The sequence below is a fragment of the Vicugna pacos genome, chromosome 11 (genome assembly GCF_048564905.1).
Source record: "Vicugna pacos chromosome 11, VicPac4, whole genome shotgun sequence".
Classification (NCBI taxonomy): Eukaryota; Metazoa; Chordata; class Mammalia; order Artiodactyla; family Camelidae; genus Vicugna; species Vicugna pacos.
Window position 1 is genome coordinate 66232560 of NC_132997.1, and position 131644 is coordinate 66364203.

Below are 131644 nucleotides of genomic sequence, written 5' to 3' on the forward strand. Positions count from 1 at the left end.
CTTTACAGTCTGCTCCATTCTTCACCCTAACCCACGCATAAAACACTTTCTTCACTTCTTTATCTCTTTCTCTCCCTACTCAGGTTTCTAAAGGCAGAGAGGAGCCTGCTATCAAAGTCAGGGAATGAATTAAATCCCTTATGACAGCTGCTTGCAGTATGTCTGTGGGATCCAGCTGTATCTAAGTGGGATTCAGAGTCTGCTGTGAGGACCTGATGGTTTTTCTGACCTCTCTGGAGAGTTGTCCTTTGTGAAGAAGTAGGGGAAGGGGAACAGAGGCCAAAGAAGAAGATTTTTGTATGAATATAGGCTTATGGCAGAGGAGAGAAGAGCAGTGATGGACAGAACAGGATGACATAGGCTGCCAGCCCAGATGCCAGGATCAGGTCTGATTCTTGGAAAGAAGAAAAGATATAGTAGTCATGCAGTAAATCCATTGTGTGTATATTCTTGAATGACATAATGAGTCAAAGGACCCAAGCAGAGCTACTTTGTGACTATAGTAACCAAGTTTATACCTTGATTTAATACCCTAGCAGCTTTCTAAAAATATCACCAAAGAGACTTTCAGAATATGATTCTAGGGACCCCATCTTCATGAAAAAAAATGAGACTAGATGGTTGAGTAGCAATTAGCCAGATCAAGACCTAGGAGAACGGGGAGTACATTTCAGGTAAAGAGGTGAGTTAAGCGAAAGCAGAAGAGAAAGCCAATGTTTGGAAGAAACTCAAGCAGCTCATTATTGATAGAGCCTGTATTTATAAGACTGGGAGTAGCAAGGTATGGAAATAGGCAGGACTTGCAGTGTCTAAAAACTGGGATTCCACCTTGTAAACCATGGATCACCAACTCCAAACCAGTGGTTGTGACTTCCTGGAAAGCTGTGTAAAGAAGGAGTCAAGGGTTGCACTTGAACTCATCAGGAGTGTCATGATCAGAGGGAAGAGGGGAGTGTGACTACACACGTCAGGTTCTGATACTCCTGCTTTGGCAATGAGAAGCTATTGATGGTTCTTTGCCCCAGGCAGATGTGGTCTCAGACACGTGCATTTTACACCACCAGAATGTACTCCTTAAGTTTGGCCCATTTTTCTGTCCTGAGAGATCACTGACCAATATCAGGTGATTATGTTCACAGCATTTGTTGTGTCTTCCTGGTTCTGTTGAGGCATTCTAAGTAACCTGAAATACATGCTGATTTAGCCAATGACATTGACTCCTTTTGATTCCTGAACAATTGACTGGTACAAGGTTCAACTGAGGCACAAAACCATCTCTAGCCCTTAATTCTGTCATCACAATGTGACCTATAGCTTAATGAGGCTCTCAAAGGCTGCTTTGGGATTGACCTGCCAGTTAGCAAGCCACATTATTACCTTAGGAGCTAACCCCAGGTTCCTTGTAATTCAAGCCATATAGACTTGACATCTCATTTTTCATGATTTTCTTTAGATTTTTAAATAAAGATCTCCACTTGAATATACTCAATTATAAGCTAGTCAAAAAATTTAAAAAGAATATTTTATATTGTTAAAAAAATTACCTTTAAGGCTAGTATACCATGCAGATGTTGCGAGGAGGAGAAGTCATCACTAAATATGACTTTGAGGTTTACAATCTGGGTAGCGTGTTGAGCAATGGCACATTGGACCATAGCAGAATTTAAGAGGAGAATATAGGTAAGAGGAAAAAGATAAGTCATTTCGATTAGAAATTTCTGGCTATTAAATGCAAAGCCATAGTTTGTATTATATCATTATAAAAGTATATGTTAAAAGCTGATCAATAACCTATCCATAACAGACCTTTTTATAGTACATTAAAATTAACTTTTAAGACTTTATTATTTAATAAGTAGCTGCAAATCTTTTAATGTTTTAGTAAGCTTTCCTTTCCAGTCATTTAATTATTTTTGTAGCTCTCCACCAAAATTTTCCATTTCTCTTACATTTTGGTTCATGAAGTTGAATATAATACAACTCCCAAAGCTGGGAAATTTTGATATTTTGACTGATTTTTCTCAGTTCTTTGGAAACACTCAAACTGCAAGATGCCTTCTAGGGTCCTCCGTTTGGGCTCTGTACTTCAAGTCACAGGCATTACCCCATTCTTTTGTGCCACCATCCTTCCATATCGGCTTTCATGCTAAGGCTTTTCTCCAGAGTTAGAAGGATGGCTGCCAGAGTCCAAGCACCAGTATCTCATGATACTATCCCAAGAGGGAAAAAAGGGGACTAGGACAAAAATATACAGTTCTCTGCTTTTATCAAGGAAAAAAATTCTTCAAGATGACATTCAGATAACCTCTCATTGGCCAAAAGTGAATCACATGGCCACTTCTAAGTTCAGAAGATGATGTAGAAATAAATATCTGGTAAAAATGAAGAGGACTGCCAAGACTAGAATCACCAATCCATAACGCATGCCTTTAATCTAGACACATGGCTACTCCAAAACAAGCCAGGCTGCTCTCATCAAGAAAAAAGTCAGAAATAGGTTTTAGATAGACAACCAACAGTTTCTGACATATTCTACCTTGAAGAAGGGGAAAGAGAATATGGAGACAAATGGTTTTATTGATTTAGAAATTTGGTAGATAATAGAGAATAATGGACGATGAACACTTATATGTGAAATTTAAAAAAATAATATCATGAATCTATAAACAAAACAGGAAAAGTCTCACAGACATAGAAAACAAACTTATGGTTACCAAAGTGGAAAGGGAGGGTAGGGAGCAATAATTCAGGGGTATAGGATTAACAGATACAAACTTTCATACATGAAATAGATAGGCATCAGGATTTACTATATAGCTTAGGGAACAATATTCAATATCTTATAATAATCTATAATGGAAAATAATCTGAAAAAAATATATAACTGAATCATCTTGCTGTACATCTGAAACTAATACAATATTGTAAATCAACTGTATTTCAGTAAAAGAGGAAGCCAAAGTATACTGGGACAAAGAGTAAATGAGACCTAATGAAAACGAGAAAAGTGTTTAACAAGCTACAAAATATACAGAGACACAGACACATACTACACACAAAATGCAGTTATCACTAAGATATTTGATATCTTAACTTTTAAAACTAACAAAAATAATAGAAAATTTAGGCTCCATGATTTTTTCTGTGTGCCTTTCAGATACCTCTTAAATTATCTGTAGTGTCTAATCTGTCTATGGTAGACATATGTATGTATTTAATATGAATTCTTCAATCCCATAAATGCCGCAATTCAATGTGGGATTTAATCTTAATTCTAATCCTTACTAGTTTCATGACCTTGGGTCATGCGTTTTGTCCAAGGTCACCCATCTAGTTTGTAAGGTAATCGGGCTTCAAATTCAGATCTAACTCCAAAGCTTACACTCTTTACCACTGAGACTTCTGGTGAACCTGCTGAAGCCAACCCCCACTTTTAGCAATGCCAGCACTACTTTGGTTTTTCCACATGAATGTACCTACCCTCCCTTCCACAGCACACAGACAGAATGAGAGCTATATGAGCAGAGACTGGATAGAGGTCCTCAGGTCAAGAATCCTGCCAAGAGGCAAGAGTAAAAGTGCTAGTCTCCGTACCTCCCAAGGATGAACGGTCTATCCCTTCCTTCTACCTTACCATGTCTTTTTCCGAATCCCCAGCCAGTTGTAGCTGAGAAACAGATAACCTGTTATACAGAGGAGTTCTCTAGCAAAGGGCAGGGTGAAAGAAATGTAACTAAGTGGTGCCAATTACATAAGGCAGTCACATACAAACTTCACGGGCCACCACTCTGCATTCACCGCGGAGGCCTTCCAGCCGGCATCACCTGTGGTAGTAAGCAGCATGTCAATCATGTCATCACCAGAGTGAAAGTACGTGGGGACAAAAAGCTCTAAATATTCATTTGAAGTCAATCACTCACATTTTAAATGGTCTGGATGTGTAATATAGGGAACTGTTTTTAACTGAAATAGAGGAAATTATTACAAAGAGTTTCAAAAGAAAAAGGATTGGTATGTTAAATTTCAGCTACTTTTTATGGGTTTTCCACAACTGTAGGCTGGTCTTTTTTGCATTTTACTTTTTCTTTTCTATTAGTGAACAAACAAAAGGTGACAGCAGCTAACACCAGGCCCTTTGAGCCATTGCTCTATAACAAAGCAATTTAGGGAGGCAGACAGAAGATGGAGTCGACTTTTACAGGAAAGTTGCTCCGTTTGCTCTGATACAACTTTTCATTCAGATGTTTTATGATAACTGCAGTCTCTAAAGACTGACTCACTGCAAAGATAAGACTGATATTTTATAACAAGACCTCCCTTATTACTTAATCACTGCAATCTGACAATAAAACCATCTGCCTGTCATGGGCCAGCTCCACAGACTGCTCAAATCCAGAAAGCTGAATGTCTAAAAGGACTCACTGTTTTATCCTGGGATGCCAAATTTTACTTTTAGACAGGCTTTGAGTTTCAATTTTAAGTCATCAATAGGATAAGGTGTTTTGCTTTTTTATTTTTCCCCCCAATATGGGCATCTAAAAATTAAAAAATCAGGTTGGTTTTACATTAAACAATGAAAGAACCGTCAGCAGCAGTGCTTGGGGTGATATGGACTCTCACATTTGGTGACCTGTTGTTGGCTTACAACCACAACAACAAGAATTCCTGAGATTTATTGAGTTGTTATGTGAGGGAGTGTGCCTTACATGCAGTGTGTCATTGAATTCCCAGAAGAACCTTGCAGGAAAAGAACTATTATTTTCTCCATTTTATAGAGGGAAAAAACTATGACTTAAAGCCATTGAACAAGCGTCAAAAGTCGTAGAGTTGATGGCAGTGGTGGGGCTCAAACTCAAGAGGTTTGAGATCAGAGTCCAGTACTCCTAACCTTTATTACAAAGGAAACAGGAGGCATCAATTGCTATAATGAGTGAAAGCCCACATTTAGAGGACCATGTCAGTGGTTAATGAGTTAATCCAACAGCAAGAAAAGTAAGTACTGAACATTTATGTAAACAATATATGTAGCATTTAAGAGCCCTGTAAACATGAACCATATTTTCACCTTCATTTTTGGTATAAAAGAATATTTTGAGACATAGAAAGAAAAGGAAAAAAATATATACGTATAACTGAATCACTATGCTGCACACCAGAAATTAGCACACTGTAAACTGACTATACTTCAATCAAATATATATATGTGTAGTAAAAAACAAAACAAGTGGACAAACATGACAAAATAGAAACAGACTTATCAATAAGAGAACAAAATATTGATTGCCAGCAGGGAAGGGTCGGGAGAATGTGTGAAACAAGTGAAAGGGATGAAGATGTTCAAACTACCAGCTATGAAGTAAATGTCACAAGATGTAATGTACAGTACAGGGGACAGAGTCAATAATATTATAGTAACTCTGCATCATGCATAATCTATAAAAAACATCAAAACTACTATGTGAAACTACACCTGCAACTAATTGAATATTGTAAGTCAACTACACTTAAATAAAAATAAATAACAAATAAAAAAAAAGAAAACTAAATAGACGCCTTTAGGTCAGAATGATTTTCAGGGGGCTAAATCTTGGTAAGTAGACCCTGTTATGCTAAGCACTTGACAAGGTTTGTAATACTTTACAAAGGAGAGGTATTTATACCAAATTCACTAGCTCTTTGAAGACACAAAGGCAAAAAAGAAAGATACGCATTTTGTTACTCACGCTGTACTTTCTAATTATGACATCTATTTCTTGACTTGATGCTTCATAACCAGGTGAACAGACTTGTGTCATATATTGTCATGAACTGATCAAGTAAAAGCCTATTATTGACCCATTGACCCAGCTGTTCCAGAATTAGGCCCCATTAAAGAGATAAGATGAAAATTCCCATTCCATGTTTCTTTAAATGCAAACCTACTCCAGAGCTGGACTACTGGGTCACAGTTTATGAGTTTTACTGCAGTTTTGTACATAAATGAATCCACAGAATCCATGTGGACATGATCAGATTGAGGCTGGTAGAGACTGAAGGGATGAAATTCATGTGAAAGCAAGAATGAGATAATAGTAAGGTCCTACAGAAAGGGAGAGAATGAGCAGTTTAAGTTGCAAGGAACAGACTTAGGCTATAGTACCTTTTTTAAAACATAAGATATATTTGGAAATGAGAATGATAAGCCTGATCACCAAGTGACATGAGCTTACAAATATTTATTGTCACATAGATTGGCTTCACACAGAAGGGAATATAATTCAGAAATTGGAAGCTAATTTAGAATCCAGCATAACTCTAGACCCTGGTTTGTCTCCTCCCCAAGGGCAACAGGATCTCTTTGTTTTCTGCTCTGATATGATTGAAACTCAACTACGCTCTGTGCCTCTGCCCCTTTATATCAGTCATTGGCTTCTGCCCTTCCTTCCAAGTACTCTTTTCCTTTTGTGAGTCTGGCATCCAGCATCTTCAAGGCAGAGAACCCATTTTGTTCACTAGTCCACCATCCAGTAGAGAGGTCCTTCAAAAGTATTTGTGTCAGAAAATCTAATTTGTTTCTGGTTGGTCTGCAGACCTGCTGTCTTTAGGTCAAATTTCTACCCCTTGCCCAACAGCCATGACCATGCTAATGGGATGACAGCAAGTAGAACATGGTTACCCACGGTGCCCGGACAACACATTCTCCTAGATGCTCTACCACCTCTCTGGCTGCTCCTTGGGTTCTTCTTCAAGCTTATGCTCCTCTGTTTTGGCATTAAATGTTGGGTTAACTTGAGGCAAAACTTCAGGCTTTTTTCGTTTTTCCCCACTATCTTTCTCCTTATATAATCTCTACCAAGCCCATGGCTTCAGTTCACAAACATGTGCCAACGATTTCCAAATGATATCTCTTGCCTACATCTCCCCTTTGGGCTCCAGATCAGATATCTAATTGTTAAGTTGGTATTTCCATTTTTATAACTCAGAGACATCTCAGCTAGAACTTGTTTTGGACTTGGTCTCTTTTGCCTCAAACCTGTCTGTCTTCCAGTATACACTACTATCCATTCAACTGGAAAAGTCATAAGCTTATGAGTCATGTTTGACATATCCTTCTGCCTCAAATCCATTTTAATCTATCCCCTGCTCAGTCAATCTCATTTCCTCAACATCTCTTAAAGCCATTCCCTTTCATGCTCTTCAGAGCCACCACTGTAGTTCATGCTACCCTGGACCCATGCTCAATCTCCTGGACCACTGCAGGAACCCTCACATTGACTCTCTTCATCTACTCTAGCCCCTTTTCAATCCATCCATGACACGCAATCACAGAGAGCTTTAGAAAAACCAACTCATGATATCACCCTCCTATGTAAAACCCCCAGTGATTTCCTATTGCTCCTAGAATTGGGAACAGCAACTTTAATCTGACCTTGCATATCTGTGTGGGCCCTCTCTTCATTTTGCACACTGTTACTTTGTTATAGCCACGTGGACCTCATTTCATTTCTCCTTCTGGAACTCCTACAGTGCAAATGTTGGCACCTTTTATATTATCCCATAGATCTTATATGTTGATTTCTTTTTTTAATTATTTATTTTTCTGTATACTGTTCTAATTGGGTGATTTCCATTATTCTGTCTTCCAGGTCATTTATTCATTCTTCTGTGTCATTTTGTCTGCTCTCCCTTGTTTCTAGAATGCTTTTTATCTCAGAAATTAGATTATCTAGTTTTGATTGGGTCGTCTTTAAAATTATCTGTGTTTAGATTGAGTGTTCTTCTTAATTCACTTAGCATTTTTATTACCAGCTTTTTGAATTCATGGTCTGGTAGACTGATTATCTCTGTTTTATTATTTACTCTTTCTCTTACTCTTTCAGTTGGAGTAGTTACTCTGCCTTTTAATTTTACTTAATTTTCTCTGTCTCTATCAATTTAGATGTCTTAAAAAAATCTATTCAAAATGATGAATATCCCAAAGGGGTAGCCAGCTGATTATACAAGCATTCAAAAAAAAAGAAATATATTGTCAAAAAAGGGAAAAAATGCATAATCTCACTAGTAATTTTTTCAGTCCCCAAATTAAAATAATGAGGTATAATCTTTTCACCTCTTATACTGAAAAGCACTTAAAAGAATAAGAATATCCACTGTTGGCATAGTGTTCGGAAAATTAGCCTCTCAAGGGTTCTTGGCAGTAATGGAAATAAATTGGTCCAATAATTCTGGTAGGCAAACTGACAATATATGTCAAAATTTTAAAGATGTATACCATTTGGCCTAGAAATTTAATCTGAGAAAATAAATGGAAATTTTTTTTTCATTAGGAATAAGGATGATAATTTCAGCATTGTTTGTAGCAGTAAAAATTATAAAAACAACCTGAAGTTACAATAGATAGGTTAAATAAAAATAATTGTGGTAAATCTACTCTGTAGAAAACTCTGTGACCATACTTTTCCGTATGTTGATGTATATTTAGTGACACGAATGATGTCTGTGGTTTATTTAGTAAAATGTATATTACAAAATAGCATTTTTCATACATCTAGATCTCTCTCTATATACATGTTTATATATGCATTAAAAAGTCTCAAGATCTCAAGGTTTACCAAAAAGTTAGCAGTGGCTACATTTGGGTAATAAGATTGTAAGTGATTTCCACTTTTAATACTTTCTATACTACCTAAGGTTTTAAACAAGCATTATCACTTTTATAATAATGTTGAAAACACGGCATAATATACACTTAGTTAATAGCATTTAAGAGCATAGAGATAAATCACACTTGTTCCTACATCAAAACTATATTCTGCTTCTTCAGATTATCTACTTCTCTGAAAACCGAAAATTTCTATGATTTGGACTTCCCAAGAGTGGTATAACAACTCTACCATGCCATCTAGTGATAAAAACTTGTGAAGACTTAAGAAAAGTCTGCAACTCAAAAAGGTTTTTAAGTGTTCCAATTTACATTTCTATAGACAGCTTGAGGAAAACAGATACACCTTTTTAAAAAGACACTGAGATTTGTTGTGAGTGTAGGGTTAGGTCAAAGTTTAAGTTGCAAATTTGCAGGTCTGTCATTTTAGTTCAGTTGTAATTGAAGAAATCATAAAACAATATCTGAGAGCCAAGGTGATTATTTAAATTGGTAAAGGGGGGAGAGTGAATCGCGCCCTACCCACTCCCTAAACATACTTACCATCACCACCATCACCTACAGAAGCTGAGAATCAACCAGTTTCTTTAAAAGGTTACAAAAACAAAAATTCCACTTGAAGATATAGCCAGAGTCTACTCACTTTTGCTCTAAGTATAGAGGACAAACTTAAAACTGTGAATAGGAGACTACTTTCTTCTTTGCCGTTAATACAAATTAGTACTCAAAGAAGTTGATGTTCTGTTGATGGCCTGACTCTAGGTTTATTTGGGAATAACTTAATACAACTCTAAGTAGAGTCATACATCAGTCAGACAAAATACCTGTTGAGTAGCTGCATGCAAGACTGTTTTAAGTGTTAAGAAACTACCTGGGTGTTAGGAAACAGTGGTCTGAAAAGAGAACAAAGTCCCTGCTACCAGCGAACTTACAGTCTAGTTTGATGTTCTTAACTCAACAAGACTTTTCCAACTAGAGACCATGTACCAAATACTTTTAAAATTTCCTACTGTTAAAAAACAAAATTCAGTTGAGTAAATTCAAAGATTTAATTGGTTTCATTGTATAATTCATGAATTGGGCAGCATCTTATCTAGTAAAAAGAGAGGTGGTCCGAGGAGCTGTTCTGCATGGATGGCTTTTACAGAAGAAGCTGGGTGGGATGAGAAAGTTATTAGCAAAGAAAAGAAAGGATTGTTTCTGTCAAGATCACCTTTATGGGGGGAGGGGAAGGCTGGGTCTTATCAAGCAGATTACCTCACTAATGTTGATCAGGAAATTCCAGACTGTTTGGCTTAAGATTCCACCCTTGAGAGGCTGAAACTGCAACTAATACTTAGTTTGCTATACTGAGGGCAAGTGACTCTACCTTGGGTTGTTGTTTCTTTCCTATTTTTTTTTTAACACTACCCTATGTCTGATAGTTTGATTTCTGGGGGTCTATCTTAAAGAAAAAATATAAGAAACTCATCTCAGCAATATACAATAGTGACAAATTGAAGACAACCTAAATAGAGGATTGTTTAAGGACCACTTATGTGATGGAATACTATGCAGCCATTTTAAATGATGTATCAAAGGATTTTTAGTAGCTTTTGCAAATATCCATAATATCAAAAGAAAGAAGGAAGGAACAATCATATATAAAGTATGAGAAGCTCTTCTGCAAGTGGGGTAATCATGGGTTATTGAACCTGTCAGCTTCAGTGACTGTTAGGAACAATGGCCGTGGCAAAGTCCCAGGACAAGATTACAAGCTGGAGCTATCCACAAGTCACAGAATTCCCTAAAGATGCACAGACACAGATGCACAGACAACCAGGTTTCCTCACAGTTCTTGGAATGGAAGATGCTAAAGACTGGGTACATAGCTGCACCTTATCAAACCTAATGTCTCTGAAGACTGAGGCAGAACAAGATGCATTGAAGAATGTGGCAGTGCCCTCGTATGAGACCCAACAGTAGACCTTCCTTCTCACACTAGTTTCTGACTATTGCAATGCATTGAGTTGAAGGGGAACAGAATATACCACCCCAAAACGTGTCTTTTTGGCATAAGAATCATTTGAATGAGCAGACATAGAAAGAGCTCTGAAAATTGAACAAAAGTAAGAGGCACTTATATTTATAAGGAAAATATCCATTTGCCAGTATGTCTCCCTTTCTGAACCAGGAGGAAGATGACCAAATCTCCAGGAACTCTTATCAACGGAGAAGACAGAGACTTGTATCTGCATAACAACATGTCCTTGTTTACTGGCCTTTCCTGGGAACCTCCCATAACTGGCCAATATTCTTTCTCCCAAAATCTTTCATCTTTAGCTGAAGATGATGTTTAACGTGGTGGTTCAGGCCATTTCAGGGAGTTACTCAGTTTTCCTGGGTACTTCCTATATATAAAGGAGGTAGACATGTTATTAAACTTCTGTTTTTCTCCTGTTAGTCTGCCTTTTATTATAGGGAGGTGTCAGCCAAGAATCTAGAAGAGGAAAGGGAAAATTATTTTTCATTGCCCTCCCACCCCTCCCATCCAGAGTGACCAAGCAAGGCTTATTTCCTCTTCTATAAAATAGATTGTTTGACTGGGAGTGTTGACATGCCTTTTCCAACTTCAGTAGTCTATTGCATTGGCCCTTCTGTGCCTCCATTGGTTACCGTTATATGTGTCCTTGCAAAGCACTGGAAGATGATCCAATATATGATGAAATCAGATGTCACGAGATCCAAATGGGCAATCAGCAGGGATCTTGGGTTGAACTAAGAAATAGTTTGTTTTCTAAGCAAAAGTTGATCTCTTCTTTCTGCATCCTCTTAGTAACTACAGCTTTATCCATAAGCCCCAACTTCATCCAGCCTGCCTCAGTGAAAATAATATATTCACCCACTGCAGTCATCCATTCAACAATGCATGTTGAGTATGTTCTGAGTACCAGACACTATGCCAGGGGTAAAATGGAGACAAAAAATATTCACAGGCCATGTCCTTTCTGAGTCAACAGTCCTCAGGGTGGAGGTGGGGGGGGGTAGGCGGGGATGGGGGATGATGGATATTAATTGAAAAAACAAATAAAAATAAGTAGTAGGAGAGCCAGAGTGAAATGGAGGGAGCCTCTGATGAGAGGCAGTGAGGACTGGGCTCATGAGGCCAGGTTAAAGATTATGGTCTTTCTTCTGAGAGTCAGACAGCCCGGGGTACACATACGGCTCTATTTCTGCCTTCATCACCTTTCATGACAACCACATTATCTTAACACTCACAGTTCCAGTTTATCTTTTTCTCCTTGGTAAAATGAAAAGTTTGAATTAAATGAGGCTCTGTGGTTTATTCCAGCCATGAACTTGTTCCTTTTACAAGATGTGCTGTTTACTTACACTTAAATCACTAGACTATTACAAAGATTCCCAAGGATGTGTTGTGGTCATGAAGCCATTACCCTTGCAGATCCTTTCTTTTAAGGAGCCGGAAATGTTCTCCATACTAGGAGAACTGCTAAGTAACTGTTGTTGACCTGAAATAAATAGATTGCCAGCTAGTTCTCCAGCAAAGATGAGTTTACTTGGGATCAGGAGAGAATTGCAATTTTGGGTCTATAATCATGGCGAGCCACGTGCAAGTCCCTGCACAGCAAGGGAAGGAGAGCACATTTTTAGAGAGAAAAAGAAAGTTGGGAGAGCTAAAGTCAACACAGAGTCCATGGTTTCTCACTGACTGAGTACTCGCCAGGAAAGGAGTCTTTCTTCTTCCTGTTGGGTCCTGCTTTCACCTCAGGGAGTAGGAGACCCCTGTCCAACCCCCCCCCCCCCGCAGGTTCTGGTCTCCCAACTCTATTTAATTGATGTTTCTATTTACTTTACAGTATTCATGAGCATCTCCCAAAGCAAACTGATCAGGAATAATGTAACCCCATCATTTTAGCTATTACTGTTTGTTTCTTTAGTATGGAACACAATGTAGTCAATTGCAAGAAAAGCTTCAGCTGCACCGTCAATAAACTCTTAATGCTTCATACACTAAAGCCGACTTGGAATGATGCTAACACTATTCAAGTGTTTTCAGTTCCCTTTTCTCTAGCCATAGACTTCTACTTTAGCAAAATGGGTGGTAATGAACAAAGAACATTCTTTAGAATTTTATGTCACTTACTGTTAGGAATCCTACAACTTAGATACTTAATCTTGTTTTGGTTCTAACTCCAGCCTAATCCAGTCTTTTTTGGTACAGTTTTGAAGAGGGCTTAGTTTTGTTTCTCTCTCACAGTGCACTTCTAAATTCACATTCTTGTGCTTTATTATGTTTATGAATGTCAAGAATGGGAGAGCCTGAGTATTAAAAGACAGCTCAGAAAAAATAACTAAACACCTTTACAAAAGTCAATTGAGCATAAATAGCAGTAATTATCACCTGCCTAGTTTTAAGACATTCTTGCCACCAAATTCAACTGACTCCTTTCAGGATGTTGTGAGTAATAGAAATGTATTATATGTGGACAATGGATTGAGTTCAGTAAAATACACTAAATTTCTTTCTTCCTGCACAGTGGGCTTATTATATCTCAAACAAGAAGTTATGATTTGAGACTTGAATGTGAGTCAAAACAATTTTCTTAGATTTTTTTCCATTTTGTCCAAGAGGTTGGTACAACTTTTATACTGCTTTTGTTTGATGGGGAGAAGGGCCGTTGGCTCCATGTAAAGAATCTGGAATTTAAAGTTCAGAGGGCAATGGCTTTTCCAGAGGTCATGATAAGTAGTTACATATTGAATGGGGTGAAGATATCATAAAAAGAAGCCTGAATAATGTTACAAATATGAGAGGCTTTAAACACGAAGAGGAGACAACAGAGTATTTTGGCTGTTTAATGCTGAAGTTCATAGTTTTTTCTTTCCCCCTCTGATCAGTTGGAGTTTGTTTGGTTTTTAGTTGTTGTTGTTTCAATTTAAAAAAGGTAGACATCTGTGGCTTTTCAGGGGAGAGTGGGGGAAAGGCAACAGGTGGCATGACCATGGTGACAGACCAATGGACAATGAAACCCAGCTGGCTGCCTGTGACTTGCCTTGTCTGCTGGAAGGAACTATGGTGGGCTGTGAGTAGGGGTGTGGATCCTCAAGTTAGCCAGCCAGCTCCTCCACCATCTACTCTTAGTTAATAGGCTGTGAACACTGTAGAGAAATCTTTGTGCCTCAGATTCTTCACCTACGAACCGGGTCTTACAGTACCTACCTCCTAGGATTTTGTGAGGTAATACATAGAGTATTCAGAAGAGTGTCTACACATTATCTAATCAACTTTACAGTCATGTCACATATGACTTAAGCTACTGCCAACAATAGGTGATACATTTTAATAGTGATCATGACCATATGTGAGAGATTAAATGAGGCTATTTATCTCAAGTTTATCAAAAGTAAGTAAAATCAGTGGTGTCAAATGGAATACACAAGTCAATGGGAAACTCACTGGACAATTACAATGCTTCCAAAAAGATCATGTTTATTACATTTTAATGTAGAATCTTGACTGTGCAGTCAAATATTCATTATTTCATGGTGAAGGTCTCTAAAAACCAAAAGATATTTTGCTCCTCTTGATAATAACTTGTAACTTACTGGGAAATATGGCTTTACAAACTTTTGTTTTTCTTTCATGCCTGAAACATATATTGAGTTTGACCCATCTTATAAAGTTGGCCTTCTTTCTGCGTAAACTATTTCAGATCATTCCACCTTAGGGTAAGTTGCCACCATGTTAAGAAACTATTTTTAAAAATTGACAATTCAACAATGTGAGCCCCTCCTTTAAGAGAAAAGTCAGATATGCATTACTCCTTTAAATGATTTCTTAAATATGTCAGAAGAAAAATTATTATTGGGTGCTTAATGTGAATATTAACTATATCAGTTTAACAGATCTTGGCTCAACCTGTAGAGTCCAAAATATACAATTAACTTAGACTTGATATAGACATTTACAGATGGTGAAAACAGCCCAAATCAACAACTGTCCAAATCATGTCTGGTGTTGTAGCATGTCAGGAATTGATCGACTATTTAAAACCTAGAGATTTCCTTGGGCATTTAATAGCAGGATGAAAACAGAATCTAAATTGAAATGTTCAGAGATAAAACTGCTACTTTAAAAGGAATTAAATAATCTAAAAGTGATTATAGGCTGTAAGTGTATTTAAATGGTTTTAAAAAATGTGTAACAAAAATTGTTACAATACCTTTTAATATTAATTTTATACTCTCTATGACACTGGATTAAGAAGTATTAAATATATTACTTATGTTTAATATATAAGAATATATGTTAACATATAAAGTATATATTCATATATATTAAATACATACAATGGAATATTATTCAGCCTTTAAAAAGGAGGAAATCCTGTCATTTGGAACAACATGGATGAAACTGGGAAGTATTAGGCTAGGTATAATATGACAGAGAAAGACAGATACTACACATGGCTAAAAGGTATCAGTTGTATGCGGACTCTAAAAAAAAAAAGTCAAAATCATAGAAACAGTAGAATGGTGATTGACAGGGAGAGGGTGATAAAAGGGTACAAACTTTCAGTTATAAGATGAATAAGGAGGATCTAATATATAACATGGTAACTGTAATTGATAAAACCATATTGTACAGTTGAAATTTTCTAAGAAAGCAGAACTTAAGTGTTCTCACACATACACAAAAAGGTAAACATATGAGATGATGGCTGTGCTAATTAGCTCAATGGTGGTAAGCTTTTCACAAAGCATATATAACAAACCATCACACTGTACCTTTTAAACATATTATAAACTTTGTCAATTATATCTCAATGAGGCTGAAAAAGGATTAAATACTGCTAAGTATTAAATATTGATTAAATATTCAACTCTCCGTGGAGAGCCATTTTAAATCACAGTTTTAAAATCATGCTTAATTTTAAAATAAATTGCTAATTAATTCATAATAATTCATTTTGGAAGAACTAACAGTCTATTTTAAAAAGTTTCTAGCAGAAGTTGTGATAGTTTGTAATTTCTACCAGAAGTAAGCTGAGAAAATCACAGTGGTGCAGCCACTGTGGAAAATAGTATAGAGATTTCTCAAAAGACTAGGAATAGACTTACCATACGACCCAGGAATCCCATTCCTGGGCATATATCCAGAAGGAACCCTACTTCAAAACGACACCTGCACCCCAATGTTCATAGCAGCACTATTTACTATAGCCAAGACATGGAAACAGCCTAAATGTCCATCAACAGATGACTGGATAAAGAAGAAGTGGTATATGTATACAATGGAATACTATTCAGCCATAAAAACCAACAACATAACACCATTTGCAGCAACATGGATGTTCCTGGAGAATGTCATTCTAAGTGAAATAAGCCAGAAAGAGAAAGAAAAATACCATATGAGATCGCTCATATGTGGAATCTAAAACAAACAAAAAACACAAACAAACATAAATACAAAACAGAAACAGACTCATAGAGATATAATACAAACTTGTGGTTGCCAAGGGGGCATGGGGTGGGAAGAGACAGACTGGGATTTCAAATGTAGAATAGATAAACAAGATTATACTGTATAGGACAGGGAAATATATACAAGATCTTATGGTAACTCACAGCGAAAAAAATGTGACAATGAATATATGTATGTTCATGTATAACTGAAAAATTGTGCTCTACACTAGAATCTGACACAACATTGTAAAATGATTATAAGTCAATAAAAAATGTTAAAAAAAAAAGCAGGTGGCTTTCCTATTCAGTATGATGATAACGTTTCCATACTTTGAAATATAGTTCTTTCATAGTTTTTTGTAAAATTAAAACACTTGCACCTCAACAACTAATAATAGCTCTATCAACACACTAAAAAATACAGAGGTAGCTGTCGCTTAGGTACAATGCTACACATCCTACATTATTTCTCACTATTAAGAATGATCAAGTATTTAACTATGTTCATGACTCTGGCTAACAAGATATCTTTCGATTTTTTGACTTAAAAAAAAAATCACTGTAACAAACTAAAAAGAACTTAACATAGGTTTTAAGGAAGGTGACGGATCTAAATCACGGGATATTTTCTGTTGCTGCTGTTGTTGCTAATACTTGAAAATAGAGGATTTTTTAAAAGTATCTGAAACCCTATGTTTTTTAGAGGGATTAATAAAATTTGAAAATCATTATTTATACCCATTAAAAAGAAACTGTTAAATAGGAAAAGAGTGAAAGATATGAACAGGCAATTTGAGAAAAAGACAATCAACATATTCATCAATTTTAGCCTCATTTATAATTAGAAAAACATAATTCAAATCAGCTATTTTCATATAGATAGGCAAATATTTAAGTTGTATACTTTATAGCATATGGGGAACAACATATCCCCCCTATGCTGTTGGTAAAAGCATATAATTGCTGGAGCCATTTAGGAGGACAAATTCTTATATCTAGGAATACCATTATTAGAAATCTTCTTTCAGAGATACTCACAAAATTATGCCAAGAAAACGTATGTACATATGAATATTTATTAAAGCCCTGCCTGTGCTAGGAAAAACAAGATTTAACCTGAAAGTTCCATAAGAGGGAACTGTTATATGAATTAGGGTCCATTCATTCAATGTAGGAGTTGACAGCGACATAGCTGATGTCCCTGGGGAAAACTGGGTGGACCTAGGCCACCTCAAGCAAATGCTCACTTTACAACAAGCAAGTCTGCGTTTTCTCAACTGGCCACCCCCTAAATTATTGAGTCTTTAGGAAGAAAATGAAATTGAGTTGAAATTCAGTCATTTAAATATTAATGCATATCCTACTCAAGATGTCCTATGGAACTACGCATGAAAAGACAGGGAAAGGTTGGCCCCTGAGTTCCTAAGCAGCTCAGTAAGAGGCTGTGATAACCCCCAGGGGGCTCCTTAAAAGAACAGGTCCTCCTTACTCTCCAGGACATGGGAGGTAACAGGATACATTTGCAGCTGGAGACGCTGCTGTAACAGTTTCAAAATTGTGGTCTGCTCCCCCTCCCGCTCCTGGGACATCACCTCAGCCCCACAGACTACTGAGAAAATACTGCCCTCCCAAACCTCGTTTGTAACCACACCCTATCACTCTGGACGTCCTCCTGCTCTGCTGCCCTCGGCCTTCTTTTCCAGCAGCACTAGGCAGAGTGTGAAACTGTGTTAAAGCTGTGGTTTCACTCACACCTAGAGAGTCTGTAGACCAAGACGCACTTGGTTAGAAAAAAGAATTCACTCCCAATTCCACTTTTGAACAATTAGCCTTTAACCTCATTTTAAAAACCATTAAAAATGAGGTCCCTTTGTATGTGATTATAATAATTATAATTCATTTTTTAAAATTCATTTACTGAATTTAAAATCTACTGACCAAAATTTATTTAGCACCTACTAAGTGTCAGGCCACGTCCCTGTGTGCTGGGGATACAGCCATGAAACTCTCTGACCTCTTGGTGCTAACGTTCTAATGGGAAGGATAAATAAAGATACAACATGGATTTTATTTATATACATGTGTGTGTGTGTGTGTGTGTGTGTGTGTGTGTGTGTAACAATAAATACAGAGTATAATGTCAGAGAATCGCAGGACAAAGGAGAATAAATGAATAGACAGCAAGGTGGAGAGGACGCTGGTGTCACGTTGGGAGGGAGAAAGGGCAGTTCTCTTGGAGGAGGTGGTATTTGAGAGGAGGCCTGAAGGAGGTGGAGAGGGAACCATGCAGCTCTGCGAGGGGAAAGAGCCAAGCAATGTGTATATGTGCAAAGGATGATCCTTTTCGGTCAAATAAGAAGGATATTCCAATAATATACTGCTATGTAGATTTTTTTTCTGAATGGATAGTCAGGAAGCTGTTTATAATACTTCCCAGGGAAGGAGAAAGGGGGTGAAGGATAGGGGCACAGAAACTTACTTATCATCTTGTGCTTTTTATACTTTTTGAATTGTTTCTACCATGTGCATTTTTTGATACAAGGTTTACCTAGGTGTTTGGATAATGAATCATTTTAACTTTCTTCCTCTATGTATTTAAAAAAGGAAGACATCTAATAACAATTTTTTAAAAAAGAATAAGCAATAAAGCCTACCTACCTGTGAAACATTATTGCATATATACTACGTGGCAGACCCAGAACAGACGGCGCTGCTCCTCCACACGCCTGCAGCCCACCTGGGCTTTGTCTGCAGCTGTGCTAGATGGTTTGCTGCGTGCTGGGCTTCCTGCCCCCCAGTGCCTGGCTCTGCGAAGGATCTTCTCCGGCACCAGAGGAGGTACTTCAGGAAAGAAGGTAGCAGAGACTTAACTCCCCTGGGACAACCCTCAAACCAAGTTCTCCCTGGACAGATGTCCAAGCCTCCCTGTCCTACAGTGGGACAAGTCTGAAGCATGTTCAACAGGCATGCTATCAGGGGTTTCCAGTGGGACTGAGCCCCCGGTGCCAGCAGCAGCAATCCAGGTATTAATGTAGCCTTTATTAGCTTTTGTCCCTTCCCCAATTCATTTTCCCCACTTTTTCACTTGTGCTGTCTGAGATCATCTCTCAGATAAACCATCTGGACCCCGATCTTTGTCTCAGCATCTGCTTTAGGGAGACTTCAGAAAGATAAGACAATGGTACAGTGTCTGGCAAAGAGTAGTGTCCAATAAACATTACTGAGTTGACTTTTCAGGCCCCACTGCATACCCCATCACCAGCTAAGAGGGCAGCCTAACACTTCCACTCAGATAACTCTGATTACTCATCTTGTTGGGTATATAGTGTATTCCAGAAGCCAGGATGAGGAAACAATGCTGTCTTTGAGGGTCAAGGAACACTACTCAAGGGAAGTGACATTTGAGATGTGTATTGAAAGATGAGAAGGGGGAGGGTACAGCTCAAGCAGTAGAGTGCATGCTTCTCATGCACAAGGTCCTGGGTTCAATCCCCAGTACCTCATCTAAAAAGAAACCTAATTACCTCCCCCAGCTGAAAGAGAAGTTTTCCAAGGAAAATGGAGATGAAAGGCATTCCAGGCAGTGAGAATAATGTACATCAAGGAATGGAGTTAGGAGAATTGCATGATGTTATTCTGGGAATGACAATGAGTTGTCCAATGAAGACTAGACCCAAGACTTTAAAACTTTATAAATGATATAAATCAAATTAAATGTGATAATGGATATGAGACACTATGCTTATTAGCTTAGAGTACGTGCTCAACAAATGTTGGTTTATTTCACCTTATCCTACAGACCAGGAGCGGGCAAATTTTATCAATAAAGGGTCAGATAAAAATTTGGGGTTTGGCCATGAGACTTCTATCGAAACGACTCCACACTGCAGCTGTAGCACGAAAGTGGTGACAGACAAGACATACATGAAAGAATGTGGTTGTGATCTATTAGAACAGACCATGTAGGGGCTGGATTGGGTTTGTGCATCACTACTTGCCAACCAACGTTTCCCAATTTTTCCACCAAAAAAGAAAAATCTTAATATACAACATCCCAATGAAGTCCACAAAGGAATATTTTATAGTACTCACTGATGGAAAAATACATAATTCTGACATGGACTCTCACTGTTCAATAAACTTAAAGATATGTTTGAAAAACGGTAATACTTTACATAGATGTATGAGGTATATCATTTATTCAGCCTAGAGATAATGATTGGAGTGTGAATTTAAGAGTTTCTGCAATGACGTGCAGCTTGCCAGGGCTGTGATCAGACAGAGGAAGGCGTGGGATGATTGAGCTGTGCATTTAGAAGGGTAGTGCAGAGGAGAGGCTAAAAGAAGGGTATCATCAGTATAAAGTTTTGCTTTAGGAGCATTTCCTGACATACAAATGAGTGAAGGAAACAAGGGAGAAAACTGCTACCTCTGCAGTCCTTATAATTGCAGGGTCCCATAAACTTAAATGATTTCTTTGTCTGTGGGCTGTGAAAGCTCACAAAATGTTAATTTCTAATAAAAAGAAGGGGACCCCTAAGGCAGCAAGCATGGAAAGACCTCTTGTGGCTCCAGGAAATCATGTAGGGATTTCTAGGGAATCAGAGACCAAGAGCCATCTAGCCCCATCTTCCACCTCCAGGGAAAGTAGCCATCACCTTCCCCACTGACGACAATGGAACTAAGGCCGTTGGCTGGTAGGTTAACTGGTCTAAGGTCGTGAAGGTGGAAAAAGGATGAGGAGTCTCTAATCACAGTACAGGGTTTACTCTTTCTATTACAATGGGATAGAGGGAAACTGAGGCAAAATCAAGTAGTGCTGGGGATAGATTTGCCAATGCTACAATTAGAAAACAAAAGTAACAACAAACCCAAAACAAAGAAATTTTTTTAAAAAACTCAGCCATAACTGTTTAATTGTCTTGGTGCAGAATGAACCCTCTCTTGTTTGGTGGGTCACTTAATCTGTCGCAGTGGAGGTGACAGTAACGGTGAAGACACATCCTGAGCAGCTGCTTCTTAGAAGATGTAGTTTGTGTCTATATGTTTCTAACATAAGTAGTTAAATTGTCTTTGAAAATCTAAGAGGTGGTTGAATTCAAACTAGACAAGCCTAAGAGACCAGTTGGGAAGTTTTTACTTAGACTCAATTTGAGTCTTCCCTGGTCCCAGATCCTCTGAACTTGAATCTGTACTCCCAGTCTCTACATCCGCACTCTTTCCCCATGCCACACTGCCGCACACAGGCCAACCAACCTTCTCAGCTACCCAGGACCCGGAGCTCTCAGTATTAAAACTAGGACAATCCCAGGCAAACTGGGACAGTTGGTCACACTGACTGCTTATTGCTCACTGAGGAAAAGGCTGGCAGTGGTATGTCCACGGACAAAGGTCTGCTGCCCAAGAAGACCGAGCCGCTTAGCTAGGTCCCATTGCTGAGAACGGGGCAGACGTGCAGTAAAAAGCTGGCATGGGAAAAAGAAGAAAAAGGCCTGGGTTCTGGTTTCCAGATTTCTGATTTCAGTGGTCCACGAGGACCAGCCACAGCTCTACCCCTGGAGTAACCTAAAACAAACTTGTGTAACCAATTGCCTGGGTTTTATTTATTTATTGTTTTGGTTTAAATTAATGGAGTTAGGTTTCTGTTATTCAGAACTGAAACAACTTTGATTAATATACTATCCATCACCAGCACTGTCCAAACAATTAAAAAATGTTTTTAAATCTCACACGCTGCCGAGGGTGGGTCAGTAGTATCGTATTTGTGCACCGCAGGGAGAATTATTAATAGTTTCTGGAGCAGTAGCAAGATCTCTCCATTAATGCTTCAGAAAGCAAAGCACTAATGGAAAAGTGCTGCCTAGTTTCCAATTTTCTCTGTTAATGAGCACATTTCATTCTCAGGCCAACAATGACTAGTTCTGATTCCCTGGTGGCGGGAAAGTTCTAATCTAAGTGCTATCTTGGTCTGTTTTGAAATCACTGTGCAGATAAGGGTTTAGACATCCAGGATTGAAAACAGATTTGGAAATTAAAACTGTACAAAACCCAAAATGTTTAGCAAAGTGTTATCCCCTAACCTTCTGAGTCAAGGATACAGTGATATCTGATACAGGATACAAGACAACAATTTATGGGAATGTCAGGGTCTGCCTGAGCCCTGAGTTGCCTCATACTCACAAGGGATAAGGAGATCCTAATCCCTGCTCTCTGCCTTGGACGGGCTGGTTGGTCACCTGCTTTGGTCTCTCCAATGAGGTCTGAGGATAGAGGAACATGGGTCTCAGAAAGAAAAGAGAAACCCCAGAGTGACTGAGAGAGGCTCTCCTTCCCGGAATCGTAATCAATCATGAATCTTGCCACTTCTCACAACCTTCCCAGTTCCAACCCAATTTATCGCTCAGTTTTACAGCAATTATCTCCCCACTAGCTCCCCTGCTTCCTCTTTGGCTTCCTTAAGTCAGCTCCTCACAAAACAGCCAAAGAAGGATCTTTCAAAACCAGAAATCAGACTGTGTCACTCTCTGCTTACAACACTCTTGATTTCCCATCATACTCAGAGTAAAATCCAAACTCTTTATGGTAATTTATAAAGTCCTATGTAACTGGCCCCTGCTGCGCTTTCCCCACCCTCAGCTCTGACCACTTTTCCCCCTGGCTTACTCTGCTTTAACACTCCAGCTCTGTACTTGAACACACGAAGCACATTACTCTTTCAGGGCCTTGGTATGAACTGTTCATTCCACCTGGAATGCTCTTGCCCCAGATCTTTGCCTAGATCTTCAGTGAGGTCTCAACTCAACTGCTACTTCCTCAGAAAGAATGTTCCTGCCACCCTATTTAAAATAGTACCTCTGGTCACTCTCTTCCCCCTCACTCTGCTTATATTTTATATATAGCATGTATTTCCTGACTACTTACACATGCATATGTCTGTGTATCATCTGTGATACATACATACACGTAGTCTCTGGGTCTGACAAGATAAGCCACTCTTCTGGGTAGTGTGGAAAAAGGCGAGTGTCAGAAAGATTTCAGTTTGAATTTAAGTTGTTGCTGAAAGTCTCTGTCTCCCTTCATAGAACATAAAGTCCATGATGGCAAAACCTTGTCTTCTCAAATACTGTTGTTCCTCCAGTTCCTCACACACAGTAAGTCAGTGAGTGAGTGGTTGAATGAATGAATATGTAAATGAAGAAACAAAACAGACTGCAGTTCAGTTCCCAGCTCTTCCACTTCCAGGCTGGGTTACCTTTAGCAAGTTGCCTAATCTCTCTGGACCATAACTTTCTTCATCTCTAAAGTGAGTATTATTATCCCCTCCTCCATGAGTTGTCATGAGGAATATCTGAGATAATTTAGTAAATCCTCTAAATGGTGGGCTAGAACTTAGCAGGTATTCAACAAATTGTCTTTCCCTCTGAGTCTTCGTCCACCTTCCAGGGCTTCCAAATGCAGCGCCAAGTGAGGCTTCACTAGTCATCACAGGAGCTTCTGGGTTATGTGTCATGAATTGTCAACACACCCAGACGCTGAAATCCCATCATTTATTCAATTAGATTTCTCTCTCTGGGCATTCCTTAAAAATGCAAATACTCCTCAATAAAATATTCATAAAGTCATCTTTATCTTAATAAAAATCATTTTTCAAATTTTTCTCAAGACTAAAAGTCCTGTCGAAGAAATAGAAATCATAAACCATGGAGGCCAAAGAGCAGCTTCAAAGATGTCTAGAGAGTTTTGTTTAATCTAAAATCACAGCCTGAGATCCAAGTCACAGCCAAAATCATCACAGATGAAACAACAGATTCTTGAACAGAACAGCTAAAGACATTTTTCTTAAGCATGGACATCACTCAAGGTTGGCAGGTTTGTTGCTACCTGACCAGAGGGGTACTCATGGTGGAACATTCTCAAGTGGCTGAGCCAGACACAAACTGAACTGCTGTACTGGTTAGAGGAATGATCACATTAAATTAAGCTAGTGATCTGATCATTCCAAAAGACCTAAGATCTCTCTACAGTTGAGCTAAGATAGCCCCAGTCCTAATATGATTCAGCCTAATGCCTGTGCCTTCCATTCTGCTTTTACTCTTGAAGGTAGAAGGGAGAGGAACTGGCCACAGTCAGCTACTCTTTTTTCTCCACCATCCTTTCCTCGAAGGAAAGGACACACAGAAACAAGCTCATCAAAGCTGCTCACACCACATCTCTCTATTGGGCCTGAGATACCTTACGAACCCTGTCTCTTCTGGTCCCATAGTCTGTAGCCTAAAACCGCCTGGGATCCCTGGATCCCAGAGAAGTCAGAATCAGGGAAGAGTTCCTGGAAGCCTATTATTGTGGGTCTATAATATTTCCTTTCCTCTTATTCATTTAATCTTTGTCAATGACATGCTTCCGCTGCCCACCTCCATCTGCCACCCCCAACCTAGAAAAGCTTTTGAAGTTAAAAGCCCTTTAAAAATAAAATTTTATCACTTAATACAATATGTTTTCTTTTGGGTGCCAAGATATATTTTTAATGGTCTGTCACACCCCAGTGTGTGTGATTATGGGTAGTTTGTTACTGATCAACTTGGTCTGGCTGAGATACAGCTTTCTCCTGTTCCTTAAACATGCCCTGGTGTAGTTTTGAGCCAACATTCCTAAAATGGATGGCTCCTGATTGAATAAATAGACATAAATAAGCCTGATCTTTGGATAAACATAAACTTGATTTTTATAGAAAGTGGTACTCATGTTTGTTGTTTTTTAACATACCCATACCTGAAGTCCAGCCAAAACTGTCTTCTCTCTTACAGAAATCTGTGCTGCTAATATTTCTTAGAGAAAGATTTCTAAATCGGGGAGGGAGGAATGACCTAAAATCTCATTGGTGTCCTAAATTCTGTACTAGTAATTTTAGAACCACAATTTTAGAACACGAGATTGGACTGAGGAGCTAATAATACTACTAAAACTTGTTGCTATTTTTTCTAAGCCTAGATCAAAGGTTTAATAAGCAAAGAACATCCAACCTCTAAAAAGAAATATAATAATTATGATGCCATTTGCAGGACAATCCAGATTCATCTTTTGTTTCAAGGGGCCACCTTATCCTCTCTATTTACTAAAGGTGGAAAAGGTGACAATGAACAGCCAAATCTTGTTTAACATCAGCTTACTTAAATGACTAAAGGAAGGTTTTTCAAGTAGAAAGTTAATGACCTGTGGCTTAACATTTTACAAAGATTTCCTTTGTTATTGAAACATTTGCTGATTATGAAGAAGAGGAGAAGACATGAGACAGTTCCTGGGGTCATTTATTTAAAGGTCTTCTAGGGAACTCTATGATGCATCAGGGACAACCATGCCCTATCTATTGTTTTCTCTATTTTCAATGAATATTTTAAACTATTGAGTGTTTGGTAGAGGCCAAGCACTTTGCTAGGATCTGAGAGTAAAGCGTTCACCCCATCTCCACTTCCCAGACAAGAGCTGAGTCTTCAAGCTCACTTGTCCCTCCTTAGAATGACAAAATCAGCATTATTTGCTTCTGGAATGGCTCAACCCTCCTTTCAGGGCTTTGCCCTCTCCAAAGGCTCTTCTCTAAAACATTGCTTGAAAAATAATTCATATTTACGTGAATAAATCCATGACTGACTCCGCCTTTCTCTCTTCACCTTTGCCCACAATTCACCTTCCCCAATAGAATCAGAATCTATTATAAGAGAATCTATCATATAAAATGATATATGAGTATTGTCTTTCAAGGAATAATTTTTAAAGAGGACCCTTGGAGAGGATAAAGTTTACCTCAATATATGAAGCCTTTGGAAATGCATCTTAAGGTAATGGAGCATCTACCCACCTAGTGTCTTCCATTTCTTTAGGTTACAAGAAGAAGAAATGTACTAATATAGAAACCAAGTAGGACTGATGATAAGTTTCAGGCATTTCATGGACCAATGACAGAAAATGAAGAATAGATGGGCATTCAGTGGAATTTTAACTAGAAGCTAGGGATTACATAATTTCTAACTTCTGTTCCTCTGAGTTCAGCCCATCTTCCCTTCTCAACCATCTCCTTCTACTTCACCTTGCACTTGGCTCAGTGTGACTAGCAATCCCAACACTATGTCATAAAGTTTCAGCCCTTCTATGCACCACCAACTAGTACCCGTCTCAGTTCCTCTGTTCATAGACGGAGGAGGGATACCATGAGGGAATATGAATCAGAGTCTGATTGGTCCAGGTCATCTCTTCCAGCCAAGCTATAAAATTTGCTGACTACCCAGTGCATCAGCAGATACTGTTCACTCCTGGCCCAGTTATCTGGGCCCAGAAAGTATCAAGGTACCAGAGTATGCAGGGCTGTCTATATGGGATCAGGATAGCGCAGAATGTTTAAAAAGTCTGTGGATGGGGCAGGAAATAAAACATCTTTAGTGGATGTGGCCTCTTCATTTTTACTTAGAAATAGCTGTAGGTTGTTATAAAATATGATCAGCCCTTCCTCTCTTCTTCCTTTCCAATTATTATAGATTTTCTTGATTCAAATCCATTTCACATTTGTTTGTTTGCCTCCCACGTCTCTTTTATTATCCTTCACTTTAAGCCCTCAACCTTTAGAAACTACTTAGTATTAAAACAAAGCAAAATCCACACGGATCATCTTGTGACCATCGTTGCCCACTTCTACAGCAATCATAGTGAGAGGTACTCAAATGATCTCCAGCTGCCATGGCACACTGTGACCGGAACATCGAGCACCATAGAGACAAGTGGGCAAGGAGGTTGGGGCATTCACTAATGCCCTTTACACTGGATCCAGAGAGGAGCCAAAGAGCCTCTACGGTGCCCTCTTTTCAACTCACAAGAATGGACTGGCGCTGTCTCAGAACAACATAATCTGGTTTCGCTTTTACATCTGCCTGGTCTCTTTAAACTCCTACCTCCCTTTGCCTTTCTCTCTCTTTCCTTCCCAGTATGTTAACCATAATCTCAGCTATTGAGAGAAAACAAATTTCACTATAGATGGCAAACTGTCTACTTGCACACAATACACAGTGGTCCAAGAAACTATGCCATGGAAGACAGAAAATAAAGTCATCTCCACTGACACAAAACTCCCTTGTGAAATGCCCTGTTATTCCACAAATGTAACCATCCTTTGTAGGCCTGGCCAACTGAATGCTCCTACACTCTGAACCTCAGGGACTGGGGACGAGGGGTGCCAAAGCAGTGCTGAAGTCATTGATGGCAGAGTCCTCGGTCTTGGCAGGCCAGTGAAGGTATCACCAATGGTAATTCCCGAACCAGACTGTTTCTGTGGTGTAAACTTGGATGAGAATTCGTGCTGCCCAGACCCCCTCGCCCCTGCCTGTATTTTGAGCCTAGTTCTCCAAAAGCTACTGGAACTATCCCCCTGGAACTATCCCCAATGTATTTCAAATAAATGGTTTCCTAGTTTTGGTTCACCAGGGCTTGTTTTTGTTTATCACAACCAAGAAATCTAACTGATACAAACAAAACCTTGAATGTGAATAAACGTGTCTTCAAAAGTCTAGATTTCATACAAACCTGTGGAAATAAATTTGGAAGAACAGCTGGAGTGTCTGAATAACAGCTGGACCCTTATAATACCTTCTGGCCCTGCCCAAGAGAGGAATATCAGTCTTAGGAGGCATGAGGGACCTCCCTGAGCAGCCCTGAGCATCTCTGCTGCTCCCTTTCCTGCGAACGGGAAGTCCCCTTCCCCAAAGACTAGAACAAGTGGTCACTCATGGTATTAGCAATCTCATTTCTTACTACCATCTTTCAGGGAGAGCTGTGATTGTCCTTCAGAAGTGTTTCTGAACATACTTAGTAAGGTATGTGTATTTGAAAACCAACATTGAGCAGAACACAGCTTTTATTAAGAGCTGCCCCTGCAGAACTGGCCAAGGAGAAAGAGGCCTACAAATTTTCCATTTACAGTGGAATTGTTCCCCTACCCTTCAAGGATCAGACTTCCTGCCACAATTATAAAAACAAGTTAAAACATTCAAATAAATAAAATTGAAGGAAAACACAAATGAGAGCTATGTCAAAACAAAGATAATAAGTTAATCATAGGTTAATGTCATTGGTAAAAAAAATATAATATACAAAACAGAGGCAAAAATATTATTGTTAAAAAGAAAACAGGTGATCATATGATTTTTACCCTTTGATCAGTTAGTCAGTGGTGGAATTAAGCTTTGAGACCAAACCTGAAATCACTGGCCTATCCTGCCTCGTCTGCACTGAGCTGCTGAGGCCCAGTTTAACGTCTGGGACAGAGAAGACAATTCAATAAGTAAGCAGACAATTGAGCAGACAACTTAATAAGTAATAAATGAAATGATCTCTTCTTGGCCAAGAGACAAATTTGAGAAGTTGTCAAGGAGGGAGCTTGACAAGGGGTTAATTTTTATACACTCATTTCTTACAGGGAAGGCATCTATAACATGCAGTGCACTGTGCCCGAAGGGCATGGAGAGGGACTAAAAGAGGTTCTTGTCCAGAATGTCCCCCACCTCATCCTGTACCCCTTGATCTCTACTAGACACATGCACACAAAAAAAAGAACATGGGAATCAGGAGAGTTAAATTCTAATATAGAAAAATACACATAAGATTCAAATAGATAAAAGATAAAGAGACATCAAAAGATAAGATTAAAATAAATAATAAAAAGGAAAATGAAGTCATCATTAGAGTTCAAAAAGATAATATGAATCCAGAAGGAAACACTGTTTTGAAAAACCCTAATTCAAAATAAGAAGTGTACCAAACTGATACAAAGCCCTAAACGATGTGTGTGTGTGTGTGTGTGTGTGTGTGTGTGTGTTTAGATAGAGCCCAAGACTCTGTCATTTAGACAAGCACATGATCCCTGTTTAACAGGCAGGTTTGACAACTGCTGGCTTGAGATTATGCCAATATTATTCAAAATGTGGCCTGCTATCAGCAACATCACCTGAGGTCTTTCAAAAATGTGAATTTTCAAGCCTACCCCAAGTTTAACACTTCGAAGCCCTCCTGGGCAGGGGGCCCTGGAGTCTTATGTCTTAACAAATTCTCCTATATTTTGATAAGTACTAGATTGCTCACATTTAAACCATGGAGCACGCATAACTATTACCTCCAGTTACTTCAAGCCTGAGAGAAAACTGAGGATTGAGGTGCTCAGAATAAGATAGCTAGTAAATGCCAAAACTAAGATAAAATTCCAGGTTTGACTGAACTCTGCAACAAATTGTCATTTAATTCTGATATTTCACCCTTAAATTTGTAGCTTTAAAGTCTTTCCCCAAATGAAAATATATTACTCTGCATGGGTAAGTCATTAAGATGAGCAAATTATATTCATTCATTAAAGGTGAAGGAGGTTTGGGGAGAGGGATGGGAAGGGATAAACTGGCAGTTCGAGATTTGCAGATACTGACTGGTACATTTAAATAGATAAATAAGCTTATACTGTATAGCACAGGGAAATATATTCAATATCTTGTAGTAGCTTACAGTGAAAAAGAACATAAAAATGAATATATGTATGTTCATGTATGACTGAAGAATTCTGCTGTACACCAGAAATTGACACAACATTGTGAACTGACTATACCTCAATTAAAAAACGATGAATGAGGTAAACTGTTACTATGAGAGACTTGAAGAAATGAGACTCAGAATAGTCAATCTGACAGAAGAAAATCTGATACCATAGCCCTTGGATATATTGACCCAACCATGTATTTCAGAAATTTCAATCCAAACAGCCTTTCCATCAATTATTTCATTCTATTGTCTCTATAAGAATACTCACACTTCTCAGATATAACTTCCTAATAACAAGACCCAGAAAACATGATTATCTTACTTACGGGGGAAATAGCCAAGGAGGCAGGTTCATATGTTTGCTGGGAGGAAGAGCCCATTCCCACCCCAAACCCACTGCCTGCGTCCTGGGGCCAGCACATTTAAAGACTCAGAGAACCGAAAGGGACATTTGGTGATGCAACTCAAAGCAAAGAAAGAACATGCCACAAAAAAAGCACTCTACGGGTCTGACGTCATGCCAATGTTACACCTGCAGTTCTCAGCATCTCCTGCAGTGCCGCTCTCCACCCTGGTAGAAGGGATGGAATTGCACGACTGACAGCAAACACCAGAAATGACGCAGGGACCCAAGAGAGAGAACAGAGGAGACAGAAATTTCAAAGCATCTTGAGGAAGAACAACTTTTCCTCCAGGACCTTGAGAAGAGTAATGAAATGTGGAGCGGGAGTCGTGAGCAGCCCATACTCTGAGGGTTGGAGGATGAGTGGAGGACAGGAGCAGAACTACTCACACACTCCCCTCCACCTGTGGACCCCACGTGAGTTAAAAATACAAATCGAACCTGAGTTATGTTTTCCTGGACTTGAGTGTGCTCATTCAGTGGATTGAAGGATGTTCAATAATGAGCTGAACCTCCAACCCTCCACAGGCGAAGACAGAGCTCTGAATGAGACGTGGGGCAGGATGGGAGTAGGGCTGAAGCCCTCAAGGAGGTTTGGGAGGAGAAGGAAATAAGCTTCACCTAAGCCTACAGGGACTCAGAGGGTGAGCTCAAACCCACCATGTGGGCCTCAGTGCCAGGCCATCCTCTTTCTCCAGACTCCAGAACCACGCATGGGCTCTGAGCACTTCCAAACGCTAGGGACACTTCAAAGGCTTGCTTATTTCACATCGTCATTTTCCCATCCCATAAAACCTCTGGCTATGAAGAAAACCAACTGATTTTTGAAGGGCCAAAAGTGAGGGAGACAAATCTAAGGCATGATGCCAGGGCACTGTCTGACACTGGTACAATAGCTTGCATCACAACCACCAATGGCCTGATTGGAATTAATTCTAAAGTGCTTTGTAAACCACTCCAGTCCTTAGCAGCTCTTGCTGAGGCACTGGGGCTAAAAACCTACAAGCCGAATGTTAGGAAGGGAGAAAGATGCTCTCCACGATCTGAGCTGTCCTGACTCACTGGCTGCCTTCCAGACTACTTGATTAGATCAGGACCTAAATCTGTCACCGACCTGTTTTCACATCTCTGGTACAGGCAGGTAATGTAAGCCCAAGGCTCTGAAGTTATTTTTTCTATAAAACTTGGGTTTAGCCTGTTCTGTTTTCCAGAATTCTGCAAACAGTAGCCTGTGCCTGCAGTTATTGTTAGAGGTGGGTAACAGCCTAAGAGAGGGGTCAAAGGAAACCTGGGAGCCATCCAAGCAAAGAAGACAAGATGCATGTTCATCAATGAGCTCACACACATGCCACTACCAGATTCCAGTGAGGACACGCAAGTCTGCAGGGAAATCAGAAAATCATTGAACAGACCTGGTTCTATTCAACACTTTTGAGAGCCATAGCTGGGCACTGAGAACAAATCTCACCATCCCAGCCCCCACTGACTGAGAAGCTCTTTGGTGAGGTGCTCAATGCCGAGACTCCTAGAACAGGATATGTGAAAATAAAACACGCAGCTCCTTGCCCCAAAGAATGCACATTCTAATGTAAACAAACTTATTTAAAAGAGTATGGTAAGTGCTATGGCGGAGGTAAACTCTTGTACTGTAGGAGCAGACAAGATGCGCAGCCAACCCAGAATGACAAGGCTCATAGCAGAAAGGTCATGATGCTCAGGGATGAAAGGATACTTGGAGGGAGAGAAGACAGAAAAGGGGAGAAATCCCAAACTCCTAGGGCAACAATTCCCAAACTTTTGTGGACCAAAGAATCACCCGTGAGGTTTTTTGCCAAACGCAGATTTCCAGGCTACTCCTTCCAAATCCAGAGTGTACTATTCACTGGGTGGATCCCAGGACTCCGACTGTTCACAAGCCTTCTCAGGTGATTTGGGTTTGAGTGGTCCTAGACCCCATTTTGGGAAACGCTTTACCCAAGCCAAGGCAAGATCACCCCCACTCTCTCAAGTGTGCTATTCCGGACCTGAGGTAGGCAGCATTGCAAAGTCAGAAAAGTCATCATTACTGACTTTGTCTATACTCTCTGCACCCTTTCAGCTGCCATCCACTCAAATCATGCTCCTGTTTGTCCAGACACTCCTCAATGGAAATAAGTTCTTTGGGAAATGTGCCCTTTGCATCCCAGTGTAAAGTGCGGGTCTTGAGTCCCCATGACCAGGATGAATTTGCTTTTTATCCTGACCTCTGAAGAACAAAACTCTTTTGTCTTCAATTAAAGGAATGTGAATATCCTCAGGGAGGCAGAATCATTTGCAGACATGCCAGGGGAACTTTCCTCTTGACCAGAAAAATCAGATCTTGAAGGTGGTCATTTATTTAGCTTATGGGAAAAGGTACCCCAGAGTTCTGGGACAGGCTTACTCTTTGGACTCCTCACACTATCCACACTTCCTATCTCTTACACAAGATGCACCATTAATGCATCTTCATTTCCTTGTGGGCCAACAAGTTTTATGCTTCCCTCCATATTTTCAGAAGATAAGGTTTGAGAATAATCTCCAATAAGGCTCCTGGGTTTCTCACCCAAGCCAGGGTCCTGGAGAAGCCCTGTCCTTCCCTGAGGCATCAAGGAGAAAAGGAAGGCAGGCTGACAGCCACGGGAGCCTTCACGAAGATGAATAGGTTTGAAAGCTGGTTTACACATATCACCAAACACCAAAGGGAAAACACTTAGAACATACAACTGGATACTACTTTTCCTAACCATATTAAATCAGTTTCTTCAGGGTATCACTTCCTTCCATACCTAGTGTGTTCCCTGACTGTGCCCATCTTCCAATCTCTCTCCCACTCCCATCTTTTTGTCTCTGCTCTTGCTTGAAAAGCACCACCCAGATCCTCATTGTCTCTCTCCTGGTGGTCCACAGTAACAGGCTCAGAACCAGCCTACAGACTCCAATCCACCCCACCAGCGCTGCCAGATGAGTATTTGAAAAGCACAGCTACCGCCAGGTTAAGTCTGCTGCTCAGTGGCTCCCCGACACCTCCAAGGAAGAGCTTCTTCACCACAAGAACTCAACTTCACCCTGTACAACAGCCAGACAGACCTCCATGCTGTTTTCTTCCAAGGCCTGTCTTAAATTCTCTTATTTGCTTTGGTTGTTGTTGCTGCTTTTTAACATTTTTTAAATGTTATAAATGCACATGGTAAACATTCAAACAGTGCAAAGGATATTAGGCAAAAAAAGTATGTCTCTCTTCACCATTGAATCCAACCCTATACCCTTTCCCATAGGCTGCAGTGCTACCAGTGTCAGAGCAGTTCAGAGCACCTATAAGCACAGATGTGTGTCTATGCCCCCCCTTAAAGATAAACAGGAGCACACCATACACACTGTTCTGCACTTGGCTTCCATCATCTAATAATGTCTTACGGATTGTTCTATATCAGTATGTATGGAGAGAGCTCCCTCATCCTTTTAGCAGATATATAATATTCCACTGTAAAACAGATCATAATTTATTTAACCAGTACTCTACTGATGAACAATTTGATAGTTCAGCCTTTTGCAACTAAAAATGATTCTAAATTATACATCAAGATCTATCCATAGGCAGATTTACAATGAAGCTAATGCAGCTCAAGTTTCAGTGTCCCCCACTTTCATGGGTCCTTTGGTGTTTTGTTCCCCTTAAAGAGAGATCTATATATAAAATTATATATGGGCTTCAAGATCCACAAAACCTGGATCAGCACCTGGATGTAGTAGAAACTGTCTATGACAGTGAAGTCAAAGTGCATGAGTATTTTACATTTTGATTAATGTTGTTGAATTCTGAAATCAATTCTGTAATTACATTGATGGAACCTCTCACCACCTTGTTCAATTCCCATGGGAATTCTACTGTCACCTGCTTTAGTTATTCAGGTACTTCTCTTATCTTCTTCTTGGGGCTGCATGCACCTTGAAGTCAGCACTCAAGTCCCCTGTCTCTATTCTGCTCAGAACCTAGCATCGCTGCCTCCACACAGTAGACACTCAAATATTTGTTGACTCTGTCAGAAGTCCTTCTCAGACATGATGCATATATAATCAGACAATAAAGTACTCACTGAGTGAATAATAAACCACTCTGCAGCACCTTAAATACAATTTGATTTTAGCCTCAATTCATGAGATACCTGCTCGACCAACTTTCCAGACTTAATGACTATGCTCTCCTTTCCATCATTAAAGTCATGTAAAAATAGTACATAGAAGTAGCCTAAGGCCAAAGACTTATAAAATATCCCCTAATATGTTCTCTTCCCTTTTTTAATATTAGGCCACTGATACTGCAGTCTAAATATAACCTTGTGAACTAATTTAATTTGCAAATATGAAAAAAGAAGCAAAAGCTTACTGAAGCTGAAACACATGCTGGCTACTTCCTCCTCATTATTTTCAATAAGGGGTCTATTACTTTGCCAAAGAGGCAAATTTCATTTGTTAGACATAGCTGGTTCTTGACACAGTGGCACCAGGTATTAGAAACCTCTTCAGTTCATCTCCAGTGTTAGCCAGTAAGTTCAGAGGCATTCGAGTTAAGGTAACCGGAATCTGCAGGCATTAAATTGGATGGGATACATAATTTCTTATTTTAAGTAATCTGAAGTTTAGCAATGTTGAAATCAGTGCTGAAGGCATCATTTTTTAATATAATAAAAACTGGTATTAGACAATCCCAGAACTCCATTTAAGCAGTATTATACACTAATCTTAGCCTCTTTGACTATCATTAGACATTCACTTGATTCCAACTCAACTGTCTCTCCATGCTTCCTAAAATCTCTTTTCCTCTTCCATTAAGCCCAGGAGTTTTCCAACTTTGATATGCATCATAATCACCCGGGGAGTTATTAAAAACACAGTTCCCTGCTCCCATTCCTACTTTGTATGACTCAATACACTCTCCAGACTTCGCTACTCAAACTATGGTCCCAGCAATATCACCTTGACATCACCTGGTAGCTTGCCCGATATTCAGAAGCTTAGGCCAAAACCTAGCCCTACTGAATTAGAATCTGCACTTCTAACAAGATTCCTGAGAGATCAGTATGCACTTTATAGTTGAAGAAGCACTGAGCTCTTCCCCTCTTCCTTCCAGCCTTTTCAGTTTGTCTCCTTGACTCATCTCCTCTTGTCTATTCAAAGTCATTATTCCTTAAATCATCTCTCTCTCTTTTTTTTTCTTTTTTAACATTTTCACCGTGCAAGGTACCTGAAATTCAGCAGTGAATGAGTCAAAGTCCCTACCACCATGGAGTTTATCTTCAGGAGGAAAGATAAATAAAATCAAATTAAATGAAATAGGTAATGACCAGGATAGGCTAAGAAAGAAAGACACACAGTAGAATAAGGAGGAGGTAGGTATTATTGTTATTCTCATTTTACAGACAAGGAAATTGATGCTGGCGGCTACACAATTAGTTGAGGGTCACATAACTAGTAAACAGCAGAGATGAGTTTAACCTAAAGTAGAGCCTACTCTGGTAACTACTCTGCTAACATGACACAGAAAGTGCAGCACTTAGATTTAGGTTTGTTCATACTCGCCTTCTCTATGCCATTAAGGACACTGACAATGCTTTTTAAAAATTTTTTAATTTAATTTAATTTTTTTTCCACAGGAATGGTCCACTACTACCTTTAGGACTTCCTTCCAACACAGTCTCACACCCATTCTTCAAATATTGATATGCATGTGGAGGTGATGACAACATGATCCCCACTGCCTGGACAACAGTGGCTAAGACACATGGAGATTTAAAATATGGAAAATGTGCATCTTAGAATCGAGAACGTGCCCGCTGAGAGGCTGCCCGACCACCTGCCATCACTGACTGCCACCACAACAGGGTCTGTGTTGAAGGATCCTGTAAGGCAACAGTGATTTATTGCTTGAATGGTGAGTCATTGGTGAAACTTTAGAAAGCACTTCTTAAAGTGCGTGGAAACCAGCTAGCAGTAGGTATTACGTCCACATTATAATGAATTGCCCAGCACACCCAATCTGAGGGAATTAAACATGATTTGTCGTAATACAAAGGGGGATGTACTATCATTGGTTTAGAAGATGACCATGTTCTAAGTAAGTACAGTAAGTGATGGTCTGTGCTCAGGGTCATTAAAAAAAAGAGTGGGGCATGTTTATCAAAGAATAGGAGGGGTGGCAGCTGCACAGAGTCAGGGAGCTATCTTTATAGAATACAGTTTAAGAGTGAATACATTCAAGTTAATAACCTTTTTGCAAGAAACATGGAGTCCCAGCTTGAAACTAAACATCCTCCAAAATGGGCCTTGTGTAGTTAATGAGTTCTCAGCTCAAGTCTCCCTATGTTCCACATCAGTCCGCCGTTAAAACAAAACACTTAAAAAAGCACCCCAATCTGCTTTGATCTGCAGAGGAGGGAACAATAACAATAATACAAAGAAAAACAATAGCTATCATGGGTTGAGCTCTTTGTACGTGATGGGCACTGTATTACACACTTAATACACAACGCCCCACTTAATCTTCAGTTATGAAGTGGACACTTTGAATATCACTACTTTATGGAGTAGAAAACTGAAGGTTGGAAGTTTTAGGAAACTTGCTTGAGGACTCCTGCTGGGAAATGGCAGAGCCGTGAATCAAAACTGGTCTTTCCATCCCCTGAGCCTATTTGCTTTCCATTATACCTCACTGCCCACTGTCACTAATTAACAAGGTGGTACATAACTATATATAAAACAGATAAACAACAAAGGCCTACTGTATAGCACAGGGAACTATATTCAATTTCTTGTAATAACATACAATGGAAAAGAACCTGAAAAAATATCTATGTATGTATGTGTATAACTGAATCTCTTTGCTGTACACCTGAAACTAAGATTGTAAATCAACTACACTTCAATAAGAAATAGAATTTAAAAAAGAAACAGAATGCATAATAAAGAAAAAAATTTATAAGATAGTAAAATAAAACCCAGGGTTCCTTCGAATCCTTTCCACAAAGATCAAAAGGATGCCCTATTCAACTCTTACCAGTATATTAGAGTAACCTATGTTGATTTAAAAATACAGCCCACTCAAATTTTAGAATTCCTCCTGCAATCCAGGATACATGAGGAATATTTGGGAGATGCATAATTTATGCACTGAATGAAGGACTGGCAAAATTTAAATTTTTTTTGAAACTTATACATACTCTTTTGGTTCCATTTACAACAATAGATAATATCTGGTGGTATATAAGTATGGGTAAAGAGAAAGAGACAACGAGAGACATAGTAATAGTGGTGATCATAAACACATACAACCTTATAATTACACTTTTGAAGATCTTTAACACATTTCTCAAAAGCAATATTCAGGGCTGCCCATGTGCATAAAGTCAGGCAATCTTGGCTTCAAGTTCTTGCTTACTGGCTGTGTGATTTTGGTCAAGTTACTTAACTTCTCTGAGTTTAGTTCTTCCGTCTATAAAATGGGGAATGATAATGCCTTCTTTCCAGAATTATTTTTTAGGTTTACTAATGATATATATAATGTGCCTCATATGATGGCGGGCCTCACACATTCATCTACTCATTCATTCATGTATTGAGCCATTCAGTATTCACTGAGCACCTATTACATTTCAGTCACACTTCTAAATATTAAGGAAACAGTGGTATACAATTAAACTCAATAAGACACATACCCTGCCCTCAGAAAGTCTATAAATTTGTGAAGAAACTGCATTACATCAACAAATCATAAAACATCCATAAAATTACAACCATGAAAAGTGCACCTGGACACATCAGCTATCTAAAAGAGCTCCCAATGGTCAAAGGAAGAAGAAAAGAAAGTAGTATTAGATTATAACCCAAAGTATAAAATAAATATTCATGATTTCATACCGATTTAGGTAAACGAATGAATAAATGAATGGGGGAGAAGAGTCAATCTCCCACGCAGAAGAATTTCAAATAGATTACACAGGTACTACACTCTAAAGGAGGGGGGACGTAGCTCCCCGCTCATTCAGTGTGGGCTATGCATAGTGACTTCCTCCCACAGAGTGCAGTATGGAAAGGAGAAAATAAAGAGTAACTTTGCAGCAGAGAAACCTGGCAAACACTACTTCAGCCAGGGGATAAAGGTCGATATTGACACTCATACATCATGCTGATAGTATGTACCCTTGATATGATGTGATTAAAATAGCACTTTACTCCTGTGATCCTCCCCAAAATCTATAACCCTAGTCTAATCATGACAGAAACATCAGATAAATCTCAATTAGCAGACACTCTACAAAGTACTTGATCAGTACTCCTCAGGACTGTCAAGGTCATCAAAAACAAGAAAAGTCTGAGAAACTGTAACGGCTAAGAACTTAGACACGATGATTAATTGTAATATAATATCCTGGATGAGACCCTGTGACAGGAAGAGAATATTAGGTGAAATGTAAGGAAATCTGAATGAAGTATGTATTTTAGTTAGAAATAATGTTTCCATATTGATTCATTAATTGTAACACATGTACCATACCAATATATCATGTTACTAATAGGGAAAACTGGGTTCTGGGTATACGGAAACTATATACCATCTTCACAATTTTTCTGCAAATTTTAACATGTTCTAAAAATAAAGTTTACTTAAAGAAATATTTTAAAAGTCTAGAATGTACTACTGTTCTAAATAACCATGTTTTCAAAAACTGTAAACAGTGCTCCAAAGGAAAAGCATATGGAATTGGTAGAGAAGGCAATTGCTAGACTTGATTTCCAACTTCTGGATTTATATGCATGCATAAAATGATTTTCTTTGGACAGTATTGGAAGAGCCTAGTTTGGACTCATTAAAGAAGAGCTCGTTTTTTATTCTGATAAAATTTGCTTGATTTGCAGAAATCTGCTCTATTGGAGTCACTCATTTGAGTTAGGCTATATCCAAGGGCCACTGCATGGGTGCGGGAATAAGATCTCTAAGTGTGATTGTTTCATCCAAGAATTCAAGCTGCCGCCATTAATCCATCAGTCTAAGAAGGAAACTAACATGTATTATATGCTCATGTGCTCAGCAGGTAGCAAGCTCTTTAAACATAGAATCAATCTCACTATACATAGCGTTTCCTAAGTGTGAAAACTCCCATTTTACAGATGAGGAAACTAAGGCTCAGAAAGTATGTGGCCAGACCTGCCAGAGCTCAGACTCATTAAACTGAAATCTTTCTCACTCCCTGTTTTTTCTATACAACCCAAAATAATTGTTTATTTCATATGATGCAGAGAGCATAGCCCTGTGAGATGAAATCATCTTTAAAGGCCTGTCTAAGCTACAGTTATGCAAGAATGTATACAAAATTCACAGAATGGTGAAAATGGCCATCTATCTCCATACTAAAAATTAACAACAAAAAATGTCTTAAACTTCTCCGGCATAAAGTCAGCAGTCAGATGTTTGAACTCAAAGGACCTCAGCAAAGTAGGTCCTGCTGAATTAAATGTGCCTTTAATTGGTGTTTTGGTTGAATGTCCCTTTTGCAGCAAAGGGATCCACAATAACCCCCATTAACATGGAGATCGTTTTCCAACTGAGTGAACAGAATTGGGTAAGGGTGTAAAGTTTGGTTGTTCTATTTTCAGTGGTGCTCCGTTTGTGAAGTTAATGATGTAGAAGTAATTTGTGTGGACAGGTCAAAATATTTCCAGCAACATTAGTTTAGCTGGCCAATGCAAACACAACCTGGGACGCATTTTATACCTTCCTCTCCAATTCTCTCACCCCAGGATTCAGGCGTAACAGCGCTACCCTGAACACCAAGCATGTATTTTAATTCCTGTTTTGACACAAACTAAATGTACTGTGAGCCCTTCCACTCTCTCTTTTGTATTTCTGTCAAATAATATAAAGGAACTATTCCCTTCCTCGTTTATCAGTAAATCTTTCTCTATAGTGAACTCTTCTACTCCTCAATGTTATTGGAACTTATGTTTTATTTACTTCAGTAATCTACAGCTAACTTACGCTGAATCCTTAGAGCACCCCAGACAATGGGTTAAGCACTTTATATGATATTAATTCATCCTCAAAACACCTCATTTTAGAGGGAAGGGAATGAAGCACCAAGAATTTAAATAATTCACCAAGATTTCACAGGTAGTGAGGTGGGGGAGGGGGGCTACAATTTTAGCAAGCAGGAAATCAAGCTTGAGAGCCCGAATGCTTAGTCACTGAACCATTTCATCAGGCATTACTACTCAGCCATATCATCCAGTGAATTCCAGCAATGACCTCCCAACTCAAACCCAGAACCAAGCTCTAAAGGTGGACTTCCAGTGTGGGAGTTGTGTGTCCTAGGATTTGATGTTCTCCCCTCGACTCAAGCTTCTGCCCTCCTTGCACAGGTCACTTCTTTCTGGAACTCAGTTTCCTCGATTATAAAAAGAGAGAGTCAAACTAAAGACCTCTCTAAAAAGAATATTCTCTCTCTTTTGTTTTCTTCCTGTGGATCGGAGCTCCTGTTTCGGTTTGTCCACGTCGAAGTTCCCTCTGAACTTTCTGCTTAACCAGGACTGTAACCCAACCAGTGCGCCCATCCTTCAGGAGCTCATATTACAAAAGAATCACAAAGCTTTGTTGCTGGAAGGGAAGTCGGTGCTTAAAGGATGTGGATGATAAACCAGGAGGTGAAAGCAACACTCTTCTTCAACGTCTTCTTTATCATGTTAACTGCCGCTCCTGTGAGCACCCGTTTTTCAGAGGTATATTTGAGACCACACAGAATCGCAGTTTTCTGTTTGCTGGGATAATGGAAGAAGGAAGGTTAACCCTCAAGACAACTTTAAAACTAATATAAAATGAGAAGGTAAATATTTGCTATGAATCTGGCATTGGACTAAACACATTCTATGTCTTTTCTCCTTTGAGTCTCATTGGAACTCTGAGGCAGATGTTACCATCAACCTCATTTCCAGAGATGAAAACAAAGGCTATGAGAATTTAGAAGACTTGCCTGAGACTAGGGAGCTACTGAGTGGTTAGCTGAGATTACAACCAAACAACTGAACTGCAAAGCGCTTGCTGTTAAACATTGTACTCCACCAACTCCTGATCCAATATGGTTGTTGTGAAGACCCATCAGAAGTGCTTTGGAAATGACAAAGGGCATTTGAAAAGTAAGAATCCATTTGGCACAAACCACAATGAACACAAACTAGGATTAGGCCCATTAAGCAGCAGCTTCAGTTAGGTTTGAAAAGCAAATTTCTCTTGGTAACACTGTCGCCATTAGTTTCAGCTTTCTTTTACCACTTGAAAACGTATTAATGCCAATAATTAACATTTTATTTTTCCATTTCTATGATTCTTAACCTCAACGTTATTCTAGTATTTAAGAAAATAAGGGAAAAGTCCCCTTTTTAGTTCACTGATAAATGGTTTCCTACTTGGATGTGGAAAACCTAGATATGTCAAATTAGCCAGATCTAGCTTTATTGGGAAAAAATTTAAGATGCTGGCCAAATTGCCAAATAGGACTTCTCAGATGGTTTGTAAATCTGAGGAATTCAGCATATCAGTTGGTCATAAGGAGTGGTACCTTTGATGAAAGAGAGAAAAAGATTATGATTATTTCATAATCATCTTGTCTGGAATGTGTGTGTGTGTGTGTGTGTGTTTGTGTGCACGTGCTGTATGCACATCTGCACATGTAGATGTGGTTTAATTTTGCTTCCCCCAGAATGTCTATTTTTTGAAGAAAGATCTTTTTTTGTCAAAACTTAGTCAAATTAACTCAAGGGAATAGGTAATGTCACAATCATTAAAAAAGGAATTATGTAATAACTGCCTCTCAAGAAATTACCTAGATTTTTCTGTGGGAATTATTTTCTTTATAGTCAAGAAAATACAAGCACAGCACATGAAGCAGATTAAAGGCCCAACGGTCAGTATTTTCTAATATAAATAAAGGAAAACACCAGTTTTCCAAGTGGATTTCTTTTCCTAAAATTGTTCTTTTACAAAAAATCAGTATTTGCTTTTGCTTTGGGGTTGAACTAAATAATATTGTTTTTTAAAAAAGCCATATGACCCTTGAAAAGTGTAATTTCAATAATATTCATTTCAACACAGGAATGACTATGAAACAGAACAAGGTTTAAGGGAGAGATACTCTATTCATGTTTAAAGGACAGGGCCAGGGTAGCATTCCACTTGCTGTTAGGATTTTTAGATTTAGCCTGCACTTTAGATAAATTCTCAAGTATTCATTTAATCCTACAATTATGTGATATTGAAATTACCATTCAAATGTGTCAGGAGAACCAAATGCAATTTCCTAAAGCACAAAGCAAAGATGTGTGTGTGTGTGTGCTTGCATGCAGTGTGTAGATGTGTATGTGTTTTAATCAATTTAACACTAGGGGGCTCTAGTTACAAAACCAGTAACTTGTCAAAAGTTTAAAATCCTGGGATGTGACTTTGGAGAACAGATGGATTCTAACCCACTGAATCAAGCGCTGTTGTCTTCCAAAGTCTTGCAGGCATTAAGAATAGCACCAGGCTTTTAGGTTTGAAATGTTACAAATCGCTAAAAGAGCAGGCTTAAAATCCTAGAAGTCCTTATTTCACAGAGTAAAACAACAAGTTGCACTGACAGCCTCAAGGATGTAGAATTCATGTGCTCTGCAATCCTACATTGTACCCTTATGGTACTCTGTTATTTTCAAATCATTTTCACATATACTTTGACCCTCTCAATAATCGGTCAGGTAGATAAGGGAGGTAGATGTTGGCCTCATTAAAGGCAGGGACACAGACTCAGACAAGGGGCAGAAACTTGCTCAAGGTTAGGTAGCTCATGAGTGATAGCATTAGGCCTGGTTTCCTGACGTACCAGCTCCAGGCTCAAAGCTCTTTCGCCCTAATAGACAAGGAAAGAGCATTAGGCTTTGCCCTATGTAATATGTCCAACACAGCCCTTTCATTATGTACAATGCTCCCTTCCAGGGAATTAAATACCCCTACCACCCACCCATCAAACATCCAAAATGTAGTTTGAATCCCTAAGAAACTGAAAACACTGAAGAAATCTTTGGTTGAGGTAGGAGAGGGAGGGATACGGCTAGGAAGGAAGCTTCTTACACTTGGTAACTTTTGGCTTTCAATTATATTTTAATTTTTTTAAAGTTTTGTTTTACCTAAGCCAGCAATTATCCATGAATTTCGCCTAAATATGCCAGTTCTGCCAGGTGGCAGAGTCGGTGTGATATTAAAGCCCAGATTAGTCAAAATCCACAAGCCGAAGGGAAAATGATGGATGACGGCTGCCATTCAATGAGCAGTTACTGTGGACCTGATGGCTACAGTGCACTTTGCAAAACTCTCCATTCATCCATCCTTTCCTGCTCCAGTGCCACCATCTTAATCTTAACCACCCTCTGGTCTGTTAAGACAATGCCTCCCTTGAATCCAAACCACTAATTCTTATCTGAATACATACATGAATAGAATAATCCTAAAACAAGCATATTTTGATTTAAAAAAAAGGATAAACTAATATCATATACCAATTATACCTCAATTTGAAAAAAGAGAGGGGCCGAAAATGTCATCTCATGACAATGTATTCTCAACGCTACACCCCAAATATACACAAATAGATCATGTGACTCACCTTCTTAGAACCCTTCAGTGACTTTCCATCGCCCCAGGATGATGCTGGAAATCTGAAACACCACTGGCCATGGCCCTCTGTGAGCTGCTTCCCCCCACTTTCTCTCTCTTGCCCCTCACAACTGGCTTTCCACCAGTTATTTGAATGTGCCAAACTCCTTCAAACTCAAGGCATCTGTGTATGCTGTTTCCTTCTACTAGAATGCCCACCCTTCCCACCTACACATCCCTCAGGTCTCAGTTTAAATACCTAGTGTTCTGGAAGGCTTTCCTCACTCCCACCCAGTCCCACACCAGGTTAGGTCCCTGTGTGTTGTTGTTTTTCTGTTTGTTCCATTTTTTTTTTAGTGATTATCACCATAAGCGTAGGAAACATCTATCATCTCATATAGATACAAAATTAAAGAAATAGAAAAAAACTGTTCTTGTGACAAGAACTCTTAGGATTCACTCTCTTAACAACCTTCATATATAATACACAGCAGCGTTAATTATTATTTATCATGTTGTACCTTATATTCCTAGAACATATCTACCTTTTAACTGAAAGTTTGTACCTTTTAACTCCCTTCATCCAATTTTTCCACCCCTGCCTCTGGTAACCAAAAATCTGATCTCTTTTCCTATGAGTCTGTTTGTGAAGTATAATTGTAGGTCCCTGTGTTTTTTGATCTCTTCAGCATCCTGTGTATCTCCTTCATTATACTCATAACCAAGTTAATCACTGGGGGGAGAATTTGGTTAATGCATCTACCCTGTATCTGGTTTGTTAAGCATGGAATACCTAAAGACTAACACAGTATTTTTCAAGCTTTTAAAATTATCCTCCACAATAAAAAATAAATAAAATTTACATCATAACCAGTACACATATACACACAAATAACTGAAACAAAAGTTTCGTGAACATTACATGCCCTTTCTAGAGTAACTCACTTGCTTTTAATAGGTTGGATACAACTCAGTTTATTGATTTTACAGCCTCCTAATGGATTCAACTCTCATTTTAAACAATCAACCATCTACGCGTAGCAGATAGTAAGGTCCTCAGAAAATTGGAGAATAAACAAATGGCAAAATATTTACCAGCCACCATTTAAACTCAGTTTGTTTGTTTGTTTACATTGTATCACAGTTTGTTTGATTATTGCTTTGTCCCTCCCAGGAGAAAGAGACCCCAGGAGAGCTGACTCAGGTTTGTTTTTACAAAGCAAAAGCAAGGCTTACCATCCTAGGTACAATTATTTCCATTGATTAGACTGATGAGATCAAGGTCATGAATTTGATCTCATTCTGATCAGTTGGTTTCTCTGTCCAAAGGCCACAGACTGCTTTGCCCCCAAGTAACCTTCGGAAAGAGAGGCTGACCCACTATTTTGCTTGTTATTGCTGATCAAAACATTCCTATCATTACAACAAATAGGTTTCCGAAAAAGAAAAAAAAAACTTTCCAGTAATTCTTTAATAATACCACCAAATTCATTTTTGCTTTTGGCTCTTAGGAGTAATACATGAACTGTCTTACCTAAATGGTCAGATTTCAGGGCTTTGCTAACTTATTTCCAAACATTTGGTTTAACATGATTATAATCCTGCCCTGTTGAATGCCAGGACTCCTCCAATAGGAAACCGATGTATTTCTTAATAACTAGTTAATATCATGCCTTTTTTTTTTACCATCGTATCTTGCTGTTCCACCAGATATCTACAAACCTTGATTTCCTTTCTTCATTCCCACTTCTCACCATCCAGGAAACTACCACAAAAAACAAGCAACAAAATCCTCCCAGGACTGACAATCTTACTATGGCAACAGTTCTCTGCAGGACCAGGTGAACTGAAGGTAAGAGCTCCCCACACATTTGGGAACCCTATGAGCACAGATGGAGCTTTCACAAGGAAAACTAAATAAAGCTGTGTGGTGAGGGGGGCTGGCTCCTAAGGAAGTTGTAAAGGGATGTGTCCCTTGGACAGCTGTCTAGCTGGGAGTGCATGGAGTCCTCCCTTAGGTCTCACTCCGGGGGCACAATTCCAGGGCAAAACTATTACTCCCGGAGTGCTTTTGTTAAACCTTGTCAGGCATTCATTGCCTTGGGGAAAAGTTTATGTAAATCAAGGCTTCCTTGTGTTTGAGAACTGAAAACTGTGGGTAGAACTAGCATTCCAACAGTACATTTTATCTCCTCTGCTGTCTATTCCTAGACATGCACAATTGACTTAAGATTCCTCTCTGTCCACTTATGGAACAACTGTCTATAAAAAAGGACAGAACGAATAAGTACCTCTGTTAATAGTTGGTTCCTAGGAAATTATATTCCTCTTACTAGAAGTTAAGTCAAGTGAACGTCCTCTAATTTTACTGTGGGGGACAGTGGTTTATAAACCCTTATAATTTACCCAAAATTAGGAGGGTTTTAGTTCTTTTTTTTTTAAAGTGAGATTTATAACCCTTAGAAATTTCCTCTATAGACGGGAGCTCTTATCAGAGAATTTAGAATGTAGAATTTCTTTTTTTTTTTTTTTCAGTTTTAGAATTTCATGTGGGTTTTTTTTTTTATTGAAGTATAGTGAGTTACAGTGTGTCAATTTCTGGTGTACAGCATGTCCCAGTCATGCATAAATATACATATAATCATTTTCATATTTTTTCATTAAAAGTTATTATAAGATATTGAATATAGTTCCCTGTGTTATACAGAAGAAATTTTGTTTTTTATCTATTTTTATAGTGGTTAAGACTTGCAAATCGCAAACTTGTTTATCACTTGCCACCCTCTTTTCCCCAGTTACCATAGACTGCTTACTATGTCTGTGAGTCTGTTTCTGTTTTATAGATGAGTTCATTGGTGTTGTCTTTATTTCTTTTCTTTTTTTGATTCCACACGTGAGTGATATCACATGGTATTTTTCCTTCTCTTTCTAGGTTAACATTTCCCTATTCTTCAAAAAGCAGAGTTACCACTGAGATTTCAAGCAATGAACAATATCCCCGGCTCTTATCTAACCTCTGTCCACAGCTGGTTATTCTGTTTTCATAGTTTTCAATGGTTCCCTGTTAAAATCTGAATGAGCAGCTTGTATAAAAAGAAGCCTGCTTTCCCCAACCTGATCTGACCCTATTTGCTTGGTTATATAAATGCTTTGTGTGTTTTATTTTTCAAAGCCAGCATCTATCTACATACTTGACCTAAAACTCCACACTTTACTCCATGAAATAGAGTGATATAAGAAGTGTGGAAAAAAGGAAAAAGAAAAACATTCTCCTAAGTTACCTTAGACTTAAAATCATTTTGGAATAGCAGAAAGCAAGGGAGCTAACATAAAGAAAAGCTTAGTTACCCACATGGCAGGGAGTCCTACTTTTTAAATATGTCACTTAAAAGAGCATCAAAAGAATATTCACATCAATGACTTTTAATGCAAAATTCATTTTAATATTGTAAACAAATGACAAGAGTAATTTTGTAGATTCTGCTTGGGTTGTAGTGACCCAATTATCTGGTCAAAGGGCTGCATGGATGCAAGAGACAGGGTGAGTTAAAGTTTAACTCCCAGGAATTGTAAACCAAACCTAAAGCCACTGAACCTTTGGAGTTTGATATGATGATTAGAGCATAACCCGAGTGACACGCTGAATTCGCCATAATCAAGGAAACCTTTTCCGGGTGGGGATCTCTGAAATCACTCAGGTATGGTCCATGTGTTTTGCTTTTTCTATTTCAACTCTGTGGAACTGTGCAGTGTGGATCAGTGGGAATGCAATGAAAAAAGCTGTTACCCTCTTCTACCATAGAGCTGAATTCAGGGATTTTTCTAGTTTGTTTTCATACTAACGAAGCAACCCGAAAACAAAAGAAAACGTTAGAATAATCATATAAACTCAAAATGCGATAGCAGCCATCGTTTGCTGTTTGATTTAATCAATTTCTGGGGCTCAAATATGTAGATTTACCACTTGGTGTACAAGGGCTGATGTTTCTGAGAGTGTATTTAGCAACAGCCAGACAGCAGGGAGAGTTGTGGTTGCCTGCCTGCCTGCCTGCCTGGTTCTAGGATCCGGGAAACATAAAAGTGTAATTAGCGAAAGTATTAAAATCACTGGCAGACTCTGAATTCTCTGAATGGGTCATCATTTCTTCTATACTTTAAACTTCATCTATTCAATCATCTCCTTCCCTCTCCTCCTTTACCCTGCACCACCACCAAAAACACAAAAACAAAACAAGAAACAAAAACCACCTTGCTGAATTCTTGCTGTTTCTTCTGCCATTACTATACTAACCAAAGGAATGCCATAATCTATTTACTTGTCATTCTAGGAAAAAAAAAAAAAACAGAAACAGTCATGGAAAATGATTGGCTTTGAGTTTACTAAATCTCAACCCTGAGATGGCTGGCTAATTATTAGATATTTTCCTTTCAGGATGGTCTGGGCAACTGTGCTGCAGTGGGTATACTCCACACCATCATTTTGTCCACTCTAAAAAGAAAATACACAATCAGAAAATGATGGTATTTTATCAAAAATAAGAAATCAATCAGGGCAATTACCAGGAATATCACATTCTTTCCAGAATCCTCTTAAATTCTCTGATAGGAATACTTCTCTTCTATGACTACCAAAGTAACTTCCAAGGAGAATGAGTTCCAGGTCAAAGAAGCTTCTTTATTATAGGATGTTTCAGATGTGTTTTGTGTGTCTCCAAAAAGGTGATGAACGCAGCATTATTTGTGTATTCTGCAGGATTAGTGTTTTGCAAAACGTGCACTGGCAAACCTAACTTTGTAATTTAGTACCATCAAAGATGTGGCAGCCTGTTCCGAAACATTCTTTATAATATGTGCTGAGATGCACACAATAGGTCTGAAAATAGAAGTGAAATCACTTACTTGTCAAAGTGCTGAGGCCTTCCCCTGCTAAATACAGGTAATAAACAAATGACTTACAGGTTCATTTTTGAAGGGCCATATTATGGGGAACAATATCGAAACTTCCCATGTGATACACTTCTCATATTTTACTGTTTCAATTTATTATTTATCAAGTGTAAGGGAAGGGGAAAGATGACTGTCAGGAAAAGAAATTATTTGTTATGGGCAAACATAAAATGACATAATGGATATGAAAAAAGTGAATATTTAGTTATCATTTCCAACTGGGCTAAAACCAAGTTGGTTTGGTCATTTCAAATACAAGATTTCCTATACTGTATTCAGTGGACTTTAATATATGTGGCTCAATAAAGTGACTCCAGTGTCAAGGAAGTTAAGGAAATGGTAATTAGACAAGTTAAAGCAGCTCTTGTTACTACATGAGCATTTTCATTAATAGTAACAGTAACAGACACTTATTAAGCATACTGCCAAGTGTACTCTCCATGCATTTATCTCATGTTATTCTTAGACCAGCCGTATAAGGTAGGTACTATTACAACATTTTACAAAACAAGAAAATAGAAACACAAACAAGTTGCCCAACAGGCTGAACATTACCCAGTTAGGAAGGGGCAGGACCAGCTTTCCCAGCCAGGTGGTCTGACTCCAGAGCCCAAGCATATAACCCTCAGACTGCTCTCACGATGGCTGGAGATTTACTCCATGTGAAAATGTGTTCATTCACCGTGAATATGCAGGAGAGTAGGCAATGTTTTGTTTCCTTCATTTATAACGTAACATCTTTTGGTAACATCTTTTAATGTCTCTCAGAAATGGGAGTCCTCAGAACATAGATTAAGACCCAACAAATCACTTTTAGAGTCCAAGCCCAGCATTCATAACAACCAGAATTGATGGAAATCATCACTTTTGAAATCATCACAACCAGAAACCTCTATGGGACCTCATAGTCTATCTTCCGTCAAACAGGACCATGCCTAACTTACTAGAGACTTTCTAAATTAATCATAGACAGAACCCTGGACTTTTCTCCTGACAGAGCTGGACTGGAATGCTTGTTCCAAAACTCCCTCAGTTTGTGACCTTGGGCATGATATTCAACTTCCTTGAATCTCAGATTCTTCAAATGTAAAACGAGGGTAAAATCTGTCCTGCAGAATTTAGTAAAGATGAAATGAGATAATAAAGCAAAGGAGTTAAGCACAGTCCCGGGCACACAGAAGGAATTCAGCAAAATTCCCTTCCCTTTCCACTTCTCTATTTGTAAAATCCTCCAGGAAAGCTTCCTAAAACTTTCCAAACTTACCCATTAGCTCGTCTCTGTCAAAACAACGCTAATATCACTTAAATCAAAAACTGTACATAAACAATGAAGGTTTGAGTAGTCACAAATAGAAACTCTATCCCATTTATTCAGAAAATAAGAGAACTTATAATTTTCTTTAACTCTACAAAAAAGCAGAGTAGATTATTTTTATGTTAGAGAATGTTGCTCAAGAAAGCTTAGTTAAAAACCCCAGGCCCTTTTCACTGAAACCCACAGGATGGCCATCACAGTGTGTTGTTCATTTCATCACACGGCCAGTTGTTGTTAAAAGTCTGTTTCAATAACTATCTTTTAAAATATTGTCACCCCTCAGGAAGCTGGGTAGGACGTTGGGTACTATTGCACAATGGTTGTCATTACCTTATGTGTCTCCAAATGACTCAATAAGTTCAAACAAAACAGTATTGATCCACGGAGGATAAACACCATTTTATCTTACTCATGGAAACAGTAACTAGGCTCCTCTAAAGTGCAGTTATAACCCCAAACTCCCCCCAGGGAAAGCATCTGGAAATGGAGCAGCACTTCTGCGACGACATTCTGTATCAGCAATCTAAACCCCATCTGCTCCTCGGCCTGGTAATGTAAGATCCAGGCGGTAAGTGACAAATATTTACTGCCGATTGGCTCAGAAAAGCTAGTTTATCATTTTATTTCATCAAACCTAGTCCAACTAGGTTATCAGCTTTAAAAACTATTCAGAATTTTTAATTTAATAAGTAAAAAGTTTATGATGGATATTTTTGATTAAGCCAAACCAAAAATTAAAAGATTTCCCTTTGTAAAATTGGGTGTCTTAACTAAAATGTAGTGGTATCTTTAGCTCTCTAATTGGATTTTCTTGTAAAGATACATAAACTAAGTTTATACTTTCCTTATTCAGATATGTATGTGGAATTTTATATAAATAGTTATTAATGATCACATGGAAAACATTTTGCAGATTTGCTTATTCCAACAGGGCTCAGTCCCTGCTAATATTAAAAGCAAAGTAATTAATAATAATAATAATAATAATAATAATAATAATAATAATAATAATAATAATAATAATAATTAAGGTAACTCCCTCTAGTTTGCAAGGTTATGTTATGTACCATTCTTCCCCAGTCAATAATATGACTAAAAAGAATTAGCACATGACAGTTTGGCCAGAGAGAATGAGTAAGTGAGCAAACTGGTTTGCAATTCTGTAAAATGACCTAATTTGGAGCTTTAAATTGAGACCCAGATGCACCCAAACAGCAGCTCCATCAGCCTCCATAGAGTTATTCATTTTGGATCAAAAAGAGTATGTTTCCGGAAGTTCCTTTTTAAAATACAAATTAGTTGGGATACAACGAGGTTGGAATGTTCAGGAACACAAGGGAGCCTAAAATCCCCTCGCATATTAACTAACTTCAGTGACATAGTGATGTCTTCTCTTCCCCTAGTAGTTAAAAAATGACCACTGTTTTGGGATGCCCAATTGACTTAAGACCACTAGATTTACACAGCAGAATTAACTACGATGATACTTTGTCTATAGAATATTCTCGTTTACCAAGCATTTTACACAGAAGAATTTAGATTTTTTTTTAAAGTTAAATTTCTTCTTAGTCAATTGAGTATGCCAGGGTAATACTTCAGGTATTCTTCAAGGTAACTGTCATTATTTATCATTCCAATTGTTCAAAGCTAGTTAATTGAAAAATGCTCCCACCTAGAGTTTATAAGCCTAGCTCTGTTTGTGTAGCAATACTGCAGACTACAGAGGGAGCCTTCAAAGGCTGTGCGGGACATTACCTGATCTGTTGATGAATTAATTAAGAGGTTTGATGAAAGTGTTAAGAGAGGACCTAAGGATCCACACAGAAAGTGAGAGGAAAACAAGCCCCATGCAGGTCCCAGAGGAAAACAACCCTAAAAAGATTTAAACCAGTGCAGATGCTATAACTAACACAGTGAAAGAAGAGGAGATACAGCGTGTCCTAAAGGACTGGCAGCACACGGGCAGGGTATGATGTGTAAGTGCTACTGATTTTCATTTCTATCAGTTCATCTTTAGTATCCTTCCATCCAGTTCTTCTGTTAGGTTTGTAAACACAACCAGTGCTCAGCTGGGGCCTTCTGCTTGAAGTAAATTGGCTTATTACCCTAAAACCTCTGATAACTTGCAGTGAAAGTCAGAAATAAAAACATCTGATACTATGGAGGGGAAAACTGTGTTGGCACGTACGAATGCCTGCCTCAGGAACCCTCTCTTTCCAATCCTCTTTCCTGAAGACCCCTAACAGTGCCTCATAGTTCAGGCATTCACTGGCAACTGACGGACAATGTATGCTGACGATAACAATGAAATGAACAATAACTCTTACAGCCTTATATAGCTCCTGCCATATGCCAGGCACATAGATTAACTCATTTAATCCTATGGAACAGGCACTAGTGCAGTATCAGTTTTCCAGTAAAGAGCTGACGTCTCAGGGACGTGGGAAAACTCGTCCAAGATCACACAGCTAATAAGCAGCAGAAACAAGAGTGACCTCCAGCAGACAGGAACACAGCACCCTGCAAATAGCATAAACGGAAGAGTGAGAAGCATTGAGCCTTGGCATTAGAAGGAAACTTTGAGGTCCTTTATTTGACAGAGAAGAGCTCAATGAGGTTCCCAAGGATAAAAGACACTTTGTTAGGGCAAGAACCCACGTGGAGTCTCAGCCAGGCCCTTCGTACTCTACCACCTCCCACTGTGCAGCATCTCTAATTCAGCCTGATTCTCTACACAAGCTCTGGGGGGCGGGCAGGTTAATAGAACCTCGAAGGCGAAGAGGAATATCCCCTTATGCGGAGTCCCATTCACAGACTCAGACAGCCAGAGGCTCAGCTCAAGGAGACTCATCTTGTAACTGAGAGCCTGCCAGGCCAGATCACAGAGGACATACACGCAGACACAGGTGCCAGGGACTCGGGGGAGGCATTTCTGAAAACACCAAGTAATCGACCTGAGTGACTCAGCTGCCTTACCCCCAAATTCTGTCAGTATCTGAAAAGGACACAGCCCCTCCCACCTGGAGGACACACCCTTCTCCCCTGGGAAAGAATAACTGGGTTGCTGGGTCTATGAATGCTGAGGGAATCCCATATTTAAACTGACCTAATTTGGAGCTTTAAATTGAGACCCAGATGCACCCAAATAGCATCTCCATCAGCCTCCATAGAGTTACTCATTTTGGATCAAAAAGAGTATGTTTCCAGAAGTCCCTTTTTAAAATACAAATTAGTTGGGATACAACACGGTTGTAATGTTCAGGAACACAAGGGAGCCTAAAATCCCCTCGCATATTAACTAGCCTGATAAAGCCTTGTGAAATGGTACTTAGGGAAAGCTAAGTTTTGATGGTGGGGAAGAGAAGCTGCAGAGGAGAGATGGCCTGGGGTGAGGTGTCATGGGCAATCAGAGGACAACAGAATGCACTTGAATGGAAGGTGTTTGTCGGATCTTTGAAGAATAATTTACTTATTAAATAATTTTGATTTATCATTAAAGTCATTTGAACACCACACTTACCAGATACCAATCCCTCCATGTCTCTCCCTCATTTTATAAGTTATTTAACACGAATGCATTTACCGTAATTGGAACCAATCAGGGAATGCCATCGTATGGTCCCATAGGATAGTAAAGATAAGGGGAAAACTTAGTCTAAGGTCTAGAAACTCTTATTTTTTATTTGCCTTTCAAAATAAGCCATAAAGCCAAATATTTCCTAGAATAGTAATTCAGTTTATTACTCCCAATAATAATAACTCATGATTTCAAAGGATTCCCAAAATCCCAGTGAAACAAAGATGATTCATTGTGCTGGCCTGGCAAAGAGGGAGGCGATAATAATGTTAAAACAGAAGGTTCTGGACCCAGAATACCTGGACCTGGCTCCACCACTCACTAGCTATGGACCTTCAGTAAATTAACTTCTTTGTACCTGTTTCCTCTGCTATAAAGTCAAGGTTGTTTGGAGGACTAGATCAGAAATTACACACGAAGGTCTTAGAATAATATCAAGGAAGTGTGCATAAGCCTCAGCTATTGCAGCTGTAATTCTCACCTCATCTCATCTCTGTGCTGATTGCACAATGCTTTACTAGAAGAAAATGGTTAGGAGAGAGAGGCCCTGAGGTCAACATGTAGAAAGTGTTTCTTAGCCAAGAAGTCAGTGGCTTAGAAATCTACTATCCCCACGACTGGCTTGCAGTGCAAATTGGGAACAACTTCTCCCTGATTCTGCTGCAATTTTTTCCAAGACAGAGATGTTCTTCTCTATCACAGGCAGGGCCTCCTAATTAAGTCGATATGGCATGATTTGAAGGAAGCTGGGTAATTAGCAAGGGAAGCAGAGTGGCTCTTCAGACCAGAAAGCAAACCCTCTCTGCCTCTGATATTTTCATAGTTACAACAACAACCAAAAAACCCACTGAAGTACTCAAAGCCACTTGTAAAGATGCAGATTGTTGAAGGGTAGTATGGTTACAAGCATGATAAAAGAAGTAGTCATGAGCTAATATAAACTGCCCCCAAATCAGACCCCTGCACAGGAATGGCAACAGACCCCAAAGAGAAAATTATTTATGGGGGCACAGTGGACATCAGGAATGCCATGGAAGGGACTGGCGTCAGTGTCCATTTTAAGGGAAATGGCTAGATGAAAGATTATTGTGGGATTATTATGTTAATTTACCCATTGGGAAGTGATTTATTGGGCCCTTGTTTGAGTTCAGCATTATTCCAGATGCTGTGTTGGATACAAAGAAATATTGTACATAGGTCCTTAAAATCAAGGAACCCATGAAAGGTTCTCCAGAGCTCCCACAGCAGTCCCAGGATAATTAATCCCCCCCTTCTCTAAGGTCTCTTACTTTGCTAGAAATGAGTATTAGTTACCATACTAAATTAGGGAGTTCCTGAAAGCAAGAAAATTATCCTATTTAGTTTTCAATTCCCAGACCTAACACAGTGTTATGCACATAACAGATACACAGTGCTATTTGTTGAATAACACAGCCACCTAACTGAGGAGAGATGGGGAAGAAGTAGAAGAGATAAAGAAAAACATTAGTGAGTGTCACATACCAAGTTCTGTGCTGTGTACTCATCCAACCACTTAGAATCACTATAATAGCCCGATGAGACAGGCATCATCATCCCCAATTTTGAAAAGAAGCAACTGGGACCTGGTTAAATAACCTGACCCAAATTTGCAAAGTTATTAAGGGGTGGAACTTGACAATTGAACCTAAGTCTGAATTTATGATCCCATGGTTTTTCTACCATGACATGCTTATACTTGGGAATTGATAATGAACAACACAGGGCGAAATGTGGTGTCTTCTAATACCATGTGGTGAAACTAGAAAGTTAGGAAAAAGAATATAAAGTCTGGAGTAGTCAGAGGGGCTACATAAAATTTCCATTCTGTTCAGCAAATATATATGAAGTGTCCACTAAGCACCAGGTCAGGTGCTCAGGGCTGGAGCTAAGAAGCTGAGTGCATATCCTTGGGGAGTTCATGGCCCTTCCTCTTTTTATCCTACATTCCTTACTCAATTATACTTCTGCTCTCCTTTTTTTTTCTCATCCATCTCTGAACTAGTCTTTCCACCTTTAAACTATTCTCAACAAAACTCAAGGATTCATCTTTCCCAAGTACACAGGGTCCTGTTAGAATTCTTCCATGCTGATTCCAGCGACTTCATAATACAATGAGAACGCTTGATCATGCCAGTATCAGCTTAATTCTTGCCCACCTTACCATTCTTCTTTGCTGTCACTCTCCCTCCCTCCCTCGAGAAACCCCCTCCCAACTTGCATTCAACATTCTAGCCACATTCAACTTCTCAGCCATCCATACTGTTTTCATTTGTACCTCTGTCCTCTAGAGACGCTTTCTGCTCTCTTCTTCTCCTAACTCCTAGCCATCCCTGAGTAGAGGGAAGGTATACACTGGAAATTACAGAGTACAACACTGGAGAAATTTGACTGATAATAAAATAGAAAAATTGACATTCATTGATAGGGTTATAAAAGGGCACTGAACTTAATTTAACAGAAGAGTAATATAAAATGGATAATGAAGAAAATCAACCAGTGTTATGAATATAGTATTAGAGTTAGAAAAGGCCAGAGGCTGAATTACAATGATCTAGGTATTAAACGATGGCATATATATAATTAATGGCAGTAGGAATTCTAAAGAAGCAAAGTATCAGAACTCAGTGGCTGACTAGAAATAAGGAGCATTTAATAACAGCCGTTTATGCCAACGCAGGTTAAGTTAGTATAAGATCAGAATCAATATAATCTGTGTTTTTAAGGGAAACATAAGGCTGTCTTTTATTGCAAGTGTCAGATTGCCTCAGGGCCACTGTGATACAGAGCTTTAGATATCTGGATTTTGTACGTTTCACTCCAGGATCGAACATATTCCCTTAGTCAGTGTCAGTGATTGGCAGCCTTGGTGAGAATTGAGTTTTCAACTTAATTTTTCCAGATTGGTCTGAAGAAACCAGATATGGCAACTAAGTTCAAAAGGACAATCTCAGCAAGAATAAAAACAGACATGGTAACAACAGACCAAGAACAAATGAAATACAGCACCCACAGCTCATCAGGTCTCTTAATCTGCCACACAAATAATTGGCCCCAGGATTACTGAACAAACATCTGCTTTTAAGCTGAAAGATATTACACCGTATGTTGTGATTATCACTTTACTGATTTGTAAGTCAACTTAGAAATTAAACACACATGCAAAGAAATTCTGCTCTTCCTGCTAGGCTGTGTGATTCTAGAATTTCTGAACTCTGCCCCTTCTACTTGCCAGGGATCTTTAAGGAAGTCAGGCATGTGGGCAGAGCTGGGTTATTATTACTGAGTGAAGGTAACACAACATCCATCTTTACCCTGACCTTACACGCCCTAGAGCAATGACAACACCAAAACCACTTATGTGTATGTATTAGCCAGGGTTCTCCAGAAAAGAAGCAATATTGCAATTGGAATTCCAGTTGGCTAATACATACGCATAAATGGTTTTAGTGTTGTCGTTGTTGTAATATCTGTAAGATGCATATAAATCTATTTTTCTATCAGTAGATTAAACAAAGGTTTCTTATAAGGAATTGGCCTACCTGATTATGGAGGCTGAGGAGCCCCAAGATCTAGAGTGGGCAAGCTTGAGGCCCAGGAGAGCCAACGTGTAATTCTTGTCTGAAAACTGGCAGGCTCAAGACCCAAGAAAAGCAAATGTTTCAATTTACCTCTGAAGGCAAGAAAAGACTGATGTCCCAACTTAAGGAAGTACTCAGGCAGGCAGAGTTCCTGCTTACTTAGCCTTGTCGGGCTATTCAGGTCTTCAACTGTTTAGGCGAGCCTCACCCACATCAGGGAGGGCAATCCACCTCATATAGTCTACCAATTCAAACATTGTCTCATCCAGAGACATCCTGGTTGACACACACAGAATAATGTTTGGCCACATGTCTGGGCACCCTGTGGCCCAGTCAAGTTGACTCATAAAATGAACCATCACAATATAACTTAAGGAATTAGAACACTTCTCATGTTGTCTGACCTTAAGGCTCTCCATTTCCTCCCCATTAGCCACTCCCTGCTTTAACACATGCAGTTTCCACCTGCTGTTAAAATTTTCCAAAATCTCTTTTGGATTAAAAAACTATTTGTTATTCATCTCTCAATCTTCAGTGTTGTCACGTACAAGTCACTTATGAGGACTTCAGTTTCTGATATTCTTATCCAAGTTGAGCAGAGGCTGGATTTGCAAGGGGGTGGTGGTGTCAGAGTCAACAACAAAAGGAAAGCGCTGTATAGTGAGGTCTCCTGTGTGATGTTGTGCTGTCAACACTGGCCACCAGGAGTTTATTCACTTCTGGGTATACATACACATTCGTGGTCACATGTGTGCTTGTGCAATCCTGCATATACACAACCACACACAACCTGATGGCACAGGCATAAATTCACTTCAGCCAAGGAAAGTGTGAAAATAAGGATGAGGACTCTAGACACGTGGCAAATTGGAAGTAAGAACAAAGGGACCTAAGAAATAAGAAAAGAAGTAACTGGTGTGTCTGGGAGACCTGATGGGCTCGAGCACAGAACAGCTCTAAATCTGCACTGAGACTGAGTCATGAAATTAGAGTTAGGACCAGATCATAGCAGATTCTGGATGTCAGGCTAAGGGGCTGGACTGCTTCTTTATAGTTAATGATGAGACCAGTGAAGGTTTTTGAGCAGAAGAATATTACAATGGACATTTTGGGGAGAGGATCTAGCAGTGGTGTGCAGAACAGAGAGGCAGTGCTTAGAGGTAGAACGCAGGGAAGTTTCATTCCACATTTTGGCTAAACTCAGGTTAGGTCTAGTCATGGAAGACGAGGTGGGGGATGGAGGTAGGAGGAAGGAAAGCAACAAGTAGGGATACACACGTACGGAAAGCAGGAACAGAGTCAAGATCCAGACTTCATGAGGAGCCTCACCCGAGGCTGTTCTGGATAAAGAGGCTGTAAAGACTTCAGCAGCAGGGGATTCATAGATCTACGAGGTGCTTCACTGTTAACTTGACTCAACTACTTCCTACACCTGCTCCTCTCTCTCTTCTAAATTCTATCCTTACTTTCTACTCTTTATCCTTTCTCTGCCTCATAGCTTTTATTTCCCCTCCATACATAGAACCATGACAAGTAATTGTTTACCCACACAGTGGTAATATGAATACCTTATTTATTGGTCCTCATGGAAACGGAGTTGAATACAAAAAAAAACCAGAATCTAGGGAAAATGTTACTTTTTGGTATTTCATGGACATTATCCCTAAATACTGGCAATTATGAAAACCTTTACTTATTAAAAGTGATGAAAACGTAGCAGGGCAATTAGTCGAGAAGATTCTGGATTATTCACTTTCTCCTGTAATCTAGCCTCTGCCTTTCTTTTATAGAATTTTGTCTTCTTTTTAGTAATTTTTTTATTCATCCCAACTATTTGGCAGGTGGAATGAATTCAATTACTCTCCATGTTTCATTTTGTTTGACATTTAACATGTATAGACCAGAGCTTAATTCAGCAGTTCTAAACTTGGCTGCGTATTTTCACCTGAGGAGGCTTTAAACCATAGCATTTCCTGGGCTCCACTCCAGACCAGTTGAATCAGAATCCCTCTGGGGGTGGCGGGTGATGCCCAAGTACAGGTGATTATAACGTGAGGCCAGGTAGGGAGTCTGTTTTTTCTCCGTAGTTCCTGCTAAAATTTAGGAACACTTGCAGTTAAATCTCAGCCCTACCTTCTTGATAAGACATGCATAGGTCAATGCTTCCTCTCCTGTCTTTCCGTGTGTGATTTATAGTTTCAAGCTAAATTCCAGGGATTTAAAGGCTCTTTGTTGATATTTAAAGGGCATTTGAAGCAAATAAAAGGTGAAATGTCTTTTGAAGCAGATAAAATGTACCTCTATAATGTCCACTTAATGAGAACATGCGAAAGCAGGAGGTGTTTCTACTGGACCATAAATTATGCAATTTTAAACAGACTTTTAAATGAAAATAAAAATTTCTGACTATTTGAAATTACTTTTTCCTCAAACAAAAAAAGAAGGATTTCCAGATGTCAGGACTGTTTTGCAATAATGATGATCTGTGGGCCAGATGACTGTGCTTAACTTTCCCAAGAGTTTAGGTAACTTTTTATTTTCAAAAGAGATTGTGTGTGATCCCTGATTTTAAATTATTTTTTAAAAATGTTGGGAAGTCATCCCTCCTCACCCCCTGCTTGCCCTCATTAGTCCAGATGTGTGTAAATATACATACATCTATACACACAAAGACATGTAAAAAATCGCAATACTATCATTTGTCTATTGTACATCTGCTTGTTGTTTTTCTCCAATAAATTCTAAGTTGGTAGCTCCAATAGTATTTTTTCTCTGGTATAATTTTATTTTTCTCTATAGATATTTTTACTGCGATGCAATTTCCCCAGCATCTTAGGTTTTTCTATTTTAAGTTACTCTATTTAGGACTCGGAATGACTCCAAGTAGGATGGGAAATCGATTAAACATCAACAGTAATCAAAGGATCAGCTGGTCCTATACATCTTCGCAAAAATACCCATTTCTTTAGCAAGTGTGTCTGTCAGCGCTGCTTCTCTACAACTGTTAGTAACTTGTCTTAAACATATGAATACCTTCTAGATGGAATTAGCAACTTCTTTAGCCAGGGATGTCACCAAGGGAGCAAGAGAGAGAACAAAGTACAGGATTAAAGAATGAAAGAGAGTAACAGACCGGAGAAGGGAAAAAAAAATTTATATGGACATTTGAAAGTGGAGGTAAAAGGAGAGAAGACCCTGCTCCCAAAAGAGTTGTGTTTGGTGCCCATGAGAAGTACCTGTGGCTTTGGTTACCCACCACTGCACCACTCCGTCAGATATTTAATCCATGGCTGACTTCTTCCTCTCCAGCCATCTAAAACCCAGAGGAGCTAAAGATCAATGGGAAGAAGGAACTAACACTTTAATTTAAACATAGGAATAGAAATCAGTGTGAAATTCAGTCAGATCCTGTCAAATGATACATCACTTGGTCTCCTATGATGACCCTACACTCTGACAAAGAGTGATGTCTGAGTGAGGTATGACCAAGTACATAACAGAGGGCTGGCAATGACCATGTGTCCATTTTGGACTGTGTCCAAAAGAGATCAGATCCTGGATGTGTCCATCAGACAGTCCACCCACGGCACTACTCAAAAGTCTTACTACAACAGCACATTTTCATTCAAGTGAAGAGGCTAAATTACCATAGTGCTTTAAATGACCAAGAACATCTGTCCCTATGGAAGGGAGCATAGACTCACAGCATCACCTTCATCCGTTTCATCACGGTATCAGGTGTTCCTTACACTTTCAGGGAAGCTAGGTAGAAATTAGAATCTCCCTTCTCTCCCTGACTATTACTTTATTACTTTATTAAGTAGAAGTGAAGAGAAGTCAAATTTAGTAATTATGAGCACAGACTCTGGCCCCAAGCTACCTAGATGCAAATCATGGTTCTGCCACTTACTACCTGATTAATTTTGGGCACATTAACCTCCCTAATATTGGCTTATTATCTATATCACAGGAATGTAATACCTAACCAACTGAGTGTTTATGAAGATTAAATGAATTATATTTTAAGTTTTTAGAACATAGTCAAAAATGTTAGTATATTTATTATTCATATTATTTGAAATCTTTTCAAATTTTGCCACAGAATGGGCAAAACCAAGGTATCTTGGTTCTGTTTTGTCTTTCCTGATCACTAAAGATGATGCCCATATTTAAATGATAAATTTACAAACTATTTTTTCTCTGTGAATTGACTCTTCAGGTCCTTTCTCTTTGTCCACTGATTTATGAGCCTTTATTATTGATTTTAGAGTACTCTTTGTATATCACAGATATTAATTCTCTGTACATTATGTAAGAGGCAATCATTTTCTTCTAGTCTGGGGTTTCTTTTCAACTTTATTTTGCCATAACAGATGTTTGTAATTTTTTTTTACATTTTTTTATTGAGTTATAGTCATTTTACAATGTTGTGTCAAATTCTAGTGTAAAGCACAATTTTTCAGTTATTCATGAACATATATACATATTCATTGTCACATCTTTTTTGGTGTGAGTTACCACAGATCTTGTATATATTTCTCTGTCCTATACAGTATAATCTTGTTTATCTATTCTACATTTTGAAATCCCAGTCTGTCCCTTCCCACCCCCTACCTCCCTGGCAACCACAAGTCTGTATTCTATGTCTATGAGTCTGTTTCTGTTTTGTATTTGTTTTTTTTTTTTTTTTAGATTCCACATATGAGCGATCTCATATGGTATTTTTCTTTATCTTTCTGGCTTATTTCACTTAGAATGACATTCTCCAAGAACATCCATGTTGCTGCAAATGGTGTTACGTTGTCAGTTTTTATGGCTGAATAGTATTCCATTGTATAAATATACCACTTCTTCTTTATCCAGTCATCTGTTGATGGACATTTAGGCTGTTTCCATGTCTTGGCTATTGTAAATAGTGCTGCTATGAACATTGGGGTGCAGGTGTCATCCTGAAGTAGGGTTCCTTCTGGATACATGCCCAGGAGCAGGATTCCTGGGTCATATGGTAAATCTATTCCTAGTTGTTTGAGGAATCTCCATACTGTTTTCCACAGTGGCTGCACCAAACTGCATTCCCACCAGCAGTGTAGGAGGGTTCCCTTTTCTCCACAGCCTCTCCAGCATTTGTCATTTGTGGCCTTTTGAATGATGGCCATTCTGACTGGTGTGAGGTGATACCTCATTGTAGTTTTGATTTGCATTTCTCTGATAATTAGTGATACTGAGCATTTTTTTCATGTGCCTATTGATCATTTGTATGTCTTCTTGGAGAATTGCTTGTTTAGGTCTTTTGCCCATTTTTGGATTGGGTTGTTTGTTTTTTTCTTGTTAAGTCGTATGAGCTGCTTATATATTCTGGAGATCAAGCCTTTGTCGGATTCATTTGCAAAAATTTTCTCCCATTCTGTAGGTTGTCTTTTTGTTTTACTTATGGTTTCCTTTGCTGTGCAGAAGCTTGTAAGTTTCATAAGGTCCCATTTGTTTATTCTTGCTTTTATTTCTATTGCTTGGGTAGACTTTCCTAGGAGAACATTTTTTGAGATGTATGTCAGATAATGTTTTGCCTATATTTTCTTCTAGGAGGTTTATTGTGTCTTGTCTTATGTTTAAGTCTTTGATCCATTTTGAGTTTATTTTTGTGTATGGTGTAAGGGAGTGTTCTAGCTTCATTGTTTTACATGCTGCTGTCCAGTTTTCCCAACACCATTTGCTGAAGAGACTGTCTTTATTCCATTGTATATTCTTGCCTCCTTTGTTGAAGATTAGTTGACCAAAAGTTTGTGGGTTCATTTCTGGGCTCTCTATTCTGTACTATTGGTCTATATGTCTGTTTTTGTACCGATACCATGCTGTTTTGATTACTGTAGCTCTGTAGTATTGTCTGAAGTCTGGGAGAGTTATTCGTCCAGCCTCTTTCCTTTTCTTCAGTAATGTTTTGGCAATTCTAGGTCTTTTGTTGTTCCATATAAATTTTATTATGATTTGTTCTAGTTCTGTGAAATATGTCCTGGGTAATCTGATAGGGATTGCATTAAATCTGTAGATTGCCTTGGGCAGTATGAACATTTTAACAATACTGATTCTTCCAATCCAGGAGAATGGGATATCTTTCCATTTTTTAAAATCTTCTTTAATTTCCATAATCAGTGTTTTATACTTTTCCGTGTATAAGTCTTTCACCTCCTTTGTTAGATTTATTCCTAGGTATTTTATTACTTTGGGTGCTATTTTAAAGGGGATTGTTTCTTCACTTTCTCTTTCTGTTGATTCATCGTTAGTGTAAAGAAATGCAACTGATTTTTGAACGTTAATCTTGTAACCTGCTACCTTGCTGAATTCTTCAATTATTTCTATTAGTTTTTCTGTGGACCTTTTAGGGTTTTCTATATATAGTATCATGTCATCGGCATATAGTGACACTTTCACTTCTTCTTTTCCAATTTGGATCCCTTTTACTTCTCTGTCTTGCCTGACTGCTGTGGCTAGGACTTCCAAGTCTATGTTGAATAGAAGTGGTGATAGTGGGCAGCCTTGTCTTGTCCCAGATTTTAGTGGGAAGCTTTTGAGTTTTTCACCGTTGAGTACTATGCTGGCTATAGGGTTGTCATATATAGCTTTTATTATGTTGAGATATGTTCCCTCTATATCCACTTTGGTGAGAGTTTTTAATCACAAATGGATGTTGACATGTTTGTAATTTTAATGTAGTCCAATTTGTTAGTCTTCATTTATGGCTTTTGAGATGCTTTATTAGGAAGACCTTCTGCATCACAAGATTATAAAAATGTTCTCCCATATTTTCTTCTAGTAGTGATGCAACGTTTTTAAAGGTTCTGTCTTTTATCCACTTAGAATTTTGGTATATGTTGTGAGGTGGGATTATGGCAACTTCATCTTCTTCTCAAATCATCTGTGATCTCACTATGATTTGAAAGAGCACCTATTGGCAGTTCTAATATAAACTATGGATCTAGACTTTTTATCCATTTCATTAATCGATTTGACTATTTATTTTTGTATTGAAGTATAATTGATCTACAACACTATGTTAGTTTCAGGTGTGTAACATAGCAATCTGATATTTCTATATATTAAAAAATGATCACTACTGCCTTTTTAAATTTTTTATTAGGATAGTTCCAAATACTTTTATACTTTCAATACATGTTGTGATATTTATTGCACATCTTTCCTGCAAATGAACTTTAGAATCAGTTTGTTAAATTTCAAAATAATTTTATTGGAATTTAAATTGGTATTGCATTAGTTAATAATTTCAAAAGAACTGATCTTTACAATAGTAAGACTTCCATTTATCCAGGCTTTTAGATCCTTCAGTAGAATTTTACCATTTTCTTCACATAGATTTTGGATATTTCACATTAAGTTTATTCTTATTTGATAGATTGTGTTTATATGTTTCAGATTCTCATTACATTTCATTTGTCCTCTTCTGTTTAAATAGAGAACATTTTTTAAATGTCCTTATAGTATTCTTTTATTAGTTCAAATAGTTTATATAATTGATTAACTTGTTTTTCATGAAAACAAATGATTTCAGTATTTCAATATTAAGTATGATGTTTGCCACACGTTTCTGACAGATACTATATCAATTTAAGGATATTTTATTCTACTAACTTACTGAGTTCTTTTTTTTTTTTCAATCCAGTAGTGGGTGTTGAATTTTTTTAAGTGCCACTTTTCCATATATTGGGATGATGTTTTTTCTTCTTTATCAATTGAATTACTTAAATCAACAGAATCCCTACTATTGAATAATCTTTGTATCCTTGTAATAAGCCCATCATGTTTATTGTACATTAGTCTTTTGATACTTTGCTGTATGCAGTTCATACCTACACTTGTGATATTCGTCTATAGTTTTCTGTTTTGTAATATATTTGTCTGGCTTTGTACCATGCTTAATCTGTTGATAATTTCATAAGCTTTCTGTTATTATTCTATGCTTCAAAGGCTTTTAAAAATAAAAAGTTATTTCTTAAATTAGTTTTCAAACTTATTTAAGAAAACTTAAAGTTTATAAAACTTGCCTAATAAAACCATCTGGTCCTTGTGTTATTTAGGAGGAAAATAATGAATTTTTCTCAGTACATCTTACAGGTGTTAATTTATTTATATTTTTAACTTACCCTTAAAGCAATGTTAAAAATTCAGTTTTCTAGGTAATTGGCTACTGCATCTAATTTTTCAGTTTATTGATTAAAAAGTGTCTTAATCTGTGGTTATATTCATTTTTCCTTTATTTTTAAAATGTTTTCTCCTTTTTATCTTGTCAAGATTGCCAAAGGTGTGCTAATTTACCCATCTCTTCAATCAGTTCTTACATGTATTTATCAAGCCTGCAGATTTTTCTGTTTTATTAACTTACTTTTATCTTTAATTACTTCTGATTTCTTTTAGTCTATTTGCTCTTTTCTTAGCCTCTTCAGTTGAATGATTATCACTTATTAGAGAAATGCTGAAAATAAACAGTTTCATTAGAACAGAATTTGACCACATCTCAGTTTTTGGTGACCAGTTTTCACTGACATTCATTTAACATAATTTACTTTTTAAATTAAAGTAAGAGCTTTGTATTATATAAAACCAAAATAATAAGCAAAAATGATAAAAAAATTCATTATGCATCACTCAGATACTACCAGTTGGCCTTTTATAATTAGTCATATGAATACAAAAATTAACACTACACATTGTTTTGTAACCTGCCTTTTTACTTGATTATATTTCACAAATAGCTGCATAAATTACATGTTCTCCTAGAACAGTTTTATGAGCTGTATTTTTTTATTCGTATATTACTTTTTTATCACCGGATGTTTCAGTTGTATCTAATTTTCATTACAACATTAACACACTCTACAAGAAACGCACACACGCACACATTGAGGACCTGAAAGATGTTTCCTACTCAGAAATGAAAACCAATGAAATAACTGGATTATTAAAGCAATATGAAGTGGGGGGAGGGATAAATTGGGAGTTCAGGATTGGAGATACTATTATATATAAAATAGATAAACAACATGGTCCTACTGTACAGCACAGGGAACTACGATCAATATCTTGTAATAGCTTGTAATAAAAAAATAAGAAATATATATATATGTATAACTAAATCACTGTGTTGTACACTAGAAATTAACACAACATTGTAAACTGACTATACTTCAGTTAAAAAAAAACTCTCTAGAAAGCCTGAAAAAAATAACTAAATTAAAATTAAAATTAAAATTAAAATTAATAAAAAAAAATACCACCACCAGCAACAAAAGCAATATTAAAGAAGTCAAGATAATACATTCAAAACTGCATTTCTCTTCACCTTGAACAGTTTCTAGAAAGGAGAATACCCATTCAGAGAACCACAGGTGAGGGCTAAATAAATCAACTGACACAGCAGCAGATAAGGAACAAACAAGGATTGTTTACTGAGCATCTTCTGTCTGCCAAGCACTTTGTTAGATGCGCTCATATCCACTATCTGATTTATTTGATCCTTTGTTTACCAAAAAAAAAAGGAAAGAAAACCCTTTAAGTATCAGTGTTCCTATTCTTTTTTTAAAATAGGAAACGGTGTCTTGGAATAGTTAAAATCATGATGGCAGAACTAAAATTTAAATGCAAGCTTGTCCTTCTCTAAAAATGGGAAACTTACTATAGAAAGAAGATTTTGTCAATAATTAAAGGTAAAATTCATACACCTGCTATGAACAAGTTTTATTTTTCTTTATTTTAAGCCTTGCCTAAGCCCAAACTGACCAGGGCCAAATTAATCCATGATTCATTGAATACCTGAAAAACACAGAAGGGATTCTCGTTAATTTAATTTTTGCTGATATATATTGCTTTTTAAAAACAAGATGCCATGTATTAGGACTTTGTGTGGTGTTTTTATGCCTACACTTTGGAATTTTACGTATGCATATTCTCTGTTAACTCTGCTCTGGGTCATGATGCATGGCCAGATAAAGGGCTATCACATTAAATCACTTTCAAAATGAGCCTACAACTGACTGCAAACATTTTCCCAAAGAGAATATTAGAATATTAAAACTAATTTATATTTTTATCAAGTAATACAAAGTAATTTTTATTTAGCCTTATTAGGCCAGTGTGTAAACTTTGATCCTAAGTCCTTCACAGACCATTTGAATACAATTTGGAACTCTTTCTGTGTAAAATTCCCCAGAGAGACTAGAAGACTGAAATTCTTGATAAAACCACTTGCATAACTTGTATGTTGCGTAGGAGTGATGTCTAGCCTACATCATACAAAATCAGCGCACAATAAAGCATTGGGGAAAAACTGGATCTGGGTTGGAGAGGTCCCCATGGCAAGTGAATTTCATCAATTTGAAATTCACCTGGGCACACTGTTAGTACAGGCCTCCCCAATCACAAAGAACACCTCTCCTCTGCTTACCAAGTTAGAAACAGTCTTACTGCCCATCCAGTTTCCTTATTTGTCCTCTTTGGAAAAAAAAACAGATAAGACAGAAGTGATAATACTAACAAAGCTACTCCATTTCCTACTCTAAAAAGTGTCTAGCACAATGCCTGGCATTGTATGACTGTAACTGACCTTAAACATGCGTTGACCTCTTTGTTAACACTGAGGATAATTACTCCATTTAGTTTTTCACCAAGAAATCTTCTGATTTTGGTTCTCTGTCTTTATCCTTCATCTCCTTTTCATTCTCCCCTGCCTATCGTTCATTCACAGCTTCTATTCCAGCTTTTGCTTTTCCAAGCTATTCTTTCTTCACTTGTTAAGTGTGCTTTTCCGTCATGAACCTCTCTTACCTTTGTCTCATGTCTTTCCCAGTTTACTGTTTTGAGGGACTTTAAAAAACAAACAAACAACTTGCTTTCCCACTTTCTCTGTTTTCATAGCAGAGGGAACTTATGTTTCACTAGGGCTTCCCACATTGCCATAAGTTCAGACAAATCTAGATAACAAATACCACCTAAAATTCTCTTATGTTGTCATATTTTTCTTCCACAACTTGGCTTTCTATGTGAACCTTATTTGTGTGTACAATTTTTTAGGGATGCTTTTCTCCTTTATAGACTAGGGTTGTAATTTAAGAGCAGTATACAGTATCTTCCTGACAGCTCTAGATCTGAGAAAGCCATAATCTACCCCTCCCCCCATCTGCTTCTCTTTTCCAGCTTCCTTCTTATCTCTGTTTCCTGCCACTTTCCCTGAGCCAGTTCCCACTGGCACTGGAGGCCATCAGGGTCAAGGGTCAGGAACAGCAGCTCTGATCTGTCCTAACAGTGAACTCTGGAAGTTTCTATTGAACAGTCTCAGCCAAATGATGAGGTGAGCTGTTTGTTCCAATCCACCTGTGACTTTCAGGAAGGCAGAAATCTTGAACCACCAATAACTTCTAGCTTCTTGTTTCTTCATCAAATAGGCTCTAATATAAGTATTTTATACATATATATATATATATATATATATATATATATATGTATGTATTTTATATTTCAAATATAAAACCAGAAAGGCATTGAGAAAAGAAGTGAATCCAAATGTCAACTCTATTTTTCAACTGCTTTGCACACAAAATTTTACTCTTATAAAATTTTACTCTCCCAAATATGAGGACACATTCATAAATGCAGAGAAATCACTCAAATCAATTTCTCATAGAAAGTAGATTAATTCTAGCACAGAATTTTCAGGAAATGATTGGAACAAGAATAATAATATGCGTTAGGAGATTAGATGCAAATTCATTTTACTTCTGGTCCAGTGCAAGTCACTATAATTTATGAAGAGCTGATCCAACGTCTTCCATTTGTTCCCCAAGTATTTATTGAGCACTTAGCATAACGTCAGGCTAAGCCTTCCGGGCAAAGATGAGTACAGTGCAGTCCCTACTCTCAGGAAGATAGATCGCAGTCTAGTTAGGTAAGCAAATAATTACAGTACTGTCTGCAACGGCAGAGGGATGTACAAGCTTTCCTGAGAGCATTAAGGACAAGGCACCTAAGACTGCCCACAGAGAGTATCAAAGGAAGCATCACAGAGCAGACAATGTTTCCATCAAGTCTGGAAGGGTCAACAGGACCACTGTAGTGAGGTGAGATGTGAGAAGAGAAGGGAAGGAAAGGATATTTCAATAGATAAACAACAAGTTCATACTGTTTATCACAGAGAACTATATTCAATATCTTGTAGTAATGTATTGTGAAAAATAAAATGAAAACGAATATATGTATGTTCCTACATGACTAAAATATTGTGCTGTACACCAGAAACTGACACAACATTGTAAACTGACTATACATATGTGTGTGTGTGTGTGTGTGTGTGTATATATATATATATCTGTATGTATATAGAGAGAGAAAGGGAGGAAGGAAGGAAGGAAGAAAAGGCATTTGAAGCCAAGAACCCAGAAATGTAAGAACACATGAGAATTCCCAGTAGCAGGGGATGTGAATGACACTGGGAGGGGAGCCTGGGAGCTAGTCTTGAAGAGGTGATGTTCATGCTAAGGACTTGGGACTTTATCCTCCCAGCAAGTGGTTTTGCAATTCAACTCCTTGGAATCAGAGATTAATAATAAAATAGTTAACACTTCCTGGGTAGTTATTAAGTGTCAGGAGCCACTTTAAATATGAATACATTTTAAATATTTAATCCTGAAAAACAACCCTATGAAGTAGGAACCAGTATTGTCCTCAATTTTGTAGGTTAGGAAACTAAGACTCAGTTTCCACTGGATGGAGGCAGAGGAACAAAAGTGGGGAGCATTTTCATATGGCAGGTTTGGTGTTAAGTACACATTTGAACAAAGTATTCCTTTGCTAAGAAAATAGAGGATGAGGAGACACTGAAGGCAGATTAATGCAAGTTGGCAGAGCTAGAAGAGATCTCTGTTTTTTTGTTGTTTTGGGGTTTTGTTTTGTGTTTTGCATTATTAGAATGTCATTGTCAGAATGAATGAGGAAAGAGAAGGGAAGGAAATTACACAAAGGAAATGCTGTCACATCCAGCAGACCCTTTCTGGAATTTCTTTGCTATTCCTCCCCTCCACTTCTCCAACATGAGTTACCACCAGTAGCAGTCAGGGGTGGAGTACCTGCTGTATGCTGGACCTAACACTACACAAGTGTCCTCATTTCATCTTCACAAGTGCAAGGTCACAGCCTGCCTGTTACCCCAATTCACAAATGAGCAAACTGACGCTGGGGGGAGGAGGGTCCATGATTCTTTCCTATAATATTGCCTATAAACTTCATCCACCCAACTTCCAGTTCTCTGCCCTCTTCTTCTCTCAGCCATTCTCATGTAGATAACCATGCTATTCCGCGAACCCCTGGAATTTCTTACTGCACAATCTGAGAAGTTGGGAGTACTTAGTATTGCCTCTCCTTTTCTCCTTTTATATGTTATTTATCTATTCCTAACACTAACCCAGCACTTATTATGTTCCAGGAAGTCTTCCAAAGCCCTTTCAACATATATGCTCACGTGAATATTCACAACGAGCCCGAGAGAAATACTGTTGCTTCCTCAGTTGAAGAGAGAGAGTTACCAAGAGCTTAAGGAACCTTCCCAGGGCACACTGTAAGGGGCAGAATGAGGATGTGAACCCAGGACGTCTAGCTCCAGGGTCTGCATCCCTATTCAAGCTTCATCTTACTTGACTTAGCAGAACCTGGCACCCCTGACCATTTTGATTCCAAAATCCTTTTCTGACTTGGCTTCCAACCCACTTCACTCGCCTGATTCGCCTCCTACCTTTCTGGCTGCCTCATCTCATTCACCTTGGCTGGTTCCTCTTTTGCCTCTTTGACTTCCAAAAGTCGGAGTACTCTAGAGATCAGTCCTTGATCTATTTTCTGCACTCAGTACCTAGAAGATCTCATTCAATTTCACAGCTTCACCATCACCTCTATGCAGGTAGCTTCCAAATTAACATCTCCTGTCTGTCAATCTCCCATAGAATTCTGACTCGTACATCTAACAGTGCACTGAACCTCTTTACATGGCGACCTAACGGGCATCTCAAAATCATCGTGCCTCCAAATGAGCTCCTGCTCTTCTTCCACAAACTCGCTATTCCTCATCTCAGCTAATGGTAACTCTACTCCTCTTGCTGCCCAGGCAAAAAAACTGGATGATATCCTCAAGTTCTCATTTTCCCTCTCACAGTGCATCCAACTTATCTGTAAAATATATTCCACAGTTTGATCACTTTCACCACCCCCACGATCATCTCTCTAGTCTACGCCACCCCTATCTCTTTCCTAGATGTTGCAGTGGTCTCTCACAGGTCTCCCTGCTTCTCCCCTAGATCCCTCTAACCAACTGGAGTGAGACACTGCCTCGAATGCAAAAATGCAAGAGGCATCAAAAAACTCAGTAATCAAGACAAATGATACTTTAGTGCAATATTATTTTAAATCAAATTTATACCCACAAATCCATGATGAACAAAATAACAAAATTTTAAATTTAAAAAAAAGGACCAGAGTGTAGACATTACTTGTTTTCCTTGCCTCCCCTTAGTCCCAGCCTTCAATCCCCTTCGATGTCTCCTCCATGGCGAGAGGGGTCCTGGTAAACTTGTCCATTCTCTGGCTTTGCATCTCAGGGCGACAGCCAAAGTCCTTACTGTGACCGGCAACGCCCTTCATGACCTGGTCCGCCATTACCTCCCCGACCCCAGCTTCCACTTCTCATTCATTCAGCTCTGCCCCCTCCATGTGGGCCTCCTCACCGCTTCACCAACAAGCTCTCACCTGAGGACCCGTACACTTGCCAGGACCTCTTCTTGGAAGGCTCTTCCTCAAATACACCCTTTACTTCACCGAGGTCTCTTCCCTGATTCACTCTATCAGGACTGCACTGTCTAAAATTTCTTCCCCCCGACACATATACTCCATGTTATAAATTATCCTAAGCACAGTGGACATTTGGCTTATTTACCTTATTTATTGTCTCTCTCATCCACCATAAAATTCCATGAGATTTTGGGGTGAAGGGGGGTTTGTCCTGTTCTCTGCTATATCCTCAGTGTCTCAAAAAATTCTTGGATGATAGTAGGTACCAGTAACTAATTTCTGAATGAGTAAGTAATAAATGCTTATGAGTGCCCTCCTTGAGCTCCAATGGTCTTAATGCTTGCTCTGTATAGGTTTTGAATTAGAGGTGTTAAATCAGAAAATGTATTGCAAAACCTTTCTTTCAAACTGACCAAATTTTTTAACAAAAGTTTAACTTGCTTAAGAAAATATTTACCTTGGATTCAAGTTCACCCCTTAGCTTTGGTCAGTGTTGAAAGAGGGTGTTGTTTTCGAGAAATAAACATTGACGATCAAGTGTCTTCTATGGCAAATTCTGAACTTTATTTCTATGTCCTGATTTCCAATGACTTGATACTATATTGAGATGTTATACAGATTTTCTCAATAATGTCAGGGTGAACCTACATATGATCAAAAGTCCTTTCTGATCTCAAAATATCTTTAGCCACCTTTATTAATAATTAACCAAAACTAAAGTTAGGTTTTGCAAATAAAACTTGTCGTTTCACCATGAATCGCTATCTTTTGAGGGAGAAGATGAAGTTCAGCAAAGAGCAAATCTACAACTTGGCTAAAAGATACTAGACTTTGCCTTCAAACATATGTAAGACACGCAAGACTAACCTCATTAGAACCCAGTCCATCCATGGCCTCCCTGCCCTTATAGGTTAAATCCAGCACTATGGGAGCATGTGAGAGTGTGCTGATGAACTTACAATTCCCAATGTTTGGGAAAAGTGCAAGAGTTAGAATTTGTCTTAAAGGCTAGTTTCTTTCTAAAACTTCAAAATGCCTTTTGTAGCTTTATTTTTTAAGAGGATGTATGTAGTTTCATAGGGGTTTCTATGACTGCATCACCAGCAGTTAGGATTATAAACTGAATACAGGTCTTATTTTACCCCTACCTTGAAAGTAGCCACAGAAAGAGTATTTACACTATAAATGTGTCCATAAAGCTGGACAGGGAGTGAAGCTGGCATACCAAGAACACTAACTAAATATTCTTGAGAGAATGAATGAATGAAACTGAATTGACCTGAGTCAGAAGCAAGCAAGAATTGAGAAAAGCTGAGGGCAGGAATGGCCAGGCTTATCTTCAGGCCATGAAACTGTTTGATCCCTGTAACTGCTAATGAATCATCTCTCTCTGGAAATCTCATTTTTTTCCTATGGTTTTCTACATTATATTGAAAATATTACTTTCTAGATGATGCCTGTCTATTAGCTTGGGAACTTTTTATTCTATTACTTTAATAAACAGAATACTTTGAAGCTGCATTTTATTGAAACGATTATCTCAGCTTCACTGTTGTCACCCAATTTTTTACCCATTCCCTGAATTATTAATGGTCCATTTTTCAGAATCTTTAAATGAAAACCAAAGCAGTATAGGAAATCCCAATGCACAGGACAGAGAAGTTTTTAAAGGCCCAACAGTGAAATACATTAGACTTGCATGTGATTCAAAACATTGTAAAATAAGCTTCCTCTGTCTTAGTTGGCAAAGAACATTAAGCACAGAAGTGAAAACCCAGCACAGAACCTTCACTGAATCATTCCTACTCTAACCCAGCAGATCAACACACTCCCCTCTGTACATGGGAGCCTACAGGGCCTTGCACCACCATAGCCTGGGACCTTCACCATGGACATGTGCTTGCCCTGGGAACCTGTGAATTTGAGCAACTATCACATTTGGAATGGGGTTGAAATATAAAGTATAGATAATAAAATGATGAAATTTCGTACTCATATCCACATACATAAACATGGACATATGTAAATTTTTCTAATTTCCTAGATCTCACAATAGGTTTCATGCCCTCTTGAGTGGTCTGTGTGATATATAATCCAGGTGTCAGTAGGCCCTTCCAACACCATTCAAAAGGATCCATTGTGTTTTGTTAAAATCCATGTGACATTTTTATTACAGAATAATTTGCATAATGACTTCTGCAAATCTGACACCAGCACACTCTGGTTTAGAAATTTATCTTTGGAGAATAAGTAGAGAAATGTCTTAGGTAACAGACATAACAGATAAATGAAGCTAAAACTTTCCGGATCTCTAGACCGTAACCTCGTTGATTCAATATAGTAACAGTGCTCTCTTTCCACATCTGCAAAGACCTTTCTGCATATTCTTTTAATTGGCAAGAACAAATTTGTTTTTGAGCATTTGGTGACATTCTGAGATAATTGGATTGAGAATCACTCATCTGCATTCTAAGTGGAAAAGGATCGTTTTCATTTTTTTCTAAATTTCAACTAAAATTGAACATTTTAAAGGAAAGACTCTTTTAACAAGGACATTTGAGTGACCTTGTTTGTGGGAGTCTGTTAGTTGCTCTAACCTTAATGACTCACTTATAGAGAATGTTTCCTGAAGATGTCCTTCATGAAAAGGACAAGTTTGGACTTGGCAATAGTAATTTACTTAATTTATCTTAAATTTGGTTTCAGTGAGCAACCCTAATTAACCTGATTTTTTGCTGATAATCACTCTCAATGGAATCAAATCACAAATCCGGGGATGGATTGAGCGGCACCCAGAAGGAAGCAGCCCTCCGCGCACTGGTCCAGCGCACAGGATATAGCTTGGTCCAGGTAGGAATTTCTTGTGACATCTGCTGAGACTCACTGCTGAATTCACAGAGCGGTGGGGATATTAGTGGTCCTAAGGTGCACAATGTGATCAGTCAGCTGCATAACTCTTTAGATGGCTGTTCCTTTCCATGGGGAAAGGAGATTGGATCATTTCAGCTTTGCAGGTGACCTTACAGGTGATGTTCTTTCTACTCTGGGTTATCAACTCAATCTTGCCTTGTCATTTGGAAGCAGAGCTATGTTCACAGTCATAAAGACTATCATAGTTTTGAAAGGCCAGTTTAGTATAAGAAAAGGCAGCTGGAATTCATCACTCAAAGCTGTCAGTGAAGTAGAACCAAGCTAATGTTTCAAAAATCAGCAGAGAACAAACTACCCAGGAACTGGCCTTAGTTTCCAGAGAGATTTCTGACGACAGATACAAAACAACCTCTAGATGAGGGTTCCAAAGATTGACTTTTGGTAAGCCCAGCTATTCTAGGATGTTTTCTCATAATAACTACCCAATCAGTTCAGGGTATACAATCATTTATCTCCATGGTCAGCATTTCTGAAAAGAGGAGAAGACATAATATCCTAAAGCTGTCTGTTCATAGTCATTGGTTGTCAAGAATTACCTGTATATTATTATTGTCTTTATGATAACCTCCTTTAGAGAGCTTATGATACATTAAAAAGCAAACTAATGTTAGACATACAAATTAATTATCTTATTTGAAGAAATAATGTTGCTCTTTTTACAGTGTGACAAAGTATTTTAATTCTCAGCCATTATCTTTCACCCACATACTTTCCTAACTTAACCAAATCTCTGTGCTGTTATGAATACGAAAGTCATTTGTGAATAACAATAAAATATACAGCAGTGTCCTTTATTACATGTTCCTTTGTCAGATCAGTGGAAAACTGAATGTAGTACATTTTGCAACAATCTTCTAAGTCATAGAATGCTTTGTTAGAGACAATGTAATGCTCAAAATTATTTCTAATTTTTCATCACACTGAAGAGTATTTAGGGTTTTTTAAGATTTCAAAAAGTATTATCTCATGGTAGACTTCTGAAAGTTTCACTTAAGTCAAAGGAGATACGAATGTATTACTAGTTTTTAATGCTTAATAAAAGTCTATTTAGGATCGTTAATAAACTTTTAAATATCTTCATCTCCAAATTTAATGTGCTTCAAAATGATTGCCTGATTAAAAATCTTTATGCAGTCTTCTCCCACATAAAGGGGTATTTCATAATCCATAGAGAAAATTCTATAGAATTTATAGTATATAAAACAGATCCACTTAAAACAGTAATTTTTTAAAATATATGCTCAGGTACAGTTAGTTGAAAAGAAGGGTTTTTTTTTTCCTTTTGTAATCAGCAGTTTCATACATGTTATAAAATCAAAAATGTTTTAAATGAGTTTATCTTTTTAACTTTTTTGTATCTGAAACACTCATGCAAAGACAGTGATGATGGAGAGCATATAAACCCTTCTGAAAAGCAATTTGTCAATATTCATACATAAAGATATTCCCCTTCTGGGAATAAATCTCTAATGATCTGAAATATAAAGATAAATACATATATAAACCTGTCTAGTGTGACACTATTTCTAATATCTCAACATCATAAACCTCAATGTATAAAAGGAAATTATTAACCATGAATATATCATTACATTCAACAAGCAGAACTTCATAAGAAATAATCCTAAAACAATATATGTTGTCCGTTTAATTTTATTCTGGGCTCAGGTTCTTTCTTTTCCCTCAGTTGAAATTCAGGGCAGGTCTCATGACTTCTGGTAACTTTCAGCTAATAAAAGCTTCTCCACTAAATAATTAATATGTCAAGTCCAGGATAATAAAAATGTAACTTCATTCAAAGTTAAAGCTATTTCCCTTCCCCAGATATGTCAGGTTGGAGGGCAATTTCTATTTTTTTCTCCTTTATGCTTTCAGAAGCATAATTTCCTACACCGGTTTACTAACTAGAATTCCTGACTCAGCTGAAGCAGAAGAGGAGAGGGGACAGGGACGTTTTTACTTAACTGACACCGGTGTTGGGCTCTGGGCCCTGCAGGTGTAAAGCTCCTGGGATCCTCTGTAGGATCATCAAAGTCACCCTTCACTCCATCGCCAGGGTCTCTCACCTTGCTACACTCTGCTCTGGCTGGCCACTTTCCTGGGCCTCAGTCTCCTCCTTCAGAGCTCTCTTTGACATTCCAAGCATCCCTCTCGGAGAAGACGGAAGATAACCCCTGATTCTTACATCTGCCCAAACTCTAGTCCCCTGGAAACACACATTCTGACCCAATGAAACCCGGAGGTGCAGGTGACACAAAGCAACCACCTCTCCTCACCACCGTCAAAACAGCCGGCCAACCCGTTGCTCACAGTAGGTATTTCAGGAGTGAGTTGGACCCACCAGCCTAGTGTGTTCTCAACTGCAGGGCATACATCCCAAGCTCTATGCAATGTTTCCTTACTCCTCTCTCTTGCTTTAGGTGAACTGAGAAGCTCCTCAAAATTCCTCCCCATTAGTGGGAACCAGGATTTACAACACACTAGTAATGGTCTCCGAATATCTATGAATAAACACCAAAAATTCCTCTCAAACTCTCCAATATTTTTTCTAAACTCAGGGTTGGGGAGCGGTAGGGTAGTTTTCTAAACTCAGGAATGGGGAAGGGTGTTCAGTTAAGAATACAAAACAGTTAACAGCTCCCTGCTATCTCCTTGTCCTGCTTGGTGGTCCAGGGATAGTGTCATACCCAAACGAGAGGCCAAAAGAATCCCATTCCATCTTAAAATTCTTAAAAATTTACAAATGAAATAATATCAGTCATTAGGTGACCACTGAGAAAATTCTGCAGGACAGAAAATTGTAACATATTAGAGCTATGTAAAAAGCTTACAAATAACAAAATACATTTAAAAGAGACAAACAGCAATGGAGATCATTTCATAAACCTAATTATTTAAGAACATTTGCATTATGAAGGAAAAAAACCAATAGGGCTATTTTACCTTTATAATTTAAAAACGTTTTCAAATAAAAACCCCTAAAAATTTATGGGCCACCTGAATATTGCTTTGGTCTTATATTTTCAATTACATTCAAAAGATAATAATAGTGAGGATTTAGATCACAAGTTAATAACAATAACAAAATAGTAAACATTTATCAGGTACTTATATGCTAACTGCTTTGTATCTATTAATTCATTTAATCCCAACAACAAACCTATGAGGTAGTTGCTGTGATCATCTCCAATTTCCAGATAAGGAAAACAAGGCACAAAGAAAGTTAGGTTGCTTGCCCAAGATTTATAGGCTATGCAATTGGCCAAAATTTTCAGCAAGATTTACAGAACTAAGAGTTGTGATAATGTTATCTTTAAGATTGAAATTTTAGAGATTACTATGTCAGAGCATCCTAAAAATATTTTGTTAAGCCTAAACTTTGTAAAATGATTCACTGTAAATAATTCTTATTTGTTAGCAGAACTACTGGATCAGAAATTTTCTAGTAATACAGAAACCTAAAATTCTGAAACCTAGCTATCTAGATCTACAGCCTCCAATCACATGTAAATATATACATAATTCAGCTCAATCATTTTGAATCATTGGAAAATCCCTTCTGATTTTGGCGGCAAAGAGTAGAAAATCACCCAAGACTTCAAATGAGTGACCTATAATTTAACCTAGCCTCTATTATACACAACTATGGACTTGAACAAGTCCCTTAACTGCCCTTGGCCTTAATTTCCCAGAAGGTTGGGCAGGAACTACCCTGTCTCTGAGTCACGATTCTGTGATTCTAGCATCTGTTCAATCTAGTCATTGGTCAGCAAACTGGACTAACTGGAAGAGGAAACCAGCATGTCTTGAGACACAGGTTCAGACTCTGCAGTTTAGGAAAAATCCTTTAGCCTTCTCAATATTTCAGTCCTCCTACTCTGGACTAGAGAAAATATTAATACGATCATCAAGAAAAAGAGCAACACCAGGTTTACTTTTTAAAAAAAATCTCCGTACAAAAATGAAGATAAGCATTTTAATACAATTCAGGGAGCATATCCATCAAATGACATTTTTGAATGTTGTGGTATTTGCTAAGTTAGGGTTTGAAGGGTCTGCTTCTGCCGTATCTTTGCAGTCTCTGATATTGAATGCTGAATACTTGCAAAACAAGAATTCAAAAAATAGAGGGTGACTAATTTGTGCCCTCTTATCACTGGCAGGACAAATAAAGCTGTCAAAAATAGAATTTTGCAGGTTACTTAATAACGCGAGTCAGTCTTTTATATTCAAACTGATGCAATAAAACGTGCTTGTGAGGGGTTGGAAATACGCTTTGTGGTATTATTTTTTAATAATAGTTGGCTACCTTCAGACATCGACAGCTAAAATTTTTATCAAAGAAACATCAAAGAATCAAAGAACCTTAATGCAATACTCTGCATGTGTAGAGGTTCAATAAATATTATTGATAAAAATTGTGTAACGCTGACAAATTAAACTTTCAACTCAGTTGCATTATGCCACATAGAAAGATTTAGAAGTGTGCCGCAACGTTAGCTTGTAAACAGTCTTTGCCTCCAGGCAGTGGAATTATGTGTGGGGCTTTTTTTTTTCCTACTTTTTCACTCTTAACTGTACTTCCCAGATTTTCCAAAACTGCCAAATAATTCTTTTGAGAATCAAAGAAAAAAAAATCCCTTTATGATTATCCTGTCCTCCAGAATGCATTACTGACATGGGGCATCAACTCTGTGACATGTGATGCTCCTTCCTTCTGGAATTTTCTCCTTAAAACTACGAAAGTACATCTTCATCGGTGAACATTTTCATAAAACTTTCCACCCAATGTAGAGTCAGTTTACATCGGTTTTAATTCTACCACAACTAAAACTAATATATGTTTAATAAACGTCACCCTCAAGTAATCTGAATTTTTTAAAAGTAAACTTGGGATACTTATATATTATTTTAAGTGATTTAAAATAGGGTGTGTATTAACACAGTTTGTCCAAGTATTCTATTGATAATCTATTTTCTAAAAATCATTACAACACAAATATTTATGTGGTGTGAGAGTACCATTGCTTGCTTAATCAGGTGGTTGTCCTCAACAAAGAGGTTTTTTTGTTGCTGTTTTTATTTTTCTGTTTTGTTTCCTTGATCCCTATTGTTGAATACAGTGTGTTAACGTTAGGCCTTGGGATTACAGAAGCATAAGGTGTCAGAGCTGACCTAAAATACATATAAATTATGAAAGTGAAAATTAATTTATCCAAAATAAAAGAGAACAACATAAGACTGCATTAAATGAACAATACAGCTGTGGGCGCTACTTTTCTGTTTAGAGTCTTAAAACGGACTATACTCTGACCAAAGGAATGAGGACAAATATTTCAACATAAGGATGATCAGCACAGTGAAATTTATAATGTTTAAAAATATTGGACATATCCTAAATGTCCAATAAAATATCACTAGATATATAAAATATGTCACCCTTATATTTCCAAATTATATAGTTGTGTAATACTGTGATTTCAAAGAAAGACATGGAGAAATGTCCCAATTTTGATGTTTAGTTAAAACTCAGAATGCAAAACTGTATATATCAGTTTACAAATTAAATTTTAAGTAATTATTCACAAAAAATATTGGAAGATAATAAAGTGTAATCTCTGATGAGGGTAGTTTTCTCTTCCTTGTGTTTTTATTTAATTTCCAAACTTTCTATAATAGCTATGGATAATTTTTAATTTAAGAAAAATATCTCATGAGGTAGAAAAATTTCTAAGATGCATTCAATTAGGAATAGAAAAGTTGGGAAAATTTTATGAAAAATACTTCACTACTGAAGCTGGGTGACAGGTGCCTGGGTTCATTAGGCTAGTCTTTCTAATTTTTATGTATCTGTTCTATCTGTATCTAATATTGATATAACCCAACCGTTTTATTTTACAGTTGGCAAACAAGCCCCAGAGTTATACAATTCAGGACAGACATAAGTCAGAGGTCAGCAAACTGACCCATGACTCAAATGTGGCCACAACCTGTTTCTGCAGTGATTGCAGGCTAGGAGTGGTTCCCACAGTTTCAAAGCATTGTTTTTACAAATCCTAAAATATCAACTATCTAGAATTTTACAGAAAAAGTTTGCTAACACCCAATTCTTATTCTTAATCTAGTACTCTATGTTAGAAGTTAATGTGCAGTTTTTAAAGAAAACATCCTATAACACAGATGGGTGTTTGAGATTCCTTAAAGGAAGTAGAAACATCACTCCTCGTCCTACCCACTCATACCAACTCAAGCCTGAACACTCATTCATTCAGTTATTCATTTACTGATCAGTTTCACAAAGAGAGATTTGGTTCCTGCCTTCATGAAAATTACTCAAGGGAAGACAGAAAACAGAAATAAAATAATTTACAGATCAGAGTGTTACGAATGTCATAAGCCAGGTGGAACAACAGAATGGCAGGTGGCCTTCTTCAGATAAGATGACATAGAAGCTGAGACTTGGAGGATAAGAGCAAACAAACCTTGCAAGGAGCCAAGCACAAAACAGCATCCTTGGCAGAAAGGACCCCGTGGGTGGAACCATTAATTGGTACCAGAATATCCGTAAAATACGTAACACCTCTCAGCAGTGAAGGCACTAGTGGGCCTTAGTTTCAGGGATTCATTAAGATTATAGTAGATAAATAAGAAGTGAGTGCTTTTCATCCTGCTCCTCCTTTTTCAATCAGCCATCAGTCTGTTCCTGGGAATAATTCCCTCAAACTAAGAACAAAATACAGACTTCAATTCCCATTTCTCAAATTGAGCTTTCTATGAGTATTCTCTTATTTGGAGTTTCAATGTAACCACATATTTTAATTTTAATTTACTAATTCCTCAATACATACAAGCCATAAGATACAAAGGAAGGCATTAGATCAATGTAAATCTGATTAGGATACCATCCCTCTGCTAAGTGTGCCTCAAATTAACTTCCCCATCTCTGGTTTGGTATAATGTGCTTTAGTAACTTTCCCTGGGTATTTCTCAAATTGCAATTTTTTCTACAAATCATGCAGCAAAAAAAATAAGTTACTAAGGATCCCAGAGTTGACAGTCAGCTTCAACTAAACCAGCTCAGCGAGCTGCAGATGGAGGAACACTGTGGCATTCACATTCTTGTCTAACTACCACACAAAAATCCTAGGGACAGGAATAGGAATTTGACTTCATGATAAAATATAGCTCTTGGGTTCTACTTTTTCTTCTATTGCCTGTTCTGACCTCCTGTTTATGTCCCACGGACGTAGGTCATTCACCAAATGCATGAACACTGATTCTTTAAATAGGTGGCACTAAGCATGGAACAGGATGGGACCAGTAGATCATCACAGGCATGTGTTTCTCTAAGCTGATCACTCCAGGCACCTACAGGTTAACTTTATTTTCAAGTTCCTAAGAAGCCTCGCTCCTTCTAGCCAGAAATGCCACAGCCTGGCGTGGAAGCCTCCAAACGAGGGAGTGGCTCTATGAATCCTTTTGTGCATGTTGTGTGTACCTGACACACGATGGGAAATTCAGCAGCCCAAGAAATAGAAATGCATGCCAGGAACAATTTTCAAACAGCAATGAATTTCTCCTTAAATAGCCCAATAGAGAGTTGGTTACCATGTGAGGTCTTCAATGTAAGGTTCCAAATTTTCGCAAAATATGAACTATAGTCCTTTCCCTTAAACTAAAAGAATCTGTTGTGTTTCATCTTATCAGCCTAAAAATTGGTGTGAATTTCATGACTCAAATACACAGAAGCACCAATGGCGATTTTGGACTTTAGATTTTGTTTGCAGGCAACTTCAGGATTTTTCAAATTACTGGCTTAATAATGATCAGCAACCAAAAATAAGTGCTCTTGATCTTCAGAAGCCAAAATATTATTATGAAATGCAAAGATAGGGCTAGGGAGAAAAATGTGAGATCACAGAGCCATACAATCCTGAATTTGGGTAGGACTTCAGCAGCTGAGATCTTTTTTTTTTTTTTTAACATTGTTTCAGAGGTGCAGGGTGGAGAGCTAAAGTGATGTACATTGACAGAGCATTAAACAACCTTGAATTTTATAGTGAGAGAATTGCTCCATTTTCAATTCTCTTTTAAGCTTTCTGATGAGGAAAGTTAGTTATTGGAGGCACATCTTAAACACCTCTCCAAACCCTGCTAATCTTTTTAAACAGAGAGCGGAACTAGGGCTCAGAGCTTTTAGTAGACAATAAAGTCTGGTTAAAATTTGATTATGATTTCTTTCTTTGGTAGTTGTTTTCATAATGACCTTCCATTTGTGGGAAGTGACACTGATACTCCACTTACGAGAACGAGATATATATGTATGTGTGTGTGTATATATATATATATATATATATTTTTTTTTTTTGCCTAAGTTTTAAGAAAGTGAATCAATTCAAAGAAAGTCATTAAGTAATTAATGGAATGGTATCAAATGGATATGCAGTTGGAGACACTGATTTTTAAAATCTTTCCAACATTCCCTTTAAGAACCCTATTGACTAACTCAGACCATTCTATGAACATTTTTCCACATTTAAATAGAGTGAAAGTCAGCCTCCCTTTCCCATGCATCCTAATACCCCCACAAGACCTCTGAAATCACCTAGTCATTCTTTGTAAGTGAAAATTTTCAAGTCAGGAAAGACTGAATGCCTTGCTGATTCCCTCAGCTTGTGAGAAAGTCATGGGAGTGTGGTACAGAGAATAATTACTGTGTAGCTTTCATCTAGTTATTTCTTAGATGGAATTTACAGGTTCCTGTAGATTGGAGCAGGGTGACAAGACACGTGCCCAGAGCCAGAAGGGAGCATGAACACGGCAAATCCTGGTCTCGAGATAATACATGCTTTGCAGTCTACCATTAGTGACCTTCATGGCAAATGTGAACAGAGGGTCTTAGGAGTAAATTGGCATTTCACTTGGTCTCTTATGTCGAAACATGTACACTCCAAAAAGAGGTTTTCTGATTTCTCATTTTGTGTAAGGGTATTTCTGAATTTAATATTCCCATGAATTGGCCAAAAACTTATATTATAAGAAGTTTTATAAAATATGAGTTATTTTTAAAAGCCTGTTTGCTTTTAAATACTTCAATGACTGAGATTCTGACTTCTTAAAGAGTGGTTGTCACACATATCCTTAAAGGTAAAGGGAAAATATTAGAAGATGGTATTATTCAATGCATCATTTGATAACAAATTAGTTCTGCCTCCCCAAGACAACTAATAACTTGAAATGAAATTAGGACTATTTTGCTAAGCAATAGGCCTTCAGCAGTCAGTCTTCCAAAGTGACACAGGAACATGATTCATAATTTGCTAATAGTTGTTTTCATGGACAAACCATACTATACATCTTTTTAAGATCAAATGTGAGGGCTTTGTGAAGGAAGACAAAGGTAAATTTTCAAGAGCCAAAATCCATTGCATCTTTGTGATTTTTGTCACAAATACATGTTACCAACAATAATATTTATTTAGAATTCATTAAATAACTTAAGTAGAAATACTGAGATTTTAAAGTAGACTTTTTCTCACTTAGGTAATATGGAGAGGTTTTATGTGATAATTACATTTTTCCAATGTACAATAAAATAAAAGCACAACTATTAAAATAAAACATTGGTATATTAATATAAACATTGGTAATATTACTTCACATACCACATTTTGAGAAACTCGAGGCTGCATGATAAAGTTAAATTTATATTTGTGTATTATGTTCACGCCCTCATTTTTCCTCTTTGTTTCTAACTATAGTTCCACATTTCTACACATCCCAACATCCTACTTATTCAGTTTTTGCATCACAACTGTTACTGTTCTTCCTATTTTTAGAAAAATATCTGGCATTTATATTGTCTATGCTTTTCAAAGATTGTAAAAAAAATTGCTAATAAGGGTAATGCCAACTTCTACAGTATATAAGTTAAATAAATCCTGCCTTCTAGAAATTCTCAGCCTAAAATAGATTTTACCACCACGAAGTCACTGACCTTAATAAGATGTGCAGGTAAACAAACAACAGCCAAAATCTTTCATGTAGGAGGAACAAAACGAATATTCGCTACAGCACCGTCTGTCTTCCTTAGACAACAATGTGATAAGCACATCGAAGGTAAAATCACATCTAAGAGGACTCTTTGGGTACATCTTGTTTAAGGATCCTTAGATTTGCCTTGAAACCTATCCCATATTGGGATATATAGGTGGTATACAGGTGGAAAGTTATAGAAATAATGTCAAATAAAGAATTTAATTCAAGCTCACAAGGAACTTAATTCAAGTTCACAAATCTACAACTGGGAAAATATGGTATTAATTTATGAGCTGCAACAGACAACAGTTCTCAATGCACTGCCATCAACTGTTAGAAAAGTCCAAGGAGTCTGGCCATAGAACCACTGTTCTGGGTACAGCCCTGGTGACTGGCATGCTTGTGGAGCCTAGAAATGCCACCCAGCCTGGACAGATCGTCCAGCACCTGAGCAAACAGGAGCAGAAATAAATACAAACATAGTCAACTGAAAAATGGGTAGGAGAACATCTGAAAGCAGTTTAGTAAGGAAACAGAAACGATTTCTTCCCTCTTAGCAAGAAAAAAACAAAAGACCAAAGAGAACCACAAAGATGATTACAGATTTGGAATATAAAGTTTCCAAAGAACCATTAAATGAATTGAAATTACTACTCAGGAAAACAGACTCAGTGAGGGTTCATTAATTAGTGTCCTTCTAGTTTATAAACAGGCTTGTTTATAGGAGATGGCAAACCATCTGGCATCCATGTTTGATAAAGCTGAACCAGAAAGCAGGTGTGACACACAGCATACAAAATTTTGAGGCTAGTAAACCTGAGAAGAAAAGTCATCACTCACGACTTCTGAACAGTATACACACCAAGAAATTCACCAGACTGAAAACCAGAGGACCTTTAGGCCAGTGTTTTCTGCAATTAATGAACCCAGTGTAACTTCAGGCAAGTCACGTAATATCTCTGGATTCAGTTTCCTCATCTGTAAAATGAGCATACTGGGATAATACAAAAAAAAAAAAGTAAAACTGTTATACAAGCACTGACTCAGGATTCAAATTCTGTCTTCATCAATTACGGCTTGTAGGGCTTTGGACACATTCTGTGCCTTGGATTTCTCATCTACAAAATTAAAGTAATAGTAGTATCACCCTCCTAGGTTTGTTGAGAAGATTAAGTGAATTAATACATGGAAAACACTTAGCATACACTGACGCAGGGTTAGCTGCTACTTTTCGCTGCTGTTAGTATTATGTGCAAGTAATAGAGGGAAACTCTGGCTGATTAAGCAGAAGAGGAGTTTATTAAAAGGGTACTGGTTTACAGAAATTTTGGATTTGGAAAACTAGATTCAAGAGTAAGCTTTTAGAAATAACACCCAAAGCCACATCACAAATTTGGAATGATAAAGAAAGTGTTATCCACCATTCATGGACTACTCAACACTAAAGTTAGCATTACTATAATTTCTGCACCAGAACTCAATTTTGCTCTAGTATAATCATGACTGTCCCAGCTGCAAGGGACACTAGAAAAGCAAGTATTGGCATTTTTAACTCCTGTAGGAAAAGGCAGTTTTGCACAGATTCCTCAGATGTATAAAAAGATCAGATGCCAGATGGCCAAAATTAACTCCATCTATTTGTCCTCCAAGCTAAAATGTACTGCTTACGATCATTTATTAAAGGTTGGGGGGTTTCAACCAAGGTCAAGAAGATGTTACGTAGAACTTCTTAAAGGCTCTATGGTTCCTTCATGAAAGACTAAAACTTTTGTGACAGGAGGGATTTCCAAATTCTCCTATCAACTGAGTTACTGGGTAAGCTCAGTATCCAGCATTTAAATTGAAGCTCCTGGATTTATAGTTAGAATTAGGTCTTTAATTTTCAATTTATATAATCAAAGGTTTTCACTTCTTTATGTGTGACTAGAGAGAATAAACGGTTTCCAAGTCTTCAGCTGGAAAAATTAAAAAATCCCAGAGTTTAATGAACATTCTCTCATGAAAAACAAAATCTCCTATTTTTTTCTCTCCAAGCTATTAATACATTTGTGCTGCCGGGGGTATGCATCCCGCAAGGACACTGGCCAGGAGAAGAAAGCAGTTATAACTGGGCTTTATCTATTTTAAACTCCTCAACTATTAAAATAGTGCTTAAAATACAGCAATCCAGCTCCCAAATGTCCTTTCTGAGTAATGGACAGCTATTCTAACCCCATGACTAATGCCCAGTGCCTGTCTTAAATTGGTCTGGACCTCCACCACTGGGGCATTCCGAGCCCAAATCTTCCCCCCAGTGCCTGAACTTCATGGCATCTCTGCACCATTTAGACTCTTGGTTGTTCCCCAAAATACTCTTGGTGAATTTATTTCAAGTGTTTACAGAAACAGAAAGAATTAAGAATCTCTCCTACCCAATCACTTTTGCTCCACGAATTCTCTGATACACGTGACATGCACAAAAATAGTTTGGTGACATTTTTAGCAATTAGAGCATGAAAACTGAAGGGAAGATTTAAAAGGTCAATCTGCTGGTTGCTTATTTATTTTCAAACTCTTGGACAAAGCGTGTCAAATTGGAAATTCTGGAATGACCGTTGTGATATTATGCGATGAACGTTTGTTTTGTTTCCTCGGCCTAAAGAGTAAAACTTCTACCAACTTTATACTAAATCTATTCCAATAATCCACTGAATCATGTATCTTCAGTCTTTTAAGACGTACAGAACGGCCTCAGTGGGCTTCTCATCAACCAGGTGGTGAGAGTCAGCGCATGGAGGTAGGCTGCAGGATGTTAACAGAGATCTACCTCTCTGTAAGCAGCAGGTATGGGATACGTTCTTCCCAACACCCGTGTACTAAGATGACTGGAAATTGGGAAGGATTTTAAATGTAGCAGAGAGTTTGCAATTCAATGACATGATAATTTCTTTTTCATAAATAAGCACTTAAATGTATGAATCTGTTGTAAGTGATTAGGCTTCCATACTACAAAGCAAAATGTAGTGGGATTAAGCTGATGGACTCTGACCCTCGACTGCCTAGGTTCAAATCCTGACTTCTCCACTTCCCAATCACATGACCTTGGCAAATGACTTGATCTCTGTGAGCTTCGGTGTCTTCCGTAAAATGGGGGTTGTAATAGTCCTTAACTCACGATACTGTGTGGGAATTAGAACAGTGTCTGACATGTAGTAAGTGCTCTATAGGCGACTACAGGGTAAATAAAATACGTCTTAAATATGATTTTAAATATGTCTCTGAAAATATCAAATCCACTTTTTTAGGAAATTCTTGGTTGAGATATAGCTCATTGAATTCTTAAGTTTTTTTCCCCTTCCTCAGTATAAAACATTTTATTTCTTAGTGAAGAGTTTTTCTCCTGGATAATCCTGCAAGAATATAGGAGAAGAAAAAATTCAAGAACTCTTGAGGCAAATATTGAAATGTTTAGGAAGATGAAAGGTGCCTATTTGTTTGAAGCAAAAAGTGATCAAGGCAAGGTAGAACACCCCTACGACATCTCTCTTAATTTAAAGCAACGTGATTCAATCATTAGGAATTCAAAGTGATCATGACCACAGACATCATTTAAATACCATGACCTGAAAGGTCTTTGTGCTACCACCTATAAAATGATTGAGCAAGTCTCGTTAGTTTTTAACAACATTTAACAGAAAAACTAGAAGCTGCTTTATTTTGATTTTTAACCAACAGCTCTCGTACAAAACACCATCTTTAAACAACTAGCGAATGTCTTTAAAAAATGCATATAGTTTGGAAAGGCAAACAAACAGTAACTGCTTCTACACATGGGTAAGAGGGCGATGCATTGAGGAATTTTTCATTTTGCTTTAAACATGACTTGTTTTTTCCAACATCATGTATTATATTCTATGATCTAAAACTTTTTCAAGGAATTATTGTAGAAGTTAGTAATGATACTGATATTTGGCCCCTTACATTTTCCTTTCTCCAAAAATCACAATTAAGTATAGTAACAAAGATTTCTGGCTATGCCGAAGTGGAAAGTAAGTGTATCCTTCTCCGGAAAATGAACTATTTCAGCTCAGTGGTGGTGGATTAAGTCTGTATTGCACTTTGGGGCCCCTGAAGTTACTTTTAGGTCATTAACCTTCAGAAAAATAAACGTATCAGTGCAGAGAAGCATCAGTGCTATCTGTCCCCGAAAAGGACATTGAATGTACCAAGGGTTTGTTAGGACAAAGGAAAAAAAAAAGAAGCTAATTCTATCTGGACTAATAACCATATTGCTTCCCACAAAGAGATCCAACATTAGTAAACAGCTCTCACCATCTTGTCAGCTTTGAGAATAGATTTAAGTTCCTCACTGGCTACCCTCAAAATTACCCAGTCCACCCTGTCAAATGTTAATCTACTTAGAGATTCACATTGCTTTGCTCAGCACATGTAACAGCCTAAATCCAGGGAGGCAAGAAGAGAATTAATAACTATTGACTACCTATCACATGCTGAGATCTGTGCCATGCATATTTGATGTATTTTCTCCTTTAATCGACAGCTGCTATTAACCTGGCTTTGTATATGAAAACACTGAGGTTCTGAGAAGTCAAGTCACTTGCCCAAGGCCCCACAGCTCATGAGTCATGGCACCAAGTAGTCCAGCTCCAGAACCCTCACCGGCAGACCACATAGACTTCAGTCTTAAATCAGAACCCCAGATTCAAATTATAGTCAGATCCTTGGATGATCAGGCATTGGTGCATTTGAATGGCATTTAAAAATAACCATAAGCCCTTATATTTGTCTGGCACTTTCCAAGTTTTCACAATGCTTATGTAGGAGCAAACTGCTGAAGCACAGAGCAGGGTGTTAAAAATCCACATTGCAGAGGCTTCCATTTTTATTCTGTGACCAGTCTAATACTCTTACTTGTCGAGAAGAATGCTCCTTATTTTGTGAAATGATTTTGAAAATAATTGAGGCACTGGAACTAAAGATTCTCTTGTTTTCTTCTCGCCCTTGTACAATCCACATGGGAGTTGCAGGAAAATGGACAAAGAAAATATGGTGGTCCCCCACCTGGCTGGGATGCTGCACCCCCAGAAAGGGGCTGTGAAATTTTTATTGGAAAACTTCCCCGAGACCTTTTTGAAGATGAACTTATACCATTATGTGAAAAAGTGAGTCCAAATATGACCTTTTTTTAATCTTTCAAGGAAAAAATACTGCTCTCTTCACCCCACTTTCACTGTTACTTTTCTTGGTCAGTGATGGTTTCTCTTCCAGTTCTTCCAATTGCCGTTCCTCAATCATGGACAAAGGTAAAACCTTCCTAGCTGCTGGTGGTTGTCCCCTAATTATCACTGCCCTGACTCAGCTCTTTGTCCTGATACTGACAGCTGAAACTACCATTGCTGCTGACTTTTAAATCTTTATCTCGATCCCCCATCTCCAAGGGCATAGCCATCTTACTGCAAACACAATGTGTCTGTCAACCCAGAACAACACTACGACCACCTGTCAACAATAAGGTATTGCTTCAACTTGAAATATTAATATGGTTTTATAGGGCGCAAAACTTTCCCATGCAAAACGTGTATGTCTGTCATGGCTCAAATGTCTGTCTATGCATATCGGTCCAGAATGAAATTTCCTTCTGCAAATATGAATCTGTCTTCCCTAAGGCAGCGACAAGATAAGCAGCATGGTTTCTCAAAGTCGTTATGTAATTAAGGAATAAATTTCCTCAGTTTTAACGCCCAATGATATTTTGTTATTAAACCCAAAGCTAAAGGGAGAAGACAAAATTAAATTTTCAGTAATTTGCCAACTAGTGTTTTAACAATCACATTCTTAGAAAATGTAGTTAAAAATGAGAGGTTAGCTATTTCTTCCCCTAAATGCCAAAATCAGCTGTGTGTGTGTGTCTGTGAGCATGGAGGTACGTGTGTAACTCAGCCTTGGGTTCAGAACTGCTCTTAATATTATACAAACAACCTCACTTGGCACGTGTACAAACTCTGAGGACTTAATCCTCTACGAATCTTATATACTCAACATGAAAATGAGCACCAAGAAACACCTCAAACACAGAGATAAAACATGCCTGAACTCTCTCCTGATGAGCCCAGAAGAAATAGGTGTCCATCACTGAATACCTGGGCATGAGGTAGGGCGAGGATGAGCTGACGGGCAGCTTATGTCTAATGACGCCTCTTCTCCCCGTGCATGCCCCTCGCATCTGCGTGGGCAACTGTTCTTACAGCAGCCAGCAATAATAAACTACTGGGTCTGCGTTATAAAGAACAGTTCAGGTAGCATGTAACCAAAACAGAGGAGGGGCAGTGAGAGGGATACACTGAGTGCCCTCCTAATACGGAGGTCCTGGTCCTGGCTCAGTTGTATTAAGACTAGCATTTATTTTCAGCCTGCAGACTGAGAAACAGGGCTCCCCTGACCATCCTCTGAAATACAACTTCTGTGTTCATCTTTATGTCACAGTAAGGGGGAAACACAGCTAAGAAGTCAGTTTACCAAGTTCCAAATGAGTGTTTCCAGTGTTGGTTTTAAACGTCAGTTGTAGAGTATGACCAAGTAAAAATAAAACTATGGAGACTTCAGAGGCCAAGACAAGAGATGACAAATGTGTTTTCTGGTCCCTAAGACGGTTGTATCAATCCCCGGAGAATTGTGTGATGAAAGGTCACTTGCTCTGTCAAAAACATATTCTGGTCCCTTGGGCTAAAATGCCACTTATATCCGTTTTCTTTGTTTAACTTGACTTTGTCCATGAGTCAGATAACAGATCTGAACCCAGTGTGAAAATATGCAAACCATTCTACACAGGATGCAAATGCCAAATACGGCAGAGAAAGACTTCAGAAAACATGTGTGAGCGTGTGTGTGTGTGTGTGTGTGTTTTCATTTGGAAGTACAAATGTATAAATTCTTTTTTTATTACTTGTAGATTGGTAAAATTTATGAAATGAGAATGATGATGGATTTTAATGGCAACAATAGAGGATATGCATTTGTAACATTCTCAAATAAACAGGAAGCCAAGAACGCCATCAAGCAACTTAATAATTATGAAATTAGGTAAGCTCCACCTCTTCTAGATTAAAAGTGAATCAGACATTGTACCTTTACCTGTTCTTCTATCAAGTTTATCTAATACAATATATGCAAAAGATAGCCAAAATAAAAAGGTTAGTTCTTTTGCTAAGAAATCAATTTAATGAATTATTTATTTAATCACTAAACACATTTATTAAATCATCACTAAATAAGGTGCCAGACTAAGTTCTGTAAAATGTTCAAAGAAAATTCATTAATTTATCCATTCCATAAATACGTGCTGGGCACTGTTCAAAATACTAGAAACATCACAGGACACTTTCCTACCCTCATAGTAAGCAAATGGATGTATAAGATTATTTAGAAGAGTTTGAAAAAATTAAACTGGGAAATGATAAAGTTGTCTAAGGAGGTTGCTACTCTAACTTGAAAATAACTAACGAAGAAAATAGTCTTCGGGAAGGTAAAATTTGATCTGAGACTCGAATGCAAAGAATCAGGCATGACAGTCAGACCTGGAGGAAGAGTATTTCAGAGAAAGAAAGAACAGCAAGTGCAAAGGTCCCAAGAGAACAAGCTTGAAGTGTCAGAGGGACAGTAAAAGAAGCCAACGTTTGTTACAGAGTAAAAAGAGGAGGGTTGAAGGCAATACGGTTGGAGAGCCTTATACTCCGAGATTAACAATTTGGATTTTATTCTAATAAAAAGGAGAAGTCATAGGAGGGTTTTCACTAGATTCGTGCTTTTTAAAACATAACTCTGGCTTTGGGTGAAGAATGGACTGCAGCAGGGTAAGGACAGAAAGAGGGAAGCTGGTTAGAAGGGTGCTGCAGTAGCTGAGAACTAGACAAGAGATCGATGCTGGTTGCACAGAGAGTTAGTGGTGAAGGTGGTTAAAAAAAAAAAGTCAGACCTGGGATATATTTTGGAAGTTGAAACAGACAAGACTGGCTAAATATTGGATTTAGAACATGAGTGAATTTATAATTTGGGGAAGAAAATTAGAATTTTGGTCCAAGTATCTGTGGATGTGATAGTGTCATTGAGGTGGAAAAGGCTGTGAGGGAGAAAAGCAGGAAACATCAAGAGCTCTGTTTGAGGTAGTTTGCATCTGAGATGCACATCAGGCACCCCAGGGAAGGTGCTGAGTGGGGGTGGGGGTGGGGCTGCAGGATCCTGGAGTCAGCAGAATGGTCATTTTGGAATAGAAATTTGGGGGTCAGCCAAATATAGGTAATATTTAGAACCATGAGATTAGCAGAGGGTTCCAAGACATAACTGACACCATACAAATCAAAAACTGGCAACAGAGCTAACTTCATGAAATTGTCTGAGTTCTAAAACCTTCACTTTTGCGAGGGAACTGTCATAAATCCTTTACGGAAGTCCTGGGCCACTTAGAAGAAAGATCAGTACATTAGATGAAAAAGCAATAGCTTGGGGTCAGGCAGGCTTCAGCAGAGTGCCAAAAAGTGACTTGACCTCTCTGAGCCTCAATTTCCTCATCTATAAAGTATCAAGATTTTTAAATGTTTAACCAAATATTTAGAGCACAATAATAGGTAAATAAATGATAGAACTCCTTCATATTAGGCACATTAATTCAGAGATGCAGTTTTACATATTTCCTTTCTGTAACAGAGATGCACCTTAAAATTGATGGAATCTTAAATTTGATGAATACAGAGAGAGTAGATTTCCTACCATTAAGGCATGCATTATCCCTGTAATTCTGTAAGTCAATCAACTACTGGATCATTTTTCTTCAACCCGTTAGCCCCATAAAGACTGATTGGATTTGGCAACCACTAGCAGCCTAGTCATTCAGTCCCAAGGTTAGATTCTGGAACAGAGTCTTGGAAAAGACATAAAGGAGGCTTCCCTCCCATACATGCTTCCATGGATCCAAAAGAGCTCTGATAGGGAGGATTTTTTGGTATGAGAATCAGAAGATCTGAGGTCTAGCCCAGGTTCTCTTGGATAAATCTTTTGACTTCTTTCAGCATCAGTTTTATACTATCATCTGATTATATCATTATTCTCAGCACCCAATATATGAGAAAAAACATAATAAATTATTTTGGAAAGGACTATAAAAAGCTACATTATAATACAGCTTTTTTCTTTTTCTTTTTTTAAATGACGGTACTGGGGATTGAACCTAGGACCTTGTGCGTGCTAAGCATGTGTTCTACCACCAAGCCATACCCACCCCACCTTAATATAGCTTTTTAATATTACAATTACATGTTTACAGGAATTAGAGGATTCTCCATTCCTTGGTCTTTCATGAAACCTAGACATCTTAACAGTAAGGGTTATTTCCAAAATACCTCTTAAGTGGAGACGGATGCAGAACGGGCTATGTAGGGAATCAACTGGGTTCACTGTATCTGCTCACCATACTGTTATACACCAGAGCCTGTCAAAACTTTTTGAAAACAGGCTCCGAACAAGGAATACAATCCACTAAAAAATAGTATCTTATGTGAATTTTAGTGTCTTCATCCATGAAAGAGAGAAAAATCTACCTACCTCATAGGGGGGTTGCTATGAAAAATAAAGGAGGTAATGCATTTAAAGTTCAGCCTGACACATGTCAGATGCTCTTTAAACGTTTGCCAGTGGTGATGGCAGGAGGTGGGGGGAAAGGAAGAGGAGAAATGTAACAGAATATTTGGAAAAAATGCTGGTGGCCAAAATTCCAGTCAAAGTTCGTTGGATGCCAGAAGAAAGGTGAAGGCACAGCATGACTTTAAATTTTAAGCAGTAGATTAAATGAAATGTGGAATAGCAGAGTAGACACCCCAGAGCCAACCTCACCTACTTCCAGTCTGCCTTGGCTCAGTCCTGCCAGAAACAGAACCTTTCTTGTAGAGAAGAGAATAATCTTTGGTTTGTTTTTAGCCACTATTTCTCAAGGGATAGAAAAGGTTCTTATCCGGAAAAGACCCACAATTGTCATATCCTCCTCCTCATCATCAAATATTCACTGAGCATTGTCTAAATGCCTGGCTTCTTAGAGACATTACAGTCATGCCCTCAGCTTTTGAAAGATAGCATTTCATCTCCAAGCAGTTCTGGGAAAGGTGCCTGACAAACCACAGATTTAAACAGGATATGGAGACTCCAGGCGCCCCCTACTGGTAACTGATATCTGACAGGCCCCCTAATTATCAAAAATATAATTTCTAAATAAATAATATCTTGCAGCAAAATGTATAAGTTAAAAAAACCCTGAAAGATCACTTTATCAACCCTTCCCTCTCCCCAGAAAAACCACATTCCTAGGGCAATATTCACCAAACAGAGATGGACTTGCCAAAGATCTGATATGTGGTCCTTGGTTCTTCAGCAAAGCATGGAAGACAATGAGGACAGGGGCTCAACGCCGGTCAGAGTCACAACTGAGAACCACTAGTTTCAAGAAATCAGAGCAATCTCCCACTCACCTGGCTGAGTACATTTTATTCATGACAAATGAGTGGTTTTTGTTAAGAGAACTTTATCCAATTTTAGTAACTTCGTATTATTACAGAAATCACATAGGCTAATATGCACACGTGAAAACAGCAACAAAAAAAAGTAATAAAAGTTCAAACCATTCTTTCATTACCCTATTGCCCCCAAATAATTGCTATGTTGACTTTTTATTGTCTTTCTAGATTTTCTATAGTTTTAATCAAAATGGCCTTCTCACATACTCGTTTTACAGACTTTTTTCTAACCTAGCAGCATAATGTGAACTGCTTTTTTCAACCAGCAAATATTCTCCTACACTACTATGTTTAATGACTACAGAGCACTCTATGTTATGAACACCAATCTTTTATCTCAGCCAGAGGATCTCAGCCAGAGGCAGTATTGTCCACCCTATGGGACATTATGCAAAGATGAAGAGGCATTCTTGGATGACCTAACGGGTGGCTACTGGCATTTAGTGGGCAAGAAGCTGGAATGACAAACATATCACGGTATACAATGAGGAAATATCCAGCCCCAGAGTCAATGTCATCGCAGCTGAGATACATTAAACCAGTCCCGTATGATGGATTATTTTGTTCATTTCCAATTTGGAGGCTATTTTAAATAGTAGCAGAGACTAACCTGGCACAAAAATGCTGGTGCTCATCTCTATTTCCTAAAGACACTCCCCCTAAAGGGGCATTATTTGGTCAAAGGTTCTGCACACTTAAGACCATGGATACATTTTGCCAAATGTCCCCCAGAAAAGTTGAACCAAACTACACCTTGCCAACGAAAGCATCTGTCAACTTGCTAATAAGCAACACTGTACAGTGGAAGGAAGGAACAGGGATTGAACTGAGTCCACAGGCCAATTTTATCTCTTAAAATCTACAAAGTCTTAAGCAAGTCGCTTAATTTTTTGCAGTCCCAAGTTCTTCGACTGCAAAATGGAAACAATACTTCTGCCCATTTCATAGGCTCCTTGTGTCAGCCAAATAATGTATGAAAATCTGTTCTGTATAAGGGACTATCTTGAATAGTGATCCTGTCAAAAAAGCTTCTATTTGGTTGGAACAGAAAGGGAGCACCACGGGTTGCAACCTCAGATACCTCCAGGGCAGCCAGGCAGGTGACATGGGTAGAGTGGGCCAGGTATCAAGGCCTCAAGACGGGGGATGTATTAGGGAGTGGTGAGGACTGACAGTAATAGTGAATCTACATCTAGTCTAAAGACAGCAGATGCTACTCAGCTTCAAATACGTTTTTCCCTTTAACAACGTAGAGCCAATGCTGACAGACCTTCCAGTTTCTCAAAAGCAGCTACAGCTTTCTAAAACCAGTTAAAACACTAAGACAACCAAACATTCCATATCCACAGTCCATTTATCAGGGCCAGGGCCAGGGCCAGGGCCATACGTTTTCAACTTCCATCTTTTTCTTTTTCTTTTTTTTTTTTTTGAGGGGTTGGAAGTAGGTAATTGGATTTATTTATTTTTTTAAATGGAGGTACTGGGGATTGAACCCAGGACCTTGTGCATGCTAAGTACGTGCTATACCCTCCCCACCCTCAACTTCCATCTTAAACCGACTGAATCACACAGGGATTCTCACCAGTAGAAATGCCTGTTCTTCTTGCAGAAATGGGCGCCTCCTAGGGGTTTGTGCCAGCGTGGACAACTGCCGATTGTTCGTAGGGGGAATCCCGAAAACTAAAAAGAGAGAAGAAATCTTATCAGAGATGAAAAAGGTCACCGACGGAGTGGTGGATGTCATCGTCTACCCGAGTGCGGCGGATAAAACCAAAAACCGGGGCTTTGCCTTCGTGGAGTACGAGAGTCATCGGGCGGCGGCCATGGCCCGAAGGAAGCTTCTACCAGGTTCGCACCCCCTCCTCAAACGGGAGACTGCTCCACTCCCGCCTGCCTGCCTCGTGCTGCTGTGCTCCTCAGCAAAGGAGAGAAAAGCTTGTTGTTCTTTTTTGGCTCTTTATCTCTGCTTATGCTATATTTTAAACTCTTCCTCCTTATCTCACAGTTGATTCAGTTCCCTGAGGTGTTCAGTTTGCGTTCTGAAAACTCTTTAATTCTGTGCCTTAAATCCCATGTATTTGCAAGGGAGATATCCAGAACTTTAAGCTATAGCAACTCTATACTAAATCCTTGAATGGAAGAATCTTCTAAAAGTAAATTTATCAATCAACAGTTATCTTTATATATGATTTTTGTTACCAGGTTTATTAGAAATCGAGTATATTCTCCATTACAATGTAGAAATAATCCACCTGCAGGTGATACACCTTCCCAAGGACAATTAAATGACATACTTTTATTATGACTCCCTAGTGTCTAATAACTTGTCTAATTTCAGGGACTAGAAACAATAGCTTTTCCTAGAAAGATATTTTAGGCAGATAGGTCCAGTTTGGGCAACAACTATGAATTCCTGAGCTTAGAAGACTCCACCAAGACACTGCCCCAGTCAGATCAACTTAGGAAAAAATGGCGAAAGTCCTCTGCTTATTCTAAAATATTCACCAAAACTTACACAAAGGTATTAAATGAACTAATATTAAAATAAAAGATTTCAAGAAAGGCAGACTGAATACATTGGAATCAGCTCTTCTCTTAAGCACTATCGAAGAGCCACCAGAATTAAAAGCAAAGCAAAACAGCAACAAAAACACCTAGAAGTATGCTGCCCTTGTACACATTCTTGAAAATAAGACCAATAGGATTAGCCCTCTAGAAATTTTCAAAATTGGAAGATGGCTTTGGAGCTGGGGGAAGATGTTTTAATAGTATTTTCATGAAGGCAGCTTAAGGTAAAAAATATGAGCTAGCCCCCCAAAATTGCTGAATCTATTACAGAGGTAGATATTAATATCCAAAATAATATATACTAATAAATTTTATACATGTATAATAAGATTTGTTATAAAACATAGAAAACAGAACGTTTACAAGGATTAGGGAGGATGAAATTGGTATCTAACATTTTAACAGTAAAATTTTTTGTTCTGAGAGGTGGATATTTTTATCATTAAAGCTTTCACTCACTACATTTTCACTACCCGGTGGGCAAGCCATCTACTCACAGGTGCATAGAATCACTAAAATTCCTCACGGTGTGTACCTAGTCTCTCAGTGACCTTAACTTGGAATTTTGCTATCCTCTTCAACACCAACAATTCTGCTATTGAAATGTCCCTCATATCCATCTTGTTCTCAGGCCATCACTGTAGGCTAAACACGTATATTCCTCACTTCAGATTATTTTTGCAAGGTCTCCTAATTATTCTCTCAGCTCTGCTTTCTCTTTGATGCACCCCACTCTCTGCCTACTCCATCCTGAACACTACCATCAGATTAGTGTCCCTCAAATATGGTATCATCCTTTCTCCAAGTTCTCCCAAACAGTAGAAATTCAGTCTCTCTTTGTTGACAGGCTGAATAATGTCACTCACTCAGTAGTTCTGTTGCAGAAAAATGTGTCACAGCTCAGTTGTGACAACAACCTAGATCCAGGCAAGAGACCAAGCAGCACTCGGAAAATTGGAGAACTCAGGTTTATTACACCAGTGGTTCCAGAGGACTTAGCACTTCAAACTCTACCATCTGTAGGTTTACACAGGCCTTTTATAGGCTGCCAGTTTTACACTTTGTAACATCATATGCAAATAAAGTACAACAGGAGTTGACCAACCAGAAACAAGCTTTGTAGAAATAGACCAATCAGGAATGAGTTCCATGCAAATGAAGTACTACAAATGGACCAATCAGAAGTTAGGGAAGTGGACCAATCAGAAGTGAGAGTAATAACCAATCAGAAGTGACAGTAATAACCAATCAGAAGTGAGAGTAATAACCAATCAGAAGTAAGAGTAATAACCAATCAGAAGAGAGAGAATAACCAATCAGGAGTGAAGGAAAGTGAGCTCAGGGAACCAATAGAATTCTAGGTGTAAGTTAGCCGCTTTAGAGACAAAAAGTGAGATAGAGTCTCTGGGCCAGGGAACCGGACGCTAGTGGGAGGAGAGCAGCGGCCCTGCCAGTCTTTTTAATGGGGCTTCCCGCCTCAGTTCAAACATATTCGGCGACTTGTTGCTGTATACACGATACAGAGTAAACCTCTGAGCCTCAAGGCCTTTCATTCAGGGCCCCATTTCCTTTCAACCCTATTTGTATCTTACATTTCTCAATTAAAAACCTCCTTTCTATCAGGACAAACTCCTCAATGTCCTAGACAATGCCATGCTCGTGTCTGTATCCTCTGTTCTTAATGCTGTCTCCCCTACTAGAGGGACCTGCACCTCCTCCTCTACTGACTCCCGGCGTTCAAAGCCCCAGCTTAGCCACCACTTCATTGAGAAACCAGCTTCCACTACTCCAGCCCGCGTTAATCACTTTCCTCCATCATTTCCTGTAAAAACAGATATGTACACTCACTTGGGGGTTCAGGAGGATGGCAGTGAAAGAGGGTCCAAAATGGGAGAGAGTTTCAGGAGCCAGTGTTCCTAGCGAAATGGAACTTCCTGTCAGCTTCCCTTCCTAAGAAAAAATAGCACACTGACGCAGAAACGGCTTTTGTCTTTACCTGAGTTGAGCTGGGGCAGAGCTGAGCAGCTAGGCGTCAGGAATTCTCCAGCACTGTGTTATGCGTCCACCACAGGAGGCCCTGAGTTGGCCCCATGGGTTTTCTGTCCAGGATGGGGCACTGTAGAGGCTACCTCACTCTCCCATCCCTACCCATCCCCACCTCCCCGCGCCCCCATTCCCCGCGCGGCCCGGGGACCTGAGGCAGCCCCGCCCCTCGCCTGTGGCCCTTTAAGTTGGCCTCAGCTGAGTCGGGTTTCAGTCAGCTGGATTTTAGTCAGACTGCCTCGTCAGCGGACTAACAAGATGTGGCACAGTCGGGAGTAAGCCAGCCAGTGCAGATTGTTTCATTTCTGCTGAAGCCCGAGAGGAAAACCTATTACCCATTTGGACATCCACTTATTACTTCACCGTAGATTAAACAGCACAGAATTTCAGTAATGGGAAAGCCTCTGGAGAGCCTAGTTTGAAAGACTAAGGAGATCTTTAAGAAACATGATAAACAAGGACCACAAGAAGCTTTTCCTTCTTAATTGATCCAGACTTGAGACAGGGAGAAAACTGTTGTCTAACGTGGTGTTCGGGCTCCCTCACCTCCTACCTCCTCAAACACTGGCAGCTCCTTGACACTGCATCTTTACTGAGGTGTACACGGAACGCAGTTGTTGCATCCGATTCAGAGGTTATCAAACCATTCTAAGGATGCTCAGAAAAAAGTTCCAACAGTGGTTTTTAACTTTAGCCTAGGTCAGAATCCCATGGAGGGCTTGTTAAAGCACAGATTGCTGGGGCCTCACCGTGAGCGTTCCTGATTCAGTAGGGCTGGGATGAGGTCTGATCATTTGCATTTATAACAAGTTCCCAGGATGCTACTGCTCCTGAGACCACAGGTTTGAGATTTGGTCAATTAAATCAAGACTTGTCCATGGTGGGCTACAAATCTGAATAACATGAGGTGGTTTGTAAACAATGCTAGTCCCCAAAGTAACCTCTAATTAACTGAATCTGCTGCTCTGGGATGCAAAGTTGGGGCAGTGGTATTTTAAGTTTTCCAGAAAATTCTGTTGTGTAGTCAAATGTTATGATCCACTGCTAAATCAATCAACTAATGATAATGGCCATTCATCTGCACAGGAAAAAAACAGGAACACCTGGGGAACTGCTTAGTATGGAAACATCTATTAAGCATCCACAAAGTACACTGCTTTCTTCTAAATGACAAGGGAGGTTCTTAAAAAAAATCAAATTTGAGTGAATGACACCATTCACATTGGACTCAAAACAGTATATATTCTAAGGAAACTATACATACCGAAAAATAGACCAAAAATTAACAAGAGGAAAGTACATTACTGAATTATCGTTTAAAAGCAATAAATTCAGTCCCTTATATGCATCTTCTTGTGCCTTCACGACAACCCTAATAAGTAAGTACTTGCATTACCCCAATTTTACAGGTGAGGAAAGTGATGTTTAGAAAGGTTGTTTCCTAGACAGGATCATTGATCTGTTATTTGAACTTGTCTGACTGCAAAGCTCATGTTCACAAGTCACTCTCCAATGTGACTTTCCCAGGGATGTGTATGGAAATCACTGCTTCCTACACCTCCACCCCCTTCTTTCCTCTTCAGCCTTTTGCAGATTTTCAGGCCTGTGAATGACTCTCCGTAACCCCAGCCTGGGAAGGCAAAAGCCAATGGGCTAGTACAGTGTTCTCAATTTTGTTTGAATTAACTGAGGTGTCTTTAAAAATCCTCAGGCCCATACCACTTATATCAGAATTAAGAAAGAGGGGAGGGTATAGCTCAGTGGTAGAGCCCATGCTGAGCATGCATCAGGTCCTGGGTTCAACCCCCACTACTTCCGTTTAAAAAAATAAACAAACCTAATTACCTAAAGAAACAAGGGAAAAAAAAGAAGAATTGGGAAGAAGGGTCCAGAGGTCAGTGACAAGCTAATTCCCAGGGGAAAATCAAAAGCCCTGTTTTGTAGCATTTTTGGATTCCCATTGGTATTAACACTCCCACTGTCGCTTATTTCATGCTACCAAGGTGACATGAACTGACTCACAAAATTCTGAAAGACTGAGTCTGTTCTTGCAGGTGGAAACAAACTGGGTCCAGCCAGCTCACCATGGAGTGGAATTCATATTTCAGTATTTTTTAAAGCTCTTCCAATGTAGGGCCGAGGTTGAGAACCACTGGGCTACAGAAAACAGAGTCACCTGGGAGCCTAAGGGATCCTGGGTGGAGATCTTTCGCAAAGTCCACGTAAAGCACAGAAAAAGGGAATGGAAGGACATGGAAGGGAGAAGTAGAAGGGGAGTGAAAGGGAAGGGGAAAGAGAATAATGGAGAAAGCATTCTCCGGGATGCAAGACAGAACAAGATAGCCAGCCAAATGGAACAGCAAGAGCCAGCCCCTCTAGGATTTGATAACTCATTAGGTTGTGTCTATTCTTTGCGTGGGTTTTAGAAAGTCAGCACCACAGATGCTTTCATTGACTGCTTTTCAAGGAATAAAAGGATGAACTTTTTTTTAAATTTTGGGTTTTTTTTGTTTGTTTGGGGGGGGGTGAGAGGTATTAGGTTTATTTATTTATTTTAATGGAGGTACTGGGGATTGAACCCAGGACCTTGTGCATGCTAAGTATGCACTCTACCACTGAGCTATACTAGTCCCACAAAAAGATACATTTTGATTGAAAATAATTGCCTCCTGTGTGTAATAATTAAACAACTAAACCCTTACCAATACTGAGAATTTCTGATTTTGTTCTCTCAAGCTTTTTATTGCTTCCAGGATATAACTGGTTCTGAAACAACAAATAAAAAATAAACAAGATTTCCAATCCAATTTGGAAATTGAGTTGACCCTCACCCTCCTCTCATCACTTCAACATGGATCTGCACTATGTAGGGACATTGGGCTTGAGTAAACAAAAAACAAAAGGGAGCAGTGGAGAATTGAAACCAATCTGGGCAAGTTATCCTCTCAAAAGCTCATTTCCACTCCTGTAAAATTGAGAAAGTCATTCCCGCCCTCACAGAGTTACTGTGAGAAGGAACTGAGACAGAATGTGGGAAACACATAGTAGAGGGTGAGCCACTCATAAATTGCAATTATAGCAATACAAAAATATGTGTAGTCATGGTAACATCTACCTTTTTAAGATGAGTTCAGTTTCTCATTTTAGGCTCTCCCATTGTGCCTTGTCTTAATTTGGAAAAATATAATAACCCTTTCTCTAGATTCCTGAGTTGACCATGTTCTGACAGAGAACACAGAGGGAATACAGTTGACCAGATCTCTGGCCAAGTACAAGGGTCAGTGAACAAACTAGAGGGTGCCTAAGCCATACCCACCCTTCCCCATGCACCATTTTTTTGGACAGCTCAGCAGTGGCACCTGGACACATGCATTCCAACAGCAGCAGACACACTTCTTTGTGACCTTTCTAATGCTTCCTGAAGTCAGACTCTTTATGTCTGAGCCCTAGATCCATTCTTTCCCTTTCTCCCCTTCGCCATCTTCAATGACTACCTCCACCCTGTGAGAAATGTTCTGAGACACAAATGTGACTACTGCCGCCTCATTTCTGTTCCATTTCAAACCACATCCTAGTTCCCTTTATAGTCAATCATTATAATAAGCCAGCTGTCTTACAGAACTCCCTTCTAGCCAGTTCACAGATTTATTTGGACTGTCTCTTAAAATCAATAATCACCTCTTTTAGTATTAATCTTCTTGCTTAGTCAAGACCTCAAGGGTCAGTTCAATTTAAGAGGCCATTAGTATGAACTGAGATGATGTTGTTCTTATTTCTATATAATTAATCATACTTCTGACCATTTTCAACAGGAAGAATTCAGTTATGGGGACATCCTATTGCAGTAGACTGGGCAGAACCGGAAGTAGAAGTTGATGAAGACACGATGTCTTCAGTGAAAATCCTGTATGTAAGAAATCTAATGCTGTCTACCTCTGAAGAGATGATTGAGAAAGAATTCAACAATATTAAACCAGGTAGGACATACCAGATGAGATTAACTTTTCAAAATGCACTTTAAACACATGCTTGAGATGACTTCCCATAAGTATAAATAGTATAGCTTTCAATAGTCATTCTCATAATTGCATACAGACTGCCAAAACTATATTCCTACCTTTGGAGTAGAAAACAGGGACATATGGTCCTGTAACATTTATCAATATTTTTATAATTTTACATGTTTCCATGTTATTATTTAATGAATACATATTTCCTTCACTAAACTATAAATTCTATGAGTTCTTTTTGTTTCTACTGCCTCCTCAGCTCCCCTCTCTGTGCCTGGACCTAACAGATGCTCAATAAATATTTGCTGTGTTAATGAATGCATGGCCATAAGTATGGATTTAAAGCAGGTTTCTCAATCTCAGTATTCTTGACATTTTTAAACAGATCACTCTTGGGTGTGGGGGTCTGTCTCATGCATTCCAGGAGTTTTAGCAGCATCCCAGGCCACCAAAAATGTCTCTAGACATTTTTGTACCTGGGAGGGCACAATTGCCCACAGTTGAGAACTGCTGGTCTAATGGATTAGGATTGTGATTTTAGGTACATAATTAAGTAAGGAGGTGACAGTTCTAGGAAATTCATTTGGGTGAAGAGGAAGGAAAAGGGAAAGTGGAGGCAAATAATTAGTTGCTGCTCACCTTGTCAGTACTTTCCATTATCAATTTTAAACCATAGGATTGACTCCCTATCTCTTTTTTTTCTCATATAGAAACTGCAACACCAAGACAGGAAAAGCACTTTAAGAAACAGGGTCAAAACAAGCATTTCCCAAAGCCAGTTCTGTGGAACATTAATTCTATAAACTGTTAGTAGATCTACTGATAAAAGGGGTACATGGTCAAATAAGTTTGTTAACACCAGATTCAGCAAAATTAAACAGATTTTTTTCCCTGAAAATATTTAACCATATATTATTTTAACCCTGATTAACCTCAAAATATGATGTTGCTACTCAGAGAAATCAATGACAATCAAAACAGAAACTGTGGCCTGAAAATGTTTGTTCTTCCCCAGCGTAGCCTCAGGGTATCTGCTGAAATTCCATTTGTAGTTATTCTACAAAATCAGATTTTCTGAAAACCATTTAGCTTCAGAATCACCTGGAGGGCATGTTAAAACAGATTGCTGGCTCCGCCCCTAGAGTTTCACATTCAGTAGGTCTGGGGTGAATGGGGCAAAGGCTGGAAAGGTAGAGGTCCTCACTGGCCCATTTTTTACTTCTTAATGACCAAGACAAGTCATGAGATTAAGTCAAAATAATTATCCCACTTTACACTGAAAGAATAAAGAGACCATATTAGAAGTTCAGTTAGTTACAGGTCCCATGGTTCATGATCTCAAATACCTTTATTTTCTCAGCTTAGCCAGACAATTTTGCCCTGGACAACCACTGTCATAAGAAGTCAAAGATTGAATGCTGAGGGGAGAAAGAAGAGAAGTACCACGATGTTTTTAAATTACCCTTACATTACAGACCTGCCATTATTCCAAAGGAAGACAGTTTATAGCCACTGAACCATGCGGTAGAGTAGAAACCCTAATTGCCTTTGTGACCTTGAATCTAAGAGGACAGGTGGATAACTCAACTTTGACAAGGAGAGGGAAAGAAGAGAGAACTTATCTCCTCTTCTGGTCCTCCTTGGCACTGGGTCCCATCCTAGACTGTCTCTGGAAACTAAGGATAGAAGAAAACCCGGCCTCTCAAGATACACCCAAGTGAATGTAACAAAAAGACGATAATTTGCAAGCTAAACTAACAAGTTAATATTAAACAAGTTTCTAACTCACCTGTATTCTGGGCAAAATTTCTATTTCTACAATTGAGTAAGGAACATTTTAATAATAAAGTGTGAAATATAAAGTTCCACTGTCTTGGTAGAACTGTATTTTTACACATCACCTTTAATATATATCGCAGTCCCCCTAACATAAAAATAGATTAGGTTGGTTTCTTATTTAATAATATAGATAATATAAATAAACATAATTGTATAAAATATATAATTATAAAATATATAAATTATGATATTTCTATATTAAAATATATAAATTATTGAAAAATACTATTATAAAATATAAAATTATTATATAAAACATATCATATAAAATATATAAATAATATAAATTAACATTGCAAATATTTGTAAAATACCAAAGTATATAAATTAAAATATGAAAGACCCCTGTCTTCTCCCCAGCTTTCTCCTTATTTCCAAAGTAACTCCAGTTAACAGTATGATCTTTCTCCTTCCAGTTCCCTTTCTGTGTGTGTATTCACATCTATGTGCACACGTATATGGGTTGGGGTTTTTAAAAATCATAAATGCTATAGTATTATACTTAATATTTTGTAACTTTTTAAATTTAATAACAGGTTTTGAATCTTTCCATGTAAGTATATATAGGCCTATTTGTCCTCTTTAAAGGCTCCTTATTGTTATTTATTGTGAATGGGCCTGATTTAATCACTCTCATGAACATGAACATTAAGTTGTTTTATTTTTGCTATTTCAATTGACTGGAATCATCAACATCCTTATTCGTGATCCTTTTGCTTATGTGTGGATGCTTCTCTTAAAGACGTGCCTCATGTTAGAATCAGTGGATATCTACACTGTTTCCCACCTTTTGATATTATGAATAGTATGATAAGGAATTATCTTGGTTCTCAGAGGTTCTTTCAGAAACTTTTTTTTAATCAAGAGAGTATCAGATAAGCAGATGGGAGAGCTGTGTGAACTCATAAATCCTGTTTACTTGTCAGAACCTTAGATCCCTAATCTTTAAGTTAAAAATAAATTACGGTAAAATGAATGAAAGAAAAATGAAAGTAAATAATTGCTGAAGTCTCTCCTAATTCTAAAACTTTACTATATAAATCAAAAGAGATAAGGTATATTTCTGGGGGGAAAACTATAAAATCTAAAAAGGTAATCTAAATATTCATTTATAAAATGACCAATAATTGAGTTCTACTCAAATATTCTCTGTATAAGGTACTATCTTTCACATTATATAATTTACAAAACAAGATACTGCTCCTACCCTCAAAGATCTGAATAATGTAGGATGTGGAAAGAGAAATCCATAACTAATTATAATAAGGCAGAACATGTTAGTAAAAAAAATACAAACAAAATCTTCTGTTGAATGTGCAGAATTTTAAAACTGGACACAGAAAATATTCTCAATGAGATCCTTACTCAAATATCGAATCTCCAAAAAGAAAAAAAGACCCAACACTCTTGGAAGCTCAATGCTATAGTATACCTTGTTCAGTGCTACCTCAAGTATGCTAATGGGGCTGCTCCACTCTACTGCCAGGTGCTGTGGAGAGGGTGAAGAAAATCCGAGACTATGCCTTCGTGCACTTCACTAACCGCGAAGACGCAGTGGAGGCGATGAAAGCTTTAAATGGGAAGGTAATGTAGGACAAAGGGAAAATACATACAGAAACCATCCAGGTTTGGTGTGGATGCTTTATGCAAGAGAACAATCCTGCAAGTCTCTCTCAGGCTTTCTCCATTCTGACATGGCTGCCTCAGTCCATCTAAGATGAGCAGAAAAGGAGTGAACGAAAATACAGCGGAGATGTGGCTCACACGTCCAGCTCTAGCTCTAACTTTGGCTGGTTGGACAAGCCACTGGCTCTCAGATTCTTTAGAAGAGGGAATGGGAGTGGATTATTCCAAGGTGCTTTTCCCAATCCCAGTGTTCTCTCATTATTTCAAAGAGATTACCACCTTTGTTGTGCAGCATTTTGGAGACCAATGATGAGAAAAGATGTCAGGTTATCATTCTGCCCTCAGAGTTTGATCTTCCAACTCTGGAAGCCTTGGAATCTCTTCACCTTCCCAAGAGTCAGGGGGGAAAACTCACTACTGTATCCTTACTTCTGATTTGTATATAGAAACCAATATATTTACTTATTAATCCAGTAAACATTAAAAAGCTTTCATAGCCCACTTATCATGCTACATGTTTGGGATATAAAAAGGTCAAACTGAAGAAGTTTATCAAAGGGCTAAAATCAGCTAGAGGGTTAAAACCAGTATGCAAACACCTTTGCAAAGTCCAGTCAGACGAGTTTTGTTTTAAAAAAGGTAAGAAGGGGTGAGAATGTTCAAAGAGATAAAGAGTGGGTCATAGAGAATCAGAAAATCTTCATGGATATAGGAAGATAATATTTCAGAGAAACCATAATAATTGGGCAGAATTTCAAAAAAAATATGGAAATAGAGAGACTGTCCAGACAGAGGCACAGAATTTGGAAAGACCGAGATATGACTGGAGTACAGTCAAGGTAGACTGCTTTGGTAGGAACCTCACACACACAGGCCTGTTTCACCTGCAGGGCCTTCATCAGTCAGTCCTAATAGGAGACAGAAGGCAAAGGACCAACTGCAAAGGTATAAGTGTGGGACAGGGGAATTAAAAGAGAGAGTTCAGGAACCTAGGGCTCATGCACTCCTGGGGCCAAGGGGACAAGGGCCTGGAGAAGTAAGGGAAGCCTGAAGGATAGACGGTTGTAAAGAGCAGGTCTCATTGAGAAAAGTAATGACCTTTGGCCAATGGACACATCCAGGCCAAGGTGACCTCCCAGACAAAGAGCCAAGAAAAGAAATGGCCGGAATTCAATGTTATCTCTCCCTCCAACCTCCTACCAGTGCTCCCCATTGGCCAAATCCAATCATAATCATGAAGGCCCAGGAGCCCTGATGAGAACTCCGTACAGAACATTCTCCTGGAGCAGAAAGGCTGGAGACAGTGGGGAGTGGATCTGGAGGGTGATCCAGGCTCTTGAGACACAGTGAGGCTTGGGCTTATGAGCTATTCCAGGACCTACAGAAGTGTTTGGGTCCTGGGGTGGCGGGGGGATACTCCAACACACAAAATACAAAAAAGAAAACTCCAAAGCAAAAATTAATGCATATTTAAATACATGTCTATGAAACAAAACATTATTTCTTCTTTATTGATTATTACATTAAGTGTCATAAAAATGTTATTTTGAAAACAGTTTGTAGATTGGTTTCTCAGTTTGAAAACATTCCTGAGGATACATGATGCTTGCTGACAAGAGACACTGATTATTAAATGCTAATATAATTACACTGGAATAATCACAATGGAAAGGTATTCAAATTGTTCCCAATTTTGACAGCCAGATATATTTACAGCTAGATATTTTTAGAGCAATGTATACATGTATTATGCATCTAAATATATATTCAATATTATTATTAAATATATGTACTAAATTTTGTAAGTATATTTACCTATCATGTGGTATGAGAAAATCAAAAGTAAATTTACCTAGGAACTATGAAGGCTTTTGAGTATACGTATGGGTATTTATATTTAATTTATTAGACAAGGGGAGGCTTAGAAGTATTTTTGTGCAGTGGAGTAATGATCACATTAACAAATTAGGGAAATTAGCCTATTAAGAATTGAAGTTCCATAGAGTAGGGAGAGAGATGTAATTGGAAGCAGTTAAAAAACTATTATTGTCACTCAAACGGGAAGAAATAAGGACTTGAACAGGGCAGAAGTGGAATGCCAGAGAGAGCTCTATACAGCATTACAGGGGATGAATTCAAAGGACCCAGGAACTGACTGGCTATAGCAGTGAGAAAGAAGGATGAGTCATTATAGGTTTTCAATATAAGAGACCAGGATAATGCTGTCAGGGAAGTCAGAAGGGAAGCCTTTTTGGAGAAACAGGTGATGAATTGAGCTTTGCATGTTGATTGTTCATTTATTCTATAAAGACTTGTGAATGTGCAAGAAATTTTGCTGTGCTTGGGGCTATACAGATTAGTAAGATATTGTCCTAAATCTTGAAATGTCTAAATCAAATAAGTAAAATACAGGACTAAGTTTAAAACACTGTTAGAGGGGCAGAAGAATGCAGAACAAAATCTATTACAGTAAGAAATCTGACTTTGCAATGAAGAATCATTTCATTAAAAACTTCTCTTGACATGGAAGTGCCTATAGGCGGAGACTTATATGGGTCTCCCATCTTCCTTAAGACAAGACTGAAGATAAAGAGTCTTACATCCTAACCTTTTTAATTAAAAAGAATATGAAAAGGAATTTATGTATGTATGTGTATAACTGAAACATTATTCTATACACCAGAAATTGACACATGGTAACTGACTATACTTCTATAAAAAAACTTTTTTAAAGAATCTTACATCCAAGATCACCCCCATTCCTTCACCACTCTAAATCTGTTTCTTCTAATTAAAACAACATCGGTATAAGATAGTTGAGTATCAGCTGACTTCTATCTCTGTTTGCCTCATCTAACAAATTTGATAGTGGCTCCTGCTACTAAAAAGTAGGGAAGATACATGAAACGAGGAACAAGAGGCTGACTAAAATGATCAGGATGCCCAGAAAGCACAAACTTCATCCAGCAGACTTCAATGGTCCAGGAACCACTGAAACACTCACTGAAATCATGAGCTGCTGTGAAAGGGAATTTTTGCAGGAACACTTTACATTGTTTGTTTTCTTTATAAAAACATAATACTCTTATTTAAAAGAAGCCACAAATGCTTCCTCAAAACACTTTGTCCCTTTGATAAGAAATACATCAATCTATCAAGTATTTGACGAGAGCCATCTTTGTCTCTTGAGGGTGCAAGCAATACATGAGAGTCGCACTTGTAGATCTACACAAAGCTGTTATCTTCAACATCTGGATCTGTGTGCAAAATGTCAAAAACTTGCATAAGATAAGGACCACTTCAGCAATTCTTGAGGACAAGTTTTAAGTAGGGCCTGACTTTAGAAACTTTGGTACTGCTCAGCCATCCCTGTTTGTTAGTTCCCAAGTGTTTAGCAGATTGAAAGGTTGCTTCATAAGAAAGTACCTCTAGGGCACCATGTAGGAGCCTCAATGATTCCTTGTCCTTAAGTAGGGCTTCACTTTTAAGGCTCTCTTCTTTCCCACTAAAATCTTACCTATTGTGTAGCTGCTCTACAGGGTAAGACATTTAGCTGGGCTGGTAGCTGGAAAGGCCTGACTAGGCTGCCCATCCCAAGGTGTTAACAATTGATAAGACCTCTTTATTGGTTTCTTTTCGTCTTCATTGCATTGAAGTTATTGGAGATTATATTCCACCCATAATTAACCTAAAATTTTTTATCATTATATAATTATATAAATACATAATTTAAAATGTATCTCACATAAAAATATTACATAATTCTCTGTCTCAGTGTCTGTATTCCCTTAAAAATGTATAACACTGTCACTGGACAGTGGCCAGTGTTTCACTGTCAAACCTGCTGACAGATTATGTGCAATGTACCAACAAACTACTCAGGGAAAACTCAGCTGACACACAAAACAGGACCCTATGAAAAGGTGAGATATATGGAAGTGAAACAGTCGGTAAACATAGCAACAAATAAGCTAACATATACAAGAAGACATGTTCCCAGGGCTCAGCCACACTTGGCTGTCTTCATATCTTCTCATGCTGCTTGTTCCTTGCTCTCCCCACCAGGTGCTGGATGGTTCCCCCATTGAAGTAACCCTAGCCAAACCAGTGGACAAGGACAGTTATGTTAGGTACACCCGAGGAACAGGTGGAAGGGGCACCATGCTGCAAGGGGAGTACACCTACTCTTTGGGCCACGTTTATGATCCCACCACAACCTACCTTGGAGCTCCTGTCTTCTATGCCCCCCAGGCCTACACAGCGATCCCCAGCCTTCATTTCCCAGCCACCAAAGGACATCTTGGCAACAGGGCCATTATCCGAGCCCCTTCTGTTAGAGGTAACATTAATCAGCTTTTGCCTTAGAAAACTCTGCAATTCCAAATGATTTGTATTGCAATGGCCTTAGATGAATTGGATGGGTCCCCTGGGAGAAAAGAACTGGAAAATTGTTTATTGAAAATCAAATATTGTATCAAGAGTTTTCCTTCCTTAGGGATCTTTTTTCACATTACAACTGGTTATTGAAAAGACTTGGTCAGAACATAGTGTAAATGGGTCTAATGCACACATCCGATATTTGCATGGGCTCATAAAATCTGAACAAACTAAAACCTGGGTCAACAATTGTTAACTTCTCCCTTATCATTGTACCATCATGTTACAATCATATGTGACTCTTTACAAAACATCAAACTAAGAGCAGTCTGGTTCAACAGAAACCAATGACCTCAAATAGCAAAAACATGTCAAGGCACATGTGCATTTGATGGTGACTCAGTGCCATCACATCTATATAAAAATCACAAATTTTCATAGATACAGTCTAACAGATATATGAGATGCTCTCATCTGACCTCCCCCAAGAAATATGTGCTATGCCTTCTAAAAAGCCACACTACTAAGGAAATCAACTTGTTTTTCCAGGATACAGGAAGCTAAAAATTAAAGTCCAAGTAGAAAAAATAAAAACAAACCAAAAAAAGCCCTTAATCTGACTGTCAAACAATAAATCTTTCCTATTGAATTCTATAAGAATTCCAAACATTCAAGCAGTTTTCTAAGCTCAGGTAGTTCCAAAAATATAAAAGATAAGGAAAGCGTTTTTTTATTTTCAAGAAATGAGTTTGTCTCTGCCTATTGGGATCCTTCAGAGTGGTTCTGCTGTGATATCACCAATGCCAACAGAATCTCAGTTCTATCTTCCAAATGTGACACCAATCTGGGTAATTCAGCAACAAACTGTGTATTTAAATCTATCCTTGGGCTTGGCTAGAAGCAAAGGGGCATGTCCAGATTACTGTGGAAACCAAATTGTCTTACTGTGTTTTACTATTTTTCAGGAGAACTGAATTAACCATCCTAGGAGGTCTAGTCTTCAACAGCCTTAAAAGTTTCATACTCATAGTCACTCTACCCAAAATTGTAGTGTAAAAGAAATCATCAGGATTTTTTTCAGGATAATCTGTCTATAGATTTGATGACAAATTATGTCATTAATACACTGTGCATTTATAACCTACAATCATATCATTAAATAATCTGTACATTAAATATAAGTTGTCAACCAGTTGTAATGTAGGAAAAAAAACCAAACTTCACTCCAAGGGAAAACATACCTATCTTATAAAAGTAAGGAATCAATGAATGATATTCATGGATTAAGGGTAATCAATTTAATTTTTTCTCTCTTTATGCTACCAATAGGAACTCAAAGTAGCAATGTGGCAAAACAAAAAAAATCAAAAGGAATCTACTAATGAAACTCAATGGAAATTTAAGCCTCACATTGATAGAATATAAGAGAGAAAATGGTGAACTTAAAACACATTTTCTAAATGTTGGTTTCCCAACAGGTCATCAGGGATGGAATTCTAGGGAACCTAGAACTCACTTCTGATTTACTGATCAATGACAAAAGTGCAAGACTTAGTTTAATACATGTGGTCACATTGTGCTGGGATGTTTTAATAAACACCTTCCCAATATTTATTTAGTATACAGAAAAATGTCAACAGAAGGTTAACTGAAGGCAGAAATTGCAATATTCTTCTCTGTAACAAAGTTTTAAAGTTGCATGTGTACTTATCCATATCTTAGAAAGTATTGCTTTCTTCCACAGACAGTTAAAAAAAAAAAAAGACACCTATGGTGAACTCAATCTTATGTTGAGCTTCATTACATTAGAATCCTAGGATTCTCTACACGTCTTTAGGGCTATAATCAATGTGACTTGGGCTAACTTTTCCATTACAGTAAGATTCAGGGTGATTTTCTGGTGGTTTGATTCAGTTTAATGCCTTCTTACATTCCTAGAAATTTACATGAATGTACCTGTAGGGGCTGCGGGAGTGAGAGGACTGGGAGGCCGTGGCTATTTGGCTTACACAGGCCTGGGCCGTGGATACCAGGTCAAAGGAGACAAGAGAGAAGACAAACTCTATGATCTTTTACCTGGGATGGAGCTCACGCCAATGAATCCTGTCAGTTTAAAACCCCAAGGAATTAAACTTGCTCCCCAGGTAGGTAATGTTACTCCAGGGATGGTTTGGATAGTTTGTATAAGTTGGGCCAAAGACTGTCATTCGAGTTTCATCAAGTTTTTTGACCTTATTCCTACCTGGGCTGTTGTTTTGTTTTGTTTTGTTTTCCTAAAATGGCCAATCTGCCATAACGTACTGTGAGAAAACACTGAGTGTTGAGTGCCCTTGTTCCATTATAGGCTGTGTCTTTTTTTATAATTATGAAGTTTGACACTTTAAATAATCTTCCATTGAAATACAAAGAGCCTGAGCATTATTAAGAGTTATCAACCAACACCTTAAATGAAAATAAAGCGAAGCAAGACTAACTCAGAATAAATGCCTGTTGTGTGTGACCCAGGTTGGTTGGCAAATGAAAAGTATTCATGACAGGGAGTGGACAGATCATTTAGGATATCTTTTCTCAGAAACACTGGGTCTAAGAGAAAACACCATGTTATACATGGTGTGTCATTACTCATATTAACTATGGGATGCCATCAGTCGTATTGTATTTTGGCAGTGACACTGTGGTGTTGTTGTTGTTTTTTTTTTTTTTTTGCTTTCATTTCACAGTTCTAAGTTTCCATATTTCTGCATGAGGCTATGGTTTTTGTTATTGGAAAATTAAAAGTTATCAAAATTGTTTCAGTGTGGAAACTGAATAACAGGGTTAAAAATGAAACAAAACAGGACTGTTCCCTGTGGATGTGTGGTGCAGGCTGGTCTCTCTGCTGAGATAATTTGGCTGAATAACCAATATCCAGTTCTTTAGAGTTATAGTTTGTATACCCTAAAGGAAACTTGCCTACTCCCACCCCAAATGTATAAGCCCCAAATCTACGGAAGTAGCCTTACAATTGCAACCAAGTGGAAAACTTGGTTTCCTAAAAGCTCATCTTGAGTGTTGTTTGTTTTGGGTAGGATTAATGGCTTTCTTATACATACAAATTAGTTCATGTATGGTTTCTGCCAAACCTACTCAGGCAAATTTTTTTAAGGATACTTATCAGAGTGGTGAACAGTAATCATCTGCCTCTTCAAAAACCTCTTCAAAAATCCATTATGCACCAAGTATTGTACCACATGCTGGGAATGGAAATGTGAATATAAAGCAGTCTTTGCCATCGAAAATCATATGGAAATCCAGTGAGAGGGTACTGACACATGAACTGTTACAATAAAATCTAGCAAGTACCATGGTGGAGCTTTGCACAGAATACACAGAAGCTAGTCAGCCAGTCTACCCTAGGTTAAAACCTACAAGAGAAACCTAATTAAAGTATGAGGACACCTGGAAACATTTTAAGAAAATAAAAATTAATCATTGTCATAAATTCTGTGTAATTAATAGTTCTAAGAGCTGCTAGATCATGAGTAATGAGCTCAGCTTTTATACTAAACCCAGGTTAGAAACTGGTCATGCCTTATATTAACCTGCGAGTAACCATCTCTATCAACTAATGAAAGCTTTTTGATTAATCTGTCTCTGAATTTCTGCAACTATGGCTTAGACATTAAAGACCCTGCCACCCACAACCAGCATAAATGGAGCCTTAAAAACTCCATGGTGGAGTCAGGAACTCCCAGCAAGGAGGGCAGAGGTGCAAGTGCCGCCCTGCAGAGTCAGCCGTTAAGAGTCGGTATCCCCTACCTGTGTTTGCACAACGAGTGTAAACAAGCAGGCAGGCTACCTGCCAGTTAAAGTAACTTACTACTGCTCAGGAACCTAAAAGAACACTTCAAAGATGACAAGAGACGCTACTAAACTCAGAGTATTAAAAAACAAAAGTTCATAGAGAAGATAGAAGCAATCTACAAATTAAATAAACTGGAAAACGCCATACTATTGCAGCTGGATGAGTGTTGGAGCAACTGAGATTAGAAGTTCCAAAGATTCATCCGGGGGCCTTGTTCTGTCCCAAAGAGTTTTTTTTTTTTTCTTTTTCTAGACATATGCTCTGTTTTGCACAGTTTACTGAAACTGCTGACTAAGGGGAGCATTGGGGCTTGTGGGCCACCAAAAATGGCTTCAGGATGAAGAGAATATGTGCCTTTAGGCAAGATTTGGTTTGGAGTAATGATAGAAGGAAAAAAAAAAACATGCAGGAAGATTGTAAAAATCAGATCATTGTAAAGACAGGCAGAAGTGGTGTTTTGCCAAAGACATTACAACTATCAACATCCATGTATTACTGTTCATCAATAAATACTAACCCATTAAACTTTTTAACTCTATTTTTATGAAAATGTGAAGATAAAATCCTATGACAAATGGCAAAATTAGAATAAATTCTTAGGTTATTTTCTCCAAACCATTATAAACAGAAGGATTCAGGGTAATAATGAGTAAATCCAGCTACACAGTGCTGGAATATCAATTTTTTTAAGTGGGATAACTATATCAAACAAATCGTAAAATTAAACTATTGGTAAAAAGTTAGAGCTAATGGACTAACCTCAAAGCATATTAGAATAAATGGTGTGAAAATGATTTTTATGAATTAATAAACATAACATTTTAAATGGAGTTCAAATTGAGTTCATCTTGAATTTTATGAGTCATTAAACCATATGGCATCTTCTATTAGCTTAAACTCTGAAGATCTTAGTGTAAAAACCTGAAAGCAAGAGAAATAATGCAAATATGAGACTGGAAAGGGAAATCATTTTTTTTAACTCTTGTAGATATTAGAAGAAATTTGTCAGAAAAATAACTGGGGACAGCCAGTGTACCAGCTGCACTCTGCCATTGGACAAGATCAAAGGCAACTCTTCTTATACAAAATCACCATCCCTGCCCTGGCGAGCCAGAATCCCGCAATGTACGTCACTTCTCCAAATCCCTAATCGTTTCAATTTTAGAATAAGAGGCTCTTGAAATTCACTGTACTTTATCACTATCTAAATAAGATAAATATTTAAGTCTACTAGGTACTCACTTTTCATTAAATGTAAACACTGAGATGTGCCGCTGAGATATGCAGGCCAACTATGAGAGTAGTATCTCCAAGTCCTCAAGTTTTAAATAGACAGTGAAGACTGTGTAGTATAACCAACCAGTGGAAAAGCACAGATATAAGATGTATAGAAAGGAAAACTACAGCCCAGTTTTATCTGTGTATTATTTTGGTTGAACCATATGAAATTACCATTTTATACATAACAACACCCATGCCCTGTCTTTTAAATTCTGGACCACAGATATAACCTGAGTGGTTATCACCTTCTAAATTTTACCTTGAGCCTGCATTTCTACATATTTTAGGAACCACCGTGTTTCCCGTGTATGTTAGAAAAGACTGGTGATGAGTTACAAGTATGCTCCAGAAATGTTATCACCCACCGATGTTCTGGGTCAATTCACAAATATTCCAGCATGCATATATAGTTAGAAGCTTTAAAAGCAAAGAGAATGAAGAATACCCACACACACAATTCCACTATCCGGTTATCCTAAAAAGCAAATAATGCCTTAGGTTTCCACCCATCTCAGCAGCACAAGTTTAAAATGTGTACCCTGACTGACTCTGCTTTCCAGCCATCCTTTCACACCTCCGAAGCTAAGTGCCTACGTGGATGAAGCCAAGACGTATGCAGCCGAGTACACCCTGCAGACCCTGGGCATCCCCACTGATGGAGCCGATGCCGCCACCACAGCTGCTGCTGCCGCGTTTCCAGGTATGGGAAAATTGTGCCAGAAATGGTACCCTGCAGAGTGTGTGGGAAACCCTTCTTGGGATCATGTACTCACAAAGTTGTCTGTGACCTCCACTACAATAAATCTGATTTCCACCACCTATCACCAAAAGGAATTTGCCCAATGAGTGAGCCATCAATCTATGAGGCATGAGAATAGAGCTTGGCAGCGGCCCTGGTGGGGGGGGGACTAGGAATGGGGGTGGGGGGTGGACTAGGAGTGGGGGTGGGGGTGGGGGGGACTAGTCTCAGCTCAGCTGTCAGCAGGTGTGTGATCTCAAATGAATCAATCTCTCTGCGCCTGGTTTGTTTTGATCTTTACTTTTAATAAGAGAGTTTAGAACTACCTATTAATAGCCGATGTTTATTTGAACTCTTACGATGTGCCAGGCACTCACCTGCCTCAGTAATGCTCAGGACACCACAAGAGCTAGGACCTATCATAATGCCTGTTGTACAGATGAAAAACCCCAATATTAGAAAGATTAAGTAATTTGGCCAACGTCAGTCAGCTTTTAAACAATCTTCTTAAGCAACTGGGACTCCCACCCCAATTCTAATCTTCAGTTCTACTGAATTCTTTTATTAAATTGCTTTCTGAAAGAAATGTGTGCATCAAATTCTTCTTATTTTAAGTCAAAAATTGTGTGTGTGTGAGACAGAAAGAGAGAGAGAGAGCCTTTCAATAAGTGATAATCAGGGTCATTTTAATCTGTTCTATAATTTTGTCGTGGGACATCTGCTGATTACTTAAAGCCTATCTGTAGATCAACATGCCTTTGGGGTCACATTTAAAAGACTTTTCCCCATTTATTATGTACCCACAACAAATGCTAATAATTAAAAATGAATCCTCTAGAAATTAAAGAGGACCAGACAAAAAGTTTCTTTTAGAAATTTTCCCTCAGCAGTTCATCTGAGTAACTCCACTCTTTCTTAGTAATAAAAGTTTATGTCTTTCAAGGAAATTTGTCATTCTGATTTATTGTTGTGTTGGCACACCTCCCATAAGGCCAAATCAGAGAGTTCTGACTAGACCCAGGAACAGGACTTTCCTATCACTGATGAATTCCTCTATTGGGCATATGTAGGTATGAGAACTGCTGTATTCCTCACATCCGTATAACACCTGGGCTCGCTCTCATTTCCTTTTATTTCTCAGAACTTGCAAATAGGTCCTCCATTCTAGCAAGTGAGGCTGAGACTAATCACGTTTCACATGATGCGAGTGTGACCTTAATTCCAGCTTTGTCCCATGGAACAGGGAGGAGACGCATGATGTGCCCCTTCAAGGTTACCAAGGCAACAGCTATCACTGCCGAGGGCCAGGTCCCTCCTGGGCTCTGCTGGGGCCATCAGCTCCGTGCCTGCATTCTCTACACCAGCATGTTGACACATCCGTCTTCTGGAAACCTGTGCCAGGCTTCTCAGTTCTTGGAAAAAGTTGAGCCCCTGTCTTGCAGAAAGCTGCACCCCAAAGACACCTAATTAATGTACTTCAAAAATAAATGACTCACTGCCAGAAAAACTTTTAAAGTTTGCTTTCACTTTGGAAAGGATTTTTCTTCTACCCCAAAATGGTTTTTCTTCCCCTCATTTTATTTGTTCCTACAATAAATAAAAAATTATTTAGAGCATGAGAGTTATCTTGGGAATGCCTAAGAATTTGAGAGCATCTTTTATAACTTTGCTACGGAATCAAGCAAAGAACAATAGGCTCCAAGAGAAGAGTCTGTTTCAAACACAGATACTCTTGCACTTAAGAAATTAGCCAAATTGAAAAATAAAATTCAAAATCCCTAATGATAAGATTTATGCTACACACACACATACTCACACGTATTATTTTACTAACTCACATACTTTAGAAATACTGTTTCCAAATTTATGAAAGTAATTGTCAACACATTTCTCATAACCTTGGAAAATATACCAAACTTCACTAGTGCATTAGTCAGCATTTCTGCCCAAAGTGCATGAGCCGGGGAGTGGATTCAATTTTTAAAAAAAATAGTCCAGCCAGCTTCCCGCCACCACTTCCTGAGAAGCCACCAGAAAGAAATCAATGTGTCTGAGGCTGGGCAGACTTCCACAGTACATAAACCAAATGGGCTTGTTTAAAATGTCAGGTCCCCATTCATTGCTTAAGTATACCTTTCCCTTTTTCTTGTCACCTTTCGCAATTTGGGGATCATCTCAGAAATAACCAGGTTTTAGTCTAAAACATTAATGGGGAAATACTGCTTTTTGATAATAGCTATTATGTCCTTTTCTTCAAAAGTGAGTATTAATCAGCTAGACATCATACCAACGTGAAAGCACGTGATTATTCCCTCATCACTCAGAGCCCCTTGGTTCTCTGATAGTGAGGACAAGCACCTGGGCCTCCACGAGTGCCAAGACAGCTCGATGGTGGGGTGAGGTATTCTTTTCCCTGTCCAGTTAAGTCCAAATGTGGACACACTAGGTATTTGCTTTTATGGCGCTATATAGACACATGCTAAAACTTTCAGTATTTCTCCTACTGGTCCACCCAGTCCCTACAGTCTTCCTTGGGTAAAGGCAATGTTTTTAACATTCTATTTAGGTGAGCGTGAGGGTGCAACAGACCCACAGAACCCCTCGCCCATGCCTTGCAACCCATCAGTCGCTTCCCCTCTATAAGTTCTGAGATCCTCTGAACAAGTTCTAAATATGATGCTTTAACCCAGCTCAGCATCCTGTTAAGTTTGTTTCTTGGAATCTATCCCCAGTGGTCCCAATTTTCCAAGAATGAAATGATTCTGACATAGATGGCTTACCCCAATTCGAGGAACACTGTTCCCTAATCAATGAGTCCAGATATTATGTCCCCCAAGGGCACTTTTTAAAATGTATATATTAGCTTTTGGATTTAAGCAATATATTAAATTTTCATATTTCAAAAAGAAGAAGCCAAAAGGAAGCACATTCGAATCCCTTTCATGATGTTTTCTCTGCCTCCTTCTCCAGGCTACGGTCTCCCAAATGCACCTGCCTCCATGTCCGCAGCCCAGCTCAAGCAGGCAGTGACCCTGGGACAAGACTTGGCAGCATATACGACGTATGAGGTCTACCCCACTTTTGCAGTGACTGCCCGAGGGGATGGCTATGGAACCTTCTGAAGACATCTTTCTTTTCATTTAAGAATGAAACACACAAAGCTCGATCTAGAAGAAATAAACCTCTCACTCAGTCCCTTAATGATCACAAGTAATACTTTCCCCAGAGTGATGCCTTTCTGGATATGGTATAGCTTATACTGATTGTAGAATTGTGATATGAGAACTTTATTCCTAATGAAATCAAATATTAGGAAGCCATTTGTCTAACAGAAAGCTAAAGAGCCATTTCCCCCTGAAAGTTGTTCTTCCAGGGTTCCTAAGTGTCTTGGGAGTATGTTTACATACCCTGACAGAGTGAAGAGAGATCTTTAGCCAGTAAGAGTTCAGGGGCTAAGCAGATCTGGGCAGCCAGTAACAACCAAAGGAGCCAAGTAAGTTCCAAAGTCTTAACCCCTAGCTCACAGCTGCTTTTGTAATACACAAAGTCACAAAAGGCAAAGGGACAGTAGGAGATGCTCTTCCACACCCATTCCCCATTGCCCACTGCGTGGTACGTGCCCATAGGCTGGAGCTCCTGAGAGACTGTCCAAGGTCTAATGCAGTCAGCATCATTTCAGTCTGAAAACTCCATCCAGTCAATCTGTCATAGGTCAGGATCTTCTCATCCCCTGCAGCCCATGGGGACTTGGAAATTGACATGATGTGTTACAGCTATAGTTTAAACAAACCCAGGCCCATTGTTTATTAAACTCATTAGCCCACACCTCTTTTTGCCTGGAACTCCTCCCCTTCCCAAGGATGCCCACAACATAATAGACATGCCTACTTGAAATGACTTTTTCTCATTTTAAACATTTTGACTTGTCCATACTGATTTAGTCTCATCTCAGTCTTATTTTGCTCATCTGTCATAGCATAAAATAATTCAAATCTATAGAATATCATTTATGATACTTTTTCCTATTCAGAAAATTGACGGAAAAGTCATTTCAAACAAAGGGAGAGGTGAAGATCTACTCTCATTTCTTTGATGTTTTTATAGCACCCAGCCCCCATCCAGCATTCAGAGACAGTTACATTAACTTGGGTTTACTTTCTAACCCATTTATACTAACTCTGCCAAAAAAAAAAATCCACTGCCTTCTCTTCCTTTTACTTTCAGTAAGTATCAGACAACTTTACCATACCTGAGTCCTTTGGTGTTGAAGTTATCATGGGAGAACCTTATGTCCATCACTCATTACTAAAAGCCAATTCTTCACTCAGCAAGGGTGTTACCAAAATCCCCTAGAGTTTTGAGTCTCTTCTCTAGAACATCTGAGATGAGGGTGCTAGAAAAACTGGGATGGAGTGGGGTAGAAGGCACTACTTTCTTTCCATACTCACAAATGATGGCTTTTTGTTCAAAACAGAAATAATCAAAGTCCAAACACAAAATACTTATTACAGCCACTCTAATCTCATTAGTGGTTTAAGACATATTCCTACAGTTTCCATTTTAAAAATCTCTTGACCTTTGTAAAATTCTGCAAGACAAAAAGGAAAACATAAACACCAAGGGACAGAAAAACTTGTCAACTCTTGCATGGAATTCTGTGATCCAAAATCAGGCCAGATTTCAATCAAAATCAGGTAAATTCCAGTAACAGTCAAGAGTCTTTGTAAGGTTTCTGTTCTGTTAACTCCAATCAGATATCAAAGGCTTCAAGGCTGCAGCTGAATCTCTGAAAGGCCTTGTGCTTTCAGCTTTATGTTTTGCATCTTCTATTTCCTAGGACAGTGTTTCCCAAACTTGACTACACATTAGAAACACCTGGAGAGCTTTTCAAACCACCAATGCCAAGATCACATCTCATACCAATTACATCAGAGTATCTTGGGATCAAGCCTCACATCAGTTTTTTATAAAATATCCTTAGGTGATTCAAACTAAGTTTGGAAACTGCTGAATTCTTTGTATCTCCACTCTATCTTAATTTTTTTTCTTTCTTATTTCACTTTCATTAAATAGAAAAACACAAGAAAAATTGTCTAAGTTAAAACAAACAGCCAGATCATATTTTTTCATATATCCATCTCATAAGAAGTATGAATGTGAATATAATTCATATTGGCTTCATACTAACTCTTGGGCCGAACTAATTCTAAATATGAAAAAGTGAAACATTCCTCCTCAAGGAGTTCTTAGGTCCAAATTTATATTCCCCCGCAGTCCTGCTTTTACACTCAAGGAGAGTGATTACAGTGGAGCAGGCAAATGTCTGCTTAGTCCAAAGAAGCATTCCAAATTCCAAGAACAAAAATGTTAATGTTCTTTAAAATCTTTGAAAATAAAGAAAAAAAGGTACTGTGCATATCTAGGGTATGCAAAATAGAAGGTATGATCCAGAACAGTTTTAAATTTAATCAAATGAACAGACAATTAGCTAATACAGGGATCTCTTTACAAGAAAAAAATTATTATTATGGATTAAATCATAATCACTGTTTGAAAAGGTTAAGAGGAGAGACATAAGTATATAATACCAAAGTCTCAAGAAAATTACTACTGAAACATCATCTCATCACTTACTCAAGGAAAAACACGAATATTCATGACATTGACTTCCTGATGACTAGTTTTATTCAAGTAAGTAGCTGTAGTTTTTTGTTTCCTGAAATCTTACTTTAGTAAAATCTAGAGAATCTCATTTAGAACATAAATCATCGGAAGTATCAATGTGTTCACCGTGCCGTATGTTTGCATTTCCTTTGCCCAAATTAAGTAATGTAGACCAAGTCCTGCTATGATGAATTGAAATCTTAAAAGTCAAGATTTTTTTTAAATCAAGTGTAGAACCAAAGGTTTATTTTGCATGATGTTTATATTTTTGGACTTCAGAAATTAACACTTATTTAATACATATCATACCTTGTGTATCAATACCTATTTTTTATTTCATACTTTATTGCTTAGTAGAAAAAACTCTTCATAGAAAAAAATTAAAATGAGTCAACACACCAAGTGATAATATCAAAATACCCAAACCAATAATTTAGAAACATCTAGTAAATTAGAATTGGGTTTCTAAATTTGGATAATTAATAGTTTAGTGAGAATTAAAATCAGCCCAACATTACTCAGAAGGCATGAAACAGCAGTGGGATTAGATATCAGTGTTCTCACCTTTGCAACTGCTGCCTCTTCTTAAACTGCTCTATTTCTCTCCCACCCCATTAATGTAGCTAGAAGACCACCTTTAATTGCCACAAAATAGAATTCTCCTAGATGACTATCCACACCCATCTATTCCTGCCCAAACCTGGTATCATGCCAAACTACACTGTGTTCGGGTGACAGCACCCAAAATGCTGCTGGAAAGCTACCTCGTGTTAAGAAAACATTGACTTCAAAAACATCTAGCAAATGAGAACATATTTCCAAACCACAGGTCCTTAACTTTTTAATGGTGGATGGAAATTAAATTATAGCTATGCATTGATAATAGCTATGAAAGAAATTACTTTTAGTTTTACTTAAAAGCTTTTTTAAAACTCTTCCAATGGTGTAGATTAGCTTTTCAGAAATATTGCCACAATATAATTTTCAATTTACGTTAATTTTTGCTCTATTTCTAAATGACTATTTTATAGTTCTTTCTAGAGCAACCAGGCCACAATTTGAATCAATGGGGATAGGAAATTTTCCAGGGTGCCCTTGCAGAATGAGGGTCAATAAAGAAAATTAGGATTTTCAGTAAACTATCTTTGATTCAAAGCTACAAAGAGTCATAAAGTTTATTATTGTTCTGCAACTCCAGTCCTGTCCCAGATTTCCCAAAAATAAGTTAGGACTAAAAGTGAGCAATGAGCCTCAATATTTACACAAGGCCATGATCATGTACCACCCTCTCCTGTCACTCATATAGATTATTCCAGGGACTGAAATGTATCTACAATTTAATCTACTTGGTACTTTATATTTGTAGATACATTTTTATATACCGTAGAGACATCTGTTAAAAAAAAAAACTGCATTTCAGATATGACACTGTAAGTAAACTTTGTGATAAACACTTTTAAGAGAAAATATTAATAGCGTAATTTAGGAATGTTCATATACTTATGGAAAGAGAAAAACTAGGCAACAAACATTCCTACCTGACATACAACAGTTATCTACTGGGTTTGTTAAACTGATTGTCAAATCTGATGTTGAAATTTCACTTCATTCTAGTGACATTGTGAAAATGCTCTCAGGTTAATGAGAACATATCCATAGAAAGTGTAAGGTATCCACCAGGCTGTATGTCTGTTTTCACCAACGTGAGAACAAAGCAAAACAAGTCCTGCTATAATTAGTGAAACTATTAGGAAAACAAGATTTTTTTCCTGACTCGAATACCTTATCTCTTTACTTACAGAGTAACACATTAAAAAAAATTGTTTTTACTCAATAAAAAAATGAGCACAGAATATTTTAAAAGCCAGCTCTTTCTTACAATGTTTATTCAGAATGCAGAATGCACAGGTTTAATAGGGACAGCAATATATACCTTGAACACACAGACTCATTAATGGGACACTGCAGACTTTATGCATCCCCACTTCCTCTGTTTTATAGGAATGGTAAAAGAAAATCTTATACTTTAGCTCATAGAAAAGAGAAATTCATAACCAATCTAGAAATGAAAATTAATTTGGAAACCAGAAGCTTCCATTCCTTCAAAAGTACCTAGAATAAAACAGAACACCTCCACATCTTCCTCTCCCTTGTGGACTTTTCTCCTATTTTGAGAGAGAAATCAAGAGAAGGAATATGCCCCATGTTCTCTTCACATATGTTACTTTGTCTGAGGGGAGGGGAGATACCAGGAAAGAGCTCTTGAAAGAAAGTAAGGCACCAGTAGGACGTTCTGGAGACTGAAAGGCATCAACGCCACTCACGGTTTAGCACCGTCTCTCTGGAGTCACAACACACCCTGCTCTGCCAGGACAGTGCTGGCTTATGTCTGTCATCCCACTATAAATATTAACAATCAATAATTAAAATGGACAGTTGCCCCCCTTACTCTCAAATGTGCCCCCGTTTAGACAACGAATTATACAGTGACCCCATCTTTATGGCTCTTTGCTGATGGCTCTTTGTTTTTTTCATGTTGCAGACTTGGCTTTATAGCTTAAAGTAAAGGGCCAGCCACTTCCTTCTGACTGGGGCAGGAGCATGGGCAGCAGAGAGGAATGCTGCATCTTCTCCTCTGAGGTGACCCCCCATCTACTGTCCTTTTCTGGTCCTAGTTTCCCTCCCACTGCCCCTGGGCTCTGGGTCCCGAGTCCTGCCTTCAGTAAACAAAGCTAGCAGCCTCTAAGCCAGACTGTGCAGAAGACAAGATGAAGGCTCGCTCTTGGGGACATGTACTTAGCCTGTCAAGATCCACAGGGCATTGTTCCGGTCTTAGAGCATTTATCTGCAGGTTCCTTTCTTCCTTGAACCAAGCCCTTTAAACCTCAAAGTAGAAAGGACCTCCTCTGTAAATCTGCACATTAAAAGACACTTGGCCTTTTTCCCTTCTTCTGTGTTTTACAAATTTTCTCAAACACTAACTCCTTTGCATTTAACTTCACCATGACGGTTGCTCATCAACTATTCTTTACCCCAGATCTTCATATAATCCCATACATTTTATTAATTTTAATGTAAAATTATGTTAACAGTTTCCTTTTTAACAGAAATTTCTTTTTCACTCTTCCTTCATTCTCTTTACAAATATTGAGAATTAAACAAACTTTACAGTCTCCATTGCTATTAACTCACAAAACTATTCTTCATAGAATGTGTGATCAGTCTGTGTTTACTATGTACCTACTCGTAGGCCAGAAACTGAATACAGATATATATGTATTTTTTCATTTCTTTCCTCAATGGGGTACACAGTCTAGTGATCCATTCTGCATGTTTTAAAACTGAATATAACTGCACATATTTAAGTGCATCAGCTGGTAGGTTTTGTCACTTAGTCAGAATTCTGAAAATGAATCATCTCTGTTCTAAACCTTGTTTCCACTATTACTGCCAAAAACTAGATTGGGACAGTAAGCCTTCTTAAAGATGAGTTTAACTCGATCTATTATTATTGATACTTGAGTAAAATAAGTTTTCAAATATTTTCCCCAGGAGAAATATAACAAGACTATGCAAAAATTTAAAAAGAAGAAAAAATTTTAGTTAGAGGTACAGAAGGAGCTTTAAAACATGGAGTTGACAGATTCACCTACTGATTTATGATGTTAATGAGCAGAAACCCATGTTTTTTATTTACTTGAAAATATTTTGGTTAGCTATTTCTATTTTCTGAATATACTCGTGTTTATAAAATTAAAAAATCTGCTTAACAAGCCTTACCTATACCTATATTTTTTGCGACAAATGATTCACAATGAAGTATATATACTTTTTTCAAATGTAAATTTTATTTTGAAACTTGGCTTTTTCTACCATAATTCATTAAGAGATCTTAGGGCTTACAGGCAGCAGATAAGTCTATTTAAATCAACTCATCATTATCACTGGTTTAAATATGTAATATAATCATCGGTATTTTTATTCCTGTTTCTTCATGAGTTCTTTTTTCCCTACATTTCTGACTGCAGTACAACCAGATATTATTATCTCTTCTCTTAGTGAAAGGCATGCTGTCAACAAAATGCATTTCTCATTTTTAGACGCTAACCTCTTGCCTCTTTTCCTTTCTGTTATTATTGACAATATTTATGTAAAGTTAGTTAACTGAGGTACCAAAAGAGAAACAAAAACAGTATTAAACAGTGTGCATAAAGCACTTATTTTTGTACTGTGAGTACAATGTTTTATAAAATTCTGTGATAGATCTAAATATACTGAGTAAAATCACAACATTCATTCACTGGGAAAATAATCACTGGTTTGGAAAATATAATGGGCACTATTGAGTCATAAATCACAGGAAATGAGAAATAATGAAATATTGTGATGACTAGTATAATTCCGGGATGGTAAAATAAATGTAATTGAATTTTCAAGTACCATTATAAAGGTTTAAAAAGTATCAACATGTGTTGCTGATTCATTTTTTCTTTCTTGAAAACTAAAATTTTACTCTTTTTGAGGAAATACCTAAATATTAAGGACCCATAAGTCCTTTTGGTGACCTCTTTACTTTCATATATTTTATAAAACTTCCTTCTGGTGCATCTTCTGAGAGTAAATCAAACTTTTAATGATTGAGTGCATTATTATCTAATCAATAAAGAAAGCAAGAGAAATACAAAGAAACAAGAAATAATGAGAGGGGTGAGGGTATAGCTCAGCAGTAGAATCTGTGCTTAGGATGCATGAGGTCCTGGGTTCAATCCCCAGTACCTCCATTTAAATAAATAGATAGATAGAGACCTAAATTACCCTTCTCCAAAATAAATAAATAAATAAAGTTTAAAAAAAAATTTTTTAATTAATGGGAAAACAGGACTCAAGAAAGGTAAATGGGCTCTGAAGTTATCATTTACCTCAGGGGCATCTGCTGATCCCTTAATGGAGGAGAGCAAAGGTCAGCAAACCATCCCTGGAGGACCAGTTCCAGCTGCCTGTGTTTTATTGGCTCTTGAGCTAAGGATGGTGGTTGTATTTTTAAAGGACTGAGCTAAGATATTTTTTACATTTAAAAAAGTTGTTTTGAAAAAAAAGAAGCATTTGTGACAACAACCATAGCCGGCTCACAAAGACTAAAATGTTTACCATCTGGCCCTTTACAAAAAGTTTGCCAATACAACATATTTTGACTTCTGCTACAGGTAGCATCCCACTTCCAGGTGCCAAACCCTGAATTAGCTAGGATTAGGTTTGGCTTCCAGTGACAATACCCAAAACAGCAGTGGTTTAAATAAGAGAGCAATTTATTCTATCTTTACTCACTCAAAATTCTAATTTCCTATTCTAATTTACTGCACTCAAAAGTTCCAAAAGGCAGTACAATGCTGATATTGTGCTTCACAGTGTCATGAATAGAAAGTTTCTTCTCTTCTTGCTGCTTTACCCACATGGTCTCAATTTTATGACCTAAAATGATGACACCTACATTCCAAATAGAAGGATAGAAGAAGGAAAAAGAAGCAGCAAAGGAAAGCACACCTAGTAGCTTTCCCTAAAGGAGACTTACTGGAGGCTGCCACAGAACACTATGGCTTCCATACCATTGGCCAGAACTTAGGCACATGGCCACCTCTTGCTACAAGAAAGGATGGGAAATGTAGTCTTCATCTGGGTAATCATGAAAAATTACTTTACTATGAAAGAACTGAAGAATGAATATTGAGGGAAAGCTAGCAGAGACTGCCACAAACGCCTACACCCCAGGAAAGATGAGAGAGTTAAATAAGTAAGGCATATGAGATCATTCAGCACTGGACTTGGCATGTGCTAGATGCCTATAAACCCTGGCTCCCTCCCCTTCAATAAGTAAAAGGAAACCGTCAATTTACCTTAGAATTTCTTGACGTATCATCACCCATTGAAAATAAAGCTATGGCAGCGATGGTTCCACTGAACCCTCTACCTGGTTTTTACACCATTGTATAATCCCCTCCCCTAGAGTGCCGGCTGGACCAAATGGCTCACATCTAAAGAATAGAATATGGGATGGCACTTCTGAGATTAGGTTATAAAAGATGGCAATTCCCACCTCGCTGGCATCTTGTCAGTTCACCTTGCTTGCTCAGTCTGATGAAGCCAGCTGCCATGTCAAGCTGTGCTATGGAAAGGGCCATATGGCACAGAACTGAAGACAGCCTCCAGCCCACAGCCTGTGAAGAACTGAGTCCTACCAACAGCCCCAGGATTGGGTTCAGAAGCAGATTCCTCCCTAACAGAGCCTTGAGAACTGCAGCCCAGGCTAACACGGTTAATGGCAGATTATGAGAGATTCTGATGGAGAGGACCCAGCTAACCTGCATATGGATTCCTGCCCCATATGAGGTAATAAGTGCTATTTTAAGTTGCTAAGTTTTAGGATAAGTTGTTATGAAGCAATAGATAATATAACAGGAAAATGCTATAAAGTTACAGTGAATGCCAATGTACTTATCTTTTGAGAGTCATCGAAGCTGTTATGCAAAATCAGAGAAACCAACTCAGTGTTTGAATTTATGAGTAACTGTTGCTGTTGAAAGTATGTAGGAGCATATGGCCAATACTAGGGAAGGGAAAAGCTAAAGAAGTTGGATGTACCTGATAGGAGGTGCTCAAAAATGCTGGTTGAGTGGAAAGAAAAAAGGAAGGGAGGGATGGATGAAGGGAGAGAATGAAGAATGGAGGAAAGCAGAAAGGGAGAAAGAGAGGGAGGGGTAGAGAGAGAGAGGAAGGGAAAGAAAGAGAGGAGAAGGGAAGATATTAACTTACTTATACTCTCACTGTATTTTCCCCCCTTTCTCAGCACGTCCATCATTGCTCCAATAAAGTTATCTGGCCAAAAATCAACCAGAGATTCCATGCAAGGCTTTCTGGCTGTGGTTTTCCAAAAGCTTTATCATTTCAAAGAATTTACAGGGTGTGTGTGTGTGTGTGTGTGTGTGTGTGTAAGTGAAAGAGTAGGAGATAATGATTCATAGTATAGACAGAGTATCAAGAGAAGAGAGAGGAATAGTGTGTTCCCTCATCCCCAAAATAGAATGGGGATGGGGAGAGAGAGAATAATGAGATATAAAAAACCAAGAACCTAGGGCATTTGGATTCTGCATCCAAGCAGCACCAGCCAGAAGGTATAAGATCGTAGAGGAGAATGGCCGCAGAGCAAGTTCAGGCAGACCTGAGGACACACCCATGACCCAAACACAGCAGGGACTTTGCAAAGGAAATGAAAGGGGCTATAGCAACAGAGACATTGGCCTTCTCAAAGTTGTCTATGCAACCCAGTAATGAGGACCAGATCTTCCACTCCTGCTACTACACAGGATACCAATGATTATAGCTCAGTCTCAGGAATGGGAGGATGAACCTTGACAAGTTTTTGTTTTTACCTATCCCACAAAATAGCAGCTCAGACAAAAATCAAGTTGAGTTATAGAAAAGTAAAGTGATCTTTTTTCTTTAGTGTTTGTGCTTGTGGACCAAGACCTGCTACTCTCGCACTTAAGGTCCACCTCAACATCGCTCCAATTGTGCTTTTTAATCCCATGCTGCTTTGTAGAGTGACTAAAAGCACAAGCTTTGGAGTCAGTCGGAACTGTCTGCTCTGCCACTTACTAATGACTGGGAATTTGGAAAAATTACTTAAACTTCCTGATTCCATTTCCCCATCCACTGGGGTAGAAACTGTAGTGTTTCCCTCATAGGGTTACCATGAGAATTCAGGCGATGTACGTTACAGCACTCATCATAGTGCCTGCCATGGTAAAAATCAAACCAATGGAAGTCACTATTATTACAAAAATCTACAAGTGGAGCTTAGGGTTCTGACTGAAATGTCCAGGTTCTCTCCTCAAAGGAACAAGTAAAATTCAGGCTCATAGACTTCTGGTGTTGTCCAAACTGAAGTAAACCAACTGAAGTCTATTTCTGCCACTGATTACAACAGGAAATTCTAGAAGGTGGCTTGAGGTAGGAAGTCAAAACTTGAAGACTGATCCATAATGTTAGTGAGGGGTTTCCCTCCTTTGTCTCCTCAGGATTTAACCTGAGGGTGACCTG

At 38.3% G+C, this 131644-nt stretch overlaps 1 protein-coding gene across 3 annotated transcripts; it reads left to right on the plus strand.

Annotated features, from left to right (window-relative positions):
- The first annotated feature begins 47370 nt into the window (after positions 1-47370).
- On the plus strand, positions 47371-121087 carry A1CF (APOBEC1 complementation factor). 3 transcript variants are annotated; one of them, XM_006206635.4, is made up of 12 exons: positions 47371-47462; positions 74741-74884; positions 90031-90165; positions 91953-92083; positions 97169-97407; positions 103983-104147; positions 107506-107603; positions 111711-111984; positions 113961-114166; positions 116855-116991; positions 117708-117847; positions 120857-121087. In XM_006206635.4, exons 2-12 carry the CDS (start codon positions 74786-74788, stop codon positions 121006-121008), a joined length of 1776 nt encoding a protein of 591 aa, XP_006206697.1. In that variant the 5' UTR covers positions 47371-47462; positions 74741-74785; the 3' UTR covers positions 121009-121087. The 3 variants fall into 3 exon arrangements, with proteins under 3 accessions (XP_006206697.1, XP_031538329.1, XP_072827628.1); XM_072971527.1 differs by lacking the exons at positions 47371-47462; positions 74741-74884 and adding exons at positions 83759-83820; positions 85366-85390 and having other exon boundaries at positions 90025-90165; XM_031682469.2 differs by lacking the exon at positions 47371-47462 and having other exon boundaries at positions 74786-74884; positions 113985-114166.
- Positions 121088-131644: the final 10557 nt, after the last annotated feature.

What these genes read in the sequence shown, in the direction of transcription:
- A1CF (XM_006206635.4), top strand. Translation starts at nt 74,786, where the DNA reads ATGGAATCAAATCACAAATCCGGGGATGGATTGAGCGGCACCCAGAAG. An exon ending in CCGAAGGAAGCTTCTACCAG is followed by an intron (nt 97,408 to 103,982) that starts GTTCGCACCCCC and finishes CATTTTCAACAG; the next exon opens with GAAGAATTCAGTTATGGGGA. An exon ending in GCGAGCCAGAATCCCGCAAT is followed by an intron (nt 116,992 to 117,707) that starts GTACGTCACTTC and finishes TCTGCTTTCCAG; the next exon opens with CCATCCTTTCACACCTCCGA.